General features: G+C 39.3%; 7 protein-coding genes across 7 annotated transcripts; 2 read left to right on the top strand and 5 right to left on the bottom strand.

The window, feature by feature from the left end:
- Positions 1–10,546: 10,546 nt before the first annotated feature.
- LOC111594568 (uricase) lies at positions 10,547–11,636 on the top strand. Its single transcript, XM_023307924.2, has 2 exons — positions 10,547–11,088; positions 11,152–11,636. The coding sequence occupies exons 1-2, from the start codon at positions 10,560–10,562 to the stop codon at positions 11,634–11,636; spliced, it is 1,014 nt and encodes a 337-aa protein (XP_023163692.1). The 5' UTR covers positions 10,547–10,559.
- Positions 11,637–21,120: 9,484 nt separating this feature from the next.
- Positions 21,121–22,115, bottom strand: LOC111594538. Its single transcript, XM_023307879.2, has 2 exons — positions 21,889–22,115; positions 21,121–21,834 (listed from the first exon to the last, which is right to left on the bottom strand). Exons 1-2 carry the CDS (start codon positions 22,013–22,015, stop codon positions 21,266–21,268), a joined length of 696 nt encoding a protein of 231 aa, XP_023163647.1. The 5' UTR covers positions 22,016–22,115; the 3' UTR covers positions 21,121–21,265.
- Positions 22,116–24,981: 2,866 nt separating this feature from the next.
- On the bottom strand, positions 24,982–25,826 carry LOC111594577. The gene is made up of 3 exons (XM_023307935.2): positions 25,691–25,826; positions 25,458–25,637; positions 24,982–25,381 (listed from the first exon to the last, which is right to left on the bottom strand). The coding sequence occupies exons 1-3, from the start codon at positions 25,736–25,738 to the stop codon at positions 25,109–25,111; spliced, it is 501 nt and encodes a 166-aa protein (XP_023163703.1). The 5' UTR covers positions 25,739–25,826; the 3' UTR covers positions 24,982–25,108.
- A 28,612-nt stretch (positions 25,827–54,438) lies between these two features.
- Positions 54,439–62,138, bottom strand: LOC115483332 (protein timeless homolog). The gene is made up of 8 exons (XM_030224790.1): positions 62,081–62,138; positions 60,295–60,372; positions 60,144–60,192; positions 59,467–59,608; positions 57,384–57,589; positions 57,043–57,131; positions 56,135–56,338; positions 54,439–56,081 (listed from the first exon to the last, which is right to left on the bottom strand). Exons 1-8 carry the CDS (start codon positions 62,136–62,138, stop codon positions 54,505–54,507), a joined length of 2,403 nt encoding a protein of 800 aa, XP_030080650.1. The 3' UTR covers positions 54,439–54,504.
- A 1,261-nt stretch (positions 62,139–63,399) lies between these two features.
- Positions 63,400–89,581, top strand: LOC111594628. Its single transcript, XM_023308019.2, has 4 exons — positions 63,400–63,466; positions 64,061–64,682; positions 82,237–83,899; positions 87,121–89,581. Exons 3-4 carry the CDS (start codon positions 82,997–82,999, stop codon positions 89,521–89,523), a joined length of 3,306 nt encoding a protein of 1,101 aa, XP_023163787.2. The 5' UTR covers positions 63,400–63,466; positions 64,061–64,682; positions 82,237–82,996; the 3' UTR covers positions 89,524–89,581.
- On the bottom strand, positions 85,227–136,532 carry LOC111594627 (protein timeless homolog). Its single transcript, XM_030224912.1, has 12 exons — positions 136,336–136,532; positions 135,945–136,268; positions 131,024–131,281; positions 130,648–130,967; positions 127,228–127,413; positions 122,901–123,024; positions 121,130–121,296; positions 111,386–111,548; positions 107,829–107,962; positions 107,667–107,747; positions 102,042–102,142; positions 85,227–85,283 (listed from the first exon to the last, which is right to left on the bottom strand). Exons 1-12 carry the CDS (start codon positions 136,435–136,437, stop codon positions 85,270–85,272), a joined length of 1,974 nt encoding a protein of 657 aa, XP_030080772.1. The 5' UTR covers positions 136,438–136,532; the 3' UTR covers positions 85,227–85,269.
- LOC111594629 (E3 ubiquitin-protein ligase RNF170) lies at positions 135,204–135,940 on the bottom strand. Its single transcript, XM_030224913.1, has one exon. It carries the CDS (start codon positions 135,844–135,846, stop codon positions 135,280–135,282), a length of 567 nt encoding a protein of 188 aa, XP_030080773.1. The 5' UTR covers positions 135,847–135,940; the 3' UTR covers positions 135,204–135,279.
- Positions 136,533–143,688: the final 7,156 nt, after the last annotated feature.

Genomic DNA, 143,688 nt, shown 5'->3' with positions numbered 1-143,688 from the left:
ACGTTTAATTATCGGATTTTATCTCCCATTTACATAACTGGATATTGTCACGTACATAGATTTATTGTTTAAACACTGCAGCAATAAGTTCAAAGGCTAAAAACCTCATTAAAATAAATTTTAGTCTTATTATGTTGACATTATATCATGCTCTCACGTACATAAGTCATGAACTCTCTCTATTTGACTGTAATAACTCTCTATATTCAAAGTGAGTTTTATATTCAGTTGTACCTTTCATGCATATCATAATTGGGGTACAAATTGTGAACAATATCTATTAGATATAATCTTAAGTCAGACTTCAACTAAATCACAAGTTTCATCGTATCAACATAAGTGCTTAAGCATGAAGAGAGGAACAGCTTTTGCCACTGCGCACGCGTGAGAGCGAGGCGAAGAGAGCGGCATTAGGGCGTCTGCTGAATACGTGCTGAATATGAGACTGTTACAAGAGACAATTTTCGAGCCAGAGACAGAGAGAGAGAGAGCGAGAGTGGCACTGATAAGAACAACAAAGCCGGGACTGAGAGGCTGGCCAGCATCATAATGAAGCTGTGGTCCAGGAACAATTAATGCGGATGTACACACGATACAAGATAACAATAATGGCTCTCGGGCCCCACACGGCCATGCGAGCATTCAAGTAGGCGTAGCTAATGGCCTGCACATATCCTATGCGAGAATTACATTGGCCAAATACACCTTGCTGCAGCTCAAGGTCGTAAATGCAGTCGAATGCGCATCAGCCAGATAAATAAAGCCGATTGCTGGCACAGGCTGAGGCTATAAAACTTAACGACTAAAGAGTAGAGAGGGGAAACCTTTTTTTTATGTACCAGAAAACTCTAAAATGATTTCTTTTAATTGCAAAGTTCACTTGGAACAGCAGACATTACGAAAATTAAATTAGCTAAAGGTAAAGTTATGCCAATTAGTGAAAAGAGAAAATTGGAACTTGTCGACAATTTTGCAGCGTGATACTCTAGCAACTAGAACACGCTAATTGGAATTTTATTAAAATATATAGATGCAAGCAGCAGTCAAAGCCTCGCTCAACAAATCACAACTGAGAGCGAGTTTTGAACAGTCAACAACAGATTCAACTGCTCTGGATTATAGCGCATAGCCGTAAAGCTGACTTTTGGTCTGTTTTGCTTATGTAGCACGCACAGAAGGCCAATCAAAGTTGCGATTGGGCCCGCACGCTATCTAAATACTTTTGGCCAGGCTTTGTTTTCTAGGCTTGCTTTTTGTTTTATTGTAATTGTGCAGTTATCTGCGTGTTAGCTGTCCCCAATGTGGCAGACCTATTACACTCCAACATGCTCATAAATGACTATAAATTTTGAATACACACACTCACACACACACAATGGGTGTCAATTTCATGTGTGTGACACGAAATTAAGATAGGCGAGCATTGCTGTCGACTGTTGTATCGATATCATAGGACATATGACAGCTATAAAACATACAAAGGGTAGACTTTTGCGGCCACCATAAACATGCAAATGAATAGAGAAAGAGAGAGAGAGAGAGAGAGAGGGAGAGATGGAGACACAGTGGCATTTGTTAATTTACACAGTCCGTGCTCGGCGGTTACTTCAGTTGTCCAAATGCGAATGCACTTCATCATCTTGAGCAGTCACAGAGGCTGGCAGCGTGAAATTAACTGCCAGAGTTTTTCTTGGCAGGACAACTTTTATTTATACATGGCCATTGTCGTACATTAACTTATGATGCGCACTGTGCGCGGCTCAAGTGTCCTTTACTCAGTCACCAAGACACTGCGGGCGAAGTGGTATAGCTGCCCTCATCATCTCTCTCTCTCTCTCTCTCTCTCCGTCCCTGCCTCTGCTGCTCAGACAACTTTTCGTTTAATACAAATGTCAATTTGGTGCAGCTGTCGCAGCGCGAAAATGCAATGTTTGAGCTTATGCGTGAGCGGATTTTCGCCGAGAAGAAATAAAATTAAATAGCCTCGCGTAATTAAGCAGCCGCAAATGTTGCGCGAGCTGCCAAGTTGCGAAAAAAAAAACACTGAAAAAACCCAAGAGACAAAGCGAAGCTGCAGCCCGCATTAACGCGGCTTATGAATATCAAGGCAATCATTTTTATTTCCCTTCATTTTCTTTCGCTGCTCTTCACAAGTTTTTCTTTGCTCTGAAAGAGAAGTAAAACAAGCAAATGTTAAGCATTTCCAATTAAAATTTTTTTCATATAATTTTATTTCGAAATGATCTGAAAAAATATATTAATTTCTCGTTATTGCCAAAAGGACTTCCGTCTCTTGTTGCCAAAGGGTATTTCGTAGTCCAACACTAAAAGTTTTAATGTTCATTTGGCTAAAATCTTTGCCAAATGTCGCTTGTGCTTCCCACATTAAGAAAATTCGGATGTCCGCTTTTCCCATGGCAATCACATCTTAAGACTTGAAACATCATTTTTTATGAATATTAAATGTTTATGCCTGCATTACATATATTATTCATACTCTTGAGTTTTATTAAATGAATGAGGCATACTTTTAGGCAGCGTAAATATAAAATATATTTTATAACAAGTCATAGAACATTTAAAATACTATGTGGGATATATATAATATATTTATATATGTCTATATACATATGATTAAACGCATAATACAACAAATTGCAATTTTAACTATATTTTATGTACATAAGCACAGAAGCAATTGAAGACAAAGAATACATATATTGAAAAAGTTTTTCAATTTGAGTTAAGCTTTTATTTTACATTCAAAGATATCACACACACACCCACACACAAGCAGACACACAGACCAACCACACACACACACTCCACACTTGCAGCAAATGCAAAACTATGTTTATTGTTGAGAGAGGAAAAGCCCCCACTCACACACTACACTCGCACACACTCACTCACATTGAAAATTAGAAATAGAAAACCCAGTAACAAAAAACCAACTGAGGCAATAAGCGAAAATGAAATGAAAAATCATGAATGGCCAACAAGCAGGAGAGAGGGAGAGAGAGTGAAGGGAGTGCAGCGGGCAAAGCAACTTGCGGAGGGGAAGAGCTGATGGGGAAGGGTAACAGACTGGTGCCATGCTGCTGGCAGCGATATCAAACCAAACCAAACCAAACCAGAAAAATAAAATAAAAAACATTTTGCAAGCAATGCGAGTATTGGTAGCATTCAGCTAAAGCCAGAGTTTAGCATGCCCGTGAAATGAAAAGCGAAGGGCAGCCAAAAAGCTGAAAATTACCAAAGCCAAGCGCCACTCTCCATGGCATATACAAAAACCCAGGCATGCACCATGCCGAAGCCCTGCCAATGCTAGATAAAAATCGAAACATCAAGAGTTGAGCGGACGAAACGTAATATGGGAATTGGAAAGCGAACTCTCTTTTATTTATGCTCAGCAATTCGGGTTGAGCTCGAGCTGCAGCTCTGCTTAAAATCATTTCCATTTTATTTTGGCATAAGCTCTTAAATTGTGTTTCAGAAACAGAGCTATTTCAATAGATGTATAATTACGCAAATAGAAAATCTACATACAGCAGCTAGATTGGAAAAGTACTTGATTTGCACTTACGTTTTATACCCTATGCAAATTTGAAATGGCATACAGAAGGTATATTGAGCTATGACTGTTGTAATATAGATAGCGAAGTAGCTCAATAGCTAGGTGATCATTTAGCACTTATCTCTATTCATCTGTATGAAAATAATATTTAAACTTTAGCTTAACTTGAGTTAATGTTTAAGTACAGACTTTAATCTTAGTTATTATTTAGGCAAGACGCAATCATTCGCATTTGGGTTAACGAAGACTGAAGCTTCTTGTTGATTGCATCTTCAAATAAAGTTAATTTTATTTAAGCTTAATATTTCTAGTCACAATCAAAGGCAGAGGTTAATTTCAATTCAAGACTTATGACCTTGGCGAACCTTGAACAAAATTATATTTAAGCATTAATGTCACAAAGCTTTCGATCTTATAAAGACCATTTGCTATTAAAAATAAATTACTTTGTTTTATTATGAATAGGCAAGTTTTTTCCTCTCATCTAAAAACCCTTCGCTCTAAGCTGATATTGTCTTGGCTTCATTTTGACTTGTAACAAAAGATTGAAAACAAATAAATCACATTTAACACTCAGACTTTTCTAAATATTTAAGTCATTTAGATATTTCATCTGCTAACGTATATAATTGCGAGCTCATAAAAAATGCTAAACAATTGCCATTCTCATCAGCTCACTTAACGCAATTTTATTTTCAGTGTTAAGACCAACTGTAAGTTTCCGTATATCTTTCTTCATCGAGCTCACTCAGTAAGCCAAACGATTGACTACAATTGAAATACTTCTCCTGCTGCTTAATGCATATTTGATAAATGCACTAACTAATTAGAAATATTAACTCGAGTTGAGTTGAGAATTATTCTATACTCATTTCATATTCAATATAATAATTCATTTTAATTAATTGCAGCCAGATGCCTTAACTAAAATTGGAGAAATACCCAACTTCTTAAGCTGTTTGCCATCGACAAACATAGTATAAGCCAAGATGCTGTTGCTGTAATTGTTGTTGATGTGATTTTGCTAGCCGCAAGTCTGCAGCGGATGTTGGCATTGCTGCAACAAGAGGCAACAATTCAGCCCCAGACAAACCGAAACTTTTGTGGCTCTCATTACGCTTGTGTGTGCGAGTGTGTGTGTGCACAATTGGTAAAGTGACGCAAGTGCGGTTGCCATTCTTCTGGTCCTTATTGTTGTGGCTGCTGTTGTTGCATGTGCATTGGCGTAATTAATTTGAAACGGCGCCAAAAACGGAAACTCTTCTCTCTCTCTCTCTCTCTTTCGCTCCGCCACACATAAATGCTAATTGTGTCCATCCGCATGTGCTTCCGGCAAATTTCCATTCATCTCTTGCTGATGGACCTACCATAAAAGTTAATAAAGTAAATAATTTAGCAACATTTATTTATATATTATTTAAATTTTGGTTGGTTTTTTTTTTTATTTTATGCCTGAATCAACTTTATTGCTTTTAATATTTGCATTATTTCTCAATTTGCTGTGCAAAATATTTTTTATATTGCAATCATTTCGTGCAGCTGCCGCGCACACACAGCAGACATGACACACCCACACACTCACACACACACACACCCCCGGAGCAATTGTTGTCACTTTCGAACGGCAGCTGCTTAAAATTCAATAAAAGAAAAGCGAGTGCCGCATGTAAATTGCGACCAATAAAAGCCTTATTTAGGTACACAATATGTTGACAATATTATTTATACATGCACACACACACACTTATATGAACACATGCATTAAAGGTAAATGTTACTTTTTACTTTGTCAATGTACATTTAAATAAAGAAGTTTTCTCTTTAAGTATTTCAAGAAAAATATTTCGTATTATTATTAGCCATAAAAGAAAATCTTCTGTTTTAAAATATACTTTGACAGAGCAGGAAGTTTTAAATAATGTTCAGTAAGTATTTGTTATATTTTTAGAAAATAATATAAACAAAATTGTACTTATTTGTTAATTTTTTAAATATTTTTGAATATTTTATGGATGGCGTTTTTTAAACACAAACAAATGTATAAGCTTTTAATTATATTGTTTTTATCATTATTTTACTATTTTAATAATATTTAATATATTTATAATTTTTGTTTTAATCTTTGTTAAAATATTTTTGTGACATTTTAAGTAAGACAAAATTTTAAACACATTAAAAATATTTTAAATAATGTAGTTAAGTTTTCTGATATTTGTTGAAGTTATAATTAGTTAATTATTCTTAAAATATTTATATATTATAAAAACAATTTATTTAAAGATCTTTGATGCTTTAATTTTGATTTTAATTTACCAATTCACAAAATTTAAATACGATTAACATTTCCAGCTTCAAAAAAATTGTAATAAATATATTATTGCAAAAAAAATTAAAAAACTTAATTAACTTGAAAAATACGTATTTAATCTAATTTACTGATTATTCTTTTAATTTAATATTTCGATAAAACTGTTAAAGTTTCTTTTAATTTATTTGTCAGTCAGTAAATGTTGATGAGAAAGGAAATTCTCAATTTTGTAAGCGCTTAAATATTTTGCTGTAGCTCGTCCTTTGAGGCACGTAACTCTTCATAAATTATTTATATATAATTTGACATTCAGTTCGCGTTTAGTACATCAACATTTACAGCCAAAATAAGACAAAAGACAACATCACACACACACACACACACACAAATACATCTACACACTTGTCAATTGTCACTGTTGTGCGTTGACTTTAAAATGTGTGTGCCACTCAAAGATTTTGGGTACCACTGAAAGCAGAGTCTCCGTTTGCAGCTGCTACCTCTGCGAAGTGCTCTCAAGCTTTGGACTAATGAAAAAGTTTTTATTGCTGTCGCACACATGCGTGAACTCTCAAATTCTGAATTGCGCATAAGATGCCAACTACTATATAGTATAGTAGGTATATACATATATAGATATATTTATGTATGTGCGTGGAACTGGGCGCATAATAAATGAAGTGGCAAGAGGCGTGGCCAGGCAGCAGATGCCACTGGAGATTGATGACAATGCGTCTAGAGCTGAAGCCGTCCGAGGCTTTCACATCTAATTAAAAACAGAAGAGCTTCTCAAATCAACCAGCAAGAGCCCCAAGGAACCACAAACGAGGCACATTACTCATACGTTATAAACACATTAAAGCAGCCTGCACACACCCAAACACACACACCCATACACATAGGTATGTGTGTGCACAAATAAAATCTAGACAATAATTACATATGCGAACCGCATCGGGCCCGGCCAACCTCAGTGCAGCAATGCCCCATGTCAGACATATGTTTCGACGATAGCTCCCTGGAGAGGAGGCCAGCAACACGGCCAGATCCGAGTCCATCGAAAGACAGCGGCTGGCCATAAACGTAAGTGAATTAACCATTCAACTAACATTATGGCCATTAAATCATTTTAGCCAGCAACCCCTGCAAGCAGTCTGCCCTACACATGGTGCCGGCACGCATTTCACTTCTTTCCTTTTTTTTGGGGCGCAACCGCAAAAAAGAACATGTGAACTAATTTGTTGCACCCCCCGACAGCAGCTTGGAGTTAGCTGCGTGTGTTTTGCAATTGAAATTCAACTACAAAGTGGATTCGCAGGGTGTGTTGCGGGCCGAGCAAAAAAAATATGTGTTTAGAGCATTGCAATTAATGGCGCAGTGCACGCAATGCTAAAACTGCCCCACGCAACCACTCAACTAGCCACCCCACTGAGAAGCGAACAACTCACACTGGGTGCGACTTGGTTGCATCAGCCTAAATACTAAAAAAATCTATGGCACTAAAAAGGCGTGAAAATGTTGAATCTAATTTCATTTCGTATCATGCGGCATGCAACCCTCTGCAAGCGATATCAGTTTATGCCGGCATGCGGCACAGCTCACTGAACAAAGGCACTCAGTGCGAGTATTAGATAATCCATGTGTGAATTAAATTAGAGCAATATCTGCAATCAGCATGTGTTTATTATTTATGAGTTTAAGCAGAATGTTAAGCGATTTTATGTCTGCCAAAATCGAAGAAGATTTTCATATAATTTAACTCATTTCAGACATGATTTAAATGTCTAATTGTATTTATTTTAGAAGCTAAATATAAATTAAATTATTATATTATATTAAACTTGAATATGGACTTTAGATTTTTAAAAGATATTTCTGCAAATTTCTGTAGATTTCTAAATTAAAAAAAATGTTTTTTTTTTTGTTTTGTATCCGACATGTTAACAACTTTAGTTAAATTTTGATGCTACATAATGCTGTGTGCGTTATAACGCTTTTGGCCCACGTGATCGTTGCTGCGCAGAGCGACGCCTTTTATCCAAATTTCTGAAAGTATAGCCACACTTGGCATAGATAACTCATCTGCTTAGTATCATATACCCAGGTGTTCCCTATAGCTATCAGTTTCAGCATGTAGCCAAAGATATGGCTACACTCATGAAGTGTTAACTCGTTAAGAATTGTCTAAGGCACTAAGAAAAGCCAGTCTGTGTTATACAGCCACCCTTGGCATTGATAGCTCATCAGTCGCATGCCTAAAACCATATCAGCTTCATCAGCATGTAGGCAAAGGTCTAGCTGCACTCTTCAACTTTTAACTCGTTAAGAATTGACCGTCTAAGAAAAGACGGTCTGTGTGGTTTTATTACATGTTTATGATGAGGCACACACCTCAAAGTACAGCCACCGCTGGCATAGATAACTCATCTGTCGCATGCTTAATATCACATATAGCCACACGCACCTCTAGCCAGGCCGCCATTCGTTATTTACTGCTCACATATGTATTTTTTATGGAAAATAAGGAAAAGTGAATATAAATTTGTTAACGAGCCGAGTCGAGCCGAGCCGCGCACAAAATGAGCCGTAAAGCAATCAATTTTCCATGTGTTTTCATCGCGAGTCGAGCCGCGCAAATGTACTCGGATATGTAAATGTATTTGTGTGCAGCCAGCCAGGACCCAGCCAGGCACAGGCACAGGCACAGGTACAGGAACAGGCGCAGGCACTGTAATAAACTCAAAGATCTTTAACAGGTTTATTTACCATTTGACAGTTGAAGATTTTTCTGATTCTACGTTCTCTTCGGGGAGTTGTGCGTGCGAAAAGCATGAGCGTAAACACACTTTTTGTTGGCACTGTTCAAATCTTGCTTTGATAAATATGATAAATAATTGTAAATATTTGTTGTTGTGCGCACGTATGACAAAATAAATACATAGCCAACACATTGCCATTATACGAGTAAATAAATAATGCAATACACACATGCACACACACACACACACGCACACACATAGTCATATGAAACGTGCTGCTGTCAACGTTTGTAATTTTTAATGGCAACTTCAATAAATTATGGCAGCAACTTTGGACACAATCAACGCTGAGAACAAGGCAAACAAACGGCTCAAGTTGTGAAAGAATATTTATGATGACAATCAAAATAATTATAATTATAATAAGTATACTACAATTAATAACTCGAAAACTAAGTGTTTTGTGTGATGTATAACTAGAATTAAAAAATCTAGAAATTTGCTTTTAACTCTTCAATTATTTATGATAATGGGAAATAGTAAAGAAAAAAATTTCTTTTCAACTTTAAAGTTTCAATTCAGATTTCAAGAAAATTTTCTTTAAATAAATTGCAATTGGCATTCGGCGCACTGAACCCTAAGCAGGGTCATTCGAACAAACTAAAAAACCCATAAAAGTAAATAAGGGACAGCGCAGTAGACAGCGATTGGGCAGCTGTAAAAACATTCTCCCTGGTGGGGAGAGGGAGGTGGCTGGAAATGGTCTGAAAATTAGTTTGAAGGGTGCATAAAATTATGGAAATGAAAATGTGAAAATGTGTGGGCGTGGCTATGCCAGCTGGCGTATGTTATATTTAGTAAGTAGTATCGGTAGCATATGCCAGCTGAAAATTTAATTGATTTGACTATAATGGAAGCTGTGTTCAGTGTTGCGCAACGGGTCGTATGCGCGATATGGAGTAGAAAATATTGTGACTATGCTTTGTTACTGCTAAGAATATATTAAAAGTGTGGCAGTCCTTCTAAAGTGATAAACTATCTAGATTTTCTAATTTCTAATTTTCTAAAATATCTGTTGCCTTTGATTAAGCTTAGTTTAGTAATATATTGCTTTCCAGATGCGTACAGCTTTTCTAGAAAATCATGCTCAAATATTCTTAGTAATATTTGAGTTCGGAAAGTTTGTTGTCTGCTCAATGTTTCGGCTGGTCGATTCGGTTTTAAAGACTGCGCCATGTGAACTTAAGCATTTTTGTGCGAAAAAATCGCAATGAGATAAAGTTGTCTGAAGTATATATTTTTTTCACGTTTCAAGCTAATATGCTGGTCTTTTTTCTAGCTCTTCAAATACATTTTGGAAGTTTTAATCAACTTTTTATAACCCCTGTTTTTCCTTGAATTTAAAGGACAAAATAAGTTGATTCTTTCACAATAGATGCTTATCTATGATGTTGAGCTCTAAATCGGGCTAACCAGATTGCCTTCAAAAGTGAAGAAGCTCAATGGGTAGCTCTCAGCCAGTCGTAAGGCTTTATATTTGTTAATTTTATCTTTAGAATTAGTTGATAAACATTTATATATTTAGTTGGAGCATAATTGTTAAGAAGTCTCTTCAGTTACCTCATTTTCAATTATAAAGAGATTTTTTGATCAGTTACAATTTAATCAGCTAAGACAGTTATTAACAGGCAAACAAACAAATTTGAGCATTCAGAAGCAGATATCGCAAGAGGTAATAAAGCAGATGTTGTTTATCTATAGATTACAATATGAGTATATTTAAGATGAAAGTGAGATTCGAGAGATTTGCGTCAACTGTTGTAATTTGTATGGCGATTAGATTGTGGCGGACATATAAATAGGCTCAGTTGTCACTGTTGAACAGTCATTGAATATCTGTTGAACACGCATCATCATGTTGGCAACTCCTTTGCGCCAGCTGAGCAGCCTGAAGCTTCCCACTGCGATGGTTAAAGAGCAGAGCCAACAGTACGAGATTACCAACAAGGGATATGGCAAGGATGCTGTCAAAGTGATGCACATCAATCGCAAGGGTCTAGTGCACAGCATACAGGAGCTGGAGGTGGGCACACATCTGAAGCTCTATAGCAACAAGGACTATATGCAGGGCAATAACTCGGATGTGGTAGCTACTGATTCCCAGAAGAATACAGTCTATCTGCTGGCCAAAAAACATGGCATCGAGAGTCCCGAAAAGTTCGCTTTGCTCTTGGCCAATCATTTTCTAAAGACGTATGCTCACGTGGAGGAGGCCCATGTGCATGTCGAGGCGTATCCATGGCAGCGCATGGGACATGATAATTGCCAAGATAATAACGGTAACAACAATTCGGAATTAAGTGGCAATCGGCTGCTGCACAACCACGCCTTCATCTTTACGCCCACGGCGATGCATTACTGCGATGTGATTTTGACACAGAATGGTAGGCACATCATCGGCATAGTCGAAGAGAAGATGCCCTTTCATTAAGAACTTTTTACCGCAGATCCCAAGCAGACTGTCATGAGTGGCATCAAAGGACTGCGCGTCCTGAAGACAACTCAATCTTCATTTGTGAACTTTGTGGACGACGAGTTCCGCACGCTGGCAGATCAGCACGATCGCATCTTCAGCACTGTCGTGGAGTGTTCCTGGGAGTACTCAGACACGAAGTCAGTCGATTTTCTGCATGCCTGGCAGACGGTCAAGGATATTGTGCTGAGGAACTTTGCCGGCGATCCTCGCGTGGGCATCCCCTCACCCTCGGTGCAGCATACGCTGTATCTCAGCGAGAAGCAGGTGCTCGATGTGCTGCCACAAGTGTCTGTCATCTCAATGACCATGCCCAACAAGCACTACTTCAATTTCGATACGAAGCCTTTTCAAAACCTGGTGCCAGGCGAGAACAATGAGGTCTTCATACCGATCGACAAGCCACATGGAACCATCTATGCTCAGCTCTCCCGCAAGAGTCTCAAAAGTCATCTGTAAAGCAAATGTGAAATGTGATGTGATTAAGGACTGTGCTCAAAAATCTATGCAATTTATAATATTTATCTGCTATATTTTTATATAAAATTCTTTACTCAAAAACTATTAAACTTAATGAACTGCAATCGTGGAACTATATTCATATAATTTATGTAAATATCCAGTTAGAGTGAAAGTTGGAGCAGAAATTTAATTACCTAAGAAACTGAGGCGAAACACAGAAATTAAGTGCGTCTTTTTGCCCAGAACCCATTGAAAATGGGAAGTCGAGATCTAATATATTTAGCAAAATGTTTGTAATATAAACATAAATTCTTGATCAGAAGTATAAGCTGAAAGATCAGTCAGTCTAGGCATAATCATGACTACCAGTCAATGAGACGTTAAGATAATATCGAAGGGTATTTCATAATATTTAAATTATTTACAAAAAACAACGATTACTTGACATCTATCAGCAGAACCTGTTGGGCAAGCAGCTGAAACAGTTAACTATACTTTGCATTTTTTAACTCACTTAATTTATCAAGGCTGTCTTCACTCTTAACACTCTTAAAATGCAGATTGAATGGAAATGTATGATATATAAATGTTGGGAAAATCCGTAGAGGTTGAGCAATATATCTGCAGGCTCAGCAGCCTGTGGCTCCTCTATGTATCTTAATGAAAGTGTGCAGCTAAGGAATAGGATTACCTTAAAACTAAGCTATAGCAGAGCTTGATTTAATTAACAAGCGCCACAAATTTGTAGCACAGGGTCTTAACCTATAGAACCTCCCTGAGCTGTTGGTAAATGTTCATATAATGAGTAAAGATTTAGCAGCATTTCGAGTTCATAAATAAAAAATGCAATTAAAAATTGTTAGCAAAATACAAACTCTCCCTAAGCTCGGTCATATTCTGTTAATTCACAAAAATATAATTTCTTTCTCAACGCGTGCTTTAAATAAATAAAAGTTGATAAGTCATTCGCCAGAAGTCGACAGTTCTCAACTGCTTGCCTAGCAAATACATTTCTATTTGAGTTATAAAAACATAGTCTTAAGACTTTATTTACATATCTACAGTCTTCAGTGCACAGCTGGGCATACCCTGCTTAATCTGCCCGTTGGACATTTCGTAAGCAAAGATAAGAAATTTTCAGGTGTCATCAAAATATTTGCTTTCTCTTCATATCTTAATGATCCACTGAACTTGCAAATGCAGTTAATGAAATCCGGGATGATATTTACCCATTGCCGTGCATTAGTCACACAACAGTTCTCCAAGACGTATTCCACCTGAGCTACTGAGAAGCGGTAATCTTAAGCAGCTAACAACTGATAGCGTTAAGTCTATGAGTAACACCTATAATTTCATGTGGTTCTCAGAAGTTTCACATCTAATTGAAATCTTTTTAGCGTATTCTGTGGACTTAAAGTTGCGTTTGCTTTGGCTTGAAAGTAAAGATTTCAGGTAAAAAGTGTAAACTTCGCGCCTCGCATTTTACCATAAATCTTTTTGGGGTCTGTTTTGCGAGCATATGTAGTACGAGAGGCAACACAAATCATATAAAAATGCAAATGTTTCACTTCGATCTCTCGTTTAAGCGCATATAAAAGCCAGCAGTAAATTTCAAAAGTCAACTTCATGACCCGGAAAATTGCAAAATAAGCCAAAAGCTACCCTTCGCTGTGGGGCCAGTGGGGCAGGAGTGGCAGGGCAGAAGCCACCTGACCGGCTGCTAGTTTCATTTGACTCGATTTACATGCATATACACACACATACACACACGTTTATTTGAAATTCATCAAATTTACATCATTTGCTTGGGCCCAGGAAGTGCTGGCCAATCAGTAGAGGCAATCAGCACTATTATTGTACCTAATCAAAGCTCAGCCACAGAAATTGCAACTGTCGATTAGCTGGGTCCAGTCGCACCCTGTACAGTGAACACGTGTGCGTTGATATCTCCATTACGGTTGTCAGCCACAAACGAGCAACACGTAATCATTCCCATTTGTGTGAATGGCGTTAGAAGCTGAAGATTCTTTTCTAAATGACGTAGAAAGTTTTTTTTATTGCATCTTAAAATAAAGTTATTTGTGTTTGGAGTGAATCATCAGAAGCCTAAACATAAACTGAAGTAAATATAAACATTTCGAGACGTTATTTGTATTATTTATGAAATTGAAAGTCAACTTTGAGATGTATCTTGGGATGATGATGTTAATGATGTATTATGAATATAGAGAAAACTTTGTAATGTGTATAGAATTGACTGATTCCACATATGAAATCATCTAAGTAGGCTATATCTTAGCTAGTTAGTCTACACTCTTAAAGCTACCTTGATCTCTGCTGTATTTTAACATTTAAACATCAAGCCGACTGCATATATCATCTGTATACACATCTCTTGCCTAGTAATATATATATAAAATCTATTTAAAATGTTATACAAACTGAAGCTTGTTATTTCTTCTTCTGTATGCCCTTTGTGAAAGCAAAATGTTTTTAAATACTTGACATAGAGAGCAAAAGTTTGCTGTTAGTTTTCATATTGAAGATTTTTGCATTTGGAATTGCTGTTGCAGCTGCGAGTGGCCGCAGTCGACGATAAATAGCCAAGACATCTGTTAAGAGCCTGCTCTGAGTGCTGTATATATAATCAGTGTTTACTTTCTATCTGGGGCAGGAGTTCGTATAAAACTTGGAACTTAGTTAATGTGCCTTACCTTCGAGTTGATCTGTGAAACTGAACTCGAGGGTCACACAAAACTACACTCAAGCAAAGTTCTGGGACAGGTTTAGTTGTTAGTTTGTTTATGCGCTGGCACACTGCCTGCTGGCAGTAAATTCCAGTTGGAAGTCAAGTTGGAAGCATTGGCCAAGTTAGCTTACCTTGTAGTTGGCTTCAGTAAACACGTGTATCATACAGAAGCCCATTTTAGCTATCGTTCATATGTTAATGTTTGTGCATTAGGCTAGAAGGCGGAGCCTCTTTAGTTGCCTCTAATTAAAAGCTACACACACACACACGCACGCACACACACACACAATTTAACACTGTCACGCATCGTTTCGTGTGGGCTTTTGTGTTTCGACCTTTTTGGCCAAAAGGTAGGGCTAATCACTGAGGGATGCAGGCATTCGCTTAACGACTGCTCACATAGCCCTCAGCCCTCTAGGTCTGTGCTGCCATCGTTCCCTCTGCAATAGTTACAATTAGACTAATGAAAACCGCATCGGAGCTCTGTAATTTGATGTCTAGCTTTCAGCGAGTCTGTAACATCCCCGAGTTTGTTTATCTTCTGGCTGCGTTTGGCTTTTGCCAATTAAAATAAATTATTATACAATTTACTCGGAAAAGGCAATGCCTGTCAAGAACTTAACACAATTACGCGCAGATTTATAACGTTTTTAGACGGCAACAATAACAAATGCAAAAAGAAAAGAAAAAACGAAAACAGAAAACATTTTCCACGGCAATGGCCACGAATTCCGCTGTTGCTCTTGCCCCCTGGGGCAGGCAAATTGCGAAATGCGAAGTATAATGAAATGCTTTCAGCAATCGATGACAGACAGCCAGCCTGCCGGACAGACAGCGTGCCAGACTGATAGACAAACGATTGTCTGTCTCCTGTGCTATTGCTGCTGTCTGCCATTTGCGAAATGCATTGCATTTGGCTTTTAAATATTTTTTCATACCCTGTGCACCTACAGCAAAAAAGAATTGTAATATTGTAGACTGAATATTGAGCGAAGTCTGATAAACTCATAAAAATATAAATATTTTCTCGCGAAAGTTCATTTCTCTTTTTAGCTGTCTACCTGTGGGCGCAAATTCAGGTGGAGTGAGACCTTTTTAGGGTTGATGTATTTATCGATAACTTTTACTTTTATGTATTCCATTTGTAAATCAATTTAAGATGAGTCTTTGAGTACTCTTTAATCTGTAATCTTAAACATTTAAGGTGCAAATTAGTTTCTGTTTCTTTTTTTTTGCATATTTTTAGGCAAAAGTCTGTGAAAATTGATTTATAACTATATTTTTGTTTTTGACTACTTCTTTAACAACAAGTTGCTGCTTGTTTTATTATTGATTAAATACAGGGTATTTTTAGGCAGGCAATCTCTGTGTCTCTCTCAAGCCCTTCGCCTTCTCTTTTGCTGCTCAAAACATTTTATACTCATTGCCTGTGACAATGATGCCCATTTTGATGGATTAAAAGTTAAAAAGCTCTCGCAGACACCCTGGGGAGTACGAAAAAGTGAGACAATAGACCAGACGCCCGTCGCTTGATTTAAATGCGCAAAAAACGAAAAGTTGACCCAGCAAATTTTTTTTGGCCATTAAAGGTCGAGTTGGTAAATCACGAGCAGCAGCTGCCCAAAAAGAGTTGAAGTATATATAAATATATATATACATAAGATATTAAGGTAATGCAAGATATTAAAGGTAATGCAAGCTTTAGACCAGAATCTATATATATATATGTAGCATATGTTGCTGTTAAGTGTGCAACGTTTGCTCCGGTATTATTTGCCTATTTTCAAGCCGCAATTGCCTGCGTGTCTGCTTAACTGTTGTGGGGCTGGGCTCACTGGCCATGGCTAATGCATGCTGTGCAACGACTTTTGGCCATGGCCGACGGCCATGTTGTAGCTCAGAGTTTGCATTGTCCTCGGGTGCGTGCGTATGCGGGCAGCCATTGACTGTTGCGCGGAGCAGTTTTAATTGGATAACACGAACTGCGTTGACTGGCGGCTAATTGCGGAGCATTAGGCTGCACATTGGCCCTGACAGCTGGTCCTGTCATTAGCCACATTGCCAATTGAGGCAGTCAAGTTTGGCAGAGCCGCAGCAACAGCAACTAAGGTTCTCTCACACTATTTGCAAAAATTTTTTTAATTTTAAAGCAATGCTCGCTGACTGCAAAGTTTAAGCGCTGTCAACGCCGTGGCCCAGCTCTGCAAAGTGACAAAAACTTTTGCGGTGATAAGCGTCAAGTTACGCTGCTGACTCCTAGACTCGCTCGCTGTTGTATCCATAACGGTAGGGTCCGTCTTGCATACAAGCGTGCAACAGTATTCCTTTTTTGAATACCCAGCGTACGTTGGCTTAGAAAGGGTATATACCGATTGCGCGACTACAGATGGAGGCACACGTAAATTTAAAAATATTTAAATACTTTTAATATTATATAAATATCGATAAATATCGATACATTTACTTGCTGGGCTTAATATCGATTCAATATATATTTAACAATATTACAAAATATCGATAAATATCGATTCACTTGCATGCTGTACATATTGTTTACAAGTATAGATATTTATCGATTATTTTATATTATTATATTTGAATTAAATCGATTATTGTAAAGCCTATCCAATATTATATATTATTACTCATAGCGACTAGTAGTAGTATTAGTTGGACTGTGTCATACTTATTAAGTGCAAATTGATAAATATCGATGTCATCAAACACAGCCTTTTACGATATTGAGCTGTAAAATGTTGTATGAATATTCAGTTATATACATCCTAGCATCGCCTCCCCCTAGCCCTTTCCCTGAAAATATTTGTAGTTAAGCTATTTCAAATTAAGAATCATATCCAGGGCATCAATTGGTCGATTATACTGCTTCTTGATTATTCTTTAGTTGCCATATTTTTTTCTTTTACTTTTATTTTAGCTTCCGCATTTGAGCCAACTTGTTACTCAACTAGTACTTACAAGGATGCGACTCGACGTCATTGTCAACGTCATAGTTTTGCCAGCTGCTCCCTCTCGCATCGCCATCTAGGCAGCCCCTCGCTGCTGGCTTTTGCATCTGTTTTTGTCGTCATATCAGTTTTCGTCTGAATAGACACGTTATCTATACACAATATGGCTTAAAGTGAGCCGGCTGGCCGCTCTAAGGTGTCAGCTCTGTGCCCAGAAATGTGAGCTGAGCGCCGAGAGTTGAGAGCTCCGGCTTGGTGTGCGTGGGTGTGGGCGTGTGTGTGTCAGGTTTGCATGTTTTGAATGATATACTCAGCCGCAGCTCGTTAGCCAAGTGTGTGAGTGTGTGGCATGCATTGTGGCACAATTCTTTTGTATTTTCTTGCTCAGACGTACATTGTGTCGACACAACCTATTGCATTTCTTCGGCTCCTGCGACTCCCATAGCCACGGGCTGCTCCACTGGCTGCTGCTGCTGCCGGAGGTTCTGTTTTTTGCCATTTGAGGCAACAACTTTTGCTCGCTTGCCTTTTGCCACAGCAATTATCAAGCAGCAAGTTTATAGACTCTTGCGGCTGCTCGTTAGCCACATTTGTTTGCATGAGGCAAGGCAAATCTAAATTAAAGCACTTAACACCTGCATAACGCAATTTAATTGAAATTGCGCAGCGCCACTCGAGTAGAACTCAATGCAATTTATTATTGCCAAATGGCAGCAGCAACAGCAACAGAAACAGCAACAATTTCGACTATAAATTTGATTTCAAGCCAGAAATTGGAGAGAATTGCTGCAGCTCACAGTTCAAGTTGCAAGTTTCATTGGGCACTTTGTGCATTGCACTCACACAGATGCATAAATAATGCATGTCTGATAAATTAAACAATATATACTGGAGCGGCCATTAGTTATGCATAATGTATACGCCATGTGCACCAGACTTTAACACCCGCACGGTGCAGCAAGAGACAAGCGACAGGAGACAGCAGACAAGCGACAAGCGACAAGCGACAAGCGACAATTGCAACGCCTGCAAATGCCTAAAAAGCGGAAACGGAAGCGTGCATAGTGCATGGCATCTGCACAAATGCCACAGCACAGTGCAGGACATGGCCAGACGAGAATACGAGAATGAAGTAGCTGTCAATGAATTTTTATCTATGGAAATAAAACAAAAACTTTAAAGATGTTCGCAGACTATTGGCAACAAGTTGTCATAGAACTGCAAATCAAATAAGCTCGTATACAAAGTATAATGCTTGCTATCACACTTAACAGATCTAATTACAGTTAGCAGCAGCCCCGCCCCGCCTCCGCTTGGCCCCGTGCTTCATAACTGAGGCAGACAATGGCTCATCATTAGAGGTAGTCAGCATAGGAAACCGCCCCTGGTGGCTCTGTGGCGCAATGCAAACACAACTGTAATTATGTAATGCATAAAGGCCACATTTACCGTTGTGCCAGCCAGCCAGCCAGCTGCCATACGGTCCATCCGCTTCCAGTTGCCCCCTCCGCCCAATGCCATTTGCAAAATGTCGAGAGATGCTATAATTGAAATGAAAATTACTGCAGCTGCCAAAGTCAAAATGTTGCAGTTGACAGCTTTAGCTGCTGCTGTCGCTTCCCATGGAACTGGGCGTGCCATTGGCTATGGCAAATGGTCTGGTGAATGCGACAAGATGTTGCATGATAGTTCTGCCAGCCCCCTAGACGCTGCAGCAGCCCAGCAGTCAAGCGGGGCAACTTTGACTGTAATTACGCATACGTCACGTTGCCAAACTGCATAACTTAGGCAAAAATGGCTGTCAAAGCTCATGTAATTTTCGACTTAAAAATTGCCAAACATACTCACATAGACACACACACACACACACGCATACACCTTAATACACACTACTGCTCCCCGCTTCTGGCAAAGCAATTTGCCTGCGCTTTGTTGTGCAGTCAGCGGAAGATTTTAATGACGTTTGCTGCTGCCACTGCTGCCACTGCTGCCACTGCTGCCACTGCTGCTGTTGCTGTTCGTATTGCTGCTGTTGATAGTGGAGACGAGCTCTCTTAATTTTCGAATTGACTGCTTAAATTTTAAGTTGAAGTTGCCAAAACTGCTTGAATATCTAATTTGTACTGCAAAAGTCTTGGCTATTGAGTGACTTATCAATAAGTTGGCTAATTATTATTTGTCTAACTAAGATTATATCACTCACTCACTCACTCAATTGAGACCTCAATAATTGTAGCACTTATATATATAAAACGTGGATAAACGCAATAGATTTCCAGCAATATTGAGACTTTTCAGCGCAGTTGCCAAACGAGCTGCGACAGCGGACTATAGGCAAAATGGTCGCACGAGAGGTACAGAAAGAAGGTACAGTTAAAGGAGGTACAGAAAAAAAAGTATAGCAGTGACTTAATAGTAAGATGCCTTTTTTGGACACAAATGCTTTCTTGTCATGTGAACTTTCGAAAAAAATTCCGGGAAAAACGTGCAGAAGACGACACAGAGCACTTTCTCTTCAACTGCAAAAGCTGGATGAAAGTAAGAAGCGACATGGCAGAAACTATCGGTGAAGTCAAAGTAGAGACTATAATGAAGCTAATGTGTAAAGACAAAGCTGCTTGGAAAAGAGTCTGACTCTGCTATAAAAAAGTATTGCAGCGAGAAAAAGTGGGTTTTGGATGCAGCAATACTGATGACAGCGCTCAGTATATATATTACATTATTGAAGCAAACAAACTAATAATGCATATAAAAAAGACACAAGATCTTCTATATATATATATATATATATATATATATATATATAAAGTATTTTCATTCATAAAAGCCATTTGCAAATTTGTTTTAAAGTCTTAAAAACTTTATTATTATCGCATAAGTTATGAAGCCCACCTGAAAGCGTCAGCCGAGCAAACTTAAAGATAAACCAATTTGCACCCTTTATGAAAACTTTTAGCAGAGCATAAGGATAGACACGCCCACTAACGTGTGGCTGCCATTGGGGGAGGCGGCGTATGGTCGGTGCTGGGGCTTAAGTTTCGATAAATTTAATGGAATTTAAAAGTCGTCAATCAGCAGCGCCAAAGCCGCAGCCTGGGCAAGTGCTCATTTTTAATGCATTTTATACACAAGCACACACACTTTACACCTTACACCTCCCACACACACATGCACATTTAAGCTGCAATAATGAAAGCAAAAAACAGCCTCACCGGACGCAGCCTTCGTCGAGTGACTTTGCGCTGGCCGGCAACAAGGATTTTATAGCATTCCTATAATTAATGATAAATATCGCACTGGGAGCACATGCGATGCCGTCAGACATCAGACGGATTGAGTCGCCTCCAAAAGGATTCACACTGGCATGACAAATGGTGGGCGCCACCAGCGCCACCAGCCGCATATTAATTGTTAACCGCCAACGTCATTCGAAGGGATAAGCGACTAATTACACAGCCTGTTAGCAGCTGCCCAACTGAGGGTAACTCAATTTGCTTCTCTTAAGCTGAAAGTGAAAGTGCATTGAGTATCTTCTGTCTGCAAATAAATGTATTATCAGTTCTCTTACCACACTCTCACGATTACTCTCATCTTCTCTCCATCTATCTTCTCTAACTGCCTTTATATATGTATTTCTCTCTCTTAATTTTAGTTACCCCCAATTGCAATTGCTTCAATCCTTAAGCCGATAACCCCTTTTATTTTAGGGGTCAGCGGGTTGCTGCTCCCATCCACTTCATACTAACACATTGCATAAAATAGTTAGTTTAACAAAAGATAACAATATTTTGAGCAACTTATAGAAATCGCACAACAATTTGAATTTATGAAGTATTTTCGTCCGGCTACAAGCTGAACCCATTTAACGAGTTGAGCTATTTGATGCAGGACGAGGCGTCTTATCCGTATTACTAGTCCGATTGGGACAATATGTGCGTCCAGAAGTAAAAGATGAAAACGGCGCAGCCCAGCTGGAACCACTGCAGATACTTGATCCACGTCATCGACTGGCGGTATTCGATGTACATTCGCTGCACGATCATCGCGAGATTTCGCTCGACCACGTGGGCACCGGCAAAGTGCAGCTCCTCGAAGTTGTGCACGGCGAACCATATGGGATATTGCTGATGCTCGAGATACAGGCCCGAGGGGCGTGCCACGTCCCCAGGCTGGGCCACGATATTGGCATCGTCCGGCCCAGCATTGGGTCCCTCGCCCAAAAAGGGGATGATGTCCTCGTGGAGCAGCAGTCGGCGCATGCAGCACGGACAACGTGAGAGCACGCGATTGTGCAGATCGGCCCACAAGCAGGTCCAGCAGAACAGATGCCCACAAATGGTAATAACCCCGCCACGAACGTAATCCTGACAAACATTACAGAAGTAAGGGGACAGCAGGTGATTCCTTTGCCGCCGACGCAATTCTGGAATGGTTGCCAATTGCCGATTCATCTGTTGCTCATCCTCGGGATTGAGATCGACTGTATGGAACAAATAGGACTACAATCTGGTAAAGAACGTTTTAACTGGCCAACCTGCGTCTCCCGCGGCTGAATCTCCGTCTCCATTGACAACCACATCAAAGTTGTCGTAGAAGAAGTCCACGAAATCTTGCTCATCTTCCAACCAGTCATTGTCCCCCTCCGCGTGTGGCATCTCCATGCTCTTTCGAATCCTTCGATTTTCTTTCACTATTACGTAGACTCGAAGCAAAATGTATAATTTGTATTAGAACTTGTGTACGAATAAAGTAAAACTACTTGGATTGATTTCAAAACAAATGGAGAGCATACAAAAGGCGACTGTCTACATCGAAGCTTGGTTTGATTGATGATTGAGCATTGATTAGCCATACCTAATGGTTGTCACATTCCATCAAATCAAGTCATAGTTGCGACTTGTGCTCTGCCTTGGCAATTAGGCAGAAGCCCTTGCTGACTGCCTCATAAATTGCAGTCTCGCATGTCCGTGTCGAGCAGGCGAAAAAAATCTGAGATGAGCTCGGCCAGTGTCTGACATATGGCAGCGTAATTTATGCATACAATGAACCAATGCAATGTGCTGGCTGTGGCAAATGCCACAGATTCATTTTGCATTCCCTTCTGTGGCCTCGCAGTTGACCTTTTGTAGCTTCGTTCAAATTTACGCGCTGCGCCTGCCAATTTCGTGTGTGCCTGAGTGGGTGTGTGTGTGTGTGTGTGAATTGTGCAGGCTGGAATTGAATGGCCGTGGTTATTGCACTGTCGAATCGATTGCCTCAACGAACCATGCCATACACACATTATTGACCCACATCGCATATTCGTTTTACATCATTTAAATAAATAAAACACCGAAATTAACAGTGCGTGCAAATAGTCATTAAACTCCTGTCTCGCGGCAATGCGTGTGCACTCAACTATGGCATTACAACTATTTATTTGTTAACATAAGGACTCTCAGTCCCTTTATAGCTGATGCAAAAAAATATAAAAAATAATTTAAAGAAAAATTAATATTAAAATTTAACCGGAAAAACTTTAGTTTTAATAATAATTGTTATTAGTTAATCGAGCCCCATTTACATGTAAATAAATAAATTAACAGTTAAATAAAAGCATATTTTGTTATAAATTTAAATATACATTTATATATATGAATACAAATTTATTTAAATTGGCTCTTGAATATATCGTTCAAAAAATATAATTCATTTCAAATAATATTATTATATTTTTAGTTTCGTTAAAACATTTTTTCTCAAGTACAAAATTTAATATTAGTTATTAAAATTTACATTATTTTTCAACTTTATTTGTTAATTCATTTTTCTCAACTAAAAACAAACAATTATTACTATTAAATTTTTTTTAAATATTAATAGTATTTAGTATTCATTATGTTTTCTTATGTTTTCGTTTAATTAATTTTATATTATTATATTTTATAATTTTATTTGAAATTTATTTCACTTTAAATTAACATTAAAATTATTTTTGTTTCATTATTTATTGTCTCCTCGACGAATTATTTATGATTTCTTTAAATTTATTTAATATAATTGACATATATATATATCTAATTAAAATCTAGTTTACTTTTTTCTCAAGTTAAAATTGAATAAACATTTTTAAAATTAAAATAATTTTTAAAACAATTTTTTATTACATTTTCATGCTCCACCCATTTCAAAAGCTTTAATTCCAAAGAGTTGTGTTTTCTTTAAATTAATTTTCTATTATTATTCAGATCCAGATAATTCCAATAAAAAAACTCTAGCGGCATTTGACATTTAATTACTTTGCCATAAATCGCTTAAAATGCAAAAATATTTTCTCTCATTTGAATTATGAAATAAATGCACGCATTTTAAACTGCATTTAATTTAAATTGAATCAAAATTTGTATTTAATAAAACAAGTGTAATTATAACGTGTTAATGCGCGGAGCATAATTAAAAATGTTATCAGTTACCGCGGCATGCCTTTTTCACGGCATTTGGCAGGTGGTCGGATCGAGTTGCGTGTGGAGCTGCCAGTAACTGTTCGCTAGTGCCAGTGGTTGTTAGTTTTTATTGGCTTCATTTGGCATTTGATGGCCACGCACCACCACCCAGCCACCCACCGTCACATGTGGTGCAGTCAGTTTGATGGTTGTTTTTGTGGTTGCCAATGTTGTTGTTGTCGTAGACGTTGCCAGAGCGAAGACTCGTTATTTGCATACAAATAGCATTTAGACTCATAATACACTGCGTATACACAATAAAAGTGTTAAGCACTAAAGCAGCAACAAGGACAACCGCATGGGCTGCCCATTAAATGCAACAATAAATTGCGTATACGCCACGAATGGGTCCACGATTCGACATCCGGAATCGACTGTCATGGCATGCCCGAAATTTAATTAGTTGGCATTTAACATTCAGCATTTCGCAGCTGTTGTTGTTGCTGCTGCTGCTGCTCATTTTCCGTCATTTGGGCATTTTATTTATTTAGCTTGTGTTGTTGTTTTGTTTTTTTTATTTTTCAGTTAATTAAACGCACGCAAACATTTCGACGCTCTAAATTATACGCAATTAAATTTGAAATTACTTTCGAGTGAGTTTTCCTCGCGGCAATAACTTAACTGGAAATTTAACTGTGGGCCCTGCTGCTGCCAAATGTCACATTTGATGCGCCCCTTTCCAAAAAGTCAGTCGACCAGTTGCGTAATTGGCCAACGCCTAAAGCAACTTGGCTTTAACTTTTCTGGCTGGCAAGTTTCAGGTACCTTTAACTTGATATTCTCCAACTTAACCTTGTTTGTCTCGCTACGAAAATTGCACTGTCTGCGTGCTTCATTATGTATGAGACAAAAAAAGGCTAGTAAAGGCGAAGCAGTCGGGCACAACCAATTGCACAATACCCTACCTCAAGCTATTACACATAGTTCTAACTGCACTTTGTGTTTCTAGTTTCAAAGTTTTCCATTGCTATTAAGTAACTCCTATCAAATTCCAGATCTCAAAATTCCATAGTGGATAACAGATAAATAACTACACAAAGTTAGCAAAAACAAAACCAATATTCTCTTTTCTCTCTGTAGACGAGTAGATAGACCAAGGTGCAAGACACATACTAGACACAGATCTCTTATGGTTTGAGCAGTCAAGAGTTCAGAGCTGACTGCGTGTTTATATCGTATTAATAGTAGTGCCGTACGCTTTCTAAAAGCTTGAGCTATATGAAAATACATAAATAATTAATTTCGAATATGCAGCTCCGGCTGAATTTCCATCTACGGCAGCGTTTCATTAGAATTCTGCATAGTCAGGTCGGGAAAGTTATGTAACGCAACAGCGATCATAATCACAAAAATCAGAGCGACAATCAGCAGTACAATTGTTAACACAAAAAACACCAAGGTCACCGTGCGGCACGCATATTCGAATGGAGTATACAAATCGTTTACCTTTACACTACTACTCAGCTGGGACATGTACTGCGTCTTGATCACTGTCGACAGCCCAATGCAGTTGGCCAAAATCAGGACGATCAGCATGGAAATGAGCTGAATCAAACCAAAAGCAAGTCAAGTCGATTATCGATATATATACAATAAATACATAAATAGCATCAGCACAAACCACATAGCGGATTTCACGCCTGGGAATCGCGTAGTGAGAACCATACAGCCATGTGCTCAGTCCATAAAGTATACAAATGTACGCGGTGCCCGCACTTATAGTTTGCTGCGCCAACTGCTCATAGCTCGATGAAATAGGCATGATGCCGCCAAACACTGCAGCATTCAGTATACAGATCAGCTGTCGGTTATACAGATAAGCAAGTCCTAGACTATGGCGATTGACAGACCCACCGCTGTTATAAGCAATATAATCCCAACAATTTCCTTTTTGGACAACATATTGGGAGGTCTATGAGCTAATTACTGCGAATTTAGATCTGCTTTTTTTTATTTTTTTTATTATTTTTTATTAAATAATATCAAAAACTAAAAGACTGAAAACTCGAAGTTATAATAAGAAACGAATATATAATACAGGGGACAGAACGTCCTGTGCAAAAGTTATGACTGTAGATTGTATATAAAGAAAGTGTTTTTTAGAGATATAAAAATTTCAATTGCAAGGCTACTTTATTTGGTAACTCATTTAAAAGCTAATAGTTGCCTTTCGTTGAGTTTAGCTTGACATTTTATAATGATTAGACATACAACTAAGCAACGCTTGAAAATTGTTGAAATTTCTTATCAAATAATGGTTTTGTTATTGGTTCATATAAAAGTTGTGATTGTGATGATAGTGAATGTGTGAGTTCTAGATTGGCCAAAGTTATCTGTAAGCATTAATGTCATAAAGTGTCTTATTTAATAGATTTCATTTCATTCATTTTAAAAATATATTTATTTACTTCAGAATGATTTAAGCTTATGTAACTTTAAAAAAAACAGTTGACACCTGCTTTTATATGAGTTAAGAACTATATTTATTTAGATACATCTAAGTTTTCCTTCTAAGCTTTACTCTAAAAGACTTTTGCAATACCCTTTTCTGAGATGCATTCACTTTTAATGCATTTCTATAACATCCAGTTACATTTGCAGCAATATTTTATATATCAATCTTCGATCGGTCTGCACAAAGTATTTCAATTTGTGCTAATGAAATACAGGCTACATATAGATTTGAAGTTTCTCCTTTTGCTGTGTGGATACATTTGATTTCGTTTCCCTTCCACTCCACTCCCCTCTTATCTTATCGTGCCATATAAATGAGTTCTATTCAGACTTTTGCTATTTGTGCAACTATTATTGAAAATTGTGTAGCTTGAAAGAGCCGTGGCCGGCAGCTTCGGTTGCCAGCCTACTCTCTGGTATTTATATAATCATTCAAAGCAAATTGAAATTTTCTTTTTGGCATTGAGGGCACTTATCTAACGGGCGCAGGCATGCTGGCTCCAGCTACGGCTGCAGCTCCTGCTCTGGCTCAGACGGTTCTGGCCTCATCCACATGAAGAGCGATGCCGGCAACCGGCGCTAATTCATCAACAGTAAAGGCAATTTAGATACTCATCTAACCGGATATCGACAGGCAGTCAGGCAACTAGAGAGCGAGACAGCCGGGGACAGGACGAGACAGATGGAGACAGAGACTAGGGAAAGCAGTGAGAGCAGGTTGCAGCAGGAGGCCAAGTGAGCTGATACCGCTACTGATACCCTTGTCCTAGTACCCGCGTCCTTGTTTGTGGCGGTTGCGAGTGAGGCGAGATCCTGACAGGGTCCGGGTTCGGGTTTGGGTCCGGGCTCTGTCCTGCAGACAGAGTTTCATAAAATATTGATAGACGTGAAGTTGGCAGCGCATATTCGCTTCCTGTTCGTGTCTGCCGCAGCCATAAATAATTTGCTGTAAATGCAATCGTGGGGTTACATGGCGCGTAACCGAAACAGAAGTGTGGGTGCAGGTGAGCGAGCAGGAAGCATGGCGCTGGCTGTAACAGCGTGATGCTAATGGCAAGGCGGCGCTCGGTGCGAAAGTGTTTTATATGAATTATTCGCTGGGAGCCAATTGGGAGCCACGTTTACGAGCACAATTGAAACTCAACACCGTCGTTGGCCATCGAACGGGCGCTCCTCGATTTGCTGCCTCTAGAAATGCTGTAATTTGTTGTAACTGAATGTGGGTGGCAGCGTGTCCTGGTGTGTGTGTGTGTTGGTGTGTATCTTTTCTGGCGTTTTTAATAGCTACTCGTTGCTTGGTGCTCGCTTCCAGCGACTGTTGCTGCTTATTATTGCTGTTTTTGTATCGAGTATGCCAGCTGCCCGCTCGCCTTTATCGTTGCGCCACCCCAACACGCCCACAGCCTCGCTCGCTCTCCGTTGAGCGTGCTGCATGGTAATGTGTATTTAATGACGCCATATCATGTACAAGCTGGAACATAATGCTGGCTATAACTGGGCCCAGGGCCTTGTCTGGCGCCCGCTGTCCTCAATGGCCCCAGCCGAACAGCCGAAGAGCGCCCAAAAACCTAATGTCCAGCAGCGTCTCCCACTCCCACTCCCACGCCCGCTGACTGGTGCCAATAAAGCAGGCGAGTGCGCCTGCTGCTACGCACTTCCAATTTTTACTTTTGAACATTTCTTTTTTAATATTTTTTCAAGTGGCCCCCATAAAACGTGAAGCGTTGGCTTAATTGACGTCCCACTCTGCTGTCAGATTTACCTGATGTAACGATGCTAATAGCATTAAGGGATTATTTATGGCTGTTCCAACGAGTATTTTGCAGAAACTAATCGCATCTAATTGTGGTCAAGTCCGCTCTCTATTCAAGCGCTGCATTATTTACTTAGAGCCCTTGACTTAACGAGTTTGTGTTTGCTTTCGATTTATATGGCTTATGCCACCCACACTGCAACTGCAGCCTTCGCTTGGCCAACGTCAACTTCCGCCCAATTATACAATATTTTTAAGACAACAATCATGTCTAATGGCCATCAGCAGTTATCAGTGAGGGCTCTGTTGGGGGAGCATATCAAATAGTTGGTTGCATGCCTGATTGCCTTGTGGCAGGATACTTGACTACATCTTTGACTCCGCCTGGACGCCTAAGCAGATTGAAACAATCTCCGGTGTCTGTGTGTGTGAGAGCTGAAAGCTTTAGCTATTGTTAAACCGAAAGGGAAATGCTTTTTGCTTAAAGTCTGCGGCCACGCCGTCCTTTTATGCGCTCGTCGTTCGTCCCGTCCCCTTTACTTGTCAGCCGGATAATTTATAATGAAGCTTCCTTATTGACACTGGCAGGCGGTGCAAATGGCGATGCTGGCACTTCCGCTGCATTGATTTTTGGCTGTCATGCATGCAGCTTGGCTGACAATTGGCATAAATTATGGACAGCAGCAGAGGAAATCGCAGATGGGGAGCCGCATAAATTGAAAATTACCTAGAAAAGCAAGTGGAACGGGCCGCAGACATGGCTCAAGCCAAGTAAATAACAATCAAAATCACTTTCGACCCCCAGACGATTTATTTATAGAGACTGAAACACCATTAGAAGAGGAAGGGGAAGAGGCTGAGGCTGAGGCTGAGGCTGAGGCTGAGGCTGAGGCTGAGGCTGAGACTGAGGCAGTGACAGATGCCGAGGGAGTGGGCAGTAGACATCAGAAATCACAACTATGAGGCCTTAATCGCTGGGGCCAGCTACATCGCCATCGTCATCGTCATCGTCAGATCGTCAGAGGTTTTGATTTATTGCTATTTTATTTGCGCATATCCTTATTTGCCTTGTGTCGACTTATGGAACAGCAAGCCCTGCCCTCTGCCTGCGCTCGTCTGTCAGCTGCGACTGCCTAAGGCTATTTTATTGTTCGATAAGTTATCAGCGGTCGAGCAAACAAGCAGCCGAGCAAAAGCAAACGTTGTGGCTAAGACATGACTGGGTCGCCGTTGATTCTGGTTCGTGGGCTGAGACTGGGACGGGAACTGGGACCGACTCTGGCTCTGACGATATCATAATTTCAGTCGCTCTGAAAGTAACTATGTTTATGTTTTGTACGGGCAGCCAGCCTGTCACAGTGCTGTGCGGCGCATAAATCTAAATTAAATGCCTTTTGAGCACAAAAAAATGAGAGAGTTGAGCCAATAGACGCGACTGGCAGCTACTCTTTAGCTATAAGGGAAATAAAAGAGTTGGAAATAGGGAAATGTTTAGAACATGAGCCGAAACTTTAACTGAATTAGCTAAAGACAAAAATATTCCAGGCTCATAAAAAAGCGAGTTTCGAACAACGAATTTTTTAGCTAAAAAAAATTGCACTAAAAATAATTTTAAAGGCTTTTATGACCAGGCAAAATATGCAGATGTGAAAGGTAGGCCTAAAGAAAAACTTATAAGAAATATAAATAGTTAACTACAGTTTCGTAAATTTTGTATAAATCTAATCAAAATACCCCATAAAAGTCTACTACAGATTGCAGAGTATCTGTAAAGGTCTTCAGCACGTTGTCACTGGTTGTGTGAAAAAGGACTTGGACTTGGACTTGGACTTGAAGTTGGACTCTGACACTGACTCGGACAGTGCCTATCCCCCGCAACAGCATGGGCCTTGCTTGGCGGCCAGCACAAATAAATATTAATCATTGTGTAATAATTTTCTGCTGTCAGCTAAATTTAAGCAAAGTATTCATAATCCACAAGTGAAAAACCACTTTTGACAAATCGTTTTGTGCATCGCGCGCACAGCAGCTGCTCAGAAAAGAATAAAAATACTTTTTAAAGTTGCCCAGGCTGATTTGATTGCCCGAATTGTATTGTATTTCACACATTCGGGCAGGAGCTCTCGGCTGGGGCAAGTCCTTTGCGGCGGTTGCCAAGCAAATGGGTTTGCAATAATGAAAATGTATTAAAGGGCGCTACCTGTGCACGTTGCGACGTCTCCAGCAGGGGTCTAACTCGTTTGGGTCAAACGAATATGTTGTTTATGCAAGGTGGCGGTCGTGTGGGCGTGGCTGGGTCTACGGCCAGGCATTGTCCGTGCGGTTGCCGCTGGCTGTTGGCATTCGATGCACGTAGCGCATTGTTTGAATTTCATGGCGACTTTATGAGTTTTGTAATCAAACAAAGCCACACACACGCACGCTGATGACGTTGTTATTGTTGTTGTTGGCTTAGCCTGCACATTAATATGTCAGCTGCTTGCGGACGCCATATTTGGACAAGCTTGGCGCTTGTTAATGCTAATGAAGGACGCTGGGCAATCAAATATTAGCGCCGGCAACTTGGCAACGACTTCGCCTCCAGCTGCAGCCGCTGCCACTTTAAGTGTCTGCTGGAAATACTTTATTGCATACTCTCAGGCGCAGACATTACCTGTGCCTTTGCCCGACAAAAAACTAAGCAAACGTCTCTCGACAATGTGATTTATTTGTGCTGCAGCACTTAAAAACTAGACGCACACACAATGGCCGCCACGCCCACATGGCGCGTGGGCGTTCGACTATAGTTCGTAAATTGAAAGGCATTGCTGGAGTGGCGTTCCAGGACTTAGTCAACAGACGTGCTGGCAAACAAAGGCTGCCCAGGCCAGAAATTAACTAAGCAACAGTCGCTGGGCACATCGGGCGGAAACGCAAAAAAAATACAAAAAAAAAATAGAAAACGTAGAGAAAAGGAAAACATTTTCAGAGGCCCAACCCGCACCACAGAGTGCAAATAGCTGGATGGTCCTTTGCATGCCGGCAAGGAGCATGTCCTGCGGCTCTATCGGTGACCATCTATTGAAGGCCTGCTCAAAAGCATTAAATAAATATTTGCTTGCCTCGGCAGGAATTTTTACAGCACGTCCCCACTAAACGCATAAAGCACAACAATGCTGAGCATAACACGTTACACACACACACACACACACACACACACACACACACACACACACACACAGAGGGAGAGTATATACACATATATATTCTAAATATCATATCATCAGCATTTTTCGATAGAGTCCTCATTGGTCGGCTTTTTGGGGTTGACTCCGTTGGACAGTTCAGTGTTTACCATTTATTTTTGATTTGGGTATTTAAGGTGCGGACGGACAGTAATATATGTGTGGGTGCGAGCGTGCGTAAAGGCTGAGCCTGTGGCTGGCCGCCAGTGTGTATTCAGGGCAGGGTATTCACCAGAGTGTTGACAGCTTAAGTGACATTTGGCAGCTCGAGCATATCTAATATCTAATAAATTGTGACAAGCCAAATGTAGAAAAATGTTGGCTAAGCACAAATCAATATGCAGTTAAGCAAATAGCTAGATAGTGTGTATAGAGACTATAAGTAAAACTTAAGAAAAGCTTGGAAATCCCTTTGAATATGAGAACAATTTGTGCATGGAAACGAATTGGGAAGCCAGCTGATATAAAGTAATATTTGCTATCAATTGAAAATTCCAACACCTCATCTATTTAATAATCTATTATTCAATGCCTGTGACAATTGTTTCGTTTATGCGAGTTGCAGTTGGGTTAGAATCAACAAAAACGTGACGACAAAAGGATTTTAAATTGATGTTGTTATATACATAATTGGCAAGGCATATCTAATCAACACACGCACACACACTCACACACACTAACGCATAAATATATCTATAAGCATATGCTGCAACAATAACAAAATGGCCGATGCGTGCGAAACATTTGAATTCGAAATAATTAACTCGAATGCTAATTAGTTGCATTATCAATACAAAGCTCATTATTGACATTAGTTGCAGACGGCTGTTTGTTGCTGTTGTTGTTGTTGTTATAATATGACAGCAACATGAAAGTGACCTTAAAGACCTGCACAGTTGGCTTTTAGTGTCAAAACGTTGCGCTAATGGCAATTTGTGGCAGACATAGATATATTCATATACGATGAATAACAAGTCATCAAAAGCGCAATATCAGCAAGTGCGCGGCAAGTGCAATGAAGGACCTCAACATAAATCATGTGGCACACACTCACACACCCACACACTGTGTCGCCTGCTGCCTTGGCATGAGCTGAATAAATTTATTGTTGTGCATTATGTTGCCTAGATCGCAGCTCCTTCATGCGCGCACATACTCCACACACATATTACGTATACGTAATAAAAAAATGTCCATTATGAATATGAAATGCATTGCATTTAACCAAGGCAACCGCGCCGCCTGCTAAATAGATGACTCGCAAAGTGTAAATAATGCCTGGCAGCTCACACAACTGCTAAACCGCGACTCACTTTATAAGTATGAATATTAATTGGTGTGTGTGTGTGTGTGAGCCACGCCCTCTGGCAGACCTGCAAGTGGAGGCTAATCGCAGATAGCCTACACCAAATAAACTCAAAACTAATGGCGCAAAAACAGAGTCTATGAATAAATCACAGCAGATTAACTCACAAATTATGCGAAAAGGGATAAGAGCTCTCTCTCTCACTCTCTATCTGTGCTTCGGTGTCAGATCCTAAACAAATATGCGGCACAAGCTAAACCCACTGCCCGAAACACAAAGCATATTCCGAGCTACACTCAAATATAAACAGTTCATGTTCGAATATACATATATATGCATAAAATCGCATCGATTTGCATATGTTGATATTCGGGCTAAAGCGAAAAATAAAATACTGTAAACCCAGTCCAGAGAGCTGAGCGCTTTAAATAGATGCAAATTATTTATTTGCAATTTTCAATATTAAATAAATAAAATGAAATCTCAAGCAATTCTTCAGAGCAACTTAACTGCAACGCAGGATATGTGTGATACCTGCAAAAATTGCAGAGTTTCTAAGGCAGGACAGGACATGTTCTAGTCGAGCATGCCAAGCTTTTCAGAGTGGGGTGTGGGGGATGTGGCATGTGCAAGTCGAGCATGCCCAACTGCTTAGAGTTCCTTAGTCGAGCTCAACCCTTCAGAGTTGCTTAAATGATAGGCAGGATATAAGCTAGTCGAGCATGCCCAACTTTCTAGAAGTGCTTAAATAAAAGACAGGGCACAAGTTAGTCGAACATACTCAACTCGAAAGAGTTGCTTTAATAAAAAACAGAGTATGTGCTAGTTGAGCATGCCCATCAGTACAGAGTTGCTTAAATGAAAGATAGGATATATGCTAGTCGAGTATGCACAACTGCTTAGAGTTGCAACTCTTAAAAGTTGCTTAAATGAAAGACAGCGCATGAGTTAGTCGAGCATGCCCAACACTGCAGAGTTGCTTAAATAAAATGTAGGATATATGCTAGTCGAGCAAGATCAAGTGTTTGGAGTTGCTTAAATAGAAAACAGAGTATGAGCTAGTCGAGCATGCCCATCAGTTCAGAGCTGATAAAATGAAAGATAGGATATATGCTAGTCGAGTATACACAACTGCTCAGAGTTGCTTAAATGGAAAACAGGGTATGTGCTAGTCGAATATACTCAGCTCTTAAAAGTTGCTTAAATGACAGACAGGATGTATGCTAGCCGAGCATGCCCAACAGCTTGGCATTGCTTAACTGAATAAAGGGTATGTGCTAGTCGAGCATGCCCCATGTTCTGGTGCATTTCGTCGCCTTTTGTGTGGCTGATAATGAAACTTTATCATTTTTATGCCGGCGAGCACTCAAAAGCTTGCCTGCTTCTAGTACCACATGGCGTATGCGTAATTTAGCATTTTCATGGCTGTCCTACGCCGTCTGCTCGCCTGTCATGTTACGCCTGTTGTGTACACAATTTCGAGTGCTCGTTTAGTTTTTAGACAAACTATTTTTGTCTCTACACAATTTGCAATTTATGCAAATTTTAATTGCTTTGGAAATTTATGAGCCAGTTAGAAATTTCGATCTATGTATTGATGATTAAGCAAAGCAATTGCTTGTTTATTATATGTGAATAACATAATTAATTAAAATAATTTAGATTGAGGCAAATGCAAAGTCGAAGCTTTGATTTATTTACCTCGCTTTAAATCAACTCTTAAAGCATCTTTCTGTGGGCTCAGGTAATAAAATTTGCTGAAAAGTAAATAAGCATATAAATAAATTTTGTGCAGCTGTAGACGTGTTTGTCTGCTTGGCAAGAAGCCACAAGTCATGTGCAAAGTTTTTGAGCTAATCCAAAAAAAGTCATTCAAAAGATTTGTCAGCCAGTGGGAGCGCCCTTTCATGCTGCCGAGCTGCCGAGTTGTCGAGCTGCTGCGCTTAACTGTTTTGTTTATTGACACCCCAATGAAATGTTATTAATGTTTGCTCAACAGGGTCAATAAACTTGGCTAATTTATGTTCTCAGGCGAGGCGCCTTGACAGGCTGTAGATATAAAACCAAATATTGAATGACGATTGGTTTTTTAATGGCTTTCGTTTCGTTTATTTACTTTGTTCTGGATGCACTCTTAACGGCTGCTCGCCGCGCCTAAGTTAATCAAAAGCAGAGCCCATCTATTTGCACAGCGACAACTCAGAGACGCATCTCAAGATATATGAAAATATATTTTTTGAAAATACATCGCTCATTAAGTAGTCAGCTGCGATAATCGTGACGCTTGCGATGGGAACTCGGTTATTTATAGTTCTAACAAAAAACACTTAAAACTTCAATAAAATGCGCCGCATGGCATAATAAATTCCATTTCGCGTTGCCAAAACTTGTTAAAATCTCTCAATTTTGATCACAATTTTTGCTCTTTTTCTGTGACGTTTCATTGCGACGGGGGCGTGGCTGGCATCTGGCAAATGCTATGCATTTGCAATATATTTTATGTGCATCGATTTCTGCTATATTGGCAAAATAAGAAATTGTTTTTGAGCTAAATTTTTTTGCTGCTGCTGCTGTTGGCAAAGGAAGTCATAAATAAGCCAGAAACTGACGCTGACTGGACAATCAAGTCCGCGTCTTCATTGTTCTGCTGCCCATTCTTGTTGATGCGCACTTTTTGCTGACTTGAATGCGGGGCGTGGCCTTTTCTGCTTGCATCTGCGGCAATTTGGGCCCCGTTCCCCCAGCCAATTCGCCCGCATTGTGAGCAAATCAAGTTATTACGCCCAGGGCCATAGATGGGTGTGTGTGCGTGTGTGTGTGTGGGTCACATATGGCGCGCATAAATAGTTTCAGCATTTTCTATTTTCCATTGACTTTGTCGCGCCAGCCAAGCGGCAGTTGGGGCCAGCTACAAAGTTTCTTTATGCGCTTTCCATGAACATTTCGTGGCAGGTTTATGTATTTAATGGACTTTCCACAAGTTTTTGTTGTTCTTTTTCTTATTCTTTCTGCTTTTCTTTTCGCTTGTCCTGCTGTTGCGCCAGCATAACAGCAACAATAATAAGAATGTGGATGTTGATGACGAAGTCGCATTATGTCCATTCGCCAAAGTTTTGTGACGCCAGCATTTATAACCGCTCCAGCGTCCACTTTGATTATTAGCAGGCCACAAATGCACGCAGAGCCAAAAGGAAGGGGGAGGGAGAGGGACAGTTAGAGGGAGGCAGAGGGCACGCCTTCGCATGCATTTTCGGGGCGACGCATGACGCATTTTATTATTCAATTATTTTTCACAGACAGTTTGAAAAGCAACCCATTGGCCCCCGGCTGAATCTGTGGCGCCAGCTCGGCCATAAATAGTTTGCAGCAAGAGAGCAACATTTGCCCTTTAAGTGGGCCTCGTTCAATCAGCCGCTTGCAAAATTTAAACAAAGCCCGGGGCGCTGCTCTTGACATTTAGCCTGCAAAAGGTTCAGGGCCAAGCGCTCTCAACTCGGCACTGAAAGCAACTCAAACAAGCTCGCCTGAAAGGCTTTTCAGTCTAAAAACAAAACTCAATGCCAAAGTTCAAACAAAAAGCGAGCTCTATGCATTGAGATAGTCCACTAAAGCAGCACAAATGGACTTGACTCGAGTGAAATGCAGCTGCCGTTAACCTGAACAGAACTGAAGAGAACAGAACAGAACAGAACAAATAAACTAAAACATGTTTACATCATGCGTCCAACGGGGCGTATTAGCAATGTGTGCATAAAAATTGAATATCCATTGAGCGTTTTATACAAACAACTTGAAGTAGGCGTGGCCACACATAAATCTTTAAGATTCCACAGCAAAAACTTGGCCAGCCACTCACAGTCGCAGTTGCAGTGGCAGCTGTTTGCGCAGCTGAAGGAGACTTTGGCTTTGCCGCCCTTTGCCTGGCAGCTGTAATAAAGTGTTGTCATGCATTCCGTGCAAACAGTATATCATATTTGCAGCAACAACAACGAGTGGGAAAAGTTCTTTATATCATTGCAACGCAGGGAATAGCACTGCATAAGCACTTTATGATGGCGCTGCGAACAAGTTGCACGAGCCAAAAAAAAAAAAAACAAAAAAAAACCTGAAGCAAGAAATTCTTACAACTTCGCTTAAAGTGTGTGCGGGTAAACAAATAAATTTTACTTTGCCAAAAAGTATGCAAGTTGGTTAATTAAGGATTACATCATTAAATGTACGGGAGACTTGGAACTTAGCTGACTAAGAAGTGCTTCACAACTTAAGACTTTCATAACTCTTCCAGTCTACTACCTTCAATATTTTCAAACTTAATAGCTTAGAGTCTACTATCGAAGCTTCACTGTACTGTGCTTTTGACTGTCATCAAGGCAGACAGACGATAAACCAAATGCCATTAAATTTGTATACTCAAACGGAGCTAAAGTCGTTTTTGGCTGCTGTTGTTTTTGTTGCGGCGGTTGCAACTGATGCAACTGCCACAGCTGCAGCTGATGCAACTGCTGCGTCTGCTGCTGTGGTTGCTTCACACTTAACATCCGCCTCGGCTGTTCCTGTCTGTCGCCAATTTGATTTGTTATTGTTTACGAGGTGACTGTCAAGCCAGCACGCCTGTCCGCCTGTCAGCCTGTCCGCCTCTGACTGCCTGACAGTCTGTCTATCATTCACTTGGCAAACATTTTATGGCGCTTAATTGCTGCAATTGTCCAAAGATTTTCAAAGTGAAAGAGATAGGCAAATAGCTAAAGTGCCAGACGCTTGGCTGGTTGAGATAAGTGAAGCCCATGTGAGCTGCAATCAAATTGAACCCAGTTGGCTTAGGTAGACAAAATTGAATGATTTTCAGGCATTAAAAGCCCATCAAGTAAAGTGAAAAGCTGAAGAAATACGAAATGTTTGCGAGCATATTAGAGTTTGTTTCGAATTCAAACAAGAAAAATTAAATTTTCATCAAGTTTTGCGTCTCTGCTGCTACTTAATTTCAGATGAAAACAGTTTTTCTTCTTACATAATTAAATGTTGGGTAAAGTAAGTGCATCAACAGTTGACTGAGCAGCGTTGGTCATTCAAAACAAATGCGAAATTGATGAGCTAGGCGAATGACAGTCCCTGACACGCCCACCTCGCCAATTCCATTACAAGCTGAACGTGCTGTCCTCAGCGGCAGCAACAACATTATCAGCAGCAGCAGCAGCAGCAGCATCAACAACTTCATTATGACGTTTGCATAATGAACACGCGGCGAACTGTGTTCGATAAATTGTCGAAATTCGTTTTGACTAAAAGTCAATAAAAGTCCACTTAAGGCTTCATTGTTGTCCGCAGCCGGAACTCGAAGCAGATCCGAGGCAGCAATGGCTACAAGTTGTCCACTGAATGTTGCTGCTGCTGCTGCTGCTGCCGCTGCTGCTGCTGCTGTTGTTGCTGCCGTGCATAAAAATTGTTTTTTAATGCGCGCACATCAATAGTCAAGCCAAATAGTCCGCAGCAAATTTAACTACCAACATTTCGTTGCTCACTTTTCGCTCTGTTTCGCTGGCATAAAAAAAAGAAGTCAAGCGATGCTATAGGGGTTGGTTTGGGGACGCTTGGGGGTGGCTTTTAGCGCCTAGGCTAGACAACAAGCAAACAGCTCTGACAGCTACAATAAGTGCTCTCAACTCGGGCATTAACATAGTTTCTAGTTAGTTTTAGCCTTGTTTTAGCCGCTTTTTTTGCTGCTTGCTATGCATGAGCCAAACCCTTTTTGAAATTAGCTTACGAAACCTTTTGGGCTGGCTTATTTCGGCCAGCCAAACAATAAATTTAACTTGGCCTTCGCTTTCGCTTTGTTAAGAGCGATGCGCTGCTCATTAGCCATGTACTCGTATACCTTTAACCGGCTAATGCGACTTTAACAACAAGTTTTTGGCAGCTCAAACTTTGCCCGCTAAGGGTTGGGGGTGGCAGCGGAGTGAGGCGTGGCTGGCGTAGACTGTTGCTGTGCAGCATGTGTGAGCGCAAGTGTGGGTGTGTGTGTGTGTGTGTGGGTGTGTGTGTGTGTGTGTGTGTGTGTGTGTGTGTGTGTGTGTGTGTGTGTGTGTGTGTGGGTGTGTGTGTGTGTGTGTGTGGCTAATTAGAACACATTTCTTCAATTTAACCTGAACAACCCGAGCTGACAAAAGGAGCCAAACAGCAGCCAGCAGGGGCGAGGGCAATGAAGCTTGAGTTCGATTTAATGAAACACATTACGCAGCAAAGTGGAACTTGTGAGTGTGAGTATGTGAAGGTGTGTGTATGTGTGTGCGGGTGTATGTGAGAGAGAGAGAGAGAGAGAGAGAGACATATGCCTACAGCATGCGCATTTTTGTTAAATCATTTCCAATGAAAACGCTTAAAACTTTTCGCATGAATGTTATTGTTGCTGCTGCTGCTGCTCTTATCGTTGTTGTTGTTGTTGTTTACGAATTTGACAAATATTTATGCTAATAAAAGTGCCAACAGTTTTGGCTTGGCAACATTCGAACTTTGTTGTTGCTGCTGGGCCACGTGTGCGGCAAAAAGTTTCCGTGTTTCGTTGAACCGGTTGAGTTGTTGGCCGGGGTGGCTGGTTGGGATATTTTGGTGGTTTCAACTATCGTTGAAAGCTTAACGACCACTTAGAGCACCACAGCGCTGTGGTGCGTGATTATGCACTTTCAGTTTTAGCATGGCTTAAACCCGATGAACATATGTGGCTCGGTCTTGTAATCCCTTTATATTGTATCAAAATTTCTGGCTCAATTGCCGTTGGTTAGCTGTGCCATATCTAATTATATTTGAGTTGTATGTTTAGTATTTACAGGTGCAATTGATGTTGACTTCAGGGCTTCAATATTGTATTGGCAAAATCTGTCTGCATGCCTTACACAAATAGTTCGCTATTTCAACTAGTCAAGAGTTATTTGTTAACTTTGACAAGGCTTAATATACGACAAGAGCTACCTCTGTCTCTCTTGACTTTCTGCTTTTCTCTCTTTCTTTATTATATTTATGTCTATCTCTTTCTTACCTTTGTTATTCTGCTAACTTATCCTTTGGCAACGAGCTATAAGTCACTTCCATTGCTTGCCTTGCTCTTACTCTTGCTTCTCTCAATCAATTCTTAGGAAAATATAATTTTCTTTTGACACTCACTACACAATCTCTTCTCAGCTGTCCTCTTCGAGCGTCAATACTATGTATATTCATATACAGAATGGCTTATCTCTGATTCACTTTTACTGTCGCTCAGTGTGAATTTCTTCCTTATTCTTATCTCTCCCCCTCTCTCTCTATCTACACGTCACACAATCTCTTTGTCTTGCACTCTCCCATTCTTACTCTCTCGCTTCCATTGGATTATCATATAATTTAAAGAGATTCGAGATTCCCACTGACATTTGTCATTCGTCAACTTCAAAGTCTGATGATGGCTGGCCATGCTTTTAACTTGCCTCAATTAGAATTGCCAGAGGGCCAGCAGAGCGTCGAGCCAGGGCTCGAGTCGAGAGTCGAGAGCCGCCAGCCACAGCCACACCGAATTTGACTTTATTAAATTAACGTTTCATGTTCGTTTAATGAACAAAGTAAAGACGAAAATAATGATGCAGTTAGTTAGCCCAGGGGGTGGCTGGCTGTGCGTGCGAGACGGTGGGTGAACGTGTCGCTTACACGAAAACAAAAGACGGCAAAGGCGAAAAATGCCGCAAGATGTTGCCGCATTTTGTTGCGTTGGCAGCGGCTCGTAGCGCGTTGCTGCGGCTTTTTGCGTAACAAGCCACTCTAATGACAATATTGGCACTTACAACAATAACAACAGCAGCCGCAAAATAGCGACGGTAACGGGACGCCCAAACTGTGAAGGCTGAAGCTGGCCAACAGCAACAGCAACAGCAACAACAACAAGAACCGTAATAATTTTTGTGGTTATTACCAAGATTACAACAGGCAACAACCAAGGCAATGGCAATGGTAATGGCAAGGCACACACACATAGACACTCAGACGTTAGCTAAAACATGTCGCATTCGGGCATGTCGAGACTCAGGCACACCTATACACACGCACACGCATACGTGTACATATGTATGTGGCAACATTTATGGTCTGCTTAGAATTGGCGACGCTTAGCAGACGCCGTGCCAGCGTTCCGGGGAGAGACTTCAAGGCGCAATGTTTTCATTTTTAATGAAAGCACGTAAAATGCGAAAAAGTCTCGCACACACATATGTGTGTGTGTGTGTGTGAGTGTGTGTTTGTGTGTGTTGGCAGGCATTCATAGATTTGCTTTAATTATAATTCTAGACGCGTTTATCACATCAACAACAAAACAAAGCACGCACATACACACATTTTTTTTGGCAGCAGTTCAACTGCGTACTTGTACTTGAAATATTATACACTCACACACACACACACGCACACATGCAGACAATGTGCTCTAATGCGTGCGTGTGTGCCCACAAAATGTGTTTTTCATCAGCTAAACCAACATAAAAACTAACACAAACACAAACACAAATATATATATATATATATATATATATATATATATATATATATATATATATATATATATATATATATATATATATATATATATATACTCTGCATAGCAAACAAAATTTGTTTGCCATTTTTAAGTGTTGTCTGTATGCGAGCTATTTTCCAATTTACTATATATTTTAATATATGTGCCCAATATTTGGCATTCACCAAATATTTGTTGCCCGAAAATTTAACAAATATTTTAATATCTGAATATTTGTTAGCTTGCTTAAAAATGTACAACAAATATTTAAAAATATATTAAGAACTTTATTGCAAATGGAATTCATCGACGATTGATTTGCTGCCGCATTCCTCTGCGATTTTGGCGATAGTTTTTACCCATTTGGCATTCAGGCTTAAGGTATGTGTTCTTCGAGCATTTGCAGCTGGCATATTTGCACTAACGTCATATTTATTTACTTTTTTGGCAATTTTTGTTGGCTTTTGTTGCTTTCACGTATTGTTCTGTGTCCTTTGTGTGCCTCAAATATTTATGAAATGTACTTAAAATTCTTGATGGCATCATTTTGCAAATCATATTAAAGCATTCCGTATAACACAGCCAGCAAAAGGTAGCCGAAAATTTTGAATAAACAATTTGAGTTTCTACGAAGTTTCAGCTTTCATTCTAACAAGTATGTTTTGAGTTTATGGCATTATAAGAATTACATAAACTGTCGTACAAATAGCGAACAACTAAAAAATGGCGTACACAAATTATATTGCATACTTTTATGGGCAGTCATGTTACTAAATGGAACGTGGCCTTAAATATATATATATACCTTTTTAAATTGAATTCTTTCGGTTGTTAAGGCTGAGATTGAAAAGTACAACTTTTTTTGTATTTGGTCAAAATACATGAAATGATATATGAGCAGGTAAAATTTTAATTATATTTAGATTCCAATAACTTTCTAGCTTCTTCCAAGCCAATTATCTTTTGAACTACCAAAAGACTTTACCCTCTAGTCCACAAGATCCACAATATAATATATTTAGAGCGAAATAAAAAAGAATATTTATCTGCCTCTCAGGCACTTACTAGATAAGGCTTAAGCAACAGGCGCTATAGCGCCGTAAGACAATAATCTGCATTCTAAATGAGGGAAATTCCTGAAAAAGCTTAACATTTTATGATTTTATTACATGCCACGCTGAACACAAGTCAGAGTTCAACTAGTTTATTCTCTGTTAGTAGCTCGCAACTTATAATCATAACTTTGCACTGTTTCAATCGAAGACTTTTGTGTTTTTCAAATGCTGCCATCAGATGATTCCTTCTTCAGATTTGCATCAACATCTGAAATTAAGTCACATTTGAAAAAGTCCACATTAATTTCTGTTGCTTGCTAATTTTAATCCACAAATATAATATAATTGAATTCGATCATTAAACGTTAATTTCTCTAGCAAATGAATTCATATTTGCAATGTGAACTCTTTTCATAATGCTGAACTCAAAAGCTGCACAGATATTGTCATTAATATTTACTTTAATATTGAAGGAGATACAGCAATATTAACTGCACTTAAATAAGTGAGCTACAGCGATCTACAGCTACAGTTCGATGCATGAGCTTAACCTGAACTGTCTCTGAGTATCTTAGCGCTGGTGAGGGATATTCAGAGTAGCTCGAAGAACCCAATATATGAGAACATTGATCTATGCTGCACTCAGATGTAGGAACCACAGCGATCTATACTGAACAGACGCCTTTTATTTAAAAGTTCATATTCAATAACTTTTGTCTATATATTTTAAATTATATTTAGTTAAAATTTTGGTTACACGTCGACTGCAAAGGATAAAAGCAGGTAATAGAGCTTTAAAAATTTAGCTGCTAATTATAATAGCCGCCGGCTAAGCAGCTTATTTCCCATGAGCATTGCATCAAATATGACTAATTATTCGAGCTTTGTGTATTTTAATAAAATTTGTGTTTGTTGCTTTTTTGTGGCTTATTTAAATGTGTGGGCATATGCCGGGGCGGTCAAATAATCCCAATTAAGCTCACTTTGGAACTAAAAGCAGCTGTGCTTTAGCACACATGCCAACAGACCTACAGGCGGCATTAACTATGAAGGCCACATGAGCTGCTGCCTAGCTCAGACAGCAAATTATGAATTGGATGTGAGCAGATATAAGCAAATTGTTATAGTATCTGTAGATAGCTGAGATAAGACCTTGACGACCAACTGCACAGCAACAGCTGGGTCAATGGCATCTCCTAAGGTTAATACTCTGACAAAAATAGAAAGATAAATAAAGAGATTGCCACACCAAGGCATATATTTAAATGCCAGATATATATATAACTGTATGTCTGCTGTAGTTATGCAACGGGCGAGCATGAGGGATAATATTTATTTGATGTTTCCGTTATCACTGACAACACATACACTCACCCAGCTCTCTGACAGTCTCGAGTGGCGCAGCAAGCAAATAGAGAGAGAGAGAGAGGGAGTTAGAGGAGGACTTGAAGTTCCTTTGCAGTGCATTTACTAGTCTGTGCTGGGGCATGCAATAATCTAATGTGTAAATACATATGAATTGTAAATGTGGGCGTGGCGCATGCAATATGTTACATGCCACTAAAAAAGGCGCACAGAGAGAGTGCAAGCTGAAGAGGCGAACGGCAAGCAGCAAATGGCAAATGGCAAAAGATTTGCCTTCAGCTACTAGATGAAGTTTTGCCTAGTTGCTTTTATTGCCTGAATAGCTTCATCTGGTTGCATGCCAACAATTGCCAGCGAGCGGCTAGACGCCGGCACGTGCACTTGACTGTTGGCCAGGACAAAGCGCGACGACAGCCACACACACACACACGCATAGATGAGATGCCAGCGTCGCCAAAAAGTCAATAATAATAGGTTTGAAAGCGAGCGGAGAGAAGGAAAAAAAATAGAAACTACGCAGACAAATTCGTTTGAGAAGGGTTAAGGAATGTAATAATACTTAAAAAAGTTGAAACTCGACGCTGCCAAAGGCGTATCAAACGAAAACAACAACTGAACTAGAGGCTCGACGGGAAAAAAAGAAGATGAAAAAGTACAATGCGTGCGGCTCGACACGGGGCGTATGAGTTATATTCAAAGTTGTCGTAAGCCGTTCGACGATCTCGGCGCTGTCTGCTGCGCACGTCTTTGGCTGTTAGTGCTTGCTGCTTGACTTTTAAGTGGTATTTACTCATGTCGCTGCCCTGCCACCCTGCCACCCTGCCACCCCGCCGCTCGCCGGCTAACCTACCACACATGCTGGCCGTGTTGTGTTGCAGTCAGTTCGTTTCGATTTGTCATTTTGCTGCCAGACAAACAGACAGCAAAACAGACGAGCGAACGAAAAAAAACTGCCTTCAATTCTTTGCATACTTTTGTGTGTTGAATTCGAATTCAATTTCTGACGCTGAAAGGTTTTTAATCTTGTTTTCTGGCCACCCCAGCGCCAACACCTTCAGCTCCATTTGAGGCGCTCTGGCTTTTCTTGCTGGCTTAAAGCCACCCTCCTCATATTTTTAGGCCAGTTGATTAGCTTAGCTATCTTTTGGCATTGTGGCAGTGCTGAAACGGACATTGTGTAAAATGTTTTAAATAAATGAAAAATCTATTCAGCGACACACAAATGCAGCAGTTTGATTAGTTGGGCTTTTATTCATTCAACTGAAAGAGCTTGCATATAACACCTGTCTAAATGTGACGTGTCCAAAAATATTCAAGCATTTAAATTGCAGTTTTTTGTTCAATTTTTCATGGCGTGCTTTACAAGCGGATTAAAATCTGCCAATGGGCATTTATTTTTTTTGTGAACTGTTGCGCGATTTCTGGATTTTTAATTGATTTTTGAACGCTGGCACAAAACATGTGACGATTCGCGTGACATGCGTCCGATCTCCAGCAAAATGCCAATGCATTTTTAGCATTTTTACGGGAGGGACAAAAAACACGAGCGAGAAAGAAAAATAAGAGTGAAAGTAAAACAAGAATTTCCAGCAGAACATTTTTTCGGTAACACCAAAAAATGCTCTAACTGTGTGAGGAAAGTGTGTGAGAGTGTGTGTGTGTTCGTGCGTGCGTGTGTGTGTGCCCTTAGTCTGTGCACGCATTTTGCAAATTTACCACAAAGCAACCCAGCATCCAGCCACAGCCAGCTCTCAGCATCAGCACCGACTCAGGCTTTGGTGTAGATTATAAAAGTAAACCGAGGGCCACGTAGCAAAGGGATATAAAGCGTAAACTCACGCACACATTGCGAACAATAAAATAACACAAAAAAAGGAAACAAATCAAAAAAATACAGCAACAACAGCAACGTGAGAGATGCGAACCGAACAGCCAGCAGCGTCCACGTAACGTGTCAGCCGAAAAGGAGGAAAAAAGTGGGCGAAAAAAATCACACGCACCCGAAATAAAACACATTAAAAATGGCAAACAAAATGGCGGACATATTTCTCACCGCCGTAAGGTAAACTGCTGCCTACTGCTGGGCGCACGCGAAAGAGCTTTGCCAAATTTCCACATTTGTTTAGTGCTTAATGCCCGACGCTTTGCATGCCAAACAGGTGCTACGTAACTTATCAGATTGGCCCGCAAAGCAACACGGACTGAAACTGATTTATACACTAACGAACGTCGCTGAAAAATGCCACGGCGACTGCCATTGCGTGTGTCGCTCGGTTATTTATACCCTGTAATCATCGTCATTTGAAGAGTAGCAGAAGAGTTTAGGTAGAGCGAGAAAAGGTGAAATATGCGTTGTCTATGAGGTGTGGGAATAGATGACATGTATGACATTAATAGCTACAATTCCTAGAATAATTTTTATTCTATTGCTTTTACATAATGTATAAAAGATAAGGAGGGAGATTGAAAGAGAGAGAGATAGAAAGGGGAGTATTAAATTATAGAGCTCTTAGAGTTTCATCATTGTCTTTTTATCAAAGACTATCAGAGAGAGAGAGAGAGCGGGAGAGAGAGATAGAGGAATGGAAAGAGAGAGAATTGAGGATTGAGAAAAAAAAGAAAGTTAGAAAGGGAGTGAAAAAAAGTTAGAAGTAGGAGTAATATATTATACAATTCATAAAGTAAAATTATACTCAAACATCATAATTGATAGGAAGGAGAAAGAGTGTGAGAGAGAGAGTGAGAAATAGAGATAGCCAAAATTCTTGGAATACTTTAAGCAGCATTATAGTCACTAAGATATAGAAAGAGAGTAAGAGAGAGATAGATAATTTGATTTATAAACAAGTACTATATTTCAAAAGAATTATAGTTGTAATGAGTGCAGTTTATTTTCTTACACAACATTCATGAAATTTATTTTTTTAACACTTTTCTTCTGCCCTCACTACATATCTATTGAAACAGATAAATAGTAACTTAGACTGATAGAGAATAATATATTTTAAATGATCGGCAAAGTTTTATACTATAATTATATAATAATTTAATAATAATAATAATTATATAATAATTTAATAATATTAATAATTATATAATAATTAATATAATAATAATATAATAATTGAGTCTCTCTAGGCACACGTCCTTCATCTGTTACAGGTTATCTGGCACTCATCATGCTCTGGCAGCTGGCGCACTTCAATTTATTCCACTTTATTTTCACCTTAAGATTTTAAGTAACGCAATCAGACGAGCGGCAGTCGCTGTGTCTGGCAGACACCTGTGTGGTCCATTCACCTCCACCCACCTACCCACCTCTCGTTTGGCGCGCTGCAATTGCGATATTTGCCATCGATTTAATAAATAAGCCTGCAAACAGGCAAATAAAAACCAGACACTGATGGCGCCAACGTAATTTTGGTTTATAGTCGCGGATCTGTTAATGCGCTGCCTGCCAGTCGCCAGGCCACAGCGACTGACCTCCCCCTTGGCCACGCCCCTTATCACCATCAACAATGACGCCCATAAATAAAAACCAACGACGCTTGAATTTTGCATGCATTTTATATTTTTTTTGTTTTTGCTACACACGAGAAAAAGCGCGTGAAAATTGCCTCCGCATAAATAATGGGCGCCATGGAGCACCACCACCGCCTGCCCCACCATAAGTGTGTGCCGCTGCATTGTAGTGTTTACCGTTGCAATTGCCTGTACTTGTTTATGGCTATGAAAGCACTTATGAGAAGCTCTATTAACAAATCGTTAGCTGAACTCTCAGAGCTAACAACTCTTTATATTTCCTATCAAAAGGCGAACTCAAAACTGAATTAAATGATCAGTTTGTGTGACTTACGATGTATCATGTTTATATATAGCTAAATGCTAACAGTTTGCTACATATGTTGAAGCATACAAAGTCTCATCTAATTTCTCTATATCTTTTATTTGTCATACTCTTTTTCTCTCTGCTTCTCTCAGTATTTCGCTCTCCCTCTTTCTCTCACTTTTACTATCTATTCTCATGCTGTCTTTGTCTATCTCTCTATCTCTCTCTCACTCTGCCTTTTCTTGCTCTCTTTCTTACTCACACTCCCAAGTCGCTCTATCTACCTGATTATCCGTCTTTCTTTCCTTTATTTTCCTTGTCTCAGAGAATCCCTTTTATTCCTTCTCTATCTCACTTGCACTTCCTCTTACATCCTTCCTTTCCATTTCTCTCATTCCCTTTCCATGTCGCTCTCCCTCTTCATCTCTCTATCTGTCTTTTTCACTCTTATTCTGGCTTTATCTCTCACCCACAGCTCTTCTCTCTGTAAGTCTCATTTTCTCATTCCCTTAGTCTCTCTCCCTATTTCTCCTTTTTACGGTGCCTCTCTCACACTCTGATTCTCTGCCTCTCTCTATCTCCCTCTCTTTCATATCATCCATCTCCCAGAGTATTTATTTCATTCTGACTTTCTCACATTTGCACTTAGTGTACCTATATCTTTCTCACTCTGTTTCTCTCTCTCTCTCTCAACTCCTCTTTCTCCCCTTTTCTGTGTTATTTAGTGACTCTTCATTAGAGTGGGAAATCCACCAATAAATAAAACTTATACTTAAGACTATTTTCCTTCTTTATCTGGATCCCAAAAGCGAAGTTCCCTGGCACATAATTTGTGTTTAGCAAAAATTGGAAAGCTAATTAACATTGTTCTTGAAGGGCATTTGCTATTCACTACTCTAAGAGTTAGCTCAGCTCTTGCTGGCATTTCAGGGCTTGGCCGAAAGTTGAAAAGGTTTCATGCAAACAACTATGCCAAGCAAAAAGGTTTCATTCAGTTAACTATGTCAAGCGAAAAGGCCCGAGAAATGATGTTAACTATTTAACTTAAATGCTGCACAAACTTTATTTTAAGTTAAGATCATATTCTTGGCATTCTTTATAGCCAGACCAGACCACGCCCACTGACCCCTGCCTCCATCTCTCTGAAAGCAGCCACGCAAAGTGGCTGCAATTTTGTTGGCAGTGGCCAAAAAGCCCAAAGCACAGAGACAAAAGCCAAAAACTTTCTTTCTTTCTTGAACGCCGCATGAGGCAAATCATCGAAATTGTTAGCTCCACGCTTTTGGCCACATTCAGCATTGCAAACCACATTTTGGCTCTAATAAATCCAGACAAAGGCTGCCTTTTGGCAAGCCCAAATTTATGGCCGACGCAAACTTGGCGATTTGTTCGGGCTTATAATTCACGCTTTAATTGGTTAAGTCAGTGGGCGCTGAGAGGACCCCAAAACAGTTGCGATTTATTTATTGGACCTTAAATGTAAAATATTTGGCGCAAAATCAAAAGATGCGTCCATGCTAAATCATATGAGTTATTTATGTGGCCGCTGCAGCCAACGCCCAGCCAGACGCTTGGCTAATTATTGCTGGCCAGGGCCAGAAACAGGCTGGCATTAAGCGCTCTATATGCTCTCTAAGCCTTGGCTACAATGAGCTCTATGTTCGCTGCTGTCAGCTAAAGAAACTCTCCCCCAGGACATTGGCAACAACAATACCAATTAGTCGGCTTTTTGTCTCCGCCGTCCAGCCCAAGCCTCAACCCTCATCAGAGCCTTAACGAAAAACGTCCACAAAATGTTACTTAAGCCGTTTCAAAGAATTAGACTTCTAGGGCGTTAGAAAAAAATAAATTGCTATTTAAAGCTTATTTCTAGGAGAGAGCTAAGTTGCTTTAAGGCCACTAGAACTTTCATGGGAGTCATTTGAACAACCTGAAAATAATGCAAGTTAAAAAGCTCTAGTCGGTGTGCCCGACTATGAGAGCGAACCCAGTCCCATTTGGGTTTTTTAAATATTTTTCGCATTACACAACAAGACAAATAAAAACCGATATTAAAGTCGACACCAAGAGTCGAGTCAACACCGCCACTTCATAGCAAGTTTTTCTGTTCTTAATAAATATCAGGCCTCTTCAAGTCTATTGCTCGTATAAATATGCTGAGCTCGACGCCTTCACACACATGGACAGACGGATCGACTCCAAATCAAGTAGTTTATTTGTTGCTCAAGTTATATATGTATGTCCATAAGTAGCTAAAAATAAATAAATAATTCTTAAAGGGTATTATATATATGTATTAATATTAAAAGTATTTTTTATACTTTTTACTTCTTACTTTCTACTTTTTATTTATTTATTTTACAAATTTTGTCTATTTTTAAAATGAGAAAATTGTCGTAAATATTTAGTTTGTAATATATATATAAATATATATATAAATATATATATAAATATACATATAAATATAAATATATATATATATACAAATATATATATATATATAAATATATAAATATAAATATAAATATATATATATTAAATATATTTATATAAACAATACAATTATATATTCTTGTTTTTAAATATTTTTAAATATAAATATATATATACATATATGTATTTTTATATAATGTTATAAAGATGAAAATTAAGAGAAGAGATTCCCTGTTTATGACAAGCACTAAGCACACTTAACACACAAGTTAATTATATTACAAGCAGAGTAATAAAATAAAATTCGCTTAAATATTATTTATTATAATAGTAATTAACAATTTTAGAGAGAAGAAAGCAGCATATGGGTATTTAAATATTAACTTAACTAGCATTACGAAAATGATCATGATAAAATCATAGTGCTAATGATCATTATCGTTAATGATAATTACATTAATAATCATGTACATGAATGATCATCATTCATAATGATCATTGTAGCTAATGAACATTATGACGAACTTAATTATTATAATAACAATTAGTGCTTATAAATAATAATTAAAAGAAAACATTTTTAACATTTTAACAATTCAATATTAATTTAACAAATAGAAAATGTTTAAAAACAAGAAAAACTTAAATATATATTTAAATAATTTTTAAACAAAAAATATATTTATTTAAACAATTACAATAGTTATTAAATAAATTAAAATTATTTAAACTTAAACAATTTAACAAAAAAATACTTAAATTTATTCACCACTTGCACTGAACTGCACAACGACTGACCTAGTCCAGGTCTTGAACGTGACTGATCGCCACAGCCGCTGCTGCGCCCTTTTATACCCAAAAGTCACTCAAAAAGCAACTCCAGCAGAGCTACTGAGCTCATTTTTGAGTGAGAGTTTACACTTATTTTGAGCTAAGTTAGCAGCAGAAGGAAAGGCGAACAGACAGAGCTAGTATATGCACATGATCGAGAAGATATGTGCTCTACATATATACCTCATATATATGTGAATCATTTGTATAGAATTGAATTGGCAGACCCAATAAATAATATATATTCTTAATCAAGACGACAAGCTGAGTCGATCCGCCTATCTGTCCGCCTGTCCATATGTGTGACAGCGTCGATCTCAGCATCAATAAGAGCAGCATCAAATAGAGATTAATTAACTTAATTTTTTTCAAGCAACTCAGTTGTAATACCTGAGAATAGACTAATATATGAGACACCTGTTAAATATATTGATGTGTGGAAAGGGTATTCAATCTTTGGTGATCTGGCGAAACCTCTTCCTTTATCTTCTTCCATACCCTTGAGCTAGTTTCATCATCAAATCACACTCACAACATTGTCGTCCCTTCATACGTGGAAAATTGACTCAATCTTAATTTAGTTAACTCAAACATTGTTTATATCTTTTACACTCTATACAACATTTAATTAAGTTATATGGCAACTAGAATCTACATAGCAACTTTGATGCTTTTCCGCACGGATTTCAGTTTTGGCACTTGTAAAAAGTGGAGTTTTTTTTCTCTCTTTGTTTTACTTTGATTTAGCTGGGAAAGCGAGAGAATGAAATGTTTTTGTCACAGCACAAAGTCAGCAAAGGTTGTTGTTATATTTTTTTCTCGCACAAGTGTTTTCTTTGGTGTATTCCCCTTTGCCCCACATCTCTGTCTCACACATAAACTCGCTCTTGGTCTTAGTGCTTATCGCACGTCAAAGACGCTTTTTGTCTTTGCCCAAATCTGCTTCAATTTGAGCTCTGCTTTGACTTGACTTTGGGTAGCGTGTAAAAAGTTCTGTTATATAAACATTGTGTGATTGTTAGAAAAACATGTGCCGCTGGCATACAAAAACAGTCAACACACACACACAGCCACACAAATGGAGCCAAAGACAAACTCATCAAGTAGCGCCATCTTCTGAATATGCGAATGTCCTGAATCGCCTCCACCTCCACCTCAACTTCCTCCTCTGCTCCTTTTCATACTCAATGTGCTTTATGATGAAAAATCACATATTTTTTCTGCACATTTCACTGTATATCCAACTCATTGAGCGTACGTGTGTGTGTGTCGGCATAAACTCGCTTTTATAGTCCTCAGATTAGGTTAATCCTTTCGCTGTTTGCCATTGCGATCTCTGGCGGCCTTTTGTTATAATGATGAGCGCGTCGTTAAGGCGCGTGTGAAAAGCCCGACTATAACTCTTTCAGCCCTTCTGCTTGTTGGCCTAATGAAAGCAGTAACAGTTTACACACACACCCACACACACACACACATTGCTTTGGTGTGCTTAATGAACTCGCTTGCTTGCTGAAAAAAAGTAGGAAATCAGCTCAAGACTTGATAATCACGTTGACTGAGGCAGTTGCCGCGTTCGCCTGCTGTTAACTTCAGCCTTTTGTATAGCAGCCCGCCCACCCCTTTTTGCCGCCCACAATCCACGCCTCTGCAGCAGGAGCTGAGCAGAGTTCAACATAATTTACGATGTATTAAGCGATTTTAAACATAAACTTGTTTTTGTTGCTACTTTTTTGCAACAAGCTTCGCAGATAGGCCGCCAGATAAAAAGGTGTGGCACACACACACACCCGCACACCCACACACACCTACACACGAACAGTTTGGAGTACGTATGCAGTTGACATGTGCGTTGATGTTGATTAAATTAATGAAATAAATTATGAGTTGCGTCGCGTCGCCCTTTTTAAATTGAGTGCGCGCCATCTTGAAATTAATAAAGTGCCTGAATGGGCGCGTTGGGCGTGGCATGTATATGTGTGCAGCCATTTTGTGCCTTGCTTGTACGTTTTTAATTTCGCATCAGAATAAATAAAGTGTTTAAGCCAGCGTCAAGGCGGGCCAGGCGCTGAAGATAAGCCGTCTGACAGGTGACGTTGTCTGGGCACCTGATTTATGCCCGGCCATAGATGAGCTTGTAACGACATTATGTATGCTACAATTTATGCACGTGCTCAACGCGATATGCATTTCATTACGCATACGCCACATTGGCCAAGAAACTTTCGAGTGCAAGCAAAAGACACAGCAGACTGAAGCTGAAATTGAAAACTTTTGAATTTTGAAGAAGCTAAATTTATCAGCAAATGTTTCTAATTGGAATGTTTGTGAAGGGCCATATTAAAATGAGAGATATCATAGATGCAGCTTAATCAAGGTCAAGTATTTCACAATTTCAGGCTCACTTTCTGGCTCATCTCTGTACTCTTCGAATTATGACGGTAAATTGGATCTTTATTTTAAAATCTTGCAATCGTTGCACAATCAATCGAACACGATATTCCTATTTGCTGGAAAATTGCCTCAAAGGCAACTGCCACAATGAGTTTCCTTGCTGAAATTGTGGTTGCTGTTGTCCTGTCGAGAAATGCAATAAAAACGCTTGATGAGAATGCAGGCCGTTTACAGTGCGTAACCCCAGCAGCAACGACAATCGTCTACAGTGGCTGTGCAATGCAATGCGACTAAGTGCGACTTACCAAGCCCCAAACCCCAAGTCCCCAACACATACAGCCCTGCCTCTGACCATGTTGTCCCTCTGTGCAGTACAATGCTCCGCCGACTGCATTGGGGAGGTCACAAACTTTTGAATGCAGCTGCCGTGTCAGGGCGAATGCAGGCCGGACAGCTGAACAGTAATGGATGCAATGCAATGTGCAACTGCTGCTGCACAACAATAACAGCAATGCCAGTTGCATCAACAAAAGCCACCAAATTAGCCGACACACATACACGCTCACACAAAAGACTTTACTGAATGTCCTGCCTATGGCAACGTTAGTGGCTCCCACACAATGGATCTCTACAAATTGTAGGCTAGCTAACGTTACAGCGAGAGACAGAGAGAGTGAGATAGAAAGTGTGTGTGTGAGTGGGAGAGTGGAGGTCAAATGTCACATATCCTTTAGCTGACAGACAGCTTGAACCGCAGGCTGCTGAGTGACTTTTGTAACCTGCTCAGCAGCAGCTGGCCAGGACAGGTGTGCGTCTGCCGCAATTTCGAACATCCTCACACAACAACGACTCACTGGCAAGGCCTAAAAATAACAATGAATACATTTTAAGCACACACGCAGCGCAGAAAGACTTGACATTTGCGTAATTCCCGGAAGTAAGGTAAAAATAAAACTGAGCAAAACAGATATTTCAAGAAATAAATATTTATATTTAGTCTGTGCTATTAAAAGTTTAATGAAAGCCTTTTTTATTTCTGTGTTCATCAGCCTTATTGATTAATTAAAATTATAATTGTAGTCAAAAATTTAAATTATACTCTATAAAGTGAAACAAAAAGGCTTTTCTTATTCAACTTGAACCACATTTAACTTAGTTATCTTTTAGCTTTAGAACTCGAATTATATATTAATAATAATTGTTCGTTCTCATGGCAACTCTACACTCTAGATGGCTACTTACTTCAATTTCCACACATTTATTAGTCTTTGCACCTTTCCAATTGATACTCATATATAACAGAATGCAATATGCGCATCAAAGTGTCACTTTTCAATTAGTTGACCGGATTTTCAGACAGTTACTGAGTTGAGTGCAGCTCAGCATTAAGTTTATATTGATGATTCGAAACAATTTCAATTAATTGTCAGCGCGTTATGCAAGCTGCAGTGTGACATTTATTCAATAGCAAAATCAAAGTTCTAACTTAATTACATTCTAGAAATCATTATTCTCGTCATCATCGTCGTCGATGATGGCCAGACGACGTCGCTTGGCCGGCTCGCTGCTGGCTGGCTTCTTGCGAGCCAGAAAATTGATATCCTCGTCGTCGGTGTCGGGCTCATCGCGTTGTTGGGCATCCTGCTCATTGTCGCTGCGTGGGCGTTTGTTTGTCTTGTAAGCAGGCATGGCGCCAGCATCATCGTTGTCGCTATCCGAGTCAATTACATTAGCACGACGTGTGCGCTGCCAGGACGATGGGGCGGCGGAAGACGAGCTCGCCTTGATTGTGTTATTCGCCTGCAATGTGGCATTCTCTTTGTCATGCTCCGACTCTTCGGGCTCCGTCCCTTGCGCCCGTTCTTGCTCCTCCTCTTCAAGCTCGAGCAGCCGCGCCCTAAAGCCCTCCGAATTGAATTCGAGTGCATCATCGTCCTGCTCATGCCCATCGGTTGCCGGCTGGCTCGCCTCATCGAGAACCATATCCTTCAATTTGATTTTAGTGGCGCGTTTAGCTTTCAATTGTTCAAATAAATCATCCGTGTTTGGCTTGCCAACCAACTCCTGCTCTTGCTCCATTTGAGCTTTTCGTTGTGTCTCTTGTTCTGCATCGGACTCGTCGCTGGACACATCAGGCTGTCGCCTTCTGCGTGCCAATTTGCGCGCTATTTCATTGACTTCCAGCTCATCCGAGGAGTCCTTTTGTTGCAGCTTAGCTTTGACTTTGCCCTTTTTGGAACGCTTTCCCTTGGCCTTTGTTGGCGGCTCGCGCTGTTCGGCCTCGTCGTCGCTTTTGTTGAACATCAGGCTGTCCAGCTTGCGCTGTTGCTGAACTGATATATTCTGTGCGGCAGCCTGCTGACGTTCCCTGCTGCGCTTATCCAAGTAGTCCTCCTCCTCCTCCTCCTCGTCCTCAGCGCTGTCACCCGCTGGCTGCGACTCCTGCTCGCTGTCGTTGTCAGGCTCGACCTCTTCGCCGGCTACAATTTTGGCGCGCAACTTAAGATCTGCTGCATTGAGATAGCTGGGTATGCGCCAATAGCTCTCCATGCCCACAATGGGCGGCTGCATGCCCAGCGCAACAAGGACCTTCTGAAAATCAGCCAGTTCCATGGCATCCTTTTGTGTATCGAGTAGTGGCAGCAGCGGGACGCCATCATCATCCTCGGCCGCTTCCTCGGTATCCTCGCTGGCATCTTCCAGGCACTCCTTTAGCCAATCTAGCGCCTCCGCATGGGTCTCAGCATCCACCTGGGCGATCAGGGCGCGCACAGTGCCCACATCCAAAGGCGTGCGCACACGCTGACGTGGCTTGGACTTGGCCAGCTTTTGCCTGGGCTGCCGCTCGCCAAATGCTGGTTCCTCCACAAAATCCTCCTGCTCCTGCTCCTGCTCTGACTCCTCGCCGCTATCGCTGCCCTTTTGATTTTTGGTGGCCTTGCGTTTGCCCTTGCTCGCCTTGGCGGGCAAAATCTCGGATTTGTCCGCAATCAGATGCAGCTGAAGCATGCGCTTGATTATCTGCTGCTTGTTGCGACGCTCTTCAAACGCCTCCACAATGCGCTGCAGGCAATCTGTGAGGAGACAACAGTAAATTTCAATTGAAAGCGAAATGAACTCGACGCACCTGGCTCCAAGCGATGCTGATCGTATAAGCTGCTCAGCTGCTCATCCTCTTCCGGCTGCCACAGGTTCTTGCCACCCAGCGCCGCCTTGGTAGATCGCTTTGTGGGCGCCTTAAAGAGCAGCTCCATTTCCTTGAGTTTCTTCAGGACGCCACGTCGTGTGCGTGTCTTGTCTACCAAATTGTCCAGAATCCAATCAATCACATCTGAAAGAACACAAAACCCACACGCACACTCGATTTGATTAAAGCTGTTGCTTGCTTCTTTTCTTTATTTTTTTTTTTTTGTACTGTTAACTGTTTTCTGTTTTCATACTCTAGCTGGGAGTCTATTAATTGTGAGATGAGAAGCGTAACGCGGCGCAAAATGTATTTTAAAGAGTAGCAACAATCGATGCTGTTCATTTATAGGTTTCTATCTTTGCTTAGAAAAGCTTATCTAAAGCTGAAATATAGATCTGGATAAAGATCTTAAAGTAAGCATATGATTATTATATCATAGAGCTATGATAGAAGCTTGTAGAAATTATACTAGAGACTCGACTAGACTATAGAGACTGACTATAAAAAAAACTGTTCTAACTATACAATCTGCTGGCTCTATAAAATGCGTTGACTGCAAAGGGAACTAGACTCTTTAATTAATTATATAATAATTAATTATATATATATTATAATTTTAATATTTCCACTATAAAAAACTCTCCCTTTCTTTGCCTTCTTTTTCCCTGCTCGCAAGAGTATTTAGCTATCGGCAGCGTGAATGAAACTATTCAATTTGGTTTTCTGTTTGGTTGTTTGCCCCTTATACCTCGGACGTTTTGATTGCTTTCATTCATTTAGCGTAAATTGGGTTTTAATTTACAGGCTGGGGCAGTTGTAGCCCCTGGCCAAGTATTTGTCATAGTTACCCTTATCGGTTTCGGGATTCCGTTGATTCTCCTCGAATAGGAAACGCAGCTCCGTCTCCTGCTCCTCGCTCCAGGCGCCCTTGGTGCCGCTGCAAATACCGAAATGAATGGAAGGCTACAGAACAAGTTCTTCAAACTGGACGCCCAGCATCATTTATCAACTGTTGCCAGCCCCCTTCCACACACCGTGGCCAGCATGGACCAAACTAGTCGCAGCAGCTAAACGACAGGCGCAGACAGCCACAGCCAACGACTCAGTCAATCATGTGCCCATTGTGCTGATGGGCCTTTAACCCCAATGTGACAGTGCCGCCCCCAGCCTCGTCTTGTCTGGTACTCACGCTTCATAGGCATCACAATAGCCGGTCTCGAGCTCGTTGGCCTCCCGTATGCCCTTGTAAAATAATAACTCTGCATAGATTTTTGGATTAGTTGGTGCCACTTCGACAAATTTGCGCACCACATAGATGCCCAGGCGGCGCAGCTCCTCCTGATGGGCGTCACGTTCCACGCTGAAGACTTGTTGAAAGATCCGAAACAGCTTGGCCTGTAAATAGCAAAGAGTGAGACAGAAGACAACGAACGTCACTTCATATTTAAATGAAAAGTGCCGACAAAGACACTAGCCACAAGCCGAGAGGTTTGAGCTGTTGTCCTTCGGCAGGGGCAGCCTCGACTGGCATCCTGTGGTTGTCGCCTGCGGTTCGGTGCCTGTGGCTGCTGCCAAAGCAAGATATCATTTGCAATCGGCAAAAGTTTATAAATGCTTGCATACCCCTACCTAAAGCCCCACACGCCGCTCTCTGCTCTGTTTTGTGTATCGTTGTTCGTTGTTCGCCCTTGCTGCGACTCGCTCGTCCTGCCGTATTTGAAATTTAATTTATCCTATGATTGCGCAGACCCATTAGTGGTTTTGACTTTGCATATGATGCCACTTTTGTTTTGTCCTGCTTCAGCCAACTCGAGCAAGACGTCTGATGGACACGGGACATGTCTCCCCTAACAGCAGCAACACAGCCAGAAGCCAGCTTAGCTGGCGTAGGGGATATGCAGCTAGCTGGTCTGGCTGAAGTCAACTCCCTTCCACATGTCTGACGCCATTCGGTTCACATAATGCGCCATTTGTTGGCTACTTTAGTGATCAGCTTTTGTATAGAGGCGCATATCGCTTACAAAATACAGCTTAAGCTGCCAGCCAGTTATATAATGTTGCCTCTGAGAGCTCGCGACCGCCGCCTGGCGTTGAATGTGATTTATGAACTCTGCTCAAAGAAAAGTTTAATTGCCAGCCGTGAAAAGCAGCGCGCACAAAAGAGCCACATTATATATATATATATAAATGTATCTAACAAAAAAAGTAAAAGTTGTTTAAGCAATTCGAATAGCAAAACACTCTAAAAAGAACTTAAGAAACTTGAGAGTTAATTGAGATAAATGTGTTTCACTTGAAGTAAATATTTATTACTGAATATAGAAATCGATTTATATTCGATTCTGAAAGTGATTTGAATCGAGAGAATTTTGATATGCGAATCTCTATGCGGATTATATTTTAAGTAAAATAAATTGAACTTTTTCATAGCTGATAAAATTTGACTTTGCCAAGCTTTGTAGTGTCTCCTAACGAGTCTTCTTAAGTTGTCACAAAAGTATCTCTTAGTAGTATATTCATTTATAAAGCAGACTTTTTCTCCTGGTCCCCTTCAACATTTACACTCTGAACACAGAAGAAGCTAATCTAATATTCCAAGAAGTTTACAAGTTCTCTGTATACTCTTGATACCCTAACTTGTGTAGGCAACACAAACAGGCATATTTAAATGCTTAATTTCCGTGCCGCATCAACCACTCAGCCCACTGGCGCGACACGCAGCGGCAGTGGCAGCGGCTAAAAAGTAAAACCCAAGCAATGCTGAGGCTCAAGGCAGTGCGTAAAGGGCTTAAAAAGTTCAAATTCCAGCTGACAGCAGAAGGGCTTCGAAATGGGACAAACAAGCAGCAGCAACAGCAGCAGTGGGCGGGGCCGAATGGCTGTTGTGGCAACTCGTTGAAAAATATAAAGAAGGCGCAGTAAATATCGTTTGTGGTTGCCACAAATAGAAAAAAGGTTCGCTTAATTTGTACAAATTACCATAAAAACGAAAGAAGAAAAAAAATGGGCGCCTTCCAGTTAGACTGGCAACTGGCAACTGGAGACTGGAGACTGCAGACCGAAGCGTATGGAGTCCAAAGTCTGGGAGTCTTGGCAGTCGTCGGAGTCATGGCTGCTGAGCCGCAGCGCGCTTTTTGCATTTGACTTTGATTTATGTGCCAAAAGCTGCGTCTCGACGCAAAAACTGAATTAAAAGCAGCAGGCAGCGGGCAGCGGGCAGCAGGCAGCAGGCAGCAGGCAACAGTCGACAGACAGCAAACGCACGCACTCACCTGGTAGAGCATGCCCGGACAGGAGCATCCGTAAGCGATGCGATGCAATATGGTGACAGCCGCCTTGAGGGCCCGCGTCGGTATCTGAGTCCAGTCCGTCAGGACGACAGTGCAGGCACGCACGATTTTCGGATGCAGCAATCTGTACGGAGGATTGATTTAAGCAAACGGATATTAAAGCAACGTTTCGGGACGGCAATTAAATTATGCAAAATTAAGCAAATTATGATTTAAGCGCTTAGCCGCAGCGAAAACTTTCGAAAACATTTTCAAAACAACAACAATTACGGCACAATTTAAATACAAGCCACAGCGCCATTAAATAATATAATTGTTGTTGTTGTTTGTGGGCATTTAGAAGTACATCCGCGCCCCTTCGCAGCTGTGCGCGCGCGGCATTCAAGTTGTTGGCATTCATAAAACTTTGGGCACAAGTAATTTCTGACGCTAATCCTTAATTAGTAGCCACGAGCTGTGCTGCCACTTGCTTTCTGCCTTTCAATTAAAATTACAATTACAATTTTCAGCACGACCATCAATGAAACTTTTCAAATAACACCAATAAAATGTGGCCAGCAGAAATAACAGAAAAAAAAATAGAATAAGAGCGCAATGAAACTGCCCTGCGGCTGGGACTGAATGGAATTTGGAGACATTTGTGGCTGTTGCTAATTTACCTGCGAGCGAAATCCTCAAATTTGAACGTTTTCTCAGTAAGTCCATTATCTGTTTTAGAAAGGTGGAAACGTGGGGCAGCAGTTGTAACAGGCAAATGCCATTAGTTGCGAAAACATTTTTCGTAAATTCACACAGTTTTTCAACACTTGCCTGGCTCGCCAAACTCCTCGTTCTCCATGTCCTCATCGCTGGCATTGTGCTCATTCTCATTCGGTTCAACTGCTTCAACTGTAAAAAATAAATCCGAATTTAATTAAATGAAATCTTACAGCTGTGTAATAGACATACTCTATAAGCACGATTGTAAAATGATACAGATGCAGATAGAGATAGAAACACTGATAGAAGGGGATTTATATAGAAGAATAGATACAGAGATATATAAAGCTTTAGCAATAGAAATATTAAAGTAAGAGAACTATATTCTCTGATTAAGGCCAACTCGAGTTCAGTTCTTGTTTTCATAGAAATCTATGATCACCATTTCAGCATAGGTACTCCATATACTTTCAAGCCAAAACTTATATAATCTTTGCTCCACACACCAAATCATAGGGTATCATCGGCTGCTAATTGGCACTTGTAGAACCTTTTGCTGTTTAGTTCAATCGACTATTTTTATAAGCCAAATAAATCGTACTCTAACGTGTCATGGAGCATTAAGAAAGTCAGCGCTAATTGTGACTATGGCCCCAGCTGCAGACGCGCTGCTCGCTGTTAATGACTCACTTCAATTGTGAATCATCATTTGAGTGGCTGGGCTCCACCTCAAATGAATTTGTACTGATTTAAGTCAGAACAACAAGCGCTTGGCAAATGGCCATTAACAATAATTACGATTGCAGCAATGCACAAACAAGTGCACTTCAAATACACTCCACAGAGAGAGAGAGAGAGAGAGAGAGAGAGGGAGAGAGATAGACGTACACACAGTTACGCTTGATAACAAGCAAAAATATGGCGTATGATAGTGCTCGACTACAAGATACTCTGTGCACAGCTGAAGAGCAAAATCTACTCTAAAATCTAGAGTTTCCCTTAGGCAGAACTAAAATTTCCTTTCTACAACTGAATTTTCTTCCTGTTTCAGAGTCTGGGAAACTTTTTCGTTTCTGAGACAAATCAAATCAAGTGAATTGCACATAAGAGAATACCTCATTCTTTTCCAAATTCGATTAAGGATTAATATCTGTAGCAAATACTCTCTACACCTCTTGGCCCTTTGGGGCATAGGGTATAGAAAGCAAAGCTTGTCAAGAGCGCACTCCACATAAAATGGAGTAGGACCCGCTCAAAGGGATGCAAACTGGGCTAAAGAGAAATAGGAGAGTGGGCGAGATAGAAAAGGAGAGCGAGAGAGTGACGAGAGATCTAAACACTGCAACAATGCAACACAACAATTTGCATGCCGACTGATGCGGACGTTAACTGAAGGTATGCAGCAGCCGGGCACTGTTGCAGGTGCTGCTGCTATTGCTGCCGGCTGAAGCAGCGCCATAAAATGGCAACAAACCCCCAAAAATGGCCCTCGGTTGCAAGCACAAGTTACAACTTCATTATGCAGTTGCAAACGCTGGCTGCAACGTGTGTCGCTTTATTAACATCTTGAATGTGCACGGAGTCTGCACTTCGAGGGTGAGGGAGCGACGTTGTGGGGTAGGGTGCCTGCAACATTGCTGTGCCCCATCATTAAAATACAATTTTCTGTGTCAGGTTCAAGCTGCAACAGCGACGGCGACGGCGACAGCGAGATACGGTGACAACGTGCATGCCTAAAGGACGCGCGGACCGAAGGACTAAAACGGCACTGAAACGATATTAGTGCATGTCCTTTTCGGTGCTGCCTTTGTTGCTGGACCGGTAAAACAGCCACCAGCCACCAGTCGCCAGTCGCCAGTCACCAGCCAACAGTCACCCGTTACCAGTTACCAGTTACCAGTCACCAGCAGGCAACAGGAACCCGGGACCAGGCGAACAACAAGGCCATTAAACATGAACCTCGTTACGGCGTCAATTTTGATGTTGATGTTGTTGTTCACGTTGCTATTGTTGTTATTGCTTAGCTTTTGTATGCGCTCTGCACTTGCTGGCCACACTTAATGACTTTTATGCACACTCACACACACCCACTCAAACCTACCTGACCTTGTCTAACTCTTGTGCACTGTGCGAAAACTGAAGCCTTCAAGTTTGAAGCATCAAATTTAGATCTTAATTTGCCAAATTCTCAAGCTTGAGCTCAGAGAAGATGAAGCTACCTAAGAAGAGAATCTGTATACATGAAGCAAGCCTTACAGATAGAGTAACTTCTATCAGCTCTAACAACTTTGAATAATCCAGTTGGGCATGTCCGACTCTTCAATTTGCTCGTCTCATTGCTTTCTTTTTTCTTCTAAGCCTATACCTGCTTGTCGCTACTTTAAAGGGTATTTAAGAGAGCAAGCTGCAGAACTTACTGAGCTGGTTCTATTAATTATAAATACTTCATATGCCACCTCGATTGTTTCTCGATTATTTCTGCAAGTGTATACACTTCGGCTACTGCTGCAGTTGCAGCTGCTGCTGGCTGTGGCAAACGTGCTCCATGTTGGGTTTGCGGTCAGCAGCAGACAGAGTTGACCACTCATACCATTGATAATAACTATTTTTCGGCAGCAATTAATTTGAAGTTTAACACGCAGCAGTCTCAATGCTGGACTGACCAAGCGAGCCTCAACCAAGCACCCACTCTCCAGCCAGGACGGGCAAACAAATGCGAGACACAAGTGAAACATTATTACATAATGTGGTTTGTCTGCCAGAGGCCAACAGGCAAAGTCAATGAGGCAGTCGGCCAGGTGCTGGGCTGATGCGGCCTAAGTTGAACCGATTGTCTACGCAAAGCTGCTACTTAAGCAACTGCGTGTTTGTGTTTGTGTGGACAGGACATAATCCTGGCGCACCACATGCGTGCGACTGCACACAGTCGACTTCAAGGACTACCCAAATGCAAACAGGTGATGACAACGGCGACAGCGGCGATAAGCGAAAATAATAATAACAAAACAAGCCAGAGAAAGCGCCAAGTAGACAAGCACCCAGAGAGAGAGAGAGAGAGATAGGCAGAGAGAGAGAGAGGGAGAAAGAGAGGCAGGCAAGCAGTCTCTCTATCCGGCGCAGACGCACAATCGTATTCGAAATTCGAAATTGCGACTCACAGGACTCGTGTCTGCTTAAAAGCAAGCGCTGGCCGCATGCTAAGCTCAGTCTAGTGCTGTATCCGTGAGCGGAAAGGACACGCGTGCAGTGCCTGCATAGAGTTGAAAAAAGTGACTAAACTAAAGTAAGGCTCACCGCTTAAATGGCCTAAAGCCAACTACGAGTGGCCAAAAAAAAAAAAAAAAAAACAAAAAAAAATATACAAAAAATTAGAAACAAAGAAAAACGTAAATAGATAACTCAGAGCAAATGTTAGCCACATGCTAAATGCTGTGCGTGTGTGTGTGTGCGTGTGTGTGTGCTTTGTTATGATGCTCGAGCTTGTGGCGCTTGTTGTTGCGTGTGGCAGGCAGCTGTAGACGTCAAACTTTCTGGCAGACATCAGGGCGTCAAGGAAGCTGTGTGACTTTTGTTGTTATTGCCCGCACAGGATGTGCCAGCAGCTGAAGGACTCAGCTGGAGATGTTTTCGTTTAGTCATTCATAAATTTATATAGCATACTTCTGTGCGCTGCTAGTTTTATTTCCTTTTTTTTATCTGCTCTCAAGCACACAACACACAAGTGCTTCCTGCTCATACAGAGACACAAGCGCATAAAAAACTTTAATAAAATAAATATATTCAGGTTGCAGTCTGAACTAAAAGTTTCTACAATAAATTTCCATCAAGTTAGATCAACTGATTTACAATTTTTATTTATATTCAATTTTATTTAAAGCTTTACAAATGTATCCAGCAGAAAGCCACGAAAAAAACTTTTAGTAAAGATAAATCTATGACTTTGCTCTGCTTAAATTTAACATTCAATTTAAGTGCAAGCTGCATTTGATTATAGTGCTTCAACTGTGAAAACAAACCAAAAAGCAAAGTAAATTAAAAGCAAAAGAAAACAAACAAAAACAAGGAAAAACCAAAGCAAACCAAAACAAACCAAAGCACAACAAAAACGAGAAGCGAACAGCGAGAAGCGAACAGCGAAAAACGAAATTTAAACGTCTGTATATTAATCAGTGGCTGCTTCCCCGTGGACAGCCGCAGCTTTGAGCTTCAGACTTCAAGCTTCAAGCTGCCAGCTGGACAGCAGGTCCTGCATTACCACAGCAGGACAACTTATCACCAAGGATTTACAAACGCCGAGCGCAAAGCCGCTTAGAGGCGAGGGACGCAGCGTCGCATGCCCCAAGGAAAACGCTAATCAACGGCCGCAGCAACCAGACGCCAAACTCAGCTACTGCCACTGGCCACGCCCCCTACTGCTGTAGCAGCCACAGCAGCAGCAGCGGCAAGAAGAAGCAGCCCAAACATCGCCTCATTTGGCCACTGCGGATTATGTTAATTAGGTAATTTTTGCTTTGATTGCGCGTACCTTGAATTCGTGACACCGACACACACACACACACACACCTCTGCCACACAGACACGCACACCCTATCACACTTCTGCCAACCCCCGCTTGGGGCTTGTCCACGTCGCTTACATATTTATGAAATTTTCATGTAAATCTCGCTAATTCATGCACATTTCCCTGCTGCTCGTCCTGCTTCCCTTGCGGCGTCTCCTGTCGCTGTTTTTGTTTTACTTTTTTATGTCTTAATTGCAACATAATTTATCTTTTTTTGTGTCAGTTTGCATTGTTCAACCAAATTATTTGCACAAAGAATTGAAAACAAACGCCAGACGAAAAAAAAAGGAAAAACATAATTAAAACGCGTTGCAAAACTTTATGCGTAAATTAGAAAAGTTCTCAAGTGATTTTTTATTTAAAATTATATTTTCATATTTGTCTTTGCTCACTTCCCAATGTCTTTTTTACCTGACTTTCAAATAATTATATAGAATTTTTATTTGAAACAGAGGAATGTGTGTCTCTTTAAATAAGCTAGGAAATCTGCTCGAGAAATCAAATTTCAAAGTTAGATTAAAAGAAGAAATAAGAGGAGGAAAAATAAAGAAGATAGAAGAGAGGGCAAAAAAGATAGAAAATAGAAGATAAAAGATGGTGGCTAGAGGACTAATTAAAAAAGATTGAAAATAGATCATAGAAGATGAAAGATAGAAGATGAATGATGAAATATAGAAGATAAAATATTGAAGTTAGAAGATAGAAGACAATAGATAGAAGATAGAAGATAGAAGATAGAAGATAGAAGATGGAAGCTGGAAGATAGAAGATAGAAGATAGAAGATAGAAGATAGAAGATGGAAGCTGGAAGATAGAAGATAGAAGATAGAAGATGGAAGATAGAAGATGGAAGATAGAAGATGGAAGCTGGAAGATGGAAGATGGAAGAAGGAAGATAGAAAAAGGAAGATGGAAGATGGAAGATGGAAGAAGGAAGATAGAAAAAGGAAGATGGAAGATGGAAGATGGAAGATGGAAGATGGAAGATGGAAGATGGAAGATGGAAGATGGAAGATGGAAGATGGAAGATGAAAGATGAAAGATGGAAGATAGAAGATGGAAGATGACAGATGGAAGATGGAAGATGGAAGATGAAAGATGGAAGACAGAAAAGAGCATATAAAAAATAAAGATAAAAAATAGAAGACAAAAAATTGACAAAAAATTGATATGAACGATTTATAAAAGAAATGTCAAACAAATAAATAACAGTAGATGTAAGATAAATCAAGTTTCAAGCTCAAACCCTATCAAGCCTCCATCACGTCTCAATCATATATTACACAAGTCATAGTGAAACTCTCTTACTCTAACATAATAAATTTTCTTTATATATCAAAATTTCAGCTTATTTCAGTTTAAACAGTCTAAAATGAAAACTATTTATTTTATTTAATTAACGCCATTTGAAATAATAACATTATGCAATTTTCATTGAAAGATATGAAGTGCACTGAACGAGTTTATTTAGAGAAATCAAAAGGCCACAGGCAATCAAATGCGCAATTTGATTAATTAAGCAACTATAAATACCAAACACAGGGACAGAGCAAGGGCCACAAAGGCAGGCAGCTGCAGAGCTGCAAGGGCAGCCTAAACTAAACTTGCATAATTTTAGAGAAATAACAACAAAAGCCAAACATTTTGTCTGCTTTTGTGGGCAGTGAAAACTTTTGCTTGCCGATAATTGAATTATAAAATTATTTGACTCAATTGTGAATTACGAGGGTCAATTCACAAATGTGAAGCCAACTCGCACTCGAGCAGCTGGCTTAAGTAAATTGTAACAAAACATTATTCAGATCTAAGCCCTGCAAACGCAGTTGTCTCTAACTCTAACAATTGGATTTTGGAAACTCTGTGAGCAGACTTAAGGCAAAGTCTCTGCTTTGAATACGAGTCGAAAATGCAGCCTGTTTATTGGGCAGAAGTTGAAGGCAGGGTGGTTAGCTTAAAGTAGATATTATATAATATCGATAAATATCGATCATTTCAACAATTATTATGGACTTTATTCTATTATTTGAAAATATAAATATATAAATTTATTTGAAAATCTAGGCTTCTCTTTTGAAGCTTTTAACTAAAGAAGCGACAAAGATTGTAAGCAATGCTTTAGGTTATCGATAAATGTACAAATTATCGATAGGTTAAGGTACACTACTATACTATATGTTTTATTGTCTAAAAATTGCATAAAACTTTTTATACTTTTTATATCAACTTTTTAGTAGTACCCAGAATATATTTTTGATGATTTATCGATACAAGTTAATAATTTATCGAAAATCTTCCATCAGCTGAAACTAATTCACCTGCCTCAACTATTAACAACTATCAACACTAACATTATGCATAAAATAGAGTACTTAAAACTCGCTGTGGCATGGAAGCAAAATGAAAATTAAATTCCAATCGGATTTGGCTCTACTGGAGCCATAGATACAGTCTGCATAGTTTGGGTTCAGCAAAAATCTTTTAAAAAAACTTTTTGTGCAGCTGCTGCAGCCGAGAAACAAACGAAGCGAATTAGTTTTGAGTTGCTGCTGCTGTTGCTGTGCTGTGCCTCAGCCAGACGGGCTGTCGTTCAGTTTATGATTTTCAATTTAATTTTATTGATTTTGGAATTGTTTGTGCGATGCGATATAAAATTCATGTGCACACAACACAAGCAAATGAAGAATGCAAAGCTGCTTTATGATAAAAAGCACAAACATGAAAATATGAAAATCAAATGAAATGAAACGACGAATATCCTCTGGGCATATTATTTATGTATGACAGCAGAGCGTAGAGTGCCAAGGAGACTGGGATAGCAAATAAAGCAATATTCATTTGTGTCTCATGTGGGGGCAGGGGCGGGCAGCGGGACGCACTCGAAAAGTTATAAAGTCCAAGCGTTTGAGCCAATTAAGGTAGTCACAATGTCTAATTAGATGGCGGCAAAAGTGCCGCTTGATGGGCAGATAACGCACACTTACACACACACTCCCCGACACACACACCCCGACATTAAGGTTGTCTTCCAGATGAACTCAATTAAACATGCCCGGGCGTTGGCCAAGTGCCTCTTAAGAAGCAGCCAAAGCCAAAGCGACCGCAACACGGCGTATGAGTAATGCGGCAAAGCACACACGCACACACAGACTGGCACGCACACAAGCCCCCAGCCCAAACACAAAGCCAAGCAACAGTCCCCACTTGAGCAACATTGTTTACGCTTAGAGCGAGCTGGGCCACGACTCCTGCTCCTGTTCCTACTCCTGCAATCCGTAAGCATCGAGTTATATGTACATAACAATCAAAATCGTTAGCTGTTACCCGCTTTGGGGGTAGACCAGCAGAGCGGGCAGGGGCGCGGCAGCTAGTTGAGCAAATGTACAGCCAGTCGTAAGGTAGCATATAATCAAATATTTTTATACAGTTTTTTTTTGCGTGGTAAGCTCAAAGCTCAGGGGAAGCCAGAGCTGGCAACCACAGCAAGACGGAGTGCGTGGTACAATTTGCATATTTATGAAGAAGCAGCTCGCAACTGCAAGACGCTTTAAGCTGCCTCAAATTGAAAAACGCGTTCGCTGAGCAAAAGATACAAATGCAAATGGGGCTGCGGAGTTGTCGGCCCAGTTGCAAAAGGAGCTACAATAATCTGCGCTGATTTACGATTTACAGGCGCGAAATAGACACAGACGTCGAGCTGGCAGCGTAGGCCGTTTAAGCAGACAATTTGCGTACGCAATTTGCAGTTCATGGGCGGCACACGCCTCTGCCCATAACAACTTTGCAACAAAATAGCGAGCAGCACAAGAAGAATGAACAAATAAAACACAGATTTTGATCTCCAGTTTGCCGAATCGCAGTTCAAATACCAAAATGGAAATGCCGCTGCAGAACAATTGTGTGCGCCGTGAAATATGCACAGCCAGCAAACAGCAACAGCAACATGCCACATTCGAGGCGTCCATAAAGCTCAAATGGACCAATTCATAACAAAATGGCGTTCAAGTTTTTTGCAATAACTGAAACACAAAATAAAATTTGCTTTGTTTGCAATGTATTTAGTTGAGCCGAATATTTCGCTCAGCCAGTTTTATTTGAAATTTTCTTTCCTTTTACATGTTTTCACTCAACGAAAATGTAAAATTACTTTTGGAAAATGCACTCAGCATGCAGCAAAAACAAATTGTGGCTCTATTTGCAAGCATCGTTATTCATAAGAGTGCACAGAGAGAAATAGTCGACGACTCTTTGTTTATATTGTAAATATTTATTTCAGATTTTTCTTTGTACAAGTTTTAAATGTTGTTTATTGTGTTTTGCAGTGAGTTGAAGTTGGGATTACGTATTTTCTAGTACTTCACTTTGATTGTAGCTATAAAAGAAAACAAGAATTTATTTTTGGAGAGTTCGAACGAAGCAGAAATAAACAACTTTCAGACTACATTTCGAGTAGGGCAACAATTTGCTGTAAGAGCTGAAGAACTTGCATGTTTCTCGCAGTGTATTTAAAATATAGCACAATTACCAAAAGCAACTGAAGTGCCATATTTAGTTGCCTAAAATAAAAGGAAGACCAAACAGAACACTAAGAACGGTTAGCTAAAGCTCAAGCAGACTCACTCTCTCTCCCTCACCCTCTCTCGCTCTCTCGCTCTCTCTCTCACTCGTTCTCTATGTGCGTTGCTTAGGTATAATGCAAATGGCTTGCCATAAAAGCAAGCAGAACGCACGCTGGCAAATCTCACGTTAATGCCTAATCCCTGACATTAAAGTGTTGCGCCAACAAAGTGATTTGTTGTAGACAAAGCGACCGCGCACTATGGAGCTGCCATGCCACACACACACACAGAGACAGACACACAGTCGGATAGACAGAGATACGGCACAATGGGGCACAACGAGGCATTGCAAATAATCTTTGCAGTAAATACGCAACAACAAAGCAGCGGCAGCTAAACAACAACAAAAAAATGGCATAGAATGTGTCTGGGGATCATTATTTGCGCAAGTGGGAAACAAAACGTAGGCAAAAAGCTAGCCCAACCCCAGCCAAATGTCGCACATGACTGCGACGAATGGGTGTGCTTGTGTGTGCGTGCGTGTGTGTGCGTGCGTGTGTGCGCGTGCCAGCGTGTATTTGAATGTGTAATTTAAGCATTAGAGCTGCGAAAAAACCTGAACTCAGAGAAGCAGCAAGAAGTAACAGCAGCAGCAGGAAACCGAAGCCGACACAAGCTAACGCACACACATTGAAGAGAAAATTGAATAAATTATGCGTGTCATCACATGCCGCCAACTGAAGCGTAGGGGCGGCTGTGACTGCGACTGCGGCTGCTGCTGTGGCTGTGGCTGGAGCAAAGACAAGTTCTTGCCACCGCCCGTCTAGCTCGGCAATTTGTGCTGCAAAGCAGACAGCAACAGCGACAGCGACAGCAGCAACAAAAAGCAGAACATGCAACACGACATTTAATTAAGCATTTTGTATTCATCGGAAATGTCATAAAAATGTAGAAACAGCCGCGTTACGAGCTTGTGTGGCGCTACAGGCAAAGCAGACAATACACACACACACACATGCACACATATGTGCACTTGTTTGTGTGTGTGTGTGTCTGCGCGCTTTATGTTCCACTTAATTGTGCAGAAGAATCAACTGCAATGCAGCAAATGCACAATTGACAAAACCGCATTAGAAACTAACGCGCTAAATGTTCATTTTAAATACGAATTGAAGCGTTTCCAGTTAATATTTTATTTTGAATTTTACAGTGCATCGGCAACAGTTGGCCAAAAAGCAAAGGCAAACGTCACTACTTAATTGGCTTTGTGTTAAAACAAAACTTTTAAGTTAGATATGAATTTTTTAGGCTTTTATTGTTGACTAGATAGAATTATATTTAATATATATTTATTTGTATAATTTTAATGACATTTAATTTATATATATATATTCAAGACATATATATTTTCCTATTTTTAATTATATTAAATATATTTTAAATATAATTTTTATAAATGTATATTATGCATTGATGAATTAAATGGAAACGAATTTGAGTAGAAACACAAAACGAGCAGAGCCACTAAAGTTTGTCTATCAAATTTCACTAATTATATTATTTACGTTTTATAAAAGTCTGCAAAATAATTGAAACTGACTGAAAAAGCGTTAAAATAAATTAATTGTGCAAATAATATGCCTCGAGAATATCGCATAAAATCTGAATAAAAATATACTGCGAAGAGTTTTAGTTTGCTCAATTAAAAAATTTGAAATTTAATGCAATAAATTAATTTGAAATGAATTTGGCATCAGCATTACTACTTTGATATTCTATTCTACATTTCAAATTAATTTCTTGAATTAAATATAAAATTTGTGAATGGAGATAACAAAAAATCTTCGCAGCTTCTCAAACACCTTTTGCCATTTGCCTTTAAATTTCAAGCAGAAACTATTCAGCTTTTGCAGTTGGCATTGCCACAGAACAAGATTTAAATCTGATATGAAGCACAGTCGAAAAACGAAATCAAATATTATATTACCAGCGAGCTGAAAGTTGGTTTAAAGCGAAATTCGAAACTCAAACTTTTGGCAAGGCAGCAGAAAAAAAAATATCAATTTAAATGAGAAACTATTCGATTTCGCTGTGCGGTCAAGAGTCTTCAATGGAGCTGCCGCCACGAGGCGAACAGTTTTTGGCCAACATTCTCTATCATAAAACATAAATTGATAATTTATTTATATAGCCTGAAACGTTGCGGTTCAGTCTGTGGCTGTTGCTGTCGCAACCTAAACGTAAAGTCACGTAGCTCCGTCGAGCGACCCCTCAGGAGAGAAATAGTGAAAATATGCAAAGCAAGGCCAGGCCAGAGACAGGACTGGGTTGGTGCGGGTCGCTGCGTGGGCGTCTCTGACGTATCCCATTTCAAGGTTCAAATGCAAAAGGCGAAATGCAAAAAAAAAAAATATATATATATATTTTATATATATATAAAATAGCTAACCAAATGCCAATATCCTTGAAAGTGGCAAACAATAAGGGCTCCAGCGACGCATAGCACTAAACAAAGTTTTTGGTTGCACAAACACATACACATATACACACACACACACACACACACACACACACACGCACTCACACATACCCAGTTTTAGATATACGACTATTTGTTTGCTTGCGTAGCTAGCCTTGAAAATATTTACCTGGCACTCAGCGTTGCGTTGCGTTGCGTTGCGTATACGCATAGTTAACCTGCCATCATGAAGGCGACACCTACAGGGCACCTATGAGACAGCATAGGAGTGGGAGTGTGTTCTCTAGGTGTTAGTTTGCAGCTAACCAGCCAGCACTTTGCCATCGATTTTTTTCTTTTTCTGCTTGCAGCTCCGCTTTGATGCTGTTTATGTTTATGTTCTCGACTTTCTGCTTTCAGTACTTCAGACACACACACACACGCACATACACGTCCCACGCACTTGGCAAGGTACCAGTGGCATCGTCATTGGGTATTCAGCGTAGCATTAAGGTCAGGATATCTGGGATTTATAAGTTTTGTCAGCAGTTTTCGCTTTCGCATCCTTTTCGCTGCTTATTTATGCAGGTCAAAGGGCGCCACTGGGCAGCGTTTTGCACTTTGCCACATCATAACCGGCAGCTGTTCGAGCCGAGCCACTTATTATTTATGCATCGAAATTAAATGCCAAAAAAGTCTGCAAGCCAAAGCGAATTTAATACATCAACATTTGCAGCTCGAAATATTCGGCAATTTTTGTTTATTCTTTGCGCGAAGCTCGCTTAAATTGCTTAACAGCTAGAGACAGGGCGAGGCGCGTGTGGGACGCGGTGGGGGTAAAAAGTTATATGCCACGCCCACACAGAATGGCGCACGCCTGCTTGCACTTTCGACACTTTTGCGCCTCACGGCCAAACGGTTATGGCTTATAATGAAAGCCGAGCACGAAAAAATAAGGGAAAACCAAGCCAAAGTCGAGAGTGGGAGGTGTGCGTGGCGGGTGCTGTGTGGCAGCTGCGTGGGCGAGCGGCACAACAAATTAAAAACTTGGACGCAAGGCAAAATGTTTTCCCATTAAAATATGAAAAATTGCGCAATAAGTTTGCCTTGGCCCAAAGCATTTAAAAAATATGCAAAACAGCCAAAGAACTATTTCCTTGCTGAAGCCAAAATTATGAATTATATTTGAAGTATTTTATAGAAAAAACACAGAAAGGAACAAATTTCTATTTAGAAAATGAATGAAAGAAAGCTTTCTATTTAAGCCAGCTGCTTTTCATTTCATTTTAAATGAAATTTAAAGACAAAGCTTCAATTGCAGCCAAAGTATGTAGGTGAGCTGGAATTTATATTCAACAAACAGACTACATTTCTAGTGCTGCTCAGGTGAAAGGTGAGCGCTGAAGAACAGCAGGTTTTTAATATGCTGGACTAAAGAATGAAACTGAAAGAATTCAGTCTCTGTGACATCAAGAGACGTTTACTCGCAGAGCATAGCTTTGAAAGCTATATGAATTACATCTGTTTAAGAACGAAAGTGGACATTCAACACGTTTGAGGTGCGTGACATAGAAGCTAGAGTATTAAAGATAAGTTATATAAAAATTTTAATTAAAGGCATCGATCCTCGGAGCGACAATTGATTCATAAATATGACTGCAGCATAGATCGCAGTGTCTAACTCAACTGAGTGCAGCATAGATCGCTGCAGTTTACTCAAAGCTCAAAGATAGCTCTTCTCATTCAACACTTAACTTAGATATAGCTACCTACATATTATTTATATATATTCACTCAACAGGCTAGCTACTTGCTCCACAAACTCTCACTTTACCTTTCTTGCCTTCATCTCCACAAGTCATCAACAGAGAGCATCTTAGTAATTGCTCAAACATAGGCTATCTTTGGCTTCAGATTTGCATTCAACAAGCTGAATCCATGCAGATTACTCAAATGTGAATTTCTTTGCCTATAATGGACTCTGCTCTACATTCATATGCACCTTCAGACTGAAATTCTTGCTATCTAAAGACCCAATCTGCGCATACAAATAATGCTTTACCTATTTAAATTATATCTGCAAAAAAACTGCAAGCTTGAAACTTAACTGAACTGACTCGCAATCGAAAGCAGCTACTGCAAAGAGGCAGAGCTGAGAGTTGAGCTCAACCAAAGTCACTCAAAAACATTCAAATTATTTTTTAAATATTTTATATTTACTATGAAACCGCACAAATATTTGTGCTCATTGAAGCCCAAAGCCGAGCTCACGAGCTAAAACTTAAGTGAGCTTTGTGTGCGCATAACTGATCTTAAATCACAAGCGACGCTTCAGCTCGAGACACGTCCAGTCCACTCATAACGAGCTAGAGTTGTGCTGTATTTGGGGCTAATTGCTGAGGCAATCATTGGCAGAGAGCGCACAAAAAGGCAGAAATTACCGACATATATTATGGAGCTAATGCTTAAGGCGAACGAACCCTTGCCTCGCCTTGCCTTGCCGCTAACTTTGCGTGTTGAACTTGTGATTTCCGCCACATTAATTTCAATTTCAACATAAAAAGACGCCCGAAAGGAGCGAATCAGCACGGCCCAGGTTGGAGCATGGGGCATGGCCAGTTGAGGACACGGCGCATTTGGTAAATGCCTTAATGGCCTAATTTTTGTTTTCAGGCCCGAAGACAGCGCCGGCAGCACAGCAAAAGAGAAGCACAAAAAATACGACAGTTATGCGTGTAATATTTTTTTTACTTGCGCGGGGCGAATGGAAATTATCATTGAAGATGGGGAGCAGAAACGGGAGCTGGCGCTGGCAATTTTAAGGGTTCAACGGCGGCGCTTGTGGGCCATGAAATGATGTCGTAAATATTTAAAGTTTGTTGTCTGCCGGAAGGCAAGGCCTGCCAGCCTGCCTCTGGGGGCCCCCTTCAAGCATCTTTCTCTCCCACTCTATTGCCTTTACAATAATTTGATACTTGAAAAATGGAGCATAATGTGCGTTAATGTTAATGGCGCGTATTACTGACAAGTGCCTGTCTGATAAATGTTTGCAGAGCAATTGAAAGCTGAAACAGATGCGCTAATTTTGAGCCCAGAGTAAGCGGACGTTGCCTGGAGTTGGTACAGTTGATTCAGTGCAATCATAACTTGGCTCGTCATATCGATAACAAAACTTGTTAGCACTGCCATCACTTGACAACTGTGTGTGCTTGGGGAACGGAACCAGCTGCCTCACAGCTATCAAAATTAAAAGGGACCAAATGACAAAAGTTAGCCAAAGCAAATGGAACAACAATGGAGCAGAGCCGAATAAAACAAAAGGCAACAACAATAGAAATATAACAAAAACAAAGCGCAGCCAACGTTGACAACCAGCATCAAAATAACAAGCCAAATGTGCAGTGCGGCGGGTGGCTGGGTGGTTGGGTGGTTGGGTGGTTCAAGTGCTGCTACTATGTGGGGCTGCAGGTACTATAAACACAAAAATCAAGTGATGCCCTATAGACAGTGGGCGTAGAGCATGATTAGTTCTAGTTAATGAATCAGAATTTTAAGAGCAGGCTTGAAGCTGGTAAGAGATAAAGTCAAACATTCAAATTCAGCTAAAATCAAACTCATTTGTGTCGACTGTTAAAAGAACTTAATATTCAGAGTCTCTTAAGTCTTGGGAGAGAAACTGAGAGTCTTGAGAGAAAGTTGACAGAAAACTTGCCCAGTTCTCGCTTAACATGCCCAGTATGTCAATATTTTACAGGGTATACCAAATCATAGGACCTTGGTCTTATTTTGTTAAAGCGTTTTGATTGTTTTGTGGTGCAAGGCATGGCAACGCAAGGAACAAAGGCGCAAAGCAACAGAGCAGCCAAGTCGACGACACAAAAACACACAGCAAACACACACACACACATACATACACACACGTAAAGTCACCCACTCACATGTAGAGCACTCTCGGTGTGTGTGCTAAAATATTTTTTCACGTTTTGGGCAGCGCTTGCCATGTGAAACCACTTGAAGAGCAATCCGAGTTATTGATTTTGCACTAGCCACAGATTTTTCATCATTTTTTTTACGTGTTTTGTCCAAGTCGAGGTAGTAGCCAGCAGTTGGCTTAAAGCAAGTGGCGCACAGCTTTAACTGCCACGCACTGGTGGCTGCTATAGCTGAGTGCTAACCTGCTCAGCGCTTACACTGACATCTCTGAGGCTGACAATTTGGAGCACATAATGCTAGTTGTTCAGCCGTTTGTCAAATGTTTGCGGATGCGTTAGTGTGCGTGTGCGTGTGTGTGTACCTAATCTGGCAATCAGCTTGGTCAGAATGCCAGAATGGCCATCAGCCGCAATATCTGAAGCAGACACGTATCACAGATTTAATGGCCGGGCACAGGCAATTTGGCAAATTATTAGAAAATCATTGTGCCACTTTATGTGGCAGGCTGGAAAATATGACAGTGTGACACCAGTTGAGCAGCAGTCGCTCGCGGCAAGTGTCAGGGGTCAAGCTGTCAAAATCATTAGGCCAAAATGCAATTTGTGCTGTCGGCCGAGAGCTTAGCGAAATTTGCGCACTGTGAGCCAGCAGCAGAGCCGAATGCCGATTATTGTTCAGTGCATGGGCTGATGACAAACAACAACAATAATAGATGCCGCATTATTGAAAAACTTTTTCAATTTCATAAAAAGCTATGTCAACCCAGCAAGGGGTTAAAACTGCGAATAAAACAATAAAACTTAATGTTACCCCATTCGAGCCAAGAGACCAAAAAAAAAAAGCAGACAAACAGTCAACAATTTTTTATTAAAATGTCTTCTTTTTCTGTTTGTGTGTCAAGTGCTCAAGCGAAGCAAAAAAGAACGCTGCGAGCTAACAAAATTGGGCTACCAAAATGAAGCCAAAGACGAAACCAACTGGAAAACATCGAAAGAAAAAATAGTCAAAGAGGAAATCAGAAAGGGGAAAGAATCAAGAAAGTAGAAAAATCTATGACTTCACGAAGTTTTAATACTCTAGTGGGCATAGGAGATTCTGTTAAAGAGACTCTGTGAAAGAGATTCAGTTAATAAGCTTATATTAAAGAGATTATGTTAAAGAGATTCTGCTAAAAAGATTTGTTAAAAAGACTGCTTTAAAGAGATCGTGTTAAAAAGATTCTGTTAAAGACATTCTATTAAAGATATTCTGTTAAATAGATTATGTTAATGAGATTCTGCTAAAGAGACTCTATGAAGGAGATTATGTTAACGAGATTATGTTGAAGATATTCAGTTAAAGAGATTATGTTGAAGAGATTATGTTAAAGAGATTATGTTAAAAAGACTCTTTTAAAGATATTCTGTTAAAAAGATCCTGTTAAAGAGTATCTTTTAAAGAGATTCTGTAAGAGATTCCGGCAGATTCTGTTAGACGAAACCAAATTGTAGTTTGAGTAAAATTTGGAATTAAATTTAGAGCATAATGTGCAACATAATCTTCCAATCAAAGGCTTCGTTCACATTTCATCTCAAATATTAGTATCTTCTCTAGCAGAGTATAAGGAACCCTAAATCTAAGTTTCCAGAGCCTCGAGCGATTTTTTACTACACAATTTAACAAATAAAAAGGCTCAACAACAGCAACAAAAAGTAGCACAAAAACAGAAAAACAAAAATAAAATCAAACATGAAAATCTACACACAAATAAAACAATAAAATCCCCACAACACACACACACACGCACACCACACACACACACGCACACCACACACACACACGCACACCACACACACACATAGAGTACGAGAGCCCAAGAAGCTGCACAAGTTTATTACAAATTTTACTTATGTGTTTTAGCTTGGGCTTGCCCCAGCGAAGTGTGGGTTTGGTGGTTGGCTGGCAGCGCGTTTAGCCACAGGGCATTAATAAAGACAACAACTGGGCGACGGCGAACGAGGGCGACCTCAAGTTGCCAGCATATAAGTCATAAGCAAAAGTTCCCAAAAACGTTTTCTTCTTAGTTCTTTGGCAAATTGGCGCAACTTGTGAAATATGTGAATTAAGCCAAAGTCATTTTTCATCGTAAAGGCAGATATATATCACATTATTATTATTATCATCAAAAAGTATTTTTAATGGCAGCTTTGGGGCGCAAATAATTAAAGCTTAAGCTTTTATTACCTGCTGAAAGATGGAGATTTGGCAGTTTAACTTTAATAAAGTTTAACTTTATTTATTTATTTATTCTTGCTTTGGGACATGATATATAAATTAGTGGGAAAACAGCTTAATGAATTCAACCTTTGTTGCATTCCTTAAAACCTGAATCGATTTAAGTTCTTCCACAAAAGCAGAATAACTGCCATTTTTTAGTCTCTGTTTCAGTATCTTTTGAGTTTAAAATTCCACCCACACCCACACACACCCGCATATGTGTCGCCGTCCAATTGACAATCATTTCGCAAAAAAAAGTTTAATTTAAAAACTTTTATGCGCACTGCAACGAAAAAAATAGCGCCCATTGATGGCTGTGCGAAAGAGGCGAAAATCGTAAAGGCTGGCTGGCAAATTGTTTGCAAAGTGTTGGACGCTTTGCTTAAAGATTTCACTGGCAGTTTAAGAGCCACGAGCTCAACTGAAAGTGACAAACTCGCACGTCCTGCCAATGTTGACATTGACACAGATGCAGTCAGCTGCAGGCGGCAAGTGGCAAGCGGCAGGACGAAGGCTACAGTCGCACAGCTGCAGCTACAGCTGCAGTATTTCCAATGAAGTTGCCAGCATTGAATGCATGTCACAGGCAACGGGCGGCAGACAGCATAAAACTTTCACAAAGCGGAAGTTTATTAAAACAGCAGCTCAGGGAAGAAGAAAACTGTAGAAGTGCAAAAAAGAGGCAAGCTCATGCATGACAAATAAGCTGGCTATAGAGATAGACTGATAGACGCAAAGATACTGGGTAGTTGGCTACAAAGTAGCTTGCAATGCAAATGGAATTGTCGAGCTTATAGAATATAGAATATAGAATATAGAATATAGAATATAGAATATAGAATATAGAATATAGAATATATAATATATAATATATAATATATAATATATAATATATAATATATAATATATAATATATAATATATAATATATAATATATAATATATAATATATAATATATAATATATAATATATAATATATAATATAGAATATATAAAATATAATATAGAATATAGAATATAGAATATAGAATATAGAATATAGAATATATAGACAATGACAGCTCGCATGGCAGAGCGGGCAGAGAGCATATTTTATTTTTAATTCTGTCATAACTCAAATTAAATTATATAAATGATGCTCCTTTAAAAGTGTGTAAAGTGCTTATATACCAAATTTCATATACCAAGCTGCCATAGATCCTGAGTTCAATGAGGTCAGCTAAGACTAAACTATGTGAACTGGCAAGCAAATAGATAGAAACTACAAGACAAGTCTAGTGAAGTCTATATTCTATTATTTAACTTAACATCACCTACAAGATACCCTCTATACACATAGTAATATTAGGGTATTCGAATGCGAATTACTATGAATGCAAAGGTGGTCACACTGTAAGTAAACTAACTGAGTAAAAATCCAGCAGTCACTGCATTTTTACATGAAATGCAAATACATACAATGCACACACACACACACACATACACACGCTTTAAGCAGATACGAAACACTCCATTATGTATGGACCAGACGGGGGCAAAGATACAATTTTGTATTTTGTTGTGCAATTGAGCGAGCAACTGAAGCAGGAAACTGTGTGGAAAAGTGTAGCAAGTAGACAGCCAGGAGGCACTCAATGAGCAATGCATTGGGCGACAGCGTTGTCCTTGCCGTCAAATGCCATTTGCATTCTGCTGCACAAGCTGGGCCAACTGATAAAGCCGTGTTGCAGCCACGTACGACGCATGCTGGGACTTGCAGCTCGGCTGGGACTCGGCTAAATTCCTATAAAATAAATCGTTGACGTATGGCAGCTGCATGCTGCCAGCAGAATCCAATTTCAGTGTCCTGGATTTTTATTAAAGCAACAATTTATAATATATACTTGAACAGAGAGAAAGAGAAGCAGCTAAAAGGAGTGAGAGAGAGGGGAAGTCTTATCTAATCCAAAAGCTGCTTTGGTATGCCGGTTCTAGTCCACTTCCATGGCACAAAGGGCTGCACTTTAAATGTGCTGCATCAGCCATTTGTTTGCCTTTTGTGCTGTGCATTTGATTAACTGGCTGAAAGCTAAGGCAGGCAAGGCCAAATGCGAGTAGCTCAGCGCATAAATATTCGTATTTTTGGGGCGCTCGCTAATGCTCAATCATAAAACACAGACAAGGCGAATGAATAATATATAATAAACGTATATATGGCATAGCAATTCGCAAATTATTTTCAAGCTGGCATTAAATAAACTGACAAATGCAGGAAACATCCACAAAAAAAAAGAGAGTAGAAGAAGAAATATAAATAAAAACCAAAAAACAAGCAGCGTCCCCTGACTGTTGATTCCAGCGGGGGTTCGACTGGGGTCGGAGGGGTAGGGCAAGGGCCAGGCAGACAGACAGACAACTGTCGTTGGCCATGTTGTTTTAGCTGCTGCTGATATTGCTGTTACATATTTGTTCTTGGCTTGCTTCATTTTTTTTAAATCGAATCTCGTGTCAACTGAGTTGTGTACATCATCTATCTGTCTGTCTGACTGCCTGTCTGGCGTTAAGAGCAGGCTGTCTGTCGCTAAACTTATGGCCTATATTCTGCTGTTGCGTAAGCAAACGACAAGTGAAATGAAATGCCAGCGCCTTGATAACATTTGTCAATAAGCTTCATGCGACCCAGCGATGCCTATAAATTTCTGTACACACTTATGCGAGGGTGTACAAATGTGTGTGTGTGGGCTGTAATACAAATAACAACATTTATGGACTTGGCAATTCTACAGAAATAACATATGCACAGTCGTATAGACAAGCAATACTATTCAAATGCCTAACTAGTTAATATCCTGTAGGTAATTTTGTAGGCAAAGGTAAGGCATTGACACTGCTTAAGCAATTCTACATCTATAGAGAAGTCCTTAACAAGTAGGAATACATAGATCCATTGAGTGAATCACAAATGGAATATGTTTAGATATTATATATACGATGAAGTAACAGCTAAAGATAGCTAAACTGCTAAACTAACATATATATATTTATAAATATATATAGCTATCTCTATCAGTCCGATACCTCATCTACATAGTCTCTGATGCCCTACACTCCCATCTGTTAGCAATTTGTAAATTAAGAACTTCATGTTTGAGCGACAATTCGCATATTACAGCCCAAACTGCCATTGGGAAACGCAGTGAATTGGCAATTTTGACTTTAAGTAGACATTGACAAATTAATTTTTGGGCAGAAAAAAGAAGGGATCTAGGCATACAATTTGGGCGCATCATTACGGCGACAAGGAGTAAATCAAATTTGCGTCGTTTTGGGCCCGCTGGGCTTGTCTGTTGACAGTTGCTGGTTATGCAGTGGCTTTCCGGTCGCTTGTCTGCAACGGAAATGAAATGACCCAGTTAAATGATTTATAGCACACATCTACACACGCACACACGCACACTAAAATACATATGCTGGCTTGTGTACCAAGGCTTGGTGGCATGCGGCTGACACGCGGTCAGAAAAGGTGCCTCATGTGGCAAAGGCGCACGCCGCTGCAACCCCGCCACGCACCCAGCCCAAATTATGGCTGCCTGTTAAGCGTGTTGAAATTATAATTTCATTAGCTGCAATCAACATAAAAATAACACTTAAGCCAAAGTGCCAAAGCGCTTTCAAGTCGTAAAGCTCGAGCACAAATTAAAAAGAAACAGGGACGAAAAACAAAAAGGTACGAAAAAAGCAAAGAAGAGCGCAAAAGCTACTTGGCAGCTAACGACGATAAAATACCCTTTTATTGTGAAGGCAGAGGAGAAGAGAAGAGACGAAAAAAGAGAAGAGAGATGAGTGATGATAGATGAGAGATCAGAGATGAGAGATCAGGGATGAGAGATCAAAGATCGGATATGAGAGATAAGAGGACAGAAAAGAGAAGAGAAGAGTAGAGTATAAAGGAAAAGAGAAGATAAAAGAAGAGAACAGACAGACAGACAGACATAAGCCAGCTTACCTGTATCAATTATATATACTTATATTCGATGTATCTCAAGGTCTATCTCCTAGTGTAACACGTTCCACAAAATATTTGAAATACTCTTCTCAGGTATGCACAAAACAAACAAATGTAAAATCAGGTGCAGACACAAAGCGAATGCTCAGCAAATTATAAAGAAGTTTGCCTTTTTACCTCCGTTTTTTGTTTGTCCTTTTGCACTTTGCATACGAGAAGCAGCAGCAGCAGCAGCAACAAAAGCAACAATGACAATTGCAATAACAAACGTAATTACAATTTTTTGTTGTTTGTTTCATTACAGATTTTAAGCACGCGATGATGCCAGGGGAACAATTGACGTTGTAATGCGACAACAGACAACTGCAACAACAACAACAACAACAACAACAACAACAAGCGACGAATGGCAAAGGCAACGGCAGGCGAAGCGATGCGCGATTTTTAATTGACATTTGTTGAAGTTAAGCAGCGTTTTGTGCAGCAATTAGCCAAAAGGACAAAGCCAGGTGAAACATAAAAATGTAAGAAAGAAAGGGGAGAGCGCGAAACAATTGAAAAACTGATGGCCAAGCTGCTATTTAATTAAAAATTCTGCATATTTAGCAGTCAGCGCTGAAAAGTAGGCAACGCTTTCTCTCTGCCTACCTCTCTCTCTGTCTCTCGCTGTCGCCCCAAAGCAATGGCCGCCGCGCCGCACCGGAAGTCCATGCGTACGGCAAAGCTGTCAAACCGTTGACAGTTGTCACATGGTCCAGCACGTGACGAAAACGAAAGACAAAAAGCCAAGCAATAGGCGCCCTTTGGTACGTGAGTGCATGAATGAAATGAATAAATAAATGGCAGGCAAATGAATGAAACGTCCAAAACGTTGGCCATATTCGACAAATTTCAGACGCGGCGCTAAACGTTCGCACGTACAGCGCATAAATTTCAAGTGAAATTAAAGGCCAACCCTCACACACACACACACACACACACACCAGGAAAACGAGTCTTAAACGAAAAATAGTGCCAAATAAACGAGGCAGCCCCACAGCCACGCCCACGTCCACGCCGTAAATATGCTGCTCGGCCTGAGTTTCATTTGGGCCCTGCTGCTGTGCAGCGCTCAGGCTTTATCCTTGACGAACGTCGCTGCCGAGCAGGAGGAGCGCAAGCTGGCGCTGGCGCAGCATCTCAGCTTTCTAGGCGTGCGCCGCATGCTGCGCGATGAGCACGCACCGGCTCATTATAAGGCCGAGCTGCGCTACCAGCACAAGCGCGAGACGCAGCCGCGCGAGAAACGCGAAGCGGCAGCTGCCTCGCTGCTGAATCTGACGCGCCAGGGTCTGAGCGTCTATGACAGCCAACAGAACTATCAGGGCCAGTTCGAGCTGGTGAATCGCCTCGATCTCAGTCACAATCGGCTGAGCAGCCTGCAGCTGCAGAACTTTACGCAGCTGCAGCAGCTGCACGCGTGCAACAATACGCTGACCGTGCTGCCAGCTGTGAGCGGCACGCTGATCACACTGGATCTCTCCGGGAACCAGCTGAGCCAGCTCTCGGGCAGCTTCTTCGAGCAGCGCATGCCACAGCTGAAGCAGCTTAATCTGGCGCACAATCGGCTGGGCGGCGCCATAGCTCGCCAGGCCTTCTACAATCTGATTGGTCTGGAAACGCTGCTGCTTAGCTGGAACAACATAACGGACATCGACTATGAAACCTTCTTGGCGCTGCCCAATCTGCAGCACTTGGATCTGTCGCACAATCAGCTCAGCGGCTCAGCCATACGCGCTCTGCAGGGCATACCCGATCTGGTTAGCCTATCGATTGCCTACAATCCGCAGGTGGGCGCTGCCATGCAGGAGTTCGTCGCCTCGTGGAGCCTCAAGGAGCTGGATGCCAGTGGCACGGGCCTGTGCCAGGTGCCCGCCGCCCTGGCCCAATCGGTGCGCACGCTCAAGCTGTCGCACAACTGGCTACAGGTAAGCAACGTGTGAGCATAATCAATAAATTAGCGTAACCATCAGTGCGCAGTCAGGCGCAGCCTCCTTTCATTTTTTTTGTTTTTTTCTTCCCTCTGTGCACGCAATGAACCGCAATTTTGACGCTTTTGTCGGCAATTAACGGCACATTCGCAGCAGCCAACACACGCACACAGCTTTTCTTTACCCGCGCCTGAGCTGCCCCCGTGCTGCCATTAATTAGCATCTGTTTTGCGGTCTGTGTCGACTCAGCTCGCCTCGGCGCTTGAGTGGGCCTTTTGCTCGACTCCGATTACCCACGCACGAGCTTCCCACCCGGGCATATGATTTACACTTTGTTATTTTTAAATTTACGCCGCCATTTTGTTGTTGCCGCTCGACTCGCACTTCCGGCTCCGGCAATGAGCTCATTGGCCCGACCCCAGCTCTAAAATTCCTCAGTAAAAAGGAAATTTTCCACATAAATATTATTGATTAGACTGCGCTCTGCTGCCACAGTGGAAGCGGAAGCATTTGGCCATATTTTATGTTGTAATTGATATGTCAGCCATATCTTGAAGACAACTGATAAGCAGCGACGCATGGGCACCTTGGCAGCAATTCTATGAAGTAATTTATAATTTTTATGCCTGCCACTCAATCGCTTTTAAAAGGGGAACTTTATTGTTGTGTATGCAAATTATTTCATATAAAAGTTAACATAAGTCTCAATCCCTAATTTCCCCGCTTAAACTCAGTTTAAGGCAAAATGTTTAAAAAGCTTTTCAAGACTTCTTCCAATTGAGCCTGGCATAAGCCCATTAAAATTGTTAACTTTATTCAAGCTGTTCTTCACTGCATTGCGCTGCCTTTTAGACAGCTCTTAGTCGGGCACTTAGTCAGTGCTAGAGCATAATTAAAATCACAATGCGGCCACACAATGAAAGCGCTAAGTGCACTTCACACTTTCCACAAATGCCAAGCCAAACAATGCGAAATATAATAAATTAAATAGCTTCGCCGTGTCCCAAGACTGACAGCCGGACAGACCAGTTAAGCTGGCGATTAGCGCTTACAATGACTGGACAAAAGGGACAGCATTCAGCTGGCAGCTGGCTTCAGTTGAGGGTTGCATGGGTGAACTTGTAAATTGCAACTGGAATAGAGCATAATAAAATATACAAAAATATACTTGTTAATATATATAATAAATATTTATTATATTTATTATTATATAAATTTATTATATATATATTATATAAATAAATATATATTTTTCTAATATAAATTGTGGCACATATAGAAAAAATGTGCATAGATTTTGTGTTAGGCAATCTCAGTTTATACTGGTGGCTTCAAGAAGTATCTAGTCTGTAGAGATTGAGCTGATCCTACACAAAGAGATCTGCAATATGTTGAATATGATATATGATGACAGATGCCTAAATAATTATAAATGTTATTTACATTGAACTATAATGCTCAATAGCACAAACAGTAAGAAGTAACAATGTTGCAGTCGGTTGCATAATACTCATTCACACTCTAAGAGTTGGCAGCTTCAAAACGTTGGCAGTTATGATTCTCATTTAGAATGCTAGTTCTAGGACTGTAGACTATATAGTTTTTTTTAAACAAATATCCACTGTGTACATTTGATCTTAGATATATTTTTTCTTAGATATATCAACTATATTTTTTTGATTGTCAATGCGAGTCTAGCTTCCAAATTTCAAGTCTCTAGCACTTTAAGCTATAGACTCTCCAACCTAGCAGATATAGTATTTGCTGATTTGTCACGTCCCTAACAATTGACACTTTATAAGACGAACTTAACTACGAGTCCATATATCAAGTTTTAAGTGTCTAGCTTCTATATCAGCAAAATGGTTTTGCGCTCAAGCGGACAGACAGAAGGAAGCACAGACGACGAGGAAACAGACAGCAAGGCGCACATTGCACAAAGCCAATATACTCTGTCACTGCATGAATGAGTAAATTAACAATTTTATACTACAAAATTGCACACAATGCAAAAAGTAGAGAGTCTGCGAGCTCAGCTCAGTCTAGCTGCTTCGTTCTGAACTATTTACGTAGCAATAATTAGCCAGTGAGGCGAACAGTTAAGCGACACGCAGCTAGGGTATGAAAATATCAGGGTAAACTGATTTATGGCAAAAACAACTAAATTCTGGCTGCTTTTGCATTAGAGGCACAAAGGACTCAGGTCTCAGCCGTTTAGGGGCTTCGTTCGGGTATTAACTAAGCTTTAACAGGCTCGAGTACATATAGAAAAACAAATGCGGCTTATAAATTGCTGTTGCTGCTGCTGTTGTCGATTATGGCAAATGCCATAAAAGGTGCAAAAATGCCATTCGTAAGCTTTGCTGGGCAGAGACGCAGCAAAACAAAAAAATACTTAAGCAGACAAAAGGCGCACGCTCGACGCTGGGCATTAATAAAATAAGGATAATTGGCATAAGCATAATCACGTTTAAGCCAACAGCCAACGAGCAGCTGAGGCGCTCTAAGACAGCAGACAGCCCAACTAGTTGCAATTGCTTTGTGCTCGCTCTCTCGCACACTCTCCCTCTCTCTGTCTGTCTTGTGTTGCCAGGCAGCAGGCATTTTAATTTGTCTGCCATTGCCTGCTCCTGCTTCTGCTGCGCTGCTGCTGCCTTTTATCGCCAGTCAACACGCAGCCTTTTCATGGCAAATTATGGCGTTTAGAGACGACGTCTTCCACAGCCATAGCTTCCGCCCGTCTGTGGCAACTGCGCCCGTAGGGCATCGACAGCAGCAGCAGCAGCAGCAACAGCAGCAGCGGCTGTTTGGTTGGGCTGGCTTCGTGCCTGTCGCTTGTTTCATTTAATGAGTCGCGTCTATGTTTACTTTTTGGCCCCAGACGAGGCACAGCTCGGGGCTAAGGCAACGCCAGCCAGCTACCAAAAAGGGGCAAAATGCCATCCGACCAGCCTTTGAAGTAATTATAACGGCTGATTCAAGTTAATTTTTAAACAATGTCAGCAAGTCACTCGCTTCTCGCACTAATCAAATTACCCAGACTCAACTAAAAGTTTGTTAAAGCTTAGCCTCGCACAGATTTATACCTCTTTCTGTGCCCCGTTGAGGGCACCTAGCGCTTAGCTTAGCATGTGGAGTTAGCTGTAAATACTATATACCCTCTACCGTTATCTGATCAGTCAAATATTAAATATTTCTTTCATCTACCGCATTTGCAGTCAATTAACTGCGGTGATTTGGACAGCTATCCGCTGTTGCAGTACCTGGATCTGTCGTACTCACACGTGGCCCAGCTGGAGGACGATGCCTTGGGACGTCTGGAGCTGCTCGAGCTGCTGTTCCTCGATCACAACAGCCTGATGCGTGTGCCGAACAGTTTGCCCACCTCGCTGGAGCATCTCTTTCTGCAGCACAACAGCATCATGGAGCTGCAGCCGCAGGCATTCGTTGGCCTCAAGAACCTTAAGACTTTGGATCTGTCCGGCAATCGCTTGATGTTCTTGCCGGCACTGCCCTTGCCCCAGCTGCTCACACTCAATCTGCAGTCATCGGGCATTGAGTCGGTCAGTCAGTCGATTGTGCACACGCTGCCGCAGCTGCGCGATCTGCTGCTGGAGGACAATCCGGTCAGATGCAGTGATTTGCTGGGCATTGCCGAGTGGGCCAGTCCCTGTCGCAGTGTCGATTTGGGACGAACGTTGGGCCGCATCGATCTGAAGCGGCGCTACGTGCAGTTGGGCAACTTTTACGACAGCTTCAGCCCAACGTGCGGGGGCGTGGCAAATGAACTGGACACAGCAGATGAAGAAGCTGTGCAGCAGGCCAAATCAATGCCGCCCACTTGCGGCATAACAGCGACAACAGCAGCAACAACAGCAACAACAATGCCAGCAACCATGCCAAAAGTACAAAAGTCAAAGGCAGCAGCAGCAACGCAGACAAATGCAATGCAATCAAGCGGCAACAACATTGCGCTGCTAACCACAAAAACTTTAGGGCCAGCTGAAACGACTTCGTTAGCTCAACTGCAGCGCCAACAAATGCCTGGCATGCCAACAGAAATAATAACAACAACAGCAGCAGCAACAGCAACAACAATTGCAACAGCCGCAGCCGTTGGCGTGCCAAGTTTGCAGCACGCTGCCAAACGCACAAGCATTTTGGCAAGCAGCTCACCGACGCCGCCAGCAACAACAACAACAATAACCACAGCGCCGACCAGACTGGCCAAGCCAACAAACATTAGCAATGTTGCTGCGGTCGCAGCAACACAGCTCGATGTGCCACAAACAATTTTGGCGCTTATAAGCTCTGATGTTGCAAGCAAACAAAAACTGGCCAAGAGTGTATTAAAACAGACAGCAACAACCGAATCGACAGCAGCAACAACAGTTGCTGCTGAGATGCCAAGCGACACTGCCGGTCAGGAGCCACAGCCGATACATAAACATGCCACGCTGCAGCTGCATATTAAAGATCGCCATCTAATTGGTACGCCGCTGTTGATGCACAAGGGCGACAACCTGCTGATAGATGCGGAGCAATTGCTGCTGCCCGGAACGGCAACTGTGGCGGATGCGGAAACATTGGCTGCCAGCCAGCGCCAGGAAGCGACTGATAAGCGACAAGCGGAAGCAATAAAGGGCGACACAAAGGCGTCGGCCCGAGCAGACCCAGAGCACGCGAAGCTGAAGAAGAAGCCCTCGCTGAGCATTAAGAAGATGACCTACAGCACCAAGCATGCAGCAGCAACAATAAAGACGACAGCAGCAGCAACTGAAACAACAGCAACAGTCACGCAGAGCACACGGCCACAGCATCAGCATCAGCACAGCAGCGTAAACACGCCAAATGAATTTAAGCAGGAGCTGAGCACATTTGCCCAGCTGAAGGCCTTTGTGGAGCTCAAGACGGAAGCCTCCAAGTCCGCCCAGCTGCTGGCCACGCGTCTCAGCCCGCAGCAGACCCTAAATGGCAGCCATCCCGGCCTTATGCTGCTGCTCGCCTGCATCCTGGTGATTGTGTTGCTCGCCGGCCTGGCGCATGTTTATCGCTGCGAGCTGCCCTGGCAGCGTGGCCCGCGCGCCGGACACCAGCGACCGCATCATCAGCGTCAGCTGAACGAGAACGACGATGTGCACAGCTTTCTGCATTATCAGGGCTCCGGTCAAGCGGATCCGGCACGTTTGGGCGCCTGGCATCACAGCACCAGGCGCGAGGCGCCCTACAGCTCGCCGCTGCACAATCTGCAGGCGCGTGAGCTGCAGCGCGAACAGCAGAAGCTGCAGTTCTACAGCGCTTCGCTGGCGGACAGCTCCATTGGCAGCGGCAGCGGCAGTGGCTGCTCCTCCGGCAGCAGTCGCAGCAGCCTGCATTCCCCCAGCAACGAGGATAGCTACTACATAGAGATGGCGCCCAGCAGTCCCATGACTGCCGCCAGCGACATGTCCCATCTGCCCATGGAGCTGCTGGGCAGCAGCAACAGCAACAGCAGCGGCGCACACACAGACCCAGCTGCTGCCACACACCTGGGCAATGGCTTGACGCCCACGGCGTCGACGCTGCGCTCGATGAGCAGCAAGCTGATGGCGCCCAGCACACGACGGCTGGGCATCTGGTGACAAACCGTTTTTGGACAGCGACAATACGCAACACTCCAGTGAATCAAGGGCAAATAAACACAAAACAAATATATAAATATATATATATCTATATATATAGAAATCATTCTGCATAGTTTTAAGCCAGCAGCCCACATCGAACGGGCCAAACTGAGTCGCAAACCAAAAAGGGCAGCAGCACGGAAAAAGATTTATATATATCTATATATATGAGTATATATATAGTGATATATATATTTATGTTCGCATAGTCTCGTTTGATTTATGGCTCATCGTGGCCGCACACGTGGCAGGCATCTTAGTGTCTAGGTTAGCAGTAACAATTTGTCATAAAGTTTCGTTACGTATACGCCGCGTGTAGCGGCCAGCAGCCAAATAGCCAAGAGCAGCCAAATAGCCACCGCCAGCAACATTTTATGGGCCATCAGGCAATACCCACACCCACACCGACACCCACGCCCACACCTCACCCCCAGCCCCCAATTTGATGTCCATCTTGTGGTTGTATTTGGGTCAGTTTACAGCAGGGCTAAAGCCCTGCGTCGAGTATCTGTGTGCGTGTGTGTTGGTCAGTTAACTTTATATGTGTGCATAAGTGGCTGTCCGTTGGCCAAGATTAAGTGCTTAGATAGTCATGCATATAAAAATGAAATATATCGATAAAGTATTAAATAACAATTTAGTTTATGGCCAAAAGTCAGTGAAAGGCTCCAGCATAACAGGCTCCGTCAGACGAAAGAAAGTCTCAATTTGTTGCTGCTGTTAATTGTGAGCGTATGTCCAGATCAGGCGTCAATTTCCATAATGTAACAAAAGATATATTTATGTGCTTCAGATATAAGATACTGAGGAGTTTGGCATAATTCAATATCTTGGGAAGGAAGAAATTCTCTTACAACTTTCGTTTCGTATTTTTGTATCTTAAAGATACTTTTGCATACTTTTGAACTACTAATTTGTAGCACAAGATATTTTTAAGTATTGGCATACTTTAATATTATCTCAAAGGCAAAGATAACTACATTAAGAATTGATTTATCTCATAGATACTTCTCTTCGCCTTGAGATACTTTTTGAGTTTCACCTACTTTAACTCTCTAAAGTTACATTTTCATTCCAGCTTTAAGAGATTTAAGCTAAGAGTTATTTAATTGACTTTGAGATACTTTTCTATAACTTCAGATATTTCCATGCAATTTGTATCTTTTCATATTTCTCTACAAGTTGGCATATTAACGTTTCATATAATAGTATATTTTCCTCAATTTAAATTCACTTAAATTCTGCTTTTATATAAGAAATACAATTATTTCTTAAAGTACGCAGCTTAAGCTGACGCAGCTCTTGACTTTTATGCTTCGAAATTCCTTCGTGCTCTATATTGGCACTTGAGAAATACTAACTAAAGCTGTGACTAGTGGAGCATTCGGGCTAAGTAATTACAAAATGTCCGCAATCAAAGTGGAAGGGGAAAGTGTGAAACGCATTTAGCTTTCACTTGAAATAAAACTCTTGATAGATTTTCGTCTTCAGGCAGCGCTCTTTGCTAATGGACTTTAAAAGTCAACTGCTTCAGTGGATCCTTAACCCACTTTGAACAATTTAATTAAAATTTCGACTCGACTCGACTCGAGCCACAGCATGAAGCACACTTAGTCCAAAAAAGAAAACTCCTTTAGGATATATTTGATTTCTGTTTTGTATTGACACCCTTAAGAGCTGCCCTGGCAATTGCCTTGTACAACCCCGTGTGGCACCCCATTTGCACTTGTCGAACAACAACCGCCCTCTTAGCCTCAATTTATAAATTGACCAAGAGAGCATATGGTGTAAATCCAGCCAAATGGGCAGACAACTAATCCGCCACGGCAAATGTGAGATGTTGTAAAACTATTTGAAAGATATGTGAAAAATGCCAATGTGTGGACCGCTCACGCCTGGCGCTCCGGGCCGGGCCAGGCCGACATCAAAATAATGTGCCAGCAAATCAAATTACAAGCAACGACTTCATGAGGGGACTGCGCCACGGCGGGTTGGGGGTGCAACACAACAATTACATTAAGACACGATAAAAAGTTGTGCAACAATCTTGAGCGAGCCACAGGCGGGGCGGCAAAAGGACCCAAAGCCACAGTCATTGCACAGTTTTTCAACTTTTTGTGGCTTTGTAATTGGAATACACAAGATGAACAAGAGCCACAGCAACAGGAAGATAGATAAAGATGCGGATACAAATGTATCTAGGGGTTTGGGCGCAGTTTGAGCTACAAGCAACAGCAGCAGCAGCAGCAGCAATGGAAGGCGTTCAAGCGTTGCGTCTCAAGCAATTCAGAAGGATTTATTTTTGGCCACAAAAGCGAAATGTGAAGCAAAGCGGGCTAACAACAATTAAAGTAATGCTGACCAACAAACTACGGACTACGGACTACGGACTCCGGCCCGGGGGATTAGGGCAAAAATAAGCAAGAATTGCGTTGAACGCACAAAATCTTAATTAAGGAAGTTCCAACTTCCAACTTCGAAGTGGGCAAGTGTCAGGCAGGCGGACAGGCCGACAGGCGGATGGACGGACGGACAGACATCCTTTTTTTTATACAGCAATTTCTGCCAGTAAAGCAGAAAAACTGGACTACAATGAAGGCGCTCCATTGTCAAATTTAATGAAGGTTTTCGCTTGCTTATGACAAGCGCAGCTGGCCAAGATTTACTTACAAAAACTTTTCAGTTGCGTGCGAGCAGAAAATTGTCGTAGGCTTACGACAACAACAACAACAACAAAAACTCAAATGAGTTAATTCGATATTTGACACTTTTGGGTCACATTCCAGGCCGTAGCACAAAATGGTGTAAAGTTAATAAAGAGACTAAGTCCGGCCTATAATTATTTGCCAGCTAAATGGTTTTAACTGGACATCAAGTGAGGCAGGCGTTTTGGCCATAAGTTGCTTTGGCTCTGCCCATAAATACAGCCACAAAATTGAACATGGCCAGAAATGTAAAACAATCCTCCAACGAGCTGAAAACCAACAACAGACAACATGAACACACAATAATTAAACTTAATTGCGCTGTACATATAAAAAACAATACAAAAAAAAATTAAAACAAACAAAACAAAAGTAAAACAAATTTTTGCAATTTTAAATATGCATATAAAAATATTCTGTGTTTAAATAAATACTAAGATAAAAACAAAAAAAAAAAACAAAACAAAATACAATAAATAAATAAATATAAAAAAACCAGCGCAGATTTGCATTTAATTTTGCGCATTTTACAAAACCACAAGAGCAACAAAAACTAATTGCCAAATATTCGATGTAGCCATAAAAAATATAAATATATAATACTTATATATAATATATATAAATATATATATATATATTATATATATATACAGAGAGAAAACATGAGAGTTCTAGCTTAGAGCAGTGCAAATAAAATATTAAACCAATAATTCTATTTACACAGTTTCAATATTTATTCTGTTTAGACAAACGCCACGCCCCACAACATGGCCAGCCCGCCACAGACAAATATGAATAGGAATATATACATATATATATCTGTCTGTCTGTGTGTGCGTGCGTATTTTGTAAATAAGTAGTTTACCGCAGCTAATTATAAACATTATTATTATTATTATTGTGTAGTATTAGCTCTTCGATAATTGAAACGTTTGCCAACACTGGTGCGAGGCGTTCTTAGATCAAATCAAATCAATAACAGTTAATACAATTCAAAAGCAAACAAAAATTAAGAAAATTATTTAATGAATTTAAAAGAAAAAAACCAAAAAATAAATATTTAATGTATTATGAAATTAGGTTTTAAGTATGAGAAAATTTGTGTAGAAGTGGAAGTGAGGATGCTGCATAAGTACACTTCTCAACACTGGCAATTTTCAAAATGGCAGACAACTGTGAAATGCGAAATAAAAATTGAAAATTATTTAATTAAAAAAAAATATGTGAAATTTATTTGGTTTTATTTAAAGGAATTTCATTCGAGCGAAGAATAAATACAACTAAAGTGAGTAAATCAACTTAATCTCTGAGCAAGTTTTGCTCGAAAATAAACTCTAAATTAAATATATTTTTAAGCTACAGACTCTTAATTATATTATAAATATTATTTAAATATAGAAATATTAAATATATAGAAATATAGACTGCCGTTACAAATACAACTCCAAGATCTGCGAACTACTGACATGAAGTTTCTTCAGTTTATTTTCTCTCATTTACTCTCAATACAAAACTTATATAGTTACCCAGTTGGCACTAAAATTCACAAATTTATTTAAACTCTTTCAATTCACTTTAATGCATACAAAAGATTTTTAAATGGATTTTTCAAAGTCTCAACATTCAATTTTGTTCAATTGGCAGCACAAATTAACATTTTGAATAGTTTAAGGAGTAGAAGCAATTGACAAGCCCAAAGATTAGAACAAAGGCACATGGGCAATAAACGTTAAATTAGTGAGGCATGCGACAGTTAAGCAGAGGAAGTGTGTATAAAAGCACAACGAAAAGGCCAATAACGGCATATACACATGTGTATATATATATATATATATATAAATAAATAAATATATATATATAATCATTGGTTAAGTCAGGTCAAAAGCAAAACAACTTGATGAACAATTTTATTTCAAATCCAATTATTTCACATCGAACTGCAATCAAATGATTGCGTTCAGCAACAGGAAACACGCAGCGCTGTGTGTGTGTGTGTGTGTGTGTGTAAATTGCTGCGCTCGACAAACGATGCTGTGAAAATTGCCGACAAAATGAAAGTCAATTGGTTTTTTCTGTGCGCTTGCTGCTCGCTCCTTTTGCTCACTTTCTCTTGTTGTTGTTCTTGGCTGGGCCGCAGCACATCAAGAATTCAGTATGTGTGTGCGTGTGTGGGTGTGTGTCTGGTCAGAGCTGTAAGGCATTCAATATTGCAGCAACACGAAACGCGACATTCAATATTATTAAAATTCGCATCCATTTACGGGCCGACGGAGGACAACAAATGTCAACCAAAATATGCTCAACGTTTGCCCATAAAAAGGTTAATGAGAAAATAACAAGCAAAAAAGATGAAGAAGAAGAGGAAAACGAATAACAATAATATAATATAATACAAATATGAGAGCTTGGGGGTTCGAATTGAGCAGACATTTCGTTTCTTGATGTTTGTTTTCTTGTGACACGCGCAAATTGCTTGAATTGGAGCAATATTATGTCCAATATTGCAAATAAAAATTGATTTACTTTAGAGAACTTTTCAATTAAAGTATTTTTAAGAACAGAAAAGTCTAACGAAATGAATTTTAGGCTAATTCTAACACATGTCTGATTAACTATAAATTTCCTAAAAATAAGAATATCATAAAGTAACTTCTTCTCTCAACACTTTTTCATATAAAGCAGCAGAAGAATAATTAAAAAAAAAAATATTACATATTAAACGGCCTCGCTCATGCCCAGCTTGCGCAATTTGCAAAAAGAGTTGAGGCATTGGCTGGGCACAGAGAATTAAATGGAAACGCTCTCTGTGAGAGTTTCGGTAAATGTATCAAAAGAACTTGCCTCTGCAGCCATTGAACTGTTAATTTTAATTTTTATTCAATTTACAGCCAAAGCAATTCAAGGCAAACTATTCAAATGGCTGCACTGCACAAGCGCACACACATACATATTTATATATATATATATATATGTGTGTGTGAAAAAAATGTTGTCTAATTGATTACGAAGCTGTGCAGCCAAATGGCGCTCCATTAGCAGCCGGCAAATGGAAGAGCAAAACTCAAGCTTACGTCATTTTCTTCTTCTCTCCCACTCTCTGGATATGCAAACAATTTTTGTGGCTGTTTGAGCGTGGGTCAGAGCACTGATGATAGGTAGAAAAAACATGCAGACTCACTGTCTCTCTCTCTCTCTCTCGCCAACTGTAAATTGCATTCATATTTAATGCAGCGCTGCCAGCGCGGCCAAAAGCATCGACGCATTACGTATACGCAACGTAGCGCTCCATTGGGACACATTGCTTAATTTCTGTGCAGCCCAAATGCATGAAGGCAGGCAACCGTGTGTGACACACACACAAACAGACAGTCGTGGTGTGAGAGACACATGCATATATACATAAAAGCAAATGTCAAATGTGAAGAGCGCCATTCCACAAGCAACAAAAAGCGAGAAGCGAGAAGCGAAAAGCGAATTCGCATTACGTATACGCCAACTTCTTTTTTGCTACAAAAAAGTACACCACACACACGCGCATTTGGGTGAGGGAGGTAACGATTTCATTTCATGGTTTTGCACTCGTTATGACTTTTGCCCCATGTTGCCCCAACCCACTGACGCCTTCGCGCTTTGCTTGCTTTTTATTGTCGCCCAGTTGCGCCGTTGCGCCCCCAAAGTGTGCATCGTTTTATGTTTACTAGAGGTAAAATACAGCCACACATTGCGCCCCCTGCGCCACGCCCACTCGCCCAACTACTTCGACAAATTTTATTTAAACACCGCCCACACGAAACGACATTGGGACACCAAGTTTTGTTTTTCAATTTAAACTTTAAACTTCACATGTTTTTTTTGGTTCTCATTTCGTTTCGTTTTTTTCGCTTTGCAACATTATTCGAAATGTCATCGCCGCCAGCTGTGGCCAGTTCTCTAGAGAAATGCAGCAAGGTGTTTGTGCTTTCTTTTTTTTTATTTTTATGTGTATACCTGCCGAGCAGGTGAGCCTGGTGAATTGTGTTCACAAGTTTTTGTGTGCGCCGCAAAGTTAAAGAAAACAATTTGTGGCCCACATTAAATATTAAATCATGTTTAAATTAGTTTCAACAAATTATGAGCTAGAGTGGAAGAGCAGAGACACTTGAAATGAGTATACAAATTAAATAAATTTATAATATGTTACATACATGCAATTTAGAAAACAGAAATAATAAAATTGTTAAAAAAAATATGTAAAATAATATTTAATAAATGTTTTGTAGAAAACAAAAGTAGAATAAGTAGTAGAGAAAATAGAAATAGAAATAAATTTGGAATAGGTACGCAAAATTAAGACAAGCTTTGATCGGAAGTGAGCCTGGATAATTCTAAATTTTTTATTTTTTACGCTTTAATATAAGCCAGAACCTTTAAAATTTTAAGTTTTCTTTTGCTGAGATGCTCAGGCGGATATGACTATAACATCTCAGCGGGCCCTTCAGATCAAGAATATATTTACTTTATGAGTCTGCCTTTATCTGCCTGTTACGTACATTTTCAAAAAACTATTATGGCCTTCACGTCATAAACAACTTAAAAAGTAGAATGAGAAGATAGAGATAATAAGGGAAACAAGCTTAAAGCAACTAAAAAAATTGAAACTAACAAAAAAACAATATTATATATAAATATAAATATATATATAAATGGAAGAGAGCAAATAAACAATTTATAAATTTCTTAAGCTTGATCCATTTACATATACAAGCCAGAGGTTTACTTGAGACACAGTAACATTAATTTGAAGAACTGCTAAGCAGCATTATGTTATGAAAGAAGAATGAAATAAAGCAGAGGTTCACAATGAGGCAATGGCAACTGCATATGGTAATCGAGTGCTGTCAAATTCGTGCCAGCAACGAGCTGTGACAGCAAAACGAACCCAACGTGAGATTCGCAGAGACGATGCGAGAGATGAGAGGCAAGAGAAGACACAACAGAAATGGGCACTCAAATACCTACTGGAGTTGCATCAGAATCACGCCCATCCCTAACATACATATATATAATATAATCAAGAGTTCATTTCATCTGAAATGTCATTAGCCACCCATTCTGCAAAAGTTTTGTGCCTGGGCAATTAGCAAAAACAAATCATTTAAAGGAGCTTGTTGATATAATTAACGCATTGATTGCCAGAGTGCACCCACACACACAGAGACAGAGAGACCTAAGCCGAAGATCATAAACAAATTGAAGCTATTAAAAGCCAGAAGGGAGCGACATTAACTTGGTGCCGGGTGAAAGCCAGTTGAGAGGCAAATCAGTGACAAGCCAGCGCCAGTTCGTGTCACCTAATTGAGTAAGTATCCTAGCCGGACTTGCTGAATGGTATCCTTGGTGTCCTCCACAACAGACACACACACACACGCGCACATGTGCACACATATATATGCATGCGAGTAAGTGGCTTTAGCTTTAGCTGCGGCTGCCTTACCAACTGTGGCAGCAGTTGAAGCTGTGCCAGTTGCAAATGTACTAAGTGTGTGCGTGTGTGTGTGTGTGTGTGTGTTGCGAGTGTGTCCCGTGTATATTTTATTTGTTTTTATTGTATTTTATTCGCTTTTTTGCCCAGCAACACGCGCTCTTCTCTGTTGTTCTTGGTGAGTTTTGTTCTGTGCTTTTGTTTTTATTTGTGTTCATAACATAAACTTTGTATTTTTATGCGAGACAAACGACAGCAGAGCTAAAGGACACTGCCTGGGCTGCTGTTCGGGAAGGCCAACGAGGCGACCAACTTGTTTGCGCTGCGAAATCTGTTAAGAGCTTGCCCTCAAACGCCCACACTCTCTCACACACACACATTCACTCACACACATCTACATATATATAGATATTTCTGTATATTCAACACGCTGCTGTCTGCCTTTAACACTCTGCACTTTTTGCTTTACCACTTGAGTGGATTTTTGTGTTACTTTTTTCTTGGTCTTCGTTTTTTTCGTGCTGATTTGAGCGAAGTTTGAGCGTGGGCTGAGGGGATTATCATCATTTATTATGCGCGCCACAAATCGAAATCAGGAAAGCAACTTGATTAAGATTTAACTAAGCGTACGGCTCGTCTGCCTTGGACCTTAATAAACATTCATATTCAATTCAATTGAAATGGAAATCCAAATGGAAATGGAAGTTGAAAGTGTAACAATGCAAAACTCTCCCACACACACACACACCCACACACATTGGCACTCACACAACAATGAGCATAAATAATTTTAAATGCCAATTCAATTTTTTATTTGCCTTCTGCTGAGCAAATACAACAAAGAGAGAAAAAAACTCAAATAGACACGCGCAATAAATTGAAACAGAAAAAAAATTGTTAATTAAACGAAAACCACTCGCCACACGCAACACGCAGCATGCACCATGCAGCATATACCATGCAGCATGCAGCATGCAGCATGCAACATGCAACATGCAGTTTGTGGTCGCTGGTAATTAATAAAATCCCAGACTGAACCGCTCAAAGGACACTTTGGGGAGCTGGTGACGCGTCGCTGCCCCAAGCTTCGCATTAGCTGCAACATTTAATATTTGTATTATTCAAATACCCTCGAGCATTAAACATTATTTTATGGAATGTACGCGGCAAATAGCTTTAAATGTTTGTTAAGTGTCTGCGCTCAAAGTCGTGTCCTTCTCTCTTCAATTTGAACACGAATAAAGTTTGAATAGTTTGATCAAATTTTTATTTAATATCAACATTTTTACTTTTTTAATATTTTTAAGCAATTTAAATAAATGTTTCCAAATTGAAAATGTATTTCAATTCAGTGGAAACTCAAATTTTTATTTTTCTCTCTTCAATCAATTTATTACTGTTTTCATTATGCAATCTTTTATATATCCTTCTTATAAAATTTAATTTGATTGCATTTTATGTGCTTAATACGCTCCAGCTCGTCATCAGACAGGGCATTCTCCAGTCAAAACTTAAGCATTGTTGCCTTTTTTATACCCAACGCCCACATACACCCAACAACCACACACACATGCATGTATATATCGCATTTTTATAGTCTGGGCTGCTGTCAACCGACCATCAATCTATTGGCTCGCCCGGGGGCGTTAAGCTGGCCAGCAAATCCCTAGCGCCACGGTTAGAAGGAGGCGCGCTTTTCGTCTGGGGCTTAACGAGCTCAAAAGCTTCAAACAATGGCGCAGACACAATAAAGGGTTTGCAGCGCTTTGAGCTAAACGTGTTCCCTTTCATCTGGACACTGGGACTGCCAATGGACAACGCTTGAAGCTACAGACAAACAAACTGACAGCAGCAGCCGCAGTCGAAACAAGTTCACTGCAAATATTCAAGTTCCTTTATTAGCGTACTCAATTTTGAAGTAATGCATCGAATTACTCTGACTGGTCCCATGTCATGGAGGTTGAAGTCAAGAAATATATCAATTATTTCAGCGTATATGGAAGATGTAACAAGATCTATCTAAAAAAAATATGTATATTAAGGAATAATGTTTGTTTAATTAAAATAATCTAAGCATAAGCTGTTAATACCTTTTTGGGCTTATGAGAACTGCAAAGAAGGGCGACTTTTGCTAGAAATGTCTTAAGAAAAAAATTTTTTAAATCCATACATAATTAAGCTCATGAGAATTGCAAAGAAGGGCGATTTTTGTTTTAAATGCATTTGGTCTAAGAGCATTTGCGGATATGCTTATGACTCGGTCATGACTAAGTTATGTTTATCTCTACACTTATCAAATTAGACATTAAATATTTATTGACTTTATTAAATCAGTCTAATGCAATTGCTACTATATGATATAAATATATTTAGATATAAATATATTTAGAACTGTTTCATGTTGACTAAAAGTAAAAATATCCCACTCAATTCTAGCTCATCTCTAGCTCCAACTACTATATATATGAGTATTTCCATTTGAAATTCTAAAAATCAATAACAAACAACTTTAAAACCGAAATTAGTTCACATTAAAAGCAGATTATTTTAGAGAGTGAATATGGCACAGCTTATAGAAGTATTTCAGTATATAATATAGAAACGTATAAAAATTTAATATTAAAAAAACAACTATCAAACTTTTGTGCAAAAAACTGAAATCATAAATTACACTTAAAAAAATATTTATATGTATATACATACAAGGCGTAAAGATAATCTGCAAGGTGCAGCAAAGCTGCAAACTTTGCCGTTGCCATGGTCTTTCCACTCCACAAATTCCCGTTAAACCCTAAAAAGTATTATCTGTGTATGACTAGCTGCGCTGCATATGTGCTCATATTTTACTAGAAGAAGCAGCAGAACGAGAAGAAAGGAAAACTGTCAGCCATGGATGTGTTTTAAAACGCTTGTCAGAAACTTTTTGGTGCGCTCCAAGGTGTGCAGCAACTGCATCGACAGCGATAAGTCATATGGAATATATAAAAATATATAAGGAATATATATATATATATATATATATATATACATAGGAAAATGCATAGATATAGGGAAAGCTGTGAGTGGCATGTGCCAACTTTGAGTTGCAAATAGAAAATAGAAAGTTGGAAAAGAGAAAAGTCATGTTGGCGTCAGAATTGCGTAAGCCAAATATTGCCGTGGGCTGGGGTAACGGACAATAAATTGTGCATGTTGCCTAGAAATTTCACATCGAATGAAGCGACAAACGCAAACAACAAATTTTACAACCCAATGCACTTGGCAGAGCATTCGGCGCGTTCAGCGAAAAAACAAAAAACAAACAGGCAACAAAAAAAAAACGAAGAAAAAAACAATTACGCGTTTAATATATTTTCATTTGGCAGAACAGAGTCGCTTTTGACTACTGAATTAAGGAGTGAAAGAGGCCAGGGGACAGGGTGTGAGGTGCGGGTTGCAGGGTCCGCTGTAGGTTGGGCAGTCGTCCTGTGCTGCCATTTTTTACTTTTAATGAAGCGCAAGAATTTCAGCTGGATAATTTGTTAAGCGCAGGACAGCCAAAAGGCAAAAAGCCAAAAGGAGCCAAAGCACAAATAAACCAAGTAAGAAACTTGCAGTCGCGCCGCAGCCAACTGCATAATACTCGTTCACCGTTCGATAGCAGAAAAAATATTAATTTAAATGCGGATCTACCATGATTATATAAATTATAGATCTATTAGTCAACTATAAAGCACTGGAAGATATCATAACATGATATATGATTCTGAGCTCATATATATAACTTTAGGTCAATCCGTAAAGAAGCTGTAAAAGCCAGCAAAGACAAGAGACCGGCAGGCAATGCACAAAAACCAATATGCTCCATACACATCAAAGGCGAGTATATATGTATAAAAACTTAGAACAGCAGCAGGCGCAGTGCAACAAGGCTACAGACGGGCAGAGAGAGAGGGGAAGGGAGACAGAGAGATAGGGAGAGTGAGAGTGAAAGAGAGTGTAAGTAAGCCATTGCTGAAAGTTTCCGCTATAATTTGGCTTATTTCAAGCCAACAAATTTATAGAGTCCAAATGCAAAATGGAGCGCTACAATTAGCCTAGAGCGAGATGGAGCAGACGCATAGAGCGAGAGAGAAAGTGCAAGATAAATGACACGCAAATGCCAAGTGGCAGATTTTCATTTTTAATTAAAAGCCCAACCAGCATGTCGCTTCATAATGCATTACAATAAAACATAATTAACAAGCTGAAATCGAGCTGAGCTGAGCTGAGCTGGACTGGACTGGACTGGCCTTGGTCACGCTCAGATAGCCACACACTCACTCACTCACCTGTTGTAATGTTGTGCATGAAAATCTCGCGCAGCAGCAACAATTCATCCTCCGGTGCTGCAGTGTATGAGCCAAAAACATCCTCCTCTGGCCAAACTTCCCTGCAAAATGAGCAAATGCAATTTATAACAATAATAAGGGGAGTTAGCTACTTATATATATAAATATATATGAATATATATTAATTAAGCTTTAAGGTTTTAAGCAATGTTAGTTCGAGTTTGGAATTTAATTTTATTATGAACCAAAATAGAATGAAGTGAAATGGTCTTGTTCAAGCAGAAATATGGACTTGTCTAAATATATAATATGATCGAGTAAAGAGACATGGGAAAAGACTCATGCCGTGGGAGACCTTGGCAATAGAGCTAAGTTATTTTAAAAGGGAAAGCCATATTTATTTGTAAAGAGAATATTCCTAGTTGACAAGAAATTAGAATACGAGAAGCTCAGCATAGATTATTGTAGCTCAAACAGAACTAGAAGCTGCTCAAATAGTTTGCAATAGAAGATGTAATTTTATATAATATAATTACTAACGTTTTCTGTATAGCCTTATCAATATCAATTCGCGTTTTATTTATCAGAAAAATTAGTTATAGAGAAACAGAGTTATTTAATATAATAATTATAATATAATAATAAAAATAAATTTTATAATAATAATTAATAATAGTTGAATTCTGAGGATTCTCGAATATTTAAAAATATTAAAATAATAAAATTGAGCTTAATACTAAAACCAAAGCGCAGATTTCATAGAAACAAATAGTTGACGTTGACTTCTATCAGCTGTTGATATGTATATTTACACATATGTATGCATGTACATACATACATTGAAACTGAAAAATAATTTAATTAACTACTTTCAACAAGAGGCAACAAAAGACAAAAGAGTTGCCCAAAACATGGCTGCATCAATCCAATTAAAAACTCGCCCTAAAAGCACACTGATAAAGTCGACCTTAAGCCATGGCCTATATTCCAGCGACTATAATAACAACAGCAACAACAACAACAACAATTACAACAGCTATGACAACAACATGGGCCTTTTTTTCTGTTAACGGCAATAAGCAGCGTGCACATCATGTGGCACGATCCGTGCGCTGGACATGCAACAAGCGAAGCTTTTAGCTTTCACAAAATGAAATTGATGCGCTTAAAATTGCGTTAACATTTCTCGTGTTGCACACACACAAACTGGCACACACACGCACAACAAATAGAAAGCTGGTCCAGTGGCAATGGCAGTTGCTTGCATCACATGTGTTGCATTTGGGGCCACAATTTTGGTGCAGCACACAAATAATCCTTGCGTGCAGCTGCATATGTGTGAGAGTGAGTGTGAGAGTGTGTGTGTGTGTGTGTGTGTATGAGTTAGTGTGCGTGTGTATGCTGCATACACCAGTTGCAGGCTTTGCAACGTTGTCGTTGCTGTTAATTTAATATTTGGAAGCAGCTTAATATCCAACTACGCACGCAGTTAGAAAGAGAGTCAAGCAGAGACAGAGAGCGAGAGAGAAAGAGAGACAGATTTATCGACTTGCAACATGCTTTGCATCGGTTGCTGCCTCTCCAGTCATATCGTTAGCAAGCAGGCAGTGTGGCAGCTGCCATGGCACCAATTCAGTTGGTTGGCGCATTTTGCCGCGTTATGTTTTGCTGCAGAGTGCGCAACTTATTTTTGCCACCGTCAAGCGCCAATAAATTGAAAGACATGCCGCACACACACACACAGCGCCCTACCTCCCACCCTCATAAAAAGTATTTTGTGGAAATTTAGCATAACAAATAGTTTTCTGGTTTGGCCAACAGCTAATTGCCGCTGGCCTGCATCAGGAGTTCATTGAAAACTTATGCCACACACAAATATATATATATATAATGCAAAACTTTTGCACTTGCATCCTGGCTAATTAGCAACGGAACTGGCCACCAAATATGGTTAATTATACAGTCAGGTGAATCGAATGTGGGTTATTTGCGAAATCGGGCCAATGCAAAACTGAGAATGTGGTTTACACGAATGTCAATTGCGATCAAAAATGCTTATTATTAATATTTAAAGTTATATATAGATATAATGCATATATACAGATATATATATATGTATATATAAATTATATAATTATAGATATGTGGCATTACCTTAGAGAAGCACGTGTAGCAGACATTACGCATGCAACTGCAATTTAAATTAATTATTAAATAACTAACAATACTGTAAATGATAAGTAGCCTGCTTAAAAATACTCTGCAGCATTTACTCTAAAAAATAAAAATATATTTACTTTTATCTATATACTTGCTACTTTTTGGCATGAATTTTATTATGAAGCCAGTTTGAAGGCCATGAATTGTGTTTGAAAAAATATTTTTATTTTTTACAAGGTAAGGAATATTTGAAAATGTTTACAAAATTTAACAAGAATTTATTTTGACTCAATATTACTTCACTTTAGTCTGCAACTGAGAAGGTAAAAATTGAATTGGATGCTGTGCGAAGCTGACTTGATCTTCACTTTTGACCCACTCAGTTTTACCGGACTTTAATATTGTTAAATATTTAATCTAAGAATACCCTAGACAGATTAACAGAATGTGTATTAAATGGCCTAAGTTCCACGTTTGGTATTCTGAGTGTGTTTTTTAAGAGTTCTTTGATGAAAAGAAGTAAGAAATGAGTCAAAGTATATAAGTTGCTAAAGCGCTATTTGGTATATGCTTCGACTGATTTCGTTCTTAATAAATTACACCGAAATCTATACAGCCACAAAATACTTGACAGGAAGGGATCATTTTTTTTTCGAAATAAAAAGACATTCATGAAAACTTAAACACAACTTTTCCAATATTATATTGAACGACTTTTATTCGATCTTAAGTTATTGCACATAGCTTGATAAATTGGCTAAACATGCTCTACAAGCCAGCTTAAGAGCTTTAAATGCAAAGTAGCGACTGTCAACATTGCAACATGGCTAAATAAGCGCAGCAGCTGCAGTAACAGCAGCAGTGGAAACAACAACAGCAGCAGACGCCGCTGAACATAAGCTTAGTTAAGAGGCAACTGGGCAAATGCTGTGTTGTCTTGGTTTGGTTGGGGTGCAAGCAAGGGTAGCTGGTGTGGGCCAAGCATAGCCGCCTGAAAGTTGCAGCTTAAATGAAGTTTGAATAAACATTTTGCGCATTTACTTCACTTAAAAGTTTTTCAAGCTGACATTCCAGTGCTCGGCGCTCGGCGCTCGGCGCTGCCATTAAACCCGCCGCCAGGCGAAAGCAGCAAAAACCAAAACGTTTTCAGTTTCAGTTTTATTTGTTTTTCTTTTTTACGCTCCTTTTTATTTTGTTATTAAAATGGGGAAAAATATATATATGTAAGTATGACTTGGCAAGTATCTAAAATGCTGGCAGCCGCACACAGACTTGAGATGTTGGGGTCGTGGGGGCAAGAGCACTAGCTGGCACTTACATGCCAGGCCAGACACATATGCAAGCAGACCATTCGCTTGTGCGTGTGTGTGTGTGTGCCACACTCTAGTTTATTTTCAATATTTTGTTTACCCAAAAATTCTTCTCGAAGGCAGCAAAAAACATTTACAGTACAACTCCCCCGTGACGCCACACTGAACCCCGCGCGACCTCAAGTGCAAAAAAGTTGCAGACAAAAGGCAGCCGAGTGGGTGCAAGGACACGGAGGTTAGGGGCGGCAGTGGTGCAGCGGGTGCGCTTTCAGGGTCTATGCATATCGCATTTTAATTTATTAGCACAAAAAGCGTCTAGACCTTTTTAAGCTGCTGCAGTGGTAGCAAAGGCAGCAGCAACAACTGCCGCTTCATACATTTTAATGCAACAATTTCTTTGGCAACAATTAAAATGCACATAAATTTAAATGAAGCATTACAATGGCAAAATTGCGTATACGCCATGTAAAGCACATGACAATGCAAATGGCCAGGCAATCAAGAGAATCTTTAATTCTATTGTTCCGTTTCAATACTTTGAAATTCAAGCCAGTGCGTTGGCACATCAATTGGTAATCAAGACAGTTGCCAGACTAGTTAAATACCCTGTAATCAGCTTAGAAATAATTAGTGATGATTATATGGAAGGAAGAAAAGAAAATCAGTAATTAAGTAAAGAATGAGCTAGATATGCCGAAAATTAAAAATCGATCAATTTCGATATTGAGCGGATTTTAAAATGTGGAAGAGAATGAAAACGAAACTTTATTTATGCATGATATTGCCTTAATGTTGCCTTAAGTGGGAATGAACTAGATGTGCAGAAAATTAATAATCGACATTTATCGATTTTAATCGAAATTTTAGCTACGTATATCGATAAGATAATCAGACATTTACTATGCTAGCTGAATACAATGTAAGTAGCTTAGCAATATTTTAGTGTTGAGCATATAAAATAGCGAACAAAAGAAAAAAAATTAAAAACCGATATTTATCGAGATTAATCGAACTTTCAAATTTAGGAAAAAATGGAAAACAAACATTTATATATGTATGATACTTGAGATGAGCATACCTAGAATAGAATTCGATTAATGATATATATCGATTGTAAATCTAATCTATCGATTCATATTATATATTTGCTATTATTTATATTTTCCTTTACATTAGCATCTAAACCTTTCGTAGTTACAGGGTATTCAATTAGCAACGCCATAATTGTAGCTATCTAATTGGACGCTTACAGCATTTTCAACAATTGCGATGTTTGAAACAGCATGATTTTGGAAATGTAATCCTTGGCGTGCAGCAGGTGGAAAGTTTTAATGATATTTGATAAATAAATGACTTGGAAATATTTAAGCTACATTTCGATAGCTGCTGTCAGACGTCTACGACGACAACAGCCTTTGACAGCGTGGACAGGTCTCATCTTGTATGCCTCTGTGGGCGGAAAGGGAGGATAAACACAGTTAAAATGTTGACGCGAAAGATGGTAAATTATTTATTTTCACGTAATTTTCCCAGCACAAATAATAAACACTGATGGAGACTGGGAGAGTGCGAAGGAGGCTTAACATAATTGAACTGGCAATTAAATCGAAAGGCTGCTCGCCTTGAACTCAACAGCAGGAAAGCAAAGCCACTGACACAGTTGATGGCACATAATGAGGAGCAGAAACAGCAGCACCAGGAGCAGCAAGAGCTGAAGCAGAAGGACAACGAATTCTGTGCGCTGCTATTATCTGTCAGGGCAACCAAAGCCATCTGGACAGTTGAGCCCCCGCTGCGCGGCTACCTTAACAATAAATGAAAACTATTTAATTTAAGCACAACAGAAAGAGAGAGAACAAGGACAGTTTGTGCCAGAAAATCGCTGCACAAAATATGAAATTCGCATAAAAAAATAAGAAAACAGGAAAAGCTCTGCCAAAAATAAGCACAACAAAGACCCAGAGAGGCAGCTACCCACATTTTCTTTTACCCGACTTAATTTATTATGCGAATTTTCTTTTGTGCTCTGCTAGCGCTGACGCACAATGGCCAACAGTCAATGTCAAGTTATTAAAGGTAGAAATTTTCCAAAGGATTACGGCAGCAGGTTGTTGCTCATTTTGAAGGACACGAACTGCAAGGTAAGGACACTCACCTGGCAGCACGCAGCAGGGCAATCGCCGACTCCAATTTAGCGTTGCGCAGCAATTTATTTATGCGCATCATGCAGTCCTCGCTGCAAGTATAAAAAGGATATATATTGCATTTTAAAAAGGCATCTCTATAAATATCTACTCGTATATTAATGCTAACTCACCGTTGATCTTCGATGGACTTCTCCAAGGTGGCATCAAAGGGCAGCGGCTGCTGCTCCTCCGGCAACTGCAGCTCCGTGGCAAGCAGCAAACTGACCTCCGATGCCATTTCAGCCCATTTGGTAGCCAGCTCTTCCTGTTAAAGTAAGAAATTCGAGTTGACATTTAAGTTATGTATATGAAAAATCTAAAAGTCTTAGATTTAACTGAGAAAGCATTAGTTTACATATATAAAATAGCATTTTAATGAGACAGATGGAGCAGTCTAAATTCACAATTTGACATCTCTCTATAAATTGCAAACAAATGCAAAGAAAATATCGTTTTAAAGTTACATAACTTTAAAGCTTAATATATCAAATAAATATAAGTTTAATACCAAACCGACTTTTATGGCATTATTGTTTACATATGATTTCAGCCAAGTGGCCGACACAACTGACGCATGCATGATAATTTTTTGCATCAATAATTTTCACAAGCTTTTCACAGCATTTGTTGCCAATAACTCTGCAAATATTGTTTTCCTGGTGCTCAACTGACTGTGCCTCAGGCAACTTACTTTACATGTGCGTGGTCCGAACACGATCCATTTTTATTCTTATTAGCCGCTGCATCAAATGGACGAAGTGCGCGATAAATTTGACGAACAGAACGCTATTTTTGATGCAAGTTTTAACAATTTGCAAGCATTGCCCTGGCGTAAGTCTATGCATAATGAAGTACTAAACAAAAGGCAACTATTAGCTGTTAAATGAGTTGCCATATAAAGCAGTGTTGTCAACTCAGAGTTGTGAACATCTAAAAAAAGCACTCTTTATATGTCTATATATAAGGTATATGGCTATATACAAAGTATATCTATTTGATGGTTTCTATATTTTGATTATATATTTCCTAAATAGATTTGCTTAAGCCACTTTAGGTTTTCTTTTGATGTAATTTCTCATAAATATAACTAACTAAATCATTTTAAATGCATATATTACAAAATGCAATTAATAAACTGTTTCATTCAATTGATTGGTTTTTTGAATGACCTCTTCCCACATCGTATTTTTCTATATTTTAACCCGGTTTAGACAAAGTTATATCACAGATAAATCCGGTTTTTTAATCTCTTATTTGTTATTAATTATATATTTATAATAGTTATTATATATTTATAATAGTTGACTTTATCAATGTGGAGCCAAAAAATACGCTTGACTTTTTGTTTCTTTGCAAAAAAAGCCAAATAAAATGTGTAAAAACCCGTTTTAACAGCCGTTTTAACGCAAAACATTATAGATATTATAAAAAAAGAATTCAATTACAATAAAAATGTGATAAATGCAAAATTTAAGCAGCTAAGAACAGTGAGCTGAACTGCTAGATACCCTCTAAAAATAATGCAAATCAGGACAAGTTAACATAAAATGCTTTTTGCAGCGACTGTGCAGGTGCAATTATTATATTTATATCATTTGTTCAAATATTCTATATTTGTTTAATTATAGCATATTTATTTGCATATTCCAATATTCACACATCATAATTCTTTATATGAGCGCAAAATACTTTTTTTGCTATTGTCAAAGCTGCTTGACAATATTTGTGGCCCTGTTTGTTCACATGTTCTTATCGAGCATGTTAACAATGTATGCGCTATCGATAGCGAGGCTATTCGCATATTTTCAAATTGTAATCCCATTTATATACATATAATATTTATATATATGTATAAATATATAACATATGTAAATGCGCAAAGCCAACTGAGAGATTTCCATTTATTTTACACACATTTATTCGCACATAAATGCCATTGTTTTAAACATATAAATTTTATTTATTTTATTTCACTTGTTTTTCTCTTGTTTTGGCTTTTTTATGATATTTTAACAACATTTATAGAAAGTAGCGCGGACAAAAGCTGTTAAATATTTGTGAATTCGTGCGTTTAACTTGTTTGTTGGTAGCTTTAACAAATGTCACATGCACACACGCACACACACACGCACGCACACGCATTTCACAAATTAATTGACGCACAAAATATGTGTGTGTGCGCGCACAACAATTGTTACAAGGCACAAGAAAAAGCTGGCATCGACCGTACAAATAAATATGTCAGAAATTAGCACAATTGATGTTTTCTCTTTTTTCAGTTTTGTGCAAAAAAATGGTAAACTAAAGCCCGTCCGTCTGCACCGTTCGAACCACACAAAATGGCGGCAACAGAACCGCACAATGTAAGCCATGGGCCAACTGGAGTGGGCTTGATGCATGGGGATTGTAGAAAAACAGCCAAGTGTTGGCTCTGGCCGGAAATCACGCTCGACGGTGCTTGCAACGCGTCAAAGTGTTTAAAAAACATTACAAAAAAAATAAATATAAAAACCATGGGAGAAACAGAGTTTATTATGCATGCAAGAAAAACAAAATATGAGCAGCCATAACAGCAACACATAATAAAAAACGTTCTTGGGAAAGGTTTTAAAGCATGAATTCTTTGGCAACTTACTAAATAGTCTAAGAGTTTTGCAGGCGTTGAATCAATTATAAATCCAATTAAAAATTATAAATAATTTAATAAATACATGGCATATATTATATTTATACATATATAAAAATATTAAAACTCCAATTGTAATCCTGTAGTTCTGAGCGAGCCTTTTCAGAGTAGTTAATGATCAAATTTAATATTATATTTATTTTGAAGTTTTAGTTTTGTCAAAGTTCTGGAACTTTGAAATCTTTACAAATAAAAATATCAGTGGTTCTAGACAAGAAACTTAAATTGCAATTAGATCGACTTAATATTGCATTAAATGCATTTATTTTAATATAATTTGATTTCCAAACAAATACATAATATGTTCGATAAATTAAAAAAAAATATTTTTAATTTAAAAACATTTTTAAGTTTAAATTAAATCTGAATGCGTAGCTAATATTGCAGACTAAGCATAAAGAAAAATATAAAATAAAATATTTAATTATAAAAGTCCGTTTTTAGAAAAGTTATGCCAACCTGAAGTAACGCATTTCTAACTTATTTTTAATGTACTGTGCAAAAGTTTGTAAACTTTAATTGACTTGGAAATATTTTGGAATCCAATGCACGGAAGATTAATGTCAATTGGACTGTGTATAAAGCACGCGCCATAATAAATAGGCGAAGTGACTAGAACATAAATAAATAGAGGCGAAGCCAACAATTAAATGCAAGCAGCAGTCGCGTTATCGCAACTTTATTTTATTTCACTTTTAACCATATTTTCAGTCAATTAAATTTCATGATCAAACCTATAAATCTGGCTCGCACTGCCTGCCCCTCTTTATGCTAGACGACAATTGTTTTTTGACCCCAGTTGCTGGTCGCTTTTGCAGCTCTTGGCGCTATTTGTTTTAAATTTTATTGGCAATTTAGAGAATATTTTATGGCGCACACAGCGGGCCAACCAGCAGCCATCAGCCAGCAGACAGCACCCGCAAGCCAAATAATGTCATTTAATGCAGCAATTTATTTATAAGCATTAAAGAAGAATTCAATTTTCATAGACTTTCGACTCACCTCTGTTGGCTGTTGGGAAGGCTTGGCCGGCTGTTGCGTCTTCTTCTTCTTTTTGCCAGCTGCCCCGCGCTTTTTGTCCTGCACAACGACTGCATCCTGACAGAAGCGCTCCATCATTTTAATAAACACATTTGCCGTATCCACAACGTCGCGCAGGAATACCCTGTGGACAAGAGCACAGATTGGTTGGTTACTAAATCATATTATTGCATACACATGCATTAATTAAATTAAAAAACTATATAAAATATACACATATACATATGTAGAAGTACATATATTTATGTCTGCGACCACACATGTTGGAAATTCAATTAAATAAGCCAATTGCATTTTATATGCACAACAATATTTTATCTTGTTTCTATTGCAACACAACAACGACAGCAACTACAGCAAAATGTTGACATGCCACGAATCAATTTGCAAATAATAAACAATTTAACTTCCCAATGCAGATTTTAAAAGTTATTCGTTCTTTCTATTTCAATAAATTCAATTCAATTTATAATAAATAAAGAAGTTCTAAATATTACCTATAGGCACATAAGGTAACTTCTCCTAAAAATACACTCAACAATATTACAAATAATAGCTTTATGAACTTAATTAAGCGCGTCTGTTACCACAAATCAGCTTAAAGTCAAAGCTAACCCAACCAAGGAAGAAATTCTATATACAGCAGCTTCTCTCTCACTCAAACACCCTCACTGTCTCTCTCTTTCTCTCCTTGGGTCTCGATATTTATTGAAAATCATCGAGCACATTAAAACAGCCACGTTTTTGAGCCCCGGCCAACCTTTTGCCTAACTTAACTAGCCCAACTCAATTCAAAGGATGTCGTTGACTGATGATGTGGCTGAAGTCGTTGCCTTTGGCCCTGTCAATGCCGATGACGCCTCCAATTAGCAAATTAACCTTAAAAGGGAACTTGCGAGGAGGCAGCAAAATCAGGAGAAACAAGTAAGAAAGCTCTAGTCGGGGTGCCCGACTAGGAGATACCCTGATCCCAGTCCTTTGAGTTTTGTAATATTTTCCGTAGTTTGTATCGAGTATTAAAAAAAAAGAGAAAACAAATAAAAATCGACATTGCGAGACCAGGATTCGAACCCGGATTATTTGCGCAACGTGCACAAACTCTACCAACACCGCCACTTCATAACTAAAAAAAAAAAAAAATAAAACAGTAAAAAACATTTCATCTCCTCCGGTCTCGAACCCGGACCAAGCTGCATACGAGCGGGGCCTCTACCAACGCAGCCACTGTCCTTCTTGCACGGGCTGTTGCAAATTTGAACATAAGTAGCAGCTAATAATTCAGCACAATTCAATCGCAATTTCAATTCTTGGAATAGAAAAGAATACACGCATTTGAATGTATGTGTGCACACGCATAGGAAAAATGCGTGCGCGTGGCGCTGCTGACATGTGCTTTTGGAAATTGGCCAAACGTTTTGTTTAATAACTTCTGTTTTACTTAATGGATTTTAATGAAATTTTCAGCATATGATCTACATATCCTATTGGCTTGGTTGAGATGCAAACGCCTTCACATAATGGCCCTATTTCCAACTAAACTTAAATTCTAAGAATTTGGGGGAATTTGGAGCCGGTATCCAAAATCCAACAAAAATCAAAATTGCATAAAATATATATAAGACTAAATACAAAATTTGGAGGCTCTAGCTCTTAAGACGTTCGAGATATAATTTATTTACTGCATTTCAATAATGTTTTTATTCGATAACAATTAAATGCGAATAGTTATCGAATATTTGAAACAAACTTGACCTGCGCGTGCTATACACGGACCTACAAAAAAAATTTCAAGTCTCTAGCTCTTATAGATGCTGAGATCCACGCGTTCACACATACGGACAGACGGACAGACGGACAGACGGACAGACGGACGGACAGACAGACGGACAGGGCTCAATCGACTCGGCTTGTCGTCCTGATCAAGAATATATATACTTTATGGGGTCTGCCACGCCTCCTTCTGCCTGTTACATACATTTGCACAAAACCATTATACCCTGATTTCCCATTTTTAATGGGATCAGGATATAAAAAGAGCTGTGAAAGGCAACAAAATGCCAAAATCAGCTGCCGCATAGCCAGCAATGGGCAAAAGTTTAGCATTGTTTTTAGCCAAAACCAAAAATAAAAAACAGAAAACAAATTTACTGAATAAAAAGCTAACGTCATTGTGCACGTCAATTTGTTAAAATGATTGATTGCCGTTTGAATAATGAAAATCGTGCGCGTCACAGAAAACGACAATGCAAACAAGGCTAAAGGCTGAATACGTTTTAATGATAGACCAGGGAATGCCCATTCAGTTACATAAACTTACAAAGAACAGACTGATTTGCATATAGAAGTATTGCCATGAAGTAGCGTTCTACGTGCATATAGATATCGATAAATATCGATAGTATATTCGATTGCCAAATTATATATAGTAAGTAAAATCGTTAGCATGGAATAATCCTTTCGATTGTCAACAATTTTCAGCATTTTTGATACAGGTTTATCGATAACCATCTTGATAGTAGCGTCTAAATAAGTAAGTAATATAGTCTCAAAGGAATAAATTTAATTGACAGCCATGAAAGTCCACTTGACTCATATATAAATAGCTAGAACTAACACCTTCTAATTCCAGCTAAAAATATTACGTCTGACTATCACAATAGTCTTATCGATAACATTAATCGAATGTTCATTGAACATTCTTCACTTGCAAAAATCAATTGTATCATTGTCGATTAAGTAGTATCGATATCGATAGTATTTTCGAATGCTTTTCATACTTAAAAATATCTTAAGTGCAAGCAATCGATAATCAACTTGACTCATCGAGTTGGGCATCGTTTATTAGCCAATAGCAACTTATCGTCCCTATGAAACTCACAACTCACAAACTCTAAATGCAATTTGCTTTCGCAGCAATCTACTAAATAATATATAAGCCAATTCAAGAGCTCTTTCAAGCCAATGCGCTGCAGGGTATTCAAATTGCCAAATTGCCAACCGACATAAAAAAAAATTATCGTATAAATGCGTTGAATGCGCGGCTATTGTTAAAATTCGCCTCGAACATGATTTCGCAATATTTGCATATCTGCGGGCATATCCTTGTGCACGAGGTCCTTTGGCGCACACACTAATTGCTAGACCTGATCGATTCGTGCGGGCCAACTTGCAAATATAACACATATAACTAGTAAAAATAGAACTGCGTAATGTACTAAGCTCAGCTCTACTCTGTCTTCCCAACTTAAGAGCTCTTTAAAAGTAACCTTTGTTTTGTATTGATCTGAAGCTTTGATTTTGTTATCTATTTCGATACACTTAAATTGATTATTTGTGTTGGCCAATCTATATCTAATTAACAATTTATAGGGTATTAGCAGGACAGCGCTACTTGTTTGAAAAATTTATGCAAATTCATTGCGAATTTAAATAGACCCTGCCAGAAGCTCGCAGAATAATCCAAAATGCGGTCAATATGCCACAGGACGAGCCTCGCAGCTTGTGTCAAGGGAAATGCATTTGTAATGAAATTGGTTGTCAGCACACACACACACACACAACGACCACACTACATCATCCATAGGTCGTGTTAGATAAGCTTGAATTCAATGTAAAACTTAGCGAATATTTAGCCAATTAGCTAAGTCAAATATATCAAAGATTTGGCACTTGAACACTGCAAGTGTATGACTAAATTAAAACTAATTGAATAATACCCTATAAATAAAAACAATATTATGTTAGCTGTTACTATCAATGCTTAACATATTAAGTGCAGCTAAAGCTGTTATCAAAATGGAATTACTGCCAACATTTCTTACAGGGCATAGTCCCGTCTAGCAGTCCTTATTCGTTAGCCTTTATTTACTTAAAGTTTTCATTCGGTTAACATGATTTCGCTTTTAAATTGAAAACATTTCATTTTTTGGGCATTCCCCTTTGGATCATAGGTAACGCCTGCAATTTGCTGATAATTTGCAGCCTTTGGCTATGGCAGATAGCGTCTATTTGTGTTGTAAATTGAAAGCAACAAATTGCATTGAATGTTCCGTTGATTATAACTCACATAGCATATAATCGATCCGCAGGAATCGCTGCGCCTACCACAACACTGTCAATGGCCGCCGCAAGTGGCAAGTTGCAGCCAATGGCAAGTAGAGCATGAAAATGGACGCCCCATGTTTATATATTGAAATTAATGAGATACGTGAAAGCTACAACTCATTAGGGGAATAGTAGAGTGCATTTGGATTACCGATAATTATCGATATATTGTTATGCATCGTTTTGAACTACAAGCACATTTATCAGACGCCATACATGAGACATGCGATCATTAATAGAGCAATCGATTACATTTGAGTTATCGATAATTATCGATTTATTGGCATTTATCGTTTAGAAAAATGTTATCAATTTATAAGATAGCATACGTGAAATTTGGCACTCATTAAGATAAAAGTAGCTTTCATTTGAACAATAAATATTTAATAATTAAGAGAGCTGTAGATTGAATGTGAGTTATCGAGATAGTATAATTATTATGGAATGAATGCCAAGCAATTAGCAGATGATATACCTGAAATAAATACTCAGTAAGATAACAGTAAGTTAAATTACCACTATCGATAATTATCGATATCTTTATATTTATTCATTGGAATAATAGATTGGTAAGCCTTGTTTACAAGATTGATTTATTCCGAGTGGCATACTTTCAAGGACTAGATTAGACTAGATTAAGCTATTCGGCTTTCAGGCCCAACTCAATCATAAGCACATTCGTAATTATTAAACTCAAATAATCCTTAGGCATGCTCTCTATCAATATATTCACAGTTATCATGCTGATGACACCTGTATAACTGTGCCCCGAGCTAGTTGCATGGGCATGGCGGACTGGTGGCACGTGCAACTACTGCTATTTGTTGACCGCAAAGCCAAGCAACCGCAGTTTGTGGAATGTGGGTGTGCTCGATGCTGTGTGCGTATGCTGTTGTGTGTGTGTGTATGTAAATATATATATATGTATATATATATATGTGTAGATGTATGTGAGGTGACATAACAAATTGCATGCCACACCAAACCATTTTACACCAGGCAACAAATCGATTTCAACTAAAACGCAGCGATGCGACAATCATGCCACTCCAATAACACACACACTCACTCACTCACACACGCACACACTCATGCACACAATTGCAGCAAAGCTCAAACTCATGTGTTGCCAAATGAGACAAAGATAAATCGTTAATAAATTATTTATAATTAATTTGTTATGCACGCGGCTTGTTGCTGCTGTGAGCTGCTGCTAATGCTGCTGCTGCTAATGCCACTGCTACTGATGCTGCCACTGCTGCTGCTGCTGCTGTAACTGGCCATGCTTGATTTGATATTCGCGTTTACGCTGATTAAATGGACAACGACAACAACAACAACAACAACAGGAGCTGACATCAATGTTGGGCAGCGCATAGAATTAATTAGAAGACTTGGGTCGCAAACAGTGGTTTGGGTGGGCGCTATGGAAGGAAGGGGGCGTGGCGCTGTGTTTGGGTGTGGCTTTGTTCATTGGGGCCAGGTCTGAGCGCATGTTGAATAAATGATAAAATGTAATTGCGCTCAGTCGCAGGGCAAATGGTTAGCGAGCTCGCTGCTCCTTGCCATAAGACGTTTATAATGAAAATATTATTAATTATGACAGCAACAGCAACAGCAACAACAACAACAACAAACACTCAACAATGAGTGATGGGCGCTGATTGCAGACGAGCAGAGCTGAAGAGCCGACCCACTTTTGGCTCCCAGTTTGTAAATGTGCTTCAGCTCATAAATAATTCATGCGAATGCCGAAAGGCTTCAATTTCTCTCAAGCACTCAAATTGCTCTGATTGCAGCTCAAAAAGGCAACGGCCCTTGCTTTTATCGCTAATTGCAAAGATTAATTGAATGCAATCTCCAAAATAGATTTGCATAATTTGCAACTTAATATTTAATCGATCCATCTAATTTTTGACAGCTGCAAGTGCAACTGTTTTAAGTGTTAACATTAACGCTTCAATCCATATCAGTTCATTGATACTCGAATACGACACTCAGATACCCTACAATTATCTATTGAATCAAATTGTAGTCCGCAGTTAACAGGTGGGACTTACTTAGCACTAGGAATGTTTTGTTCTTAACCGTATGTTATTTAACCTCCTTACTCTCATGATCCCATCACTTCTTTTTCCTTCTCTCCTGTTTTCTGGTAGAACTTCGTATAAGCTTGTAAAAATTATTGACTAAACTTCCAAAAATCGATAAAAATCGATTGAGATTTAACATACTCTCCCTTCTATTCACATCTATTTTCCCTTCACTTCCCTTTTCTCTTCTTTCCTAAATCTGTTCTCTATAAACGCTAGAAAGACGTAGGACTTCTTATAAGTTTGTACAAATTATAGACTAATCTTTAACAAATCGAGAATTATCGATTTAGATTTTACCATAAGTTTGTACAAATTATCGACTAATCTTTAACAAATCGAGAATTATCGATTTAAATTTTACTTCCAATCTCTTCTCTTCACATCTCTTCTTTTCACTTCTCTTCTCTTTTTATCCCTTCTATATAAGCCCTAGAAATAGGTAGGACTTCCTTAAGGTTTGTAAAAATAATCAACTAATCCATCCAAAAATCGATCAAAATCGATTTCTAGCTTATGCCATTTTAGAGCTTTACTTATGCATTTAAGTGTCAAGATTCCCTTAAGAAGTTTTCAACTTTTTTAATACTATCACAGATTCATATTAATATGGCAAAAGCAGTTGCTCGGCGCGGCTATCAAAGCATTTTCCAGTTAGCCAGTGCTGAGTTAAGCTATCTCACTTCTTACTCGTTTTATTATATAGAGTTAGTTTCCCAATTATCCTCGCTGTTTTCCTAACAGTAGCAAAACAAACTAATTTACCAAAAATAGTTCAATTTGATATGTCGCAGACGTAGTAACATTTTTAAATATTTAATGCACTAATTTGTGAACTTTAACATTGACAAATTTAGTATATATATATAGCAGTATATTTCTTATCTCCTTCCACGCACAGCACATTCGTCCTTGTTGCGTCGTGCATTTCGCAACTGCATTTTCTCTATTGCCGCGCGCTGTCAATTTCCTGTTTGCGCGCTAAATTAATTTAGTCAGAGCTTTTGAGCGTTCCGACTGCATTGCAATCCATCTAATATCTGTCTGTATCTATAACCAGCTCTTCATCGAGACTGACTCATTGAACCCAAACTACCATGGCCAATAGATTGCCAGCAATTTGAGTGTGCAGAGCGCACAGTGGAACGAGCTAAGCAGATGCTGATTATTTTTAAATACTTCGGTTGTTTTAACTCTTTGAAAAGATATATGCTTCCATGCAAGGCAATGCCAGTGCACAGTTTACGAATGATGTGTGAAGACGCGACAGATCTGTCTTTAAAATTTAGACCAGCTAGGTAAGCCGAGTTTAAAGAAAAGCATAAGTTCAGAATTGTCTGAATTATATTATACCAAAATTTCGAGGTCTTTTGACTAGAAAATAAATAAATTGTCAAGAAATGCCTTTTCAAACTCATATTAAAATTAAAAAAAAATATTTAAAATTCGATTAAACTATCAAGTGCTGTAACAATCTATTGCAAAACTTCTGAAAAATTAAAGTTTTAATTTCTGGTTACTTAATCCAGTTGGCCTTTGTTATATTTGCCAATTCAATGTACGAGAAGCATAAGTTATAAATACAAATATATGTTGAATATGAAATGCTCCAACGAGAGTTAAGTCGAGAGCAAACTAATATTAATATCTAATACAGCTGAAACTCACAGGAGAGTTGACGATTGCGTAGTCTTTGGATTTGCTGTAGAAGTATTGAAAAGGTGAGCGGAGGGTTTAGCCGGTTCGATTTGATGAATAACTGTGCTGATTTCCCATGGTAGAGTTTTGCATTTGTTTTAGTTCGATTTGCAGTCGTTGACTGTGTGTGACACAAAAACACACTTTCCAGTCATTTATCGCAGGTGGATCAGATCGGCAGACTGCGCCAGTTTGTTTGACAGACAAATTTGTGCATCCGCTTAGAAATGTGCAAGTGGAAAACGCTTTGCTCCAAAAACTCACACATGCCGCAGAAGCGAAAAATTGCAATTATCTAAATGGAATGGATTAGTTTGGGGGCAAAAACAAAAACAAAAACTACGAGAATTTCGTCACAACTTAATGGCAATTGAAAGTGCTGGCACGCATTCGGTCTACAACTAGATGCTAGAAGCTGTCCTGCCCCGATCCACAGTTGAGTTATTTAGTGGCGCAACATACCTAACCAACTGGCAGCTACCGTGTGCTGTGTTAATGAGCGTAGTGCGAGCGCAGTGCATGCCCACTGCGTGTGTAAGTAGCTATGTAAATCAGTTATGGGGTAGATCCTACCTGCTGCCAGCTAAGAACTTGCTAATTGAAATGCAGCCCTGGTAGGAATCCCAACTGTGGGAGCATTTTAGGAATGACCTAAAGATAAGATACCTCATAGAGATCTTCTTGCCAGTGCCTTTCTATAAGTCCTTGGAAAATTTCTTCTCTTGATAAAGTTATTGTTATAAAATCGATATTTATCGAAAAGGAACAAACGGACACTAAATCGAAACATATCAGGTTATAATCTTACATAATAATAATATAATTTTAGAATTATAGACTCATACACCTAAAGACTTAGAAGTATACCAGCAAAAGAACTTTTTACCATAATCGATATTTATCGAAGCTGAACTTATGAACATAAATCTATCAAATAGTTGTTTATTTAAAGTTACAAGCTTCAAAACTCTATCTCTACAGCTATGCTATGCTAAACACATTTAAAAATATGCATTTTAGTAATTAATCATAATCGATATTTATCGATATTTGTCACAGATGAACATGCGAACTCGTTGCACACACCAAGTCAGCAACAAGCCAGGTTGACTCCCCTAGGCCAGTTACTTAACACCTGCAGAGACAGCACACCCCATTTGCTAGTGTACAGGGTATACAAAACATGTGCTGCGTGCCAGAATCTCGCTCACATCGACCAACCAAGAAAACCCACCCACCCAACTGTGTGAGTTGGCAAATTCTATAATTTTAATGCCAGAGCACGCGTGCAGCACATGCTTGTAAAATCAATTAAAGTTTTCGCTGGCTGCCGAAATTCAAAGCGCAACTAGTTCACTTGCTGTTGTTAGAGCTGCAAGCACACAGCAACGCACACACACACACACAGAGAGAGGGACAGACAGCTGCGCAAATAGCCAAACAAACATGCCAAGACTTAAGACAAAGGCATGCCGTCAAGACAAACAATGCCTGATTGTCGATTGGGTCGAAAGGTTTTAGCCCAGCACTCAGCTTCGAATGCCAGTGAGTAGCTGCATACATATTTTCGGCTTAGCAGCAGCTCCACTTGGTAATCCTATTAAGCGCCTGCTATCTCTGTGTGAGTGCGACTGTGTTTGCCTTAGTTATTTGTGACCATCCTGGCAGTTCAATCTCCCATCAAACATGCAGCAGCATCAGCAGCAATCAGGCATGGGCAGCTAACGCCTCTCGGCTGGCTGGCATGCCTTTCAAGTTATTTCCAATATGTTTTAAGGGCTCATTGATAGTTATGTGCTTGGTTACTCACTTTGTGCTGTGCGCCTCATTGTAGTTCATTAACAAATGCAGTATCGTCTCCCTATACTCCAGCACATAGCACACATTGTTCAATAACATATCGAACAGTCCACGCGCGTTTCCATCATCCTTCAGCTTCTGCAGTGCCAGCAAGCTCTGCAGCAATTCACGGAATGTCTTTAATTAAGAAACAAAAAATATATGTGAGAAATAAATATATATATATATATATAGATATATCGATATTCTTAGGGCACTAATGTGTTTGTCAACCATTTAAGACATTTGGAGCATGCCTGCAAGTGTGAAATGCATTTGCAATTAGTTGAGCGCAAATAATTCGATTCAATAAGAAATTATTCGATCAATGCTGTCCTTAATTTAATAACTTATTTATCACTTATGCGTATGGGGTTTCAATTTATTTTATTGACTGTAGTTTATGTTACACTTATGCTTTTCAATTAGAAAATATTTCTTCACATTTGCTTATATAATAATAGCCTTAAAATTCGAATAGTTTAAAACACTTTAATAAGTTATTTTGTTCTATCATCATATTTAACTGTAGGTCATCATCATCATCAACCAGCAGTAGGCAACTGTTCTTCAGTGTTTAAACCTTTCGCATTTGACTATTTAGCTTCATTTAGATGTATTATTAAGAAAGGAACTTAGTTTTGAGTTTGAGAGATTGCGCGATGACCTTTGCACATCTTTCAAATTTGGTTGAGGCTTTTCATGAATTGACTCATTTGATTATTTCTTCGTAAGAAATTAGGTGTTGTTTAGCTAGATCAGAGAAAACTATAGTCAAAGATGCAGTGGGGACTTTGCTCATGTTTCGTTTAATTTGATTGACATATTAAGGACAATTTTTTCAGGAGAACTCAATCAAATGAATCGATACTGTGTTTTCTGGATGCTTCATAGTTTGTTTTTTGAAACGTAAGAAATGTGATTAAGGTCCCGATTGAAGTGGCTCCCTTTCCAAGACAGCTCTTGTAACATGCAGACGAAAATAATGCAGAAAGTTCAGTTTATGCAGTTCTAAAGCATTTTTAGGCCATTTGAAAATAATAATTATATCTATCTAGAACATTACCTAGGGTAATGGGAATCACTATATCATATAGCTGTCATAGCAAGCATTAATGTTTAATGAAGAAAATTTATTTGATTTCAAACATAACTTTAAGAAGTTTCAAATTAATAAGTAGTATCAAAAAGCAGATCAAAAACTTGTGTAATCCTTTTTTCCAATAGGTCGGACAGACTTCCTTGACTACTAACATAGCATAACTAGAAATACTTATCAAAATCCGCGAATTTCTTGTTAGTATGTCGAAGCAATCAAATTAATATAAATTCTTCTACAAGGCTTTATTTGCTACTCTTCAACATTTAAGCATTGTAAGCACTTCATAAAATCTTGCCATGTTCATTTATTATTTATAGAAAAATATATGGAAATATTTGAAGAGAGAATAGAAATTTCGTAAGGGGTTAAGCGTGCATTATAATCTGCAGCTTATATAAAATATTATTAAGATTCAAGGATTTCGGCTTCAATTGGCACAACATGGGGATTACATGGAGGTAGCAGAAGCAGTTGCCAGTTGCCAGTTGCCAGTTGGAGTTGGCTTAAGCTTTAAGCCTTGATTCAAGAGAAGCGTTTCAGATTTTGCAAAGTGCACTTACATAAGCAAAGGCAAACAACACACACACACAGTTACACACTCAACCGAGATGGAAGCTTAGCTTGCACAGCATTTACTTACCAAAAGGGCCACATGCAGTCGCTTGGCCCAGAGACGCGCCTGCTTCTTGTCGCACAGAATCATGTCCATGTCATGTTGCATGCGTGTCAGTACCCAGTGGAAACATTGCACGCTCAGCGATTCACTGCAAAATGTGGTAGAAATAATATATATATAAAAGAAAAGAAATAAAGTCAAATACGCTAGTCGAGAGTGGCTGACTAGCTGATAGCCTAAGCCCAGCAAAGAACGGAATTTAGCCATTCTAGCTTTGTGCATATGGAAGATAGTTCAAGGTAGTTCCTAAGACTTTTTTCAGGTAGGCAAACAGAGTAGTTATAAGGAAAGTCTGAATGCACAATTTAATGTCTCTACTTTAAGAGGAAAATCTAAATATTAATCAATATATTTAAGAAACTTAACTCTTTAGAGCTTTAGTACTTGCCAAACTCCACAGTTAGACAGCTGTCTCGAGCTTCTGTCTGTTACATGCACTGGCACACAACTAATATACCCCTTTAAGTTAATGTCGTTGGGTTTCATGTGTAAATAAAATACATAAAATGGGGAAAAACAAAGGGGTCTTGTCTTAAAGTCCTCCCAACGAATTCGAATTGTGAATTGAAGTGGACAGAGCAGCAGCACCATCAGAGCTAAGCAGGTAAATAGTTTGCCTTGTTGCACGTTGCAGGCTGGCAGTTTCTAGTTGCCAGTTGCCGGTTGCAAGTTGAAGTACCGTGAAAAACTCATTAACAAAATTAATTTTTAAGTAGCGCAGCAAAATGAGTGGCAGCCCGAGTGGGCGTCGCCACAAGCCGCATAATGTTGTTGTTGTTGTCGATGTTGTTGCAAATGTTGCGGCTGCAGTTGCCTGCAAATTGGCAAAATTAGCAACGCGACGTCTGCTGCGACGGTCATTAAAGTTTGTTCACAATTGCAGAAGACGGGCAAACACTCGAAAAGGCATTAAAATCAAATTAATTACAGTGGACGACAGCAGCCAGCTGCAGCTCAGCTCATACTAAAAGCAAATAAATAAATTATAAAATCAATAAAATTGTTAAATGAAAAGGCGCAAATGCAGCAATCGCAGACTCGGCAACAGCTGCGCATTTTATTTTTATTTTTTCCACTATTCAAACTTTATCAGAATCAAACTTAATTGCCTAAGCTAATTATGCATATAAAGCGCATGTCAACTTCAGTTTTTCCACAGCCAAACTAAATAAATTTTCCTGTCTATAATTTAGTTTGTGTAATAGAACTAACTATATACAGAGAGCAAAACTATTTGTTGAATATCAAATTTCAACGAAATTTTCAGCATTTGATCTACATATTCTAGAGAGCTCAATAAAAATGCAAACTCTTTCATATATTGGGTATATGTGCGACTGAGCTTCATTTGAATTAAATTAAATTTTTTTTAAATATGTTAAAAAGCAAAAATGTATAAAATATACAGAAAACGAAGACTAAAATTTAATGAATATAGCTCTAAGGACGTGCGATATATAGTTTAATAACTGAAAGTCGATAACGTTTGTAATCGATAACATTAAAAGGGGAATAGCTATCGATTATTTTAAACATATGGATAGGCTAAAAAAAGATGAATAAAAAAATATTTAAATAAAAATATTTCAGTATAAAGTTTTTATAAAATTTTTATAAATATAATAGATTCTGTAAAACTAAACTAAATTAGCTAAAAACACCTATTTAAAATAATCCGAGAACACTATAAATCTAAGTTGCTGTCCCACAATAATTTTATGGTTTATGCTTCGTAAAAGAAAACTCTTGGCAACAAAAACTTTTCAGAAAATGTGAGGTCAGCGGCAAAGCCTAAACAAAACTGCAAACTCGATTTCACTTTTTATTATGAATGCAATTCCTTATTTTTCTGTAGTTGTTGCGAGTGGAGGGAGTACACACAAGTTTTGGCCACTTTAACGGTCATTCACTGTGCTTTTTATATATAGCGAAAAATCAGTAGAAAATGACAGACGATAAACTCAGTTGGCTAAGGCAGCGCGCAGCCGGCAGCGGCAAATTGCATTTGTGGAAATAAACAGAAAGTTTTAGGCGGCCGACAAGAACATATAGTATATATATACAGCTATATACATATACAGGCGTAGAGCAGTATAAGGAATGGTAAAAATGAAAAATAGCAGCAGCAAAAACTTTGAATAGTGCGGCGGTACTTTTAGCTGCTTCGTTTTCTTTTTTTTTTTTTTTTTTGAGGCGGGTTGAGAAAAGTTTGCAGCAACGGAATGACAACATTTTTGCAAAGCTTCATTGTTGTCATTCAGAAACTAATTTGAAAGTAACCAAAACAATTTTAAAGAAATTTCCCACCACACAGCACCACGAGCATTGGCCAGCCGAGCCAGAGAGAGAGAAAGCGAACAAGTGAGTGAAAGAGTGAGCAGATGACAGCAAAATTTTATTAACAGCAAAGCTGTATAACAATAAAGTGCCCAACAACAATGAACCAAAGCCAAGGCGAGTGACCAGCGAAATGCTTCAAACTCAAGCGACAATTAGACTAAACACATATATAGCTAAAAATAAAATATATATATATATATATATAAGAGGGTAAAGAATTGTAAGGGGCGGCATTTGTTAGCACCCACGCAGCTGTAAAGTGTGATAGGTCAGCGATTGTCGTCATGATTTTGATTTCTGCTTGTCGCTTGTTCTCTGTTTGTCCGCCCCCAAAGTAATCCAACAAAATGACAGGAAAATTGTTCTGTGGCCAAAGCAATGTCAAATTTTCAACTTCTACTTCAACTGAAACAATTTCGATTCTCATCGAAATGCGAATTGCGCCACATGGAAATTGTTTTGGGGCCACAAACTGCAACATGTTAAAATTCTTTTCGCTTTTCCAACTGTGGGTTAGGAAAATATTTATTAGGCAATTTATCGGAAGTCCAAGCATATTGCCATTTATACTTTGAGTAATTGAAAAATCTGATTCCGATTCGTGTGCTGAGAAGCTGAGCTTGAGTAAATTTTAAAGCTTGAGCGTACGGGATTGAGCAGCTTGGCTGTAATATGAGTGACTCAATCTGGAAGCTGCGTGTGCTGTTCGTTTTGAACAAACTTTGTACAGGTTCAGAAAACACTGTTATTTTTGTATACTGTGACATTATTTTTCGGGAACAATTAAAAGATGAAATGTTTACTAGTTATATAAATTATATAGGCTTCTCTCTATTTCTTTTTTTTATCTCTACATATTTCACACTCTTCCCTTTCTCCATTTTTCGCTCTCCTTCTTTTCCTCCTACACTCATTATATTCCTCTCTAACTCTCTCGTTTCTCTCGCTATTTTTCTGTCTTTTCTCTATATATATATATATATCTATATATCTTTATATATATCTATATCTTTATATATCACTTTCTATAACTATATTTTTCTCTATCTCTATATATCACTTTCTTTTTCAGTATCTCACTTACTCTATCTCTATATATACCTCTTTTTTTGTGTCTCACTTTCTCCATCATTCTATCCCTTGAGCTTTCTTGTACTACACCTATATTCCTCTCACTCTTTCCTTTTCTTTCTCAATTCCTCTCTCTCTCTGTTTCTCTTCCTATCTCTATTTTTAAACCCTCTTTTTACTCTCTTTCTCCCTTTTACTCTCTCTTTCTGTCTCTCTCTCTCTTACTCTTTTTATCGCTCTCTTCCTTTTACTCTCTCTATTACTGTCTCTCTTTTTACTGTCTCTCTCTCTCTCTCTCTCTGTCCCCTTTTCCCTCTACCATTCTCTCTCCTTCTCTTCTTCTCCCGCTCTTTCTGCAATTTCTTCCCAGCCATGTGTTGAGCAAGTCCTTCATTTTGTTCCACCCTCTCAGTTGTTCCAGACTAAAACAGCTTCAGTTTATAGCTCAACACTTTCATTGTTGGGCAACTGTGTTAGAAAATAATAAATTGAGTTGGACCCGAGCAAATAAAAATCAGCTGCATGTAGGGCAAAGTGTGTGCAAAGTAATTTGATTAAAAGCCAACCCATAGAAAGTTCATCCAAAAGATTTGCATATTTGCTGACGCGAACGTTTTGAAGTTGACCAGTTGGTTGGGTTTTCATTAGAGAGTGGATGCAGCTTGGCTCATTCATCAAAGTCATCAGAACTATCTCTCCCTCTCTTCTACATACAATGTCCATGTCTTTGGTTTATGGGCATTATCAAAATCATTGGCAATTAATTTGAACGCTTTAGTCAGGCACAGCTTATATGTAACCGAGATATTTGCTGGCGTTTGACATTGGCAAATGTAAGTCACAAACACACACACACACACACTCGCACGCACACACTTACCTGACTAGCTGCAATTGTAGACCACTCAAACGATTGAACTCCATGAAAAATCGTATGGCCCACAATAGATAAGAGTCATCGTGACTCGACGAGCCGGCATTGCGTTCCAGGACACGTCGCACCTGCCGCACGAGCGTATTGTAAGCGGAGCGCAGCACCTCAATGCAATATTCGCGCAGGCACAATCTGCAATGGATAGTTGGCAAAGCGGTGAGAGAGCAGAGAATCGAATGAAAAATGATTATACCACAATAATATTGATTGAATGCCACTGCCAGTGCCACACATACACATACAAATACAACTATATAGACTACACGTAACAGCAAATCTTAGCCCTGCTTGGCCTAGTCTATTTGGTTCTCATTTAATTTAAAATCAGCTTTTTTCTATTCATTCATTCATAATGGACTTAACAAAAATTTGAATATTAAAAAAAATCTTTTAAAAAGCTTAAAGTAGTTTAATAGTTTGATCATATTCTTCTCTATTCGGAAATTTAGAAAAAATTAAAAATATTCTAAATGTTTTAAGCTTAAATATTATTATAAATTTTCAAATTTTTTACAGTTATAATTTCGGATGTCTTTATAAATATTTGACAAAATCTTTTTTAATGTAATATATGTAATTATATATTTAAACAAAAAAAATTTTAATTTTAAATTGATTCTATTTTTATAAAATATCCATTTTCTATATATTTTTCATTTTAATTATTTATTATTAATAATTTTACAATTATTTTTATTAATTTTTTTATATTTATTTTAATTCTTTATCTCATTTTATTTTTAGAATTTTTGATCTGATTAAATTCTTTTTTTTTTTATTTTTAAACTCTACTTAACACAAAACACCAATATATCAAGCTATAAAAAGCTACCACAGGCAGCATTAAACTTACTTTAGAGTCTCATTCAAATGATGCTAATTTTTTTTCAGTGTCGGCATTGACAAGTCCTTGTACATAACAAACGGCAATTGGCAGCGTTTATGCAATAAATTTTCGCAGGCCAATTTATTTAAGTAAAGCAAGCCGGATAGGAGGCAGCTCCCAGCAGAAGCATTCATCTCCGAATCTCTGCAGTTCAGGCTCAGGCGCAGGCAGCTGCCAGCCGCAGGCCAAAGGCAACGCAGTCGTTGCAGATTAATGCAGGAAAAGAAAAACACAAAAGCAAAAATAGTGAAGGCAAAAAAATGTAGCCGCCTGGCGGCTTATTGCTTATTGCATGTCGAGGGTCGACACGTGACATTGATGAACTTTGCCGGCTGCTTTGGGCACGTGCTTTGGCAAGTGCATCAAATGCTGGCCAAATGCATAGATGGCCAATCTCTTTGCGGTGGCCAACTTATTGATGGGGCTCTTTTGGCCAGCGAGTTGTCTAATCACAGTCGCCGCCACGCCGACGGAGCTGCAATTTATGGCTACCAAGCTGATTTGGATTTGCCAACAACGAACGGGCCATAAAACAGGCCAGCAAACAGCAGAAGTCAGCTGCCAGCCAGCTAGCTAGCCAGCCAGCCAGCCAGCTAGGCCAGGCTAACAAGCAAAAGTGTTGGCCCACATTGCGGAAAATGCTTGCACATTTGCTATGGGCAGCAGAGCTCAGAGCTTTACTTCGATGGTGTCGTTGCTGTGGCGCCACCAAGATTACGCTGCCATTGCTGTATTTTTATCTTAGCTCGGCATTTTATGGTTGCCGGACGACAAATCGCAACAACAACTGCGAACTGCAGTTAACAATAGTCGAAGTGACGATGCTCTAAAGAATGGTAAAGTTTGCTAGGGCAGGTAAAGGGGAAATTACTTAATAATTACTTTTAATTACTTTAATTAGGTTTTTTAGTAACTATTTAAATAGTAAGAAATAATTATATAATAAATTAATCAGTTAAATACTTAAATTACTATTTTCAGAACTTAATTGCTAAGTAATTATATGATAATTAAATGTACATATAAATAAAATTGTTAATTTAGAAAAATTTAATTAATTTCAATTCTCAGTAATTAAATGATAATTAAATTCATAACTATTAAAAGCCATAACTTAATTATTAAATAATTACTCTGTAATTAACGACCTAATTATGATTGAATATTTAATTAAAACTTTAGTATTTTTTAACAGTAATTAAAAGTAACTATCTTGATACATCTATAAATTATGTTGACTTAATTAAAAATAATTATTTTTCTTGCTTTTTTTGTCAAAAAAGACTTGAAGGGAAGGAAGCTTAACCTTATTTAAATATTTAAATTAAAATCTATTAGCCAAATCGGGTAATCAAGTTTAACAACTCTGCTGTGTAATAGAGTATAATGGCAAATGCATTTTGCTGAAGCCGAAACCCAAGCAACTCCGGTTATCCTTGGCAACGTTGGCGCATATCCTTTAAGTAGTTTGTTGGTTCACAGAAAATCATAAAATAGCTGCACCTGGTAGCCATTAGGGAGTACGGCGATAGCAAAGACGTTGGCCAACCGGCGCCTCGAAAATGGCCACGTCTTTGTTTCGCTTAGCCCACTCAGCCACAACCAGAGCCGAGGCAAGCCAACAAGCCAGGCAGCCCAGCAGCCCAGCAGCCAATATCGTTTGGCTGATTCTATAAGGAAAGGCAGCCATTGGGTGCGAGTTGTCTAAAAGGAAATGCCTTCATTTATTATTGAATATTATTTTATGCGCTCGCTCGGCTCTGACTGCAGCGTAAAATCGAAAATCAATGACCGGAATGTGGCCTGCCAGTCGAACCATAACAATTCCGATGCTAATGGCAGACAACATCCATAGCTGCGCACAATAGGCAACAGCTAAAGTGCAGGAAGCTGCCGCAGACAAATGGAGGCTAGTAAGTGCAAGATATTGTCCAATCTTCATCCAAATACATGCACACACACAGAAGACTCTTTTTGCTGACTCAGTGACTGACTGCCTGATTGATTTACCGGGTAAACAAACCCAAGCGCAAAGTTTAAAAGTTAAGATGCTAACTTTTTCTTACTGCATTCATCTTCAAGTGTGAAAAATGAGGCGAAACTGAAATGGTTTTATGCCAGTGCTTAAATATAGTAAGGCTAGATGATATTTAGTCAGAAGCTAATGTTATGAGAGCAGACTAACATTTCACTTTTTATAGACTAAAAACTTAATTTTTAAATATTTAAAAATATAGACATTTTAAAATCAATAATTATATTGTAAATTAAAGATATAAATAAATAAATAATAGCACCACACTATTATATATTTCAGATTGAGAAAAAATTAAAATTTTTACCAAAATTTTCATTGATACAAAGCAAAGAAATAAAATTGAGAATTTTAATTTGATTTTCTTTCTTCTAAAAGCCATATTTATGTTTCTACATATATATAGATAGATACAGGATAGACACATAAATTAATAATATTTTACCTGACAGTAAATGCGCTACGTCGCGTCACCTGCGCCTCCTCTTTGATGTGACGATGCGAGCGCTTCTGCGCCTGCTTCTCGCGATCAAAGTCCATGGCCGCGACGCGCTGCAGCGGCTGATGGCAAATGATGTCGCGATCCGATACGGATTTCATGTTACGTATGACATAGGTGCCGCCGAAGCGTGAGTGACGACCCGGCGGCGGGCGCGCCTGGCGTCGAGCATTCTCGCGACGACGGGCGGCGAGCAGTTCCTGTTGATCTCGCTGCTTCTCGCTGAGGCTGCGCTGGAGCGAAGCATCCGCCAAGGATTCGGCGCTCTGCAAATGAGGAGAGAGCTCAGCGCATGCAAAAAGCAATGGCCAATGCGACTCACCTGCTCGCGATAGAGTAGGCAAATGATTTCGAGTCCGTGCAAATGAAATTGTTCCTCATCCGGCGAGGAGACTATGAAGAGCACCAGGTCGAGCATGCCCGTTTGATGCAGCGCCCAAATGACCTGATCATGAAGACTGGCATCGTTATCCGCCCGACACTCGGCCTCCGGATTGGCCGGCACTTGAAGCACATTGCGTACCAGGACCAGGATGCGTTCAATCAACAAATTCTGCTCCTCGCTGCGTATGGCAAAGGCCTGCGGTTGAGGCAAGAGAGGCAAGAGAGGGGGACGCACATTAAAAGTCAAAATAATAAAAAGAATGTCTTGCGGCAAATCCCAGTGTTAGAATCTAAGCAGCAAATCCCGCGAGTCAACTTAAAATAATCAAATGAAATTAAATTAAATTAAATTGCAAATTTATGTAGCTCGACTGTAAAACGGATGCCCCGAAATAGGGGGCCCCGAGATGAGCAGCAGCGCAGCCGAGTCGAAGCGATGCTACCACAACAAAGTCAAGTTGAAATCAATTTTCGTCGGTCCGGACGACGAACAGTAGCGGCAGCAGCGGCAGCGGCAGCGGCAGCGGCAGTTACTGCTGCTGACTTACAAATAAATACAACTAATGCGGCTTTTGTGCCTACAAGCCAGCTGTGACTGCGACTCCTTCTCCTCCTCCTGCTCCTGTTCCTGTTCCTACATGTCTACATGGACACAGCTACCGAAAAGCTCCAACCCAGCGCCTTACACAAAGGCCAAAGTTAATAATGACTTCCGCTTTCGGTTACCCTACGCAACAACGACAGCAGCAAGCCCCTGGCCACGTCTCCGTGTCGCCCCGTGGCTGTCCACTTGACTGCCACACCATGCCGCATACATCAAAGCGTGCAAGTCGAAGCCACGCAAATAAGGAAGTAAAGCATAAAAAGTCAGCCCGGGCAACCAACAGCCAACGGCAGTCAAATCCAAACCAAACCAAAACCAAAACCAACCCAACCACCCACCCACACATTCATTATCAACAACAACAGCAACTGGAACTGGATCAGGCAGCTGCAGAGACAGAAATTCGCTAGCATTTAACCTAAAAAAAAACATTCGCTAAAAAATACAGAAAAAATGAGAAAAAAAGAACTTGGGTATAAAAATCTAAAGAAATCCTCTGGCGACTCTTTCGCTGGCTGCGCAGCACCATGAAAATCCTTTGGAATTGCTCCCCGGAGTGTTATGAATGTCGATTCAATCGGCTTTAAATGAATTTATTTCGCTCTGCCCGCACAAGCAGCGCACAAGGGCAGGGCCAAGGGTGTGAGTGTGTGCCAGAGTGTGTCGGTGTGTGCGTATGTGTGTTTGTTGCCATGTTGCAGCTACGATTATACAGCATCAGCAACATTTTTGTGCAGTTAGTAATAAAATTGAACCCCATCAATGCTCGATAATTGCCAATGAAAGTCGCTAAGTGACCAGTGGCAAAATTTGTACTTTTCAGTTTTGTTTATTATAAATGCCAAAAATATGAGAATAAGAACAATTGTTGTATTACTGACCATTTGCCTGTAACAATATAGCTCATATATGACTTATAAAAATGTATTTCTATAGAGAACTAGCCATTGCCATGTGTGATATATAGATCTATAGAAAGATCTATAAACGTTTTGAAATGAGAACTTTAATAAACAATAATGTTTATTGTTAAATTGTTGTGTTGCTCTGACGATGTTTAGTGGACTGCGGGGGAGCATTGAGGAATGTCAAACGATCGAGTATAGAAACATAAGTAAAACACTTTTGCTCTATGCTACTATAACGTGAGAAACTATTTATAAGATATTTAAAAATTCTAAATAATAGGCTTCGCTCATTAAAGCGACCAACAGTGCAACATAAAATAATGCAGCTATAATATAGTTTTCAACCTATTTCATTTTTTCTAAATAACAAAACTCCTCTTAAACTCTCTAGAATCTCTCTCTAGCCCAGGACTACCTTTTGGTGTGGTCAAGAAAAAGTTAAATATAATTTAAAAACTTGACTCAGCTGTTGATAATGTTAGACTTATGTACATACGTATTAGTAGAGAGTCCACATTAAAGAATCTAAGGAAATAAAAATGTGATTTGATTTGCTCAATCTGTTTTCATATTCTTAAGCCAGTTTCTCTTGTGTCTGAAGTCTTGTTATTTGATTCTTGACAACTTTGAATTTTTTATTTAATTTATATAAATTGAAATCGACTAATCTGCCTGACGGCATTTCGAGTTTCTTTCGAGAATTAAGCAAATTCCTGAGAAACAAATGGCAGTTGGCTTGTAAGGCAGGACAGCCGAAGCCAGAATATATGATCATAGCAGCACAGCTAGCTTAAGGCTTTCTTCAAATTTTTGTGCTCTATAAATAAACAATATCGGATACCTGCTAAATACATAACGACTTACATATGCTACAACTATTAGCAGCGGAAAAAGAAGAAACTAAAAGAAAACTAAAGAAACTCTGAGAATTCATCAAGCAATAAGTATAGTTAAGTTTCCAAGAGCATTTTTCCTTCTATAGTGTCAATTAAAAAGTTCTTGGACTGAAAAGTTTTTCTCCTCTGTTATTCGGCATTAAAGATGCAAGTCAAATGATTTTTCTATTTCCTTTTTCTCTCTTACACAAAAGTCTAAACGCAATCTTCCATCTGCTGGGTCTACTTAAGGGCCAGCCGCTGGCTAAAATGTGTGGGAGTTTTTCATTTGCTGATTCTTACTTTTCTTCTTTTTTTTCTCGGTAAATTCATTGTGTATTCATTTCTATTTTCCGTTTTTTTTTTTTGTTGGCAACAATTTAGCAATTGAAAACATTTCATGCTCAGACATATTCATCCACACAAAATACTACAAATTGTAAACAGAAATTTGCAGTTGTTGTTGCTGGTATTTGTGAGTTTGTGGTTTGCACCCACTGTGACAGTCAGCATGTGGATGACGCCTAGAAAAACCACAGATTTCGTTGCGTTTGATTTGAAGGTGCCTGCTGGCGCTTTCCCTCACGCATTTCCCTTTTCACTTATTTTCATTTTTTTTCTTTTTTGTGTTATTTTCTTCTCTGTGCCGAAGACTGTTTATTAAATTCGACTTGTTGCGGTTTTGCTTTGGCGTCAAGCTAAAAAGTTTTCGGCGTCGATTTGATTTCGTATGATTTTGCAACGAAATTAAATTTCATTTTGAACATTTTCGCATTTTGAACACGTTTTGTCGAACCAACTTCAAAGGGCAGCTAAATTTAAAAACTCGCCTTGTTGCTTATCAAGGGTTATGAGAGAGATAGAGAGAGCAGAAAAAATATCTAGCTGAATGGCTTTTAGCCATAGATGAAAAACAGATAGTAAATGAAGTTCAAATTAGTTATGAAACACACAAAGCAAGCTCAGGGAAAGAAGTCCAGAAGTCAGCCTCAGTGCCAGAAACACAAGCCAAAACAAAAAGTGATGCAAACCGAATATGTAATGCTCTAACAGTCAGTAATTATTATACTCTATACAAGATTTGACCTATTTAATTAAAAAAATATTGATATATTGATAATAAAAGATTTGTTCATATTTGATCTAAATATTTGACTAAAGAAACATTTAGATCATATATGAATAAAACCCTCATAATTGAATGTTGGCATCAATTAACAAAAGCATAATAAATTTTCATATCAGACGTAAATATTTCATTTACTAAATATTTAGATCTAAGGAAAAATTCCATTACATAGATAACCAAAATTTCAGGTATATCCAGAAAACATAGTTAAGCTACAAACTGTCAAGGAGCTATATCATATAGACATTTTAGACCCACCAGATCAGTAATCATTTAGCTATAAAGAAGATACTGCTCAAGACCGTATTTCATATACATTTACTACAAAGAGCACCTACTGTTTAACATATTGTTAATACCCCAAGCATCTGGCATTTGCAAAATATTTTCTAACTTCATCCGCTGCTGGCAGCTGCAGGAGCCATTAAAAAAGTTTTTCCGCCGACCGCTGTTATAGTAAGGCTCGTCGTCGTGAGGGTCTATAAAAGATAACAGAGAAATAGTTGTGCAAATGCCAGAGAACGTTAATTGCCTGAGCCTCATTTAACTGGTATAATTAACAATGACAGCAACGACATATCAAAGGCAACAGCAGCAGGTTCTTTAGGAGGAAATTCTATTTAAATAACAATCGCAACTAGATAGATGAATGGCACGAGAAAAGCTGTTGAATTCCTCTTAGGTTGCGCCGTCTGCATCTAGATACACGATATACATATAAAAGATTATGACCACTATTAGAAGGCGCTGATAGATGGGAGCAATGACAAAGGTTCGTCGTATTTGACACTTGGACACATCACGCAACAGTTGCTCCGGCAGCGGTTTGATGCGCGGCATCAGCTCCGGCGGCCGTTCAATGTACGCGCCCAAATACATAGACGTCTCCGGCACCGCGGCATACATAGCAATAGTTTCCGCAAAGTGACGATGCTGGGCAATCGACTTGCATCGTGTAAACCGGCCGTATGCATGATGTCCGTTCCGGCCATAGCTCACAGTGATCAACGTATTGCTGCCGACGCGCGACTGACAGTAAGGACACTTGGCAAAGCTGCCTTGCCAGGTGATCCATTTCCCAATGCAGTCGGTGCAGAAGACATGGCCGCAAAAGGTGACCCGTGGCAGACGAGCTGTACGCATGCAAACCAAACAGGTGTAATATCTATTATCAAAGGAATCGTCTTCTTCTGTGTCGCTGTCGCTGTTGGAGCTATCGCTCGAGTTTGTCGCGCTAGTGTTCATAATTCTTGCTGTTTTTCCGTTAGTACAGGTTCTTTAGCTTATTAACATACAGATTTATATACAGTGTTATATCAAGTCTCACAAGTTCTTTAACTTACAATTTCCAATGCTTGTTTAAGCTTTTCAAACAAGGCCGCCCAGATTTTATCCTTAGCAAAGGCTACTTTATAGCCCTGCAATATGTCAATCAGTTCAAGAAACACTTTTCTGCCATGATTATCATTTGGCGGGCCATCGCGATACAGCAACAATGTCGGATTGGTCAATATAACCAGCAGACGTATCAATAGATCCGACAGCTCCTCGTCCTGCACATAGTCGGGCAGCATATAGACGAGATCCGTTTGCAGCACCTTGGCACGTCCCAAGTGTCGCCGATACTCATGATTGTCTAGATCGCGGCGCAATATCCAAATCAAGTGCTGAAATAATGTACGTCAATATAATTGTCTTCTTATTCACCTCAAGTCAATGTATTTATTAATTTACCTTTAAACCCTCGGCTGCATCGGGCTCCGCTTGGTAGCGTTTACCATCGCTTACACCCAGCGCTGCGCAGGTGGCATCTATGTCTGCCAATAGTACAGACATGATTCAAACAGGCACAAACACTTAATTTCACTTAAATATAAAAACAAAACAATTGTTTATTTCACACAACTGCAACACAAAAACCAATTCGCCGAAATTCGCGCGCGAAACTAAGCCTACAAAGCAGCTGTTCGATCGTTAAGCAGCTCTGCTCACGATAAGTGCTCACTGATATCGATAGCAACGCAATTTTGCTCGCGTTGCGTTAAGTGGTTTATGTCTGGACTAATCTTTTGTCTTGACTAAATTTTAAAAATAAAAAAAAAATATTTTGCAGACTTAGTTTTTTTGTGGATTGATACTAAACAGAATCATAAAAATGTAAATATAAACGGTCTATAACATTATTTACCAATATGACGCTACTAAGTTTAATAAATCATTTACTGTTGATCGTTATATTGACTTTAAGCCCAACTGTTGGTACAGGCGTACCTATGTGTTTTGGTACCGCTGTACCTATTGTACTTAATGGTACATTTATTGTCAACTCACATTGTAAGTCAGCTCATAAAGATCGATATTTTGTGTTTACTTCCTGGATCCAAGTGGATGTCCTATGAAATCGAATATGAAGCACTATTTGGTTTTAATAGGCACATATTTGTTAAATATCATTTTATTTGTTTTAAATGTGATTCTTGTGCAAACTATATGGCAAAACATTAGCCAGATAGCTGAGCTATGCAAATGATAATGGCTATCGATATACATCGTTATTGCTCTGCCAAACATATCGTTCTGCTAAAGCCATTTTCAATTCGGTTCAATTGCAAATTATCTGCAGTCAGCACAAAACACACATACGCATACACATTCAGACCTTGAGTGCATCTCAAGTAAAGCTTCCATTTGAGAGTTAAATGCAATTTTACGGGTCCAACATATGAAGCTGGAGATTATTTGCTCAAATAGGTGCCAAACAACTGAAGGAACATTTTAAATCTCTTTCAAGGATTTTCATTAAGCATTGAAGCAGCAAATTACACAAGTTCCAGCCAGCTGAATTATGCAATGGGACTTGAAAGCTGCTGCTGCTGATGCTGCTGAAGCAAAAACGAATGCAGCATGAGAAAAATCCAGATTAAATGCAAACAGACTTTGGCAATTGGACTATTTAACTACGATATGAAGAAATACGTTGTGCAAACAGGATATGCTGAGAACACATCCTGTAGCTGCTGCCCATTGCTGTCCCAATGCCCAAAGCAATGGAATTTAATTAACTAAGTAAATGAAAAGACAAGAGGCATACCCTACTGCTAAGCAGCTCCTGAGGAGCTCCTGCTGTCCAGCAGCAACTTCAACTTTGATGACCAAATAAGCAAAAGTTCAAGTTTTGACGTTTACATCTTTGCAGGAGATCTGCAGACGCGCCCATCTCACAGCCAGCACGTGCTGCTAATGAAGGAGGTTTGCTGAAACCTGATTATAGAGTGTCAAATTCATTATGTGCTGCCAGAACCTCGAAGACCTCAACAGACAAGCTAATTTCAATTTTTATTCAACTATTCATCACTTTCCATTGATACTGTACTTGTATGTAACAAGCGTATGCCATTCAGTACGAAATCGAACGGATAAGTTGTATTTTGGTTAACTGAGTCGGACAGAGCGGGATGATCCTGATTTATCCAGAAACAACAATAGCTCTCCGCCTTCACTTCTTTCAACTCTCCTTCCTCCATAATCGTAAGACTTCGCGTACGTCCTCGGGTATTTCCACTCCTATGACCGTTACCTTCGATGACAAGTAAACACAGTACAAAGACTGTAAAATTGAAAATGTATATTAGGCTTAGTAAAAATATAAGAATTCGATTTACCAAATAATATTAGAGAGCTTTTCATTGCAATGGCTTTCGGGGAATAGAAATATAACCAGAGTAATCGTAAGAATTATTTATAGTTCAAGCGAAGCAGCTTTAATTTAGCTCGTCATTAGAATTTAGCATGCTTTCATTCATTATATTTACACTATTCACAAAGTGACGCGGGGCATATTAGTTAGCATAGTTTATTTATTTATTTCTAAGAATCAAAGAAGTGCAATTTATAGATGGTCCTATAAGATATATGATGACAATGACAATGACAATGACAATGACAATGACAATGACAATAAAAAATCGAATAAGAATACCAATAATAAGAATAAAGATATCCATAATAAAAACATTCAAATTATTACTATTAAAACATTATAGGATTTACGCTATGAAATTGACTTAGGCCTTAAATTGAACTCTAAGCAATATAATATGATATTGTTAATCACATCAAAGCGTTTTTCATACAATGAAAATCAATCAAGCTGAAACAAGGGATTTTTGCCAAATTTCCAGCTTGCACTGAAACGTTTTCACGGGCCAGTCAATTATTTCGACAGCTTGGATCTGACAGTTGCCAGGGCAATGCAGGGCCATTCGGGCGCTTTTAGCTAACAAAAACAGGCTGCACAGAGCCAACAAGCACCTAAAAGTGTAGTCCAACAGCAACAACAGCCGACGTCTGTTATGCAACGCATTTGTTGGCTTTGCAGCTTGCGGCCGCCATTTTGTCAACGAGGGTCGCCATTGTTTGAAGAGCAAAGCCTTCATCTTGCATTCTGATTGCGTGGCTTAATTGCATAGTGGTCTGCCCTGCCCTGCGCCAGATTTCAGCTTTTCTACTATAAGATAATCTGGATATGGTAAATTGGGTATAACATTGTCTTATAAGTGTATGTAACAGGCAGATGGAAGCACAGCATGATGGAAAGTATATAAATTATTGATCGGTAGTCGCTGTTGATATGTCCGTCTGTTCGTCCGTTCGTCTATCCGCATGTATAAGATACTTACGTCTATAGCACACTCAAATCAAATTAGTTTTACATGATCGATAACTTTTTTCTAGAAACCGATTAAAATCGATATGATGATCAAATTAAATTTGCTCATTTTAAATTAAAATTCAGGTACATAGCTTTTTCTTACATACATGGATTACAGTTGCTTGCTCTGTACGAAATTCAGGGTATTTGCTAGTCAGGCACTGCCTTCTAATGCACTCTTTTTCTTTTATACGTGCTTTTTGAAAGTGAAAGCCAAGCAGACTTCTATGAACCGCAGTCGAATTAGAGTCCAGGCAACTTTGTAAATGGGAGGCTTGCCAGTTGCCGGCACCGAAAGGCGAAAGGAAAAACATAAAACAATTTCTGAACAAATAAAACTCACACCTGAGACTCGAAATGGGCTGCTCCAGTTTAGCAGCTGCTTGTAAACTGAATCGTTGTAAATCAATTTGTACGAATTGGCGAGCAACAAGAATACAACAATTACGAGGGCTCTGCGTGGAGCGAAGCGTGAAGGCAACAGGTTGAACGACGTCGCAAATACTCTGTAAATAAGCTCATAGAAGAGTTTTGTCTTCCATACCCATAAAACTCTTGTATTAAGGTAACGAGAAAGAAATTTCTTATACTGCAACGAGTACAACATAGTAATGCCACAATACCGATAGGGAATCACTTGAAGAGCAAGCAGATAGTATGCATGTTAACGAGTAAGCAAGTAAAGAATAACGAGTAAAGGAAAGTAACGAGTAAACAAGAAACGAGTGAGACATTAACGAGTAAGCAAGTAACGAGTAAATATATAACAAGTGAAAATATCGCATCTTAAAGTAACTCTTATACATACGACGGTCAGCAATCAGCAAGACTAAGTAACAGTTGAATAAGTAACGAGTAACGTAATTTTCTTTCATGTAATAGTACATAATTGGTAACACGTAGTGCCCAAGAAAGTTCCGACTACGGCAACGTAAAAGTCAGCTTTATAGTTCAATGAGTTATTTAACGATTCAAACATGAATAATTCCTGGACATAACACTAAAAAAGCTTCACTTCCATCGACATACCCCGCATCCAACTCTGGCAACATTTGGACATTTGGAAGTTTGGCAAGCGCTTGCAGCGAGTAAAGTTTGTTGTTAGCAAGTTTAAAGCCAAACAAACTTGTTGCAAGCCAAAATAAACTTTAAAGCTATATCAAATTAATTTTATTTTTACTCTTTGAGGAAGAGCTCACACGCTTCATTTGCTGGAGTAACGAGTAATCAAGTAACGAGTAAGATCTATAAATATATTTTTTGGGACTAAAGTCTAGAGAGGAAGATGAAAGCGAAACCGAAGACTAGCAACAGGCAACACAACAAAAAAAAAAGAAAAGAAGAAAAAACAATTCAACCTTTCGCTCGCGCCTAGCTGGGGACGCCCCATTTCGATTTTTCGAAACAAATCAAAGAGAAATTGCAAACGACAAGTTAATCTTACTTCAAGCATAACCGGAAGCCATTTTATGACCCAATGGACAATGTATTGTACAATGTACATTGTATTGAAGGGCAACAGCTTCTGCTTCAGCTGCTGCTACAGCGCCTCCTGCTCCTGCTGCCGCTGCTGCTGCTCCTGCTTTGCCAGCTGCTTACGCGTATTTACAATAAAAAGGCGGAAGCGCGGACATCGGCTGCATCCGCCAGGCACATTTAACATCGCAATCGCACAAAGTAGCAACTTAAGTAAAAAGAATTTATGCGCCACATTTCGACTGTTGCTGCTGCTGCTGCTACTGCGGCTGTTTCTGCTGCACAATGAATTAAAGTTCAATAAAATAGCCCACGAATACGAAATGTGTGGCGTAAACTTTTCTATAGGTCGCAGCTGCACCGTGGTTAGAAAGTAGTAGAAGGTTGGTCGACTGATTTAGCAAAAGATCTATGGTTAATTAATCAAAAAAGACTACAATATATATATAGAAAATGTATCTATATACATATGTGTATACGAGGTGTATTCAAAAAGCATCACTCTAGATTTTTATATATTCTATTTTTGATTTGTTTCTACTCATATCCCTCACTTATGCCGACAGGTTGCAGCGCAGCTTGAACTTTTGTTGATTCATCTTCCATTTGTATTCATTAAACATTTTTGGCCAACAATTGCATCGTACAGCTGAGATCTGGAAAACTGTTGCTCTTTTGTTTTAACGAAACTGAAGATGCACACGATAAGCACGGCATTGTAGGAAGTGCTTCGAGTAGTGACAAAAAATTTGATTATATTGGATGAAGCTTACTTAGATGAAGATATTGTCTTGAAATAATGAATTATTTTTTTTTAAATTTCTTAGAATTTGTTAAAGCTACTTTTATGCCTCGTGCCCATTTATATTTTCATCTTCTACGCCTACAGCCAGCGCACTCTATTTTAAGTTATATAATAATTTTACAGTTCCACTTTAAAACTTTGCAAGCTAAGTTCATAAATTACATTAGATTAATATAATCAATAAAAAAATTTATTAATTAATTCTAATATTTAGAGGCTAAACCATACATTAAAATACTGTTAAATAGAATACTGTATTCCAACTTTGACAAGATCAATATAATATACTATGTTATAGCTTTAATCAGAAGCGTTAAATTATTTGCTGCACAAATTAAAAAATTCTTAGGGCTACTCATTTACAATCATTGTCTAGATCTGTTATGATTTATGCTTGACTTGTGTCAGCCAGGTCCTCAGAGATAGCCCTAAACAACATCATTCACATCACAGCCAACTAACTCTCTCAACTCTAAAGAGCTAGCTGCAATGCTCTAACTATATTAGTTAATAGCTTAGTCTATGTTTAGCAGGCCATGACCATTACACCCCAAGATTCGCGCCTTAAAAAATTGCTCAATTTAAGCATTAATTTTACTAGCTGAAAATATTAATTACAGCAAAATGCCTTAACTAAAATTCATAGAAATTACAAAATTCATAAAATTCTTTAAAATTACAGAATATCCAGGAAAATCACAACTTAGCAAAGACACAACAAAATACTTTGTAATTGCCCTAATTGATAGTCTATTAAGTGGTTTTCAACCACTGTGCGCCTTGTACATCAGCCACATGGCCTTTGTCTTTGGGCTTCGTTGCTACTTGTTTTATTTTTGGGCGGTTTTCTTGTTCTTCTCTTTTCGTGCGCTTTTTTTCATGATGTTTGCACATTTGCTCCTTGTTGCTGCTTGTCGATTTTGAGTTACAAAGCCAAAATCTCAGCCGCAGGAAACGAGAGAGGCAGAGATACAAAGAGAAAGAGAGAGATAGAGAGAGTAGGAGTAAGAGGGGCGCTACGAAAACAGAAATACCTTTTGCATGCTTCATTGGCGTTGCCTTTCTGCTGAGTGAACATCAAATGGGATTTGTCCAGTCGGCGAGGCGGGCAGGCGGCCAAGGGGCCAATGCTAGCCACACATATGTTGTTGTTGCGTAACAGTTCAATGGCGTGTTAAGCACAACCCACACATCTACGCACACGCACACATTTGAGCAGTTTATGTGGCAACAACATTATCCAATAACATCGATTTAGCATCTGAAATATGTGTGAACTTCTCTGCTGCAGCTATGAAAGACTGCACTTATCCAAATTAAGATTGTGCCAAAGATTGTTTTCGCAGTCAAACATCAAACATTCGAGTTGAGCTACAAAAAAACATGGAACAGAAATAGCCTTTGATGCTGCCAACAGAGCTCGCATCACATTTCAACACTTGACAGCATTAGCAAATGTGTTAAAGAGTTCGCATCAAATCTGTGACTATCATGAGATTCAGATGAAATTGTGCCCTTTTGTTTAGTTGATTGAAATTTTACACTTCTTTGGCAGAGCAAACTTTTAATATGTTAGTAAAATTGACTCGATCACATAACTTTCTTTTCCATCTATAATTTCTTTGATCTTATATTACATAGTTTTCAGATGACACTATAAAATTTGTAACTATACTTTCTATAGCTATACTCATACTCATACATATTCTTTGCATATTTTACGTGGATATTTGAAGATGAGAAACACAAATTCTTTGCATATAAATTTTATATATAATTTTAATAATTTTAGATCATGTCTAATTAAAGTTCCGATATCTGTAAGAAACGCAATCTAAAATTTCATACAGAGACGATCTATGAAAGCTACATAAAAGTTAGCATATTCTTTAAGAGCCTCTTTGGCAAACACATGTCCAAATTAATGGTCATCTACCCTCTATCGACTAGGCTGCAGATAGCGATCAAGTATGTAAATATATATATAGCATCTTTGTGGCTTGTAGGAAAATTCCAATTCATAATATATATGTATATATATATATATATATATATATATATGTACATAAAATCATTCCCTTACTCTATCTTAGCA

Source organism: Drosophila hydei, unplaced genomic scaffold (genome assembly GCF_003285905.1).
Source record: "Drosophila hydei strain 15085-1641.00,03,60 unplaced genomic scaffold, DhydRS2 tig00008119-arrow-pilon, whole genome shotgun sequence".
In the NCBI taxonomy this organism is placed as follows: domain Eukaryota; kingdom Metazoa; phylum Arthropoda; class Insecta; order Diptera; family Drosophilidae; genus Drosophila; species Drosophila hydei.
Note: the sequence above shows the minus strand (reverse complement) of the source record. Positions and strands in the feature narration are given on the sequence as shown.

What these genes read in the sequence shown, in the direction of transcription:
- LOC111594577 (XM_023307935.2), bottom strand. Translation starts at nt 25,738, where the DNA reads ATGTTGTCCAAAAAGGAAATTGTTGGGATTATATTGCTTATAACAGCG. An exon ending in TTATATTGCTTATAACAGCG is followed by an intron (nt 25,638 to 25,690) that starts GTGGGTCTGTCA and finishes TATAACCGACAG; the next exon opens with CTGATCTGTATACTGAATGC. An exon ending in GGCGTGAAATCCGCTATGTG is followed by an intron (nt 25,382 to 25,457) that starts GTTTGTGCTGAT and finishes GGTTTGATTCAG; the next exon opens with CTCATTTCCATGCTGATCGT.
- LOC111594568 (XM_023307924.2), top strand. Translation starts at nt 10,560, where the DNA reads ATGTTGGCAACTCCTTTGCGCCAGCTGAGCAGCCTGAAGCTTCCCACT. An exon ending in TGTGATTTTGACACAGAATG is followed by an intron (nt 11,089 to 11,151) that starts GTAGGCACATCA and finishes TTTTTACCGCAG; the next exon opens with ATCCCAAGCAGACTGTCATG.
- LOC111594628 (XM_023308019.2), top strand. Translation starts at nt 82,997, where the DNA reads ATGCTGCTCGGCCTGAGTTTCATTTGGGCCCTGCTGCTGTGCAGCGCT. An exon ending in TGTCGCACAACTGGCTACAG is followed by an intron (nt 83,900 to 87,120) that starts GTAAGCAACGTG and finishes CCGCATTTGCAG; the next exon opens with TCAATTAACTGCGGTGATTT.
- LOC111594627 (XM_030224912.1), bottom strand. Translation starts at nt 136,437, where the DNA reads ATGTCTGTACTATTGGCAGACATAGATGCCACCTGCGCAGCGCTGGGT. An exon ending in TTAAACAAGCATTGGAAATT is followed by an intron (nt 131,282 to 135,944) that starts GTAAGTTAAAGA and finishes CCTCAACCGCAG; the next exon opens with GCCTTTGCCATACGCAGCGA. An exon ending in AAGTCCATCGAAGATCAACG is followed by an intron (nt 107,748 to 107,828) that starts GTGAGTTAGCAT and finishes TTATACTTGCAG; the next exon opens with CGAGGACTGCATGATGCGCA.
- LOC111594629 (XM_030224913.1), bottom strand. Translation starts at nt 135,846, where the DNA reads ATGAACACTAGCGCGACAAACTCGAGCGATAGCTCCAACAGCGACAGC.
- LOC115483332 (XM_030224790.1), bottom strand. Translation starts at nt 62,138, where the DNA reads ATGTTTAATGGCCTTGTTGTTCGCCTGGTCCCGGGTTCCTGTTGCCTG. An exon ending in CGAGGAGTTTGGCGAGCCAG is followed by an intron (nt 60,193 to 60,294) that starts GCAAGTGTTGAA and finishes TTTCTAAAACAG; the next exon opens with ATAATGGACTTACTGAGAAA. An exon ending in TTTGAGGATTTCGCTCGCAG is followed by an intron (nt 59,609 to 60,143) that starts GTAAATTAGCAA and finishes TCCTCCGTACAG; the next exon opens with ATTGCTGCATCCGAAAATCG.
- LOC111594538 (XM_023307879.2), bottom strand. Translation starts at nt 22,015, where the DNA reads ATGGAGATGCCACACGCGGAGGGGGACAATGACTGGTTGGAAGATGAG. An exon ending in TTCAGCCGCGGGAGACGCAG is followed by an intron (nt 21,835 to 21,888) that starts GTTGGCCAGTTA and finishes TGTTCCATACAG; the next exon opens with TCGATCTCAATCCCGAGGAT.